Source organism: Pelophylax lessonae, assembly GCF_965119305.1.
Source record: "Pelophylax lessonae genome assembly, chromosome: 8".
NCBI classification, from domain to species: Eukaryota; Metazoa; Chordata; class Amphibia; order Anura; family Ranidae; genus Pelophylax; species Pelophylax lessonae.
In genome coordinates, this window is record NC_138775.1 from 226,130,714 (window position 1) to 226,256,663 (window position 125,950).

Below are 125,950 nucleotides of genomic sequence, written 5' to 3' on the forward strand. Positions count from 1 at the left end.
GATAGGTGACTTTGTCTGTGGGGAATGCCTAGGTAATCTTTTTCTTCTTCCTGGAAAATCTGATCACAGTCGCTTGAAAATAGATAAGGATCCGACTTAGAGGCGACTCCCATTGAAGTCTATGTGCACAAGTCGGATAGAGGTCGCCTTGAAGTAGTACAGGCAGAGATGTATAGTAACTAAGTAGATCTACTTCACTACTGTTCTTAAGTACTGAAAGGCGGTATCTGTACTTTCCTAGAGTAGAATTTTTTTTCTCCTACTTCCACTTTTACTTCACTACATTTTTTCAATGATTTCTATACTTCTACTCCGATATTTTTTTTTTTTGTGCTGCATAGTTACTCGTTACTATTATAAAAATTACCACTGCCAGAACAGTAGATGGCAGGTTTCATGAAGCTCAAAACATGTGTGTTATCAGCGCATACGAAAATAAAAGCTACTGTATGTATAAATAAAAGCGGCATTTGAAATAATAAAAAACAATGTTCAAACTTTTGACTTCTTTCTTTAATAACTACATAACACAGTACTTGTACTTTTACTTTCAGTACTTGAGTAGCAATTTTTTTTTCAAAACTACTGGTACTTTTACTTTCAGTACTTGAGTAGCAAAATTTTTCAAAAAACTACTTGCAATACTTAAGTATGTTGAATACTTTAGTACTTCTACTCAAGTCACTTTTTGAGCGAGCACTTCCACTTCTACTCAAGTCACTTTTTGATCGAGCACTTGTACTTTTACTCAAGTATTTTTTTCAAGTACTTTATACAACTCTGAGTACAGGAACCTTTTCTGAAGTCGGAGCGACTTCAGTAGTGCATATTAAGACGGCTCTCACTCATTTACATTGAATTTCTAATGACAAGCGACTTGGGGCGACTTGAGGTCACACAAGTCGTGTCCCAAGACGGAGTAGTGTGAACCAGGTCTTAGACACATTGATCCGACTTGGACCGCGACTTGTCAGCCTGACAAGTCGCGGTCCGTCACGCTCCCATTGTGTAGTACAGGAGCCGTTCTAATAGGAGCGATACAAGTCGCTCCGACTTAGAAAAATGGTCCTGTACTACTTCGGGGCGACCTGGAGGCGACTTGCATAGACATTCGTTTTATGAAGTCCGTGCAAGTCGCGCCGAAGTCGCGCTGCATGCGACTTCACAGGTCGCCCCCTAAGTCGGAGCGACCTAGTGTGAACCGACACTTAGGGTGCAAAGAGATACTCTGAGTTAATGGGTGTCTGAAGCAAGGATAGGTGGAGGAATAGGATTGTAAGGGAGGTCTTGCAAGGTTACCGAGAGGGGGGATTGAGGGGAAAGGGGTAGGTGGGAGGGAAAGGGAAAAATTATATGTAAGAGTATTCATTTTTATGAATATTATATGTATTTTGTAAAATGTGAAAATAATTAACTTTATATAAAAAAAAAAAAAAAGAAAAAAAACAGATTTTAAAGAAGCTATGTATTATAGAGGGGCATTCTTCCTGAGATAAACCTAAAAATTCAAACACCAGGGCCAGATCTGAAGAAATTCTAGATCAGCTCCCTACAAATAAAGTTAAAATGTAACCTTCTACTTATTTACTATATGCCAGACACTACTTGCCGTCTGGTGTTTCATCTCTTCTTGCATCAGATCACACTGTACACCTTTTGCATAATACAGTAATCTTACCTTTGGAATCACTTGGAAGTTTGTCAGTTTAAAAAAAAAAAAGACTGTGATGGTTGTGTCAAATCATGCATATTCTTCATGCTGGGGTTACTGTGCAACAGGTAAGTGGGTGAATCCGCAGCCAGACAGGGGTCATGTCAATAATCGGTACTGCTCTATGGAGGTCAAAGATCAAGGTGCTGCAACATAGCAGCCGTGTTAACATACATGAGGTGATCTGAGGACCTGAAAAGGTAGACAAGAGTACGTGTGGCCAATGTACACGGACTGTTTAATGGTAGTGATGAGGCTGTTTAGAACATCATTAGTAATAATAAGGCATTATCCATAGCTCACAACTGTCCCTAATTTCAAGAGACTGTCCCTGATTCGGATCAAAGTCCCTCTGCCCCACTTTCCTCCTCATTTGTCCCAGATTTTGGTTTGATCTATATAGTTGTACTATATAAAATGCATTATTTACCTTTAAAAAAGTGTTTTGTAGTGCTAAACCTTTCAATTGCTGCATTTGTAAATTCCAAAAGCCAAATTTATGGGTTTAAACAATCTTTTTTTTGTACACTTTTTTACAATTTGTGTACAATTCTTCTTTAACCGCTTGCCGACCGCCGCAAGTAAATTTACTGCGGCGGTCAGCCCCTGCCAGGCAGAGTGACGTTAATTAACGTCACTAGTCTGGGAGGGTCTGGGGAGCTCCCGCGCGCCGCCGGAGGCGCGCTCCCGCGCGGTCACAGACCCCCCCGCGCGTGTGACCGGCGGACCCGATGTCCGCCGCTCACTCGGCGATTGTCGGGGGAGAGGGAGAATGTCAGGCAGCTAGTGTAAACAAGCTGCCTGTCATTCTCCTCGGTGTTAAAACACTGATCAGACAGATCTACTATGTAGATCTGTTGATCAGTGTCCTTTCACCTCAAGCCACAGCCAATCACAGTAGAAAGCACGTCCCTAGGGACACACACAGCCCCTCCCTCCCAAATAAAGTTAACCCCTTCACTACCAGTGTATTTTTACAGTAACAGTACATATGTATAGCACTGATTACTGTAGAAATGTCACTGGTAACCCCAAAAGTGTCAAAAATTTCAGTCAAGGGTCCGATCTGTCCGCCGCAATGTCGCAGTACCGCAAAAAAAATCGCAGATCGCCGCCATTACGCGTTAAAAAAAAAACCAACAATAATGACAAAAATCTTTCCCTTTGTTAGTAAACGCGATAACTTTTGCGCAAACCAATAAAAATACGCTTTTTGCAATTTTTTTTACCAAACATAGGTAGGATAAAACAAATTGTCCGAAAATGTTAAAAAATTTTGATTTTTACATTTTTTTGGGGAATTTCATATAAAAAAATGTGAAAAATATTGTTATTTTTGCAAAATTTACGCTCTTTTTTTGTTTATAGCGCAAAAAGTAAAAATCGCACAGGTGATCAAATACCACCAAAAGAAAGCTCTGTTTGTGGGAAAAAAAGGACGTCATATTTGTTTAGGTACAGCGTTGCACGACCGCGCAATTGTCCGTTAAAGTCACGCAGTGCCGAATCGCAAAATACCCCCTGGTCGTTTAGCAGGAAAATCCTCCGGGGCTTAAGTGGTTAAGGGGGTGCGCCTACATAATTTTGCTAATAGGTGTCCCTCATTCCCATCTCAGAAATTTGGGAGGAATGCATTATCAAGAAGTTAAATTAGTGGCCTGTGATTTTTAAATGGCACCAAGAATACATACAGCTAAATTAAAATTCAGAGATCTTAGTCTTCAACATATTAAAAGGCAACAAAAGAAAATGCACATAGATTCAAAATCACCATATATATTAGTCCCAATAGTGCCTCAGCAATCAATCCTGTGTCTGTGCACGCCTTCACCAACAATTGGATGGCTGCTCACCTCAAGTTCCTGTATATGTAAAGCGCTGCGTAAAATTGACAGCGCTATATACGTACCGGAAATAAAAATAATAATAATAAAAGTTCCGACCCTTGTGTTACCAATGGGTCAGAACTAGCAGTTCCCTTAACAGGATATATTCCTGTAGGCAATCATGAGATGAGCAGCCATCCATTTGTTGGTGATGGCGTGCACAGACACAGGATTGATTGCTGAGGCACTATTGGGACTTTTCCATTTGCACTGGATTTACAGTTTTGCACAAGTTCTTTTTTGCGCTATTGGGACTTTTCGAATTATCTTCATTGGATTTTCTCACAATTTTTCTGAATTGTATATTATCAAAAATTACATGGATTATGATACAGGAGAACATTGTGGGTATCTTAACCACTTTACCCCCAGCCACTGTGCTGCTACTGCGGCACAGTGGCTCGTTCCCGTCCAGCGACGTAGACCTACGTCGCTGGACTCCTCCCCCTGTAGGCGGCGCTCGCGCGCCACCGGAGGCGCGCTCCCGCTGTTTTCAGTCACAGCGGGAGTCGGGCCAGGGGAGGAGTGGCGGCGATCGCCGCTGCTCTTCCCCGATCGTCGGGAAATCTAGTTTGGAGATCCGCCCGCTTGTGTAAACAGAGCGGGCGGATCTCCTAAGTGACAAGGAGTGACAGATTGCAGTGTTCAGCATAGCTGAACATGCGATCTGTCCTTGAGTCACTCAGTCACCTCCCCCCACACGCGTTAGTAAGCACCAGGCATACATTAACCCCTCCCTCTCCAATAAAATTAACCCCTTCCCTGCCAGTGTCATTTTTACAGTAACAGTGCATATTTATAGCACTGATTACTGTAGAAATGTCACTGGTACCCCAAAAGTGTCAAAAATGTCAGTCAAGGGTCCGATCTGTCCGCCGCAATGTCACAGTCCCGCAAAAAAAAACGCAGATCGCCGCCATTACGCGTTAAAAAAACACTTTCCCTTAGTTAGTAAACGCAATAACTTTTGCGCAAACAAATCAAAATACGCTTATTGTGATTTTTTTTTACCAAACATAGGTAGCAGAAAACAAATTGGCCAAAAAATGTAAAAAAAATTTGATTTTTACATTTTTTTTGGGGGGGAATTTCATATAAAAAAATGTTAAAAATATTGTTATTTTTTCAAAATAAACGCTCTTTTTTTGTTTATAGCGCAAAAAGTAAAAATCGCACAGGTGATCAAATACCACCAAAAGAAAGCTGTATTTGTGGGAAAAAAGGGACGTAAATTTTGTTTGGGTACAGCGTCGCACGACCGCGCAATTGTCAATTAAAGTCGCACAGAGCCGAATCGCAACATATTAAAAGGCAACAAAAGAAAATGCACATAGATTCAAAATCACCATATATATTAGTCCCAATAGTGCCTCAGCAATCAATCCTGTGTCTGTGCACGCCTTCACCAACAATTGGATGGCTGCTCACCTCAAGTTCCTGTATATGTAAAGCGCTGCGTAAAATTGACAGCGCTATATACGTACCGGAAATAAAAATAATAATAATAAAAGTTCCGACCCTTGTGTTACCAATGGGTCAGAACTAGCAGTTCCCTTAACAGCATATATTCCTGTAGGCAATCATGAGATGAGCAGCCAGGCACTATTGGGACTTTTCCATTTGCACTGGATTTGCAGTTTTGCACATGTTCTTTCTTGCGCTATTGGGACTTTTTTGAATTATCTTCATTGGATTTTCTCACAATTTTTCTGAATTGTATATTATCAAAAATTACATGGATTATGATACAGGAGAACATTGTGGGTATCTTAAGAGACACAGTTCACATGTTTCGACAAACATGGGAGCCCTGGGCTGCTTATATGCAGGTCTCCCTAGATGGTTAGTTCTATTGTTCCCGTCAGAGTGACGGAACACTCTTGTCTCTCCATCTTCAGGCTGGACCACATTCTTCCTATTTCTTTCTTTTCCGCTCTAGTTTAAATCTTTATCCCTTCTTCTTTCTCTCTCTTTCCATTTTTTCCTCTATATTTTTTTTTTTTTTTCACTTCTGTCCCTGGTCTTTGGGATAAGGAATTGCGTCGGGGACTGGCAAGTTTGTAGCGTTTATTATGTATTGCTGACCCGAGGAGTAATCTTAGTTGTGTAAGCTATGTTTATGATTCCTCAGTCTACAGACTTTTTGGGCCCGCTATTATATACTTTGTCATCTTCGATACTTAAAGATGGGGTCAGAAATTCTGATGTTTGTCTTTGACTTCTGTTTTATTGGCCAGACCCTTTTTGTCGGATCTAGTTCTGATAATTGTACTGATTGTTATTTCGATGAAAAATCTTTAATAAAAATTTTTGTTTTGAAAGTAAAAAAACGTAAAGCACCCCCTATGGAGAATTTAGGGTACCTTAGTTTTTTGCAATTCCATAGGACCTTCACAATCTTAAGACGTGACATGTTTGGTATTTATTTACTTCACGCAACCCTATCTTTTATACTTTTTGGATTGGATATTATTTATATGTTTGATTAAATTAAAATTCATTTTAGTGTATTTTTTGTAAAAATATGCATTGGATAGATAACTGTGCAAATATTGTGCGACAGAAAAATTACAACTACTATCATTTTCTTCTTCATGGTCTCTGCTTCCAGAAAATGTAACTTTGGGGGGGAGGGGGTTTACAATTATTTCTAGTAAGAAATGCAGATTGTGGCATGTATGTAAAAAATTGAAAAATTGCCCCAATAGGCAAGTGGTTAAAGGAGAAGTACAGCCAAAGCTCATTTGGCTGTACTTCCATAGATCACAGGAGTGCAGATCATTCTGCACTCCTGTGACCCGTTTTCAGTAGACAGCAGACTGAACCCGCTGTCGGTTGCCATCACAGAGCCGGTCCAAGCTCAGGAAAGATCGCAACCATATTGTCGGGATACACCCATATGCCTGGACCGGCACCAGGCTTAGCTTCTCAGCACTCCACTAAAAGTCTAATTCAGCTGCTCCCACCCCTCCACATCCCAGAGCTCCAGCAAGTGCGCAGGAGGGGGAGGGCGGCAGAGCAGAGAGCTGCTGACTGACAGTCACCAGCTTTCTGCTCAGGGAGCCCTGAGAACCAAGTGATCACCGGTGTTTGATCGCTCAGTTCTCAGTGTTAGGACCTGGTGGTGGGTCAGATGCAGCATCCAGCTAGGTAAGTATGATTATTAAAAATATATATATCCAATACTTCTCTTTTAAGTGGACTGACAACATATAACATTTCTGTAGACTAAGTGGTGTCAGCCCTGCCCATTGTTTTTTACTAAACTATTTAAAGTGTCATTAAACTAAAAAAATTCTAATCAAATTTGCATACCTAACTCTAAAAAAGTACATCCTATTGCTTTCCGCCTCCTACAAATCTCCTAATTCCTTTTTTTTTTTTGCTGCAATCTGACTTCCTGTTGGAGGGTCATGCTCCATGGTCCCGCTGCAGGTAGGAATGTAGCCACCTTCTCTTGCTTGCTGGAATTTTTAGTGAGTATAGATCAGTGCATATGACAGCTACTTTCAAACAAAACGGAACTGAGGGGAAAATACATTTTGGCCTAAATATATGACAAAAATTGAATATATTGGATATTTTTTAACAGTCAAAGTAGAAAATGTAAATTTTTCGCAAAATTTTCGCTATTTTTTTATTAATATCGCAAAAAATAAAAAGCGCCAAGGTGATCAAATACCACCAAAAGAAAGCTCTGTTTGTGGGATGTAAATTTAGTTTGGGTACAGCATTGCATGACCGTCACGCAGTGCCAAGTGGAAAAAAGTGGCCTGGTCATCGAGCAGCAAAATCTTCCGAGGCTAAAGTGGTTAAAGTGACACTAAACATCCTTATTCTCCAAAAATCATCCATACAGATCTATAACTCAATGGCCCTGTGATCAGTTTTCTAAGAAATTGTTTCTTACTGTGTTTTCTTGCCTCTTTATAATATCCTCTGTGAGCTCCCAAACTCCTTCCTTTAGCTACATATCTTTGACAAAAAAATTCTCAATGAGCATATTTTTATCCACTTTAAGACCGGAAGATTTTACCCCCTTCCTGACCAGGCCATATTTTGCGATTCGGCACTGCGTTACTTTAACGGACAATTGCACGGTCGTGCGACGTTATACCCAAATGAAATTTATGTCCATTTTTTCCCACAAATAGAGCTTTCTTTTGGTGGTATTTGATCACCTGTGCGATTTTTACTTTTTGAAAAAAATAGCGACAATTTTGAAAAAAAAAACAATATTTTTCACATTCTGATATATAACATTCCCAAAAAAAATTAAAAATCAAAATTTTTAACATTTTAGGCCAATTTGTTTTCTGCTACATATTTTTGGTTAAAAAAAATCGCAATAAGCGTATGTTGATTGGTTTGCGCAAAAGTTATCGCGTTTACTAACTACGGCAAGGATTTGTAATTTTTACTGTTTTTTTTTTTAGTAATGGCGGCGATCTGCGATTTTTTTGCAGGAATGTATCTTTGCGGCGTACAGATCGGACACCTAACTGACATTTTTTACACTTTTGGGGGTACCAGTGACATTACTATAGTAATCAGTGCTAAAAATATGCACTGTTACTGTAATAATAACACTGAGGGAAGGGAAGGGGTTAACACTGTTGGTGATGGAGGGGTTAAATGTATGCCTCATGCTTACTAAAATGTTAAAAACAATTAAAACTGGCTAATTCATACAGGTTCTCTGCGTGAATTAGCCCTTTTTAATTGTCTTTTACATTTTTTGTGTCCGTTAATAATGATTTTAGTGTGTTTTTTGTAAAAGTATTGTCTTGATATATTAGGGGAGGCTGCCAGGTAGGCTGTGGGGGGCCCCGTGATTTCTGACAGCAGCCCTGCTGGTCAGTGCATCACATCATAAAGGTGAATAGGTTAGGATGGATCTGGCTCCAGCAGAGTTAGCAGTCCTGGGCGGTAATACCTCAAAGTAGACACTAGGTGGCGAATAGGGTTACAGGACATGCACAGGAAGCTCGCACGCCGCCATCTTTGTGGAGGGCTTCTGGCTCCGTGCAGAGAGGGCGCTCTGGCTATTCCTTGCTAATGACAGGGGGCGCTCTGGGCGGCTGCTGTCGCTTCTCGCTGGTTAATATGGCGGCGGCCTGGGCTGCGGCGGAGGCGCGGAGTCAGAGCCCGTGAATCGGGGATCTGAGGACCGCCGCCCGGCTGTCATCTTGAAGTGAGACCGGGGAGGGGAAAACAGGCCCTGCCTGGGGTGAGCCGTCCATAGAGCCGCCGGCCGCCGAGAGGATCATGTGACCGGCTCGCCTGGGGCCATCCCGGTGGCTGTTGCTGCAGAGGCGGAGAAGCGGCTCAAGAGAGGCCGGGGATGGGCCAGCAGGTAGGCCGGGAGACCCCCGGGGCACCTCCACCGCCCAGAGGGAGCCGGAATACCGGGACCAGACCGAGCCACCAACCGGGGACCACCGGGAGCCGCAGGAGAGAGCCGACCGGGAAGAGCAACCCTGACAACGCCGGCTTCAATATCTTCACCCAGCACGGTGAGTGTCACTGACACCGAGGGGGGTTCATGTCACCGACACCGAGAGGGGTTCATGTCACCGACACCAAGAGGGGTTCATGTCACCAACACCAAGAGGGGTTCATGTCACCAACACCGAGAGGGGTTCATGTCACCGACACCGAGAGGGGTTCATGTCACCGACACCGAGAGGGGTTCATGTCACCGACACCGAGAGGGGTTCATGTCACCGACACCGAGAGGGGTTCATGTCACCGACACCGAGAGGGGTTCATGTCACCGACACCGAGGGGGGTTCATGTCACCGACACCGAGGGGGGTTCATGTCACCGACACCGAGGGGGGTTCATGTCACCGACACCGAGGGGGGTTCATGTCACCGACACCGAGGGGGGTTCATGTCACCGACACCGAGGGGGGTTCATGTCACCGACACCAGGGGGGGTTCATGTCACCGACACCGAGAGGGGTTCATGTCACCGACACCGAGGGGGGTTCATGTCACCGACACCGAGGGGGGTTCATGTCACCGACACCGAGGGGGGTTCATGTCACCGACACCGAGGGGGGTTCATGTCACCGACACCGAGGGGGGTTCATGTCACCGACACCGAGGGGGGTTCATGTCACCGACACCAGGGGGGGTTCATGTCAGCGACACTAGGGGGGGGGGGTTCATGTCAGCGACACTAGGGGGGGGGGTTCATGTCAGCGACACTAGGGGGGGGGTTCATATCAGCGACACCAAGGGGGGTTCATGTCACCGACACCGAGAGGGGTTCATGTCACCGACACCGAGAGGGGTTCATGTCACCGACACCGAGAGGGGTTCATGTCACCGACACCGAGAGGGGTTCATGTCACCGACACCGAGAGGGGTTCATGTCACCGACACCGAGAGGGGGGTTCATGTCACCGACACCAGGGGCGGGTTCATGTCAGCGACACCAAGGGGGGTTCATGTCAGCGACACCAAGGGGGGTTCATATCACCGACACCGAGAGGGGTTCATGTCACGGACACCGAGAGGGGTTCATGTCACGGACACCAGGGGGGGGTTCATGTCACGGACACCAGGGGGGGGTTCATGTCACGGACACCAGGGGGGGGGGTTCATGTCACCCACACCAAGGGGGGGGTTCATGTCACCTATGGTACAGAGATCATCTCTATCACAATCAGTTACACCAAGGTGTGATCACCTATAATACAGAGATCATACAATATATATATCACTGACACCCACCTTATCTTCATATCACCCATACTCTAATATATATATAACCCAGCATGGTGAGTGTCACCGAGGGGTTCATGTCACCTATGGTACAGAGATCGTATATATCACCATCACTGACACCAAGGTGTATTGAACCCTACGGACTGAGACTGGGATGCCAATAAAGTTCATGTGTGTGTAAAGGCAGGCGTCCCAATACTTTTGACAACACAGTGTATATCACCCTCACTGACACCATTTCTTCACATCCCCTATACTATAATATATACACCCCATCATATCATAGATCACCCGTCACTGACTGTAATGTGTACATATCACCATCACTGACACCCACCGTGTCTTCCCATCACCTATACTATAGTACATTATATCCTATGTTACTAATTGCCAATACAGATCATCAATACTATGATACAGGTCAGCAGTACTAATCGCCATTCGCCAGTGCTTGAATACTAATCATCAATACTATTAAAATGTCAGCAATACTTTAATAATGACAATACTGATTGCCAATGCAATAATAAATCTCACCGATCACTGATGGCATTGTGTACTACCTATCCCTAATACTATAAATGGCAGTTCACACCACATGTATTCCAATGTGTGTTTTTTTTCTGCATCAAAATCGCATGGATAGTAGGGTGTATGGTTTTCAATGGCAGAGTTTACAGCAGTGCGGTCAGTTCCAGTGCATTCCTGTTCCAGGAAAAAAGTAGAACATGCTGCATTTGTTTCTGCACCGGACTGTACTGGAACGTGGTAAAACGCACTGGAACACACGTGTCCTTATTTAAGGTTGAGAAAAGAGGGAGAAGAAATGCACTGGACTTCATCCAGAACACATCTGGACTGCATTTCTATGGTGTGAACTGTCCCATCATATACCAAATATCACCCATCAATGACTGGATGTATATACTCCTAAAGCAGGCCTAGTTCTATCACCAGGTCACCATGGCAACTGTAAAATTGTCTGGCAACCAGGCCATTGAGCGCTATTGCAATCAGTGTCCTTCCGATCCTTGCACTGCTCACTATGTCAGGACTTCATCTGTTGTCACAACATTCCCTCCCCTCTATGTCAGATCACTAGTGTCATTCGGCTTCCTTACTCCTCCCCTCCCTACTTGGGTATCCAAAATAAACATACTCTACCTGCCTAGATAATAAAGTCTTTCTGATGCAATCCAGCACCATACCCTGGGTCCCCAGGCTGTCTCTTCTAGCTTGCAGTGGGCTCTTGGTCCTCCAGCCAATGAGTGTCCCTGCTCCTGCATCCTCCTCAGATGTGACCCTCCTCAGATGTGTCCCCACTCCTGCACACCTCCTCAGATGTGTCCCTGCTCCTGCACACCTCCTCAGACGTGTCCCCGCTCCTGCACACCTCCTCAGACGTGTCCCCGCTCCTGCACACCTCCTCAGACGTGTCCCCGCTCCTGCACACCTCCTCAGACGTGTCCCCGCTCCTGCACACCTCCTCAGACGTGTCCCCGCTCCTGCACACCTCCTCAGACGTGTCCCCGCTCCTGCACACCTCCTCAGACGTGTCCCCGCTCCTGCACACCTCCTCAGACGTGTCCCCGCTCCTGCACACCTCCTCAGACGTGTCCCCGCTCCTGCGCACCTCCTCAGACGTGTCCCCGCTCCTGCGCACCTCCTCAGACGTGTCCCCGCTCCTGCGCACCTCCTCAGACGTGTCCCCGCTCCTGCGCACCTCCTCAGACGTGTCCCCGCTCCTGCGCACCTCCTCAGACGTGTCCCCGCTCCTGCGCACCTCCTCAGATGTGTCCCCGCTCCTGCACACCTCCTCAGATGTGTCAGTTCTTTAGACAAGTCCTACCCATTTGCAGCAATTGAACTGTTCAAATCTTTGAAAAAGGTTCTTGCACTATTTCTTTGCCGTTTCACTGTGACTCGCATTGATATCTGTTAAATGAAGTTGCACAGATGTCAGCAAGCCGCACATGAAATCGCACTGATAGTCCGCTTTGAAATCGCTCTGGTGTGAACCAGGGGTTATACATATCCCCCATCACTGACAGCAGTATGTACTACATATCCCTAATACTATGATACATGTCCCCCATCACTGACTGCAGTATGTACTACATATCCCTAATACTATGATACACATCGTTCATCAATGGCAGGATGTATGTATTCCTACAGCCATAGACTAGCAGTGAAAATGTAGACAAAGATACTAGAATGCACATCTCCCTGAAAATACCAGATCCCTGACTGTCATAGTGATCCATGGGGAGGGGGGTCCCTGTCCCTGGGGGGGGGGGTCTCTGTCCCTGTGTGACTTCCAGCTCTGGGTGAGATTTGTCCAGACTTGTCCTATAGTACATATCCCCATCACTGAGAGGATGTACACAGATCAGCCATAACATTATAACCACTGACCGGTAAAGTGAGTAACATTGACTATCTTGTTACAATGGCATATGAAAGTCAATATTGGGCAATAGGTGAACATGTTGTCCCTGAAGTTGTGTTGAAAACAGAAAAATGGGAAAGCTTAAGGATATGAGCAACTTTGACAATTGCCACAGCCAAAAGCGCCTACATTGGGCACTTGAACATCAGAACTGGACCACGCAGTAATGGAAGAAGGTGGCCTGATCTGATGAATTCAAGAATGGTTTAGGGATACAATGACTTTGAGGTGTTGACTTGGCCTCCAAATTCTCCAGATCTAAATCCAATAGAGCATCTGTGGTATATGTTGGAAAAACAAGTTCAATCTATGGAGGCCGCATCTTGCAGCTTACAGGAGTTAAAGGATCGGCTAGTGACGGCTTGGTGCCAGATACCACAGCATACCCTCAGAGGTCTAGTGGAGTCCATGGGTTCTTGTGGGTAGTCGAAGTTTTATGGCTGATCAGTGTATATACTCCTATAGTACAAATCCCCAATACTGTGAGGATGTATACTCACTGGCCACTTTATTAGGTACCCCTTGCTAGTACCGGGTTGGAGCCCCTTTTGCCTTCAGAACTGCCTTAATTATTCGTGGCATAGACTCAACAAGGTGTTGGAAACATTCCTCAGAGATTTTACTCCATAGTGACATGATAGCGTCACAAAGTTGCTGCAAATTGCATATATTTTCGACTGTACATCCATGATGTGAATCTCCCGTTCCACCACATCCCAAGGGTGCTCTATTGGATAGAGATCTGGTGACTGTGGAGGCCATTGGAGTACAGAGAACTCATTGTTCTGTTCAAGAAACCAGTGGTGAGATGATTTGAGCTTTGTGACATGGAGCATTATCCTGCTGGAAGGAGCCATCAGAAGATGGGGACACTGTAGTCATAAAGGGATGGACATGATCAGCAACAATACTCAGGCAGGCCGTGCTTTTATGTTTATGCAAAATTCTGACCCTACCATCTGAATGTCACAGCTGAAATCAAGACTCATCACACCAGACAATGTTATTCCAATCTTCCATTATCCAATTTTGGTGAGGCTGTGCTAATTGTAGCCTCAGTTTCCTGTTCTTAGCTGACAGGAGTAGTATCCAGTGTGGTCTGCTGCTGCTGTAGCCCATCTGCTTTAAGGTTTGATCTGTTGTGTGTTCAGAAATCGTATTCTGCATACCTTGGTTGTAAGGAGTATTTGAGTAACTGTTGCCTTTCTATCATCTCAAACCAGTCTGCCCATTCTCCTCTGACATCAACAAGGCATTTTCATCCACACAACTTCCGCTCACTGGATATTTTCCCTTTTTCGGACCACTCTCTGTAAACCCTACAGATGGTTGTGTGTGACAATCCCAGTAGATCAGCAGTTTTTTTAAATACTCAGACCAGGCCGTCTGGGACCAACAACCATGCCTCCTTCAAAGTCACTTGGATCCCCTTTCTTCCCCATTCTGATGCGCGGTTTGAACTTCAGCAAGTTGTCATCACCACGTCTAGATGCCTAAATGCATTGAGTTGATGCCATGTGATTGGCTGATTAGCAATTAGTGTTATTGAAAAGGTATACCTAATAAAGTGAACCGTGAGTGTATATACTCCTATATTACACATACCAGATCATGAAAGGTATAGGACAGGGATCCTCAAACTACAGCCATCCAGCTGTTACAGGACTACACATCCCATGAGGCATTGTAAAACTCTGACATTCATATACATGACTAGGCATGATGGGAATTGTAGTTCCTGAACAACTGGAGGGCCATAGTTTGAAGTCCTCTGGTATAGGAGCTTCCTTCCATTGCTGACCTTTCCTTTGAGAATGCTCATTTCTTGTTTGTCATGCTGATTCTTTGGCTTCATCTTCCCCTGAGTGCTGGCTCACATTTATGCGATGCGGGAACGCTGCGTATATACAGCGTGTTTCCCTATCGCATCCGCACAACAGGCAGTTCACACTGCCATATGCGATACGCTGGGGGTGTCAATTCAAAGTAAAGACACCCCCAGATCAGATCGCATATCGCAGTGCGATCTGAGAGTTCGCACAGAATCGGATCGCACTAGTGTGAACCACCATGCGATCCAATTCTCCAGCGGACCAAAAAAAGGGTCCTGTGCGAGTTTCAGTGCGACTGCGGTGCGAATTCAGCCATACAAACTGTATGGCTGCATTTGCACCGCACAGACATCGCATGTGATTTTAGAAGCAGTGCGCTCCGAATTACATGCGATCTCTGTGATCACACAAATGTGAACCGGCACTTAATCTCTTACCTGGATCCATTATAGGCCTAAGAAGTTCTCACACCTTTCATGGGACCTGAGTTAGTTTGGAGGAGAGCAGAAGCTCAGTATAAGCAATAGAGCAGCAGGTGAACATTAAGGGGGGGGGGGGGGGGGGCATTGTCTTTGTTTTTTCTTTTTATTATTATTATTTTTTTTTCATAGTGCTTTTCTCCCTGAGAACTCAAAGCTCTTTATCTGATGTTGGGGCAGAAGGTGAGGATCCTTCTTGGGTAGACAGAAGCCAATCAGTCTGCTGTCAGATGTCTTTGGAGTGTGGGAGGGAACCCAGACAACTTGCAAACTCCATGGGGTTGATTTACTAAAACTGGAGAGTGCAAAATCTGGTGCAGCTGTGCATGGTAGCCAATCAGCTTCTAACTTCAACTTGTTCAATTAAGCTTTGACTATAAAACTGGAATCTGATTGGCTTCCAGATTTAGTAAATAACCCCACTGTGTCCTGACAAGGACTCACACTGCTGTGTGCCCCAGTGCTGCAAGATAGAAGTGCCAACCACTAAGACATTTTATTCTGTAAAGTCTTGTAGTCTTTAGCTTCCATCAATGTCAGTGGCTGTAGTAGGTATAGGAAGGATCAGGTTGAGGGACAATATTTCAGCGAGGAAGATGACGGGGAGTCCAGTAATAAGCTTCATGCAGAAGTGAAGGAAAACAAGTTTTCATTAGAACAAGCCATAGGGATCCTCATCATTCTCCCATACAGCATTGGGATTATGAGTGGGAGAATCTGGTTGCTAGGACAACAGCACCCTTTAGTGCTTGTATTCTACTGCGAGAAGAAGATGCACTCGCTTTATTAACCACTTCAGCCCCAGAAGGTTTTACCCCCTTAACCACTTACCGCATACTAACGTACCCATACGTCGGGTAACTTTGCGGGGTTATACCGGGATGATGCCTCTAGTTAGAGACATCATCCCGGTACCGTGGTTTGAAGCCGACGGTCGGCTTTCCGTCAGTAATGATCGATGTGGCTTGGGAGCCACTCGATCGTTACCCGGGTGAGCGGGAGGGGACGTTCCCCCCCCCCCCCCCCCCCTCCCGCCACCTTCCGTGGCTTTGCTCGGGGCTCCCGTCCCACCGGGAGCCCCGAGCACCCAGCCGGCACGTCCGCCGGCTGGATGGAGATCCGATGAATGCCGGAAACGGCATCGATCAGGTCTCCGATGACATAACCCGGAGGCGGCGTCCATGACGTCACTTCCGGGTTACTGTGCTGCAAAAGGCGGCAAATTTGAAAAACGGCTGTATGCAAAAACGCTGTTTTCGGCGTTTTGCATACATGGAAGTGTAATGGAGGGTCTAGGGTCTTTTAGACCCTCGATCCCTCCATAAAGTGTACCTGTCACTACATATTGGTGTCACAAGGGATGTTTACATTGCTTGTGACAACAATAAAAGTGATCAGATTTTTTTTTTTTTTAAAAACCTGTAATAAAGTTAAAAAAAAAAAAAAATAAATAGGAAAAAAAATAATTTAGCCACCCCCGTCACCGTTAGCTCGCACACAAAAAAAACGTATACGCAAGTCGAGCCGCGAATGAAATCGCTGTTCAAACCACACATGTGAGGTATCGCCGCGATCGCCAGAGCGTGGGCAATAATTAAAAAAAAAAAAAAAGAGCTATACTCTAACTCAAAACTGCTAACCGTTAAATAAATTTAAAGCGTCGCCTATTGAGATCTCTATTGACCGTAGTTTGTCGCCATCCCACGGGGGGGGGGGGGGGCGCAATTTTAAACCGTAACATGTTGGGTATCTATTTACCTGGCGTGACATGTTCTTTCACAATATTCAAAAAAAAAAAATGGGCTAACTTTAATGTTTAGTATTTTTTAAATGCAGTGAAATGTGATTTTTCAAATTTTTTCCAAAAAAATGACGTTTTAAAGACCGCTGCGCAAATACCGCGTGACAAAAATTTTGCAATGACCGACATTTTATTCTCCAGAGTCTTTGCTAAAAAAATATATATAATGTTTGGGGGTTCTAAGTAGTTTTCTAGGAAAAAATACTGGTTTTAACTTGTAAACAAAAAGTGTCCGAAATAGGGCTGGGGCTTAAGTGGTTAATGACCAGGCCATTTTTGTGATTCGGCACTGCATTACTTTAACGGAAAATTGCGCGGTCGTGCGACACTACCCAAATACAATTGATGTCCTTTCTTTCCCACAATTAGAGCTTTCTTTTGGTGGTATTTGATCACCTCCTGCGGTTTTTGGATTTTGCGCGAAAAAAACACCATATTTTTTACTTTCTGCTATAAAATATTCCCAATAAAAAATTTTTTTAAAAATACATTTTTTTATCAGTTTAGGCCAATTTGTATTCTACATATTTTTGGTAAAAAAAAATCCCAAAAAGCGTATTTTAATTGGTTTACGCAAACATTATAGCGTTTACAAACTACGGGATAGATTTTTGAACTTTTTTATTTTATTTTATTAGGAATGGTGGCGATCTGCGATTTTTAGCTGGACTGTGGTATTGCAGCAGACAGATCGGACCCCTAACTGACATTTTTTTACACTTTTTGGGGACCAGTGACACTAATACAGTAATCAGTGCTAAATAATATGCACTGTTACTGTATAAATGACATTGGCAGGGAAGGGGTTAATACTGGGGGTGATGAAAGGGGTTAAATGTATGCCTGATATGCTTACTGACTGTGTGGGGGGTCCTCCCGTGGCCCGCCTCCCGCTGTGATTAAACACAGCAGAAGCGCGGCTCCGGCAGCACGTGCACACCGCCGAAACCACATGAACTGCAGTCACGTAGTGACAGGCACAGAGAGATCGCAGCTTTAGATTAGCTAAAACTGCTGATCTTTCCCTGCCTGTCTGACAGAAGACTCCCCTGCTTTGTTTACATAAGCAGGGGAGTCTTGGTTTCTCGGATGATTGTGGGAGGGCAGCGGCAATCGCCGCCGCTCCTCCCGCGGCCCGCCTCCCGCTGTGTCTAAACACTGCTGAAACCACATGCACTCCAGTCAGGTAGCACTACGTGACTGGACGCAGCCGAGCCGCCCTTCCGCAGTAATATTACAAGTGGTTAATCCATGACTCTCCTAGGATGATGTGTCCGGGTCCCTTGAGTCCTGTTTGTAGTATATATGGTGTACCAAAAGCCTGGATACCTAGGCCTGGAATTATTAGAGGTTAAAATTTCCATCTCTATGACATTTCTCTTGTCCAGGGACTGTATGGTGGTGATGCTGATGGGTGTGTGGAAAGTTGTGCATTCTTCTTACAACAGCAGGAGCTATTGTGTTTATTTTTTGTTTTGTTTTTTTGTGATGAAGCCTCATTTTATCTCTGTGGTAGTGTCAATGATATTATGCATGTGAAATCAATCCAAACCGGATGGCTGAAGGCCATTTTCAAACCGATCCACAGATTATGGTGAGGGTGGGGATATTTGGTGACAGATTATTTGGACCATATAATAAAGTAACAGAGAAAACATACCTCTGTACGTTTACAATCTGTTCTCTCGATTAGTCTCCAAACTTTATAAACAAAGGGCCAGATACTGTCCTTCAGGCCCGGTTCACATACGTGACCCGCATGGGGTCCGGTGCGTCCCTGCTAACTGGGTCAGGTGCAAATTAGGTCGGAAATATTTCCTGAATTCACACCTCAACCGAACCCGAAGATGCCAAGGACCCTTTTGGAATGCGGACCGCGACCGCTCCGGACCTGTGTGAACTGGCTCCATTGCGAACCGGTCACACTCGCATGTCATGCAAATTGGAACACGGCCTCAGACTTAAGGCCCGTACACACGTACCGATCGTCGTCATACAAACGTCGGCGGACGAAAGATCTGCCGATTGTACGCTTGTTAGTATGGTGCCTCCGACAGCTGTCTGCGCACATTCTGCGGACAAGAGTCTTTCTTGCAAACATAAAAATTTTTGTATGCCGACACCAGAACGGACGATTGTTCGCCAGTCAGTACAGAAATCAGCCACCAGACCGCAGATTTGCAAGACTGGGCATGCTCAGAAAAGAAAAAACACAGGGAAAGTTAACCATTACATGACATCACTTCTGCAGTCAGCTGAAGTCGGCGGACAAAATTCTTGTGCTGTCTTTGCACTTTTCAACAGACATCGACATCCCGGGGAGAAAAGACGAACGTTTGTATGACGACGATCGGTACGTGTGTACGGGCCTTTAGTGTTACTAAACCCACAACTGTAAAATCAGTGTGTATATGCAGTAAAGCATGTTTGGTATACTCACTGTGGAACCTAAGGGGTTAATCTTTTGCATTGTGTAAAAAGGTGGTTTGATCCTGTCTTCTCTGATCCTCCCTTTCTTCCACATTCCTCAATCCATCTCCTGATAGTACAGAGCCTTGGGGGGGGGGGGGGCACTCTACACATGCTCAGTTTAACGTGTATTGCTAGTTTTTATTTTTTAATGGGAGGGTTCATGTGATCAGCACAGGGCCAATCGGCACCTTCCAGACAGAGGGTCAGGAGTCATGCAGCCTCATAGGACAGTCAGAAGAGAATGAAAACTCCCCCCTTTCAAGCTTTAACCAGACACTGATAGAAGTCACAAGAAGCTATATACTGCTGATAAGAAAAGGTATTTAGAAGGTTATATTTACTAAAATCATTTCATTTCCATGTTCTGTGTACTGAGACCAGATATAGTGAATGCAGGGTCCTGGGTTTAGTAACACTTTAAGGGGGGGGCTGGAATGTGGGCATCGGGAGTAGAAAAAGTCACATAAACAAACAATGCCCCATCTTTGGTGTCAGTGGAAGGAATAGCGCCCCATTGTTGGTGTCATTGGGAGAAATTGTGTCCCTTCATTGGTGTCCGTGGGGGGGGGGGTTAAATGCATTGAGTTGCTGCCATGTGATTGGCTTATTTGCAATTTGTGTTTTTGTGTTACCAAGCAATTGAACTGGTGTACCTAATAAAGTGGCCGGTGAGTGTATTTTTGGAATTGGTAAGTCCATCTCATAACATGGCAGAACCTGTCCAAAGAGTTGGTTCACCAAAGAAGAGAAATTTGTGTTGAGTTCTTGTGTGTTCTGTTTTTGTGTGGTTGTGATTTCTTCACTCCTGCAATAGAATAGTATGGGGGGGGGGAAGTCTCACCTAGGTGTTAAGAAGTGCAAAAAAAATTGATACTGGAGAATTTAATCCCCCTTTTATTTCCTTGCATCTTTAGCATCTGAGTTTGTCTGCTTTTGAGTTCCTTGGCTCTCCATACCCGCTGTCCCTGTTATGTATGACTCCCACTCTCCTTGTTGAATTTTTAATTTATGGAAAAAGCAGCAGCAGGAATAGAGGAGGAATAGGAATATGTTGTATGCAAAAACTCCAAAGCGGATGAGAACTTGCTCTTAGATTCTGCTGGATCTGTAAGAAGATGGAGGCGGCCAGCCCACCAAAGTCCCCCTAAAATAAAAATACTATACTGTCATTTTTACCACTTGAGCTCTGAAAGATTTTACCCCCTTTCATAACCAGGCCATTTTTTGCTATTCAGCAAAACTTTACCTGCCAAATGCTCGGTCATGTAATACTGTACGCAAATTAAATTTTTATATAATTTTCCACCCATAGAGCTTTCTTTTGGTGGTATTTGATCACCACTGCTTTTTTTTTTTTTTATTATTATTATATAGACCAAAAAAAGATAATTTTTTTTTCAAAATGTATCTTTTACGTTCTGCTATAAAACATATTCAATAAAAAAATGTATAAAACCAAATTTCATAAATGTAGGCCAAAAATGTAATCTGCTACATGTATGTGTATATTATTTGGGGCTCTTTCACACGGCCGCTCCGTGTGAAAGCTCCGCTGCGGTCCTAATTTTTTTCACGGAGCGGATGACATTTGTGTCACCCGCTCCGTATGCCCCCATATCATCCCATCCGTTTGCGGATGATATGCGGACATAATGTAAGTCCATGGCATTGCCGATGTCAGCGGGTGACACCGCTGACATCCGATTTTCCTTCCTTTCCGTTTTTTGAACGGATGAAAAAATAGGGTTCGGTTCCGTTCCAAAAAACGGAACAGAACTGAAAGGAAGAAAATCGGATGTCGGCGGATGGTATTCCGCTGACATCCGCAATGCCATAGATTTACATTATGTCCGCAAATCATCCGCAAAAAAATAGGATGATTTGCGGACACACGGAGCGGCCGTGTGAAAGAGCCCTTGGTTTGTGTGAGTGCTGGTTCACATACAGGCGACCCGACTTTGCCGGGCGACCTGTGAGGTCGCAGTGCGCAGCTCGCACTGCGACCTCGGAGTGGCATGCACGGACTTCATATCATTGAAGTCAATGCAGGTCGCCCCAAAGTAGCTCAGGACCCTTTTTCTAAGTCGGAGCGACTTGTGTCGCTCCTATTAGAACGGGTCCTGTGCTAATCTATGGCAGGCGACTTGTCAGGCGACCAGGTCGCCTGACAAATCGCCCCAGTGTGAACCGGCTCTTAAAGTTATAGCATCTACAAATATAGTATGTGTGTGTATGTATGTATGTATGTATGTATATATATATATATATATATATATATATAGCGCCCTTTTTTTTAATACACACACACACACACACCTCAAAAACATTTAGGGAACACTTTGAAAACACAATGGGGAAAAAATATCATGCTTGATATCTATATTGATATGGACTGATTTATGTGTTAGGAAGGAAAGGATGCCATCGTTTGATGGAAATGAAAATTATCAACTTACAGAGGGCTGAATTCAAAGACACCCTAAAAATCAAAGTGAAAAAAAGATGCAGCAGAACAGATTCAGCATTTTGCTGAAATTTCATTGCAGCAACTTAAAATGGTACTCAGTAGATTGTATGGCCCCTCATGTGCTTGTATGCATGCCTGACAACCTCGGAGCATGCTCCTTATGAGACAACAGATGGTGTCCTGGGGTGTTTCCTCCTAGATCTGGACCAGGGCATCACTGAGCTCCTGAATAGACTGAGTTGCAACCTGGCGGCGTCGGATGGACCAAAACATATGTTCTATTGGATTTAGGTCAGGGGTGCCTGGGGGCCATTCAATGGTATTCATTCCTTACCCTCCAGAAACTTGCTGCATACTCGTGTCACATGAGACCGGGCATTGTTGTGCACCAGCTTAGGGTCTGACAATGGGTCCAAGGATTTCATCCTGATACCTAATGGCAGTCAGAGTGCCATTGTCTACCCTGTAGAGGTCTGTGCGTCCCTCCATGGATATGTCTCCCCAGACCATCACTGACCCCCTGCCAAACCAGTCATGCTGAATGATGTTATAGGCAGAATAATGTTCTCCATGGCTTTTCCAGACCCTTTCACGTCTGTCACATGTGCTCAGGATGAACCTGCTCTCATTTGGAGCCAAAAGCATCCAAGAGGGTCCGGAGAAGAGGGGGATCTGGGCCACCCTGTGCAAAACCAATTGCACAGAGGAGGTAAGTGTTACATGTTTGTTATTTATTATTTTAAAAAAAAAGAAGAGGAGGCTCAGGATCAATATGTGCAATACTTACCTGCTGTGTGTCATGGTATTACACATTTTATTTATTTTAACTACTTTAAGTTGTATGGCTTGAAGCCATGGAGGCTGTACACTAGAATGTGGACATCACTAAAGTTATTTTCTAATCAATGAAGACTGCTGATGTTGGTGCCTCTCTTACAGAGAGAGAGTTGTGGTTTTAATGCCAGCCTTTAGGCTGCTTGACCCAAAACCAAAGTGGCATGGACGCTGTTTAATGAGAGATGAAAGTAGGGTTTACACTTAATTACAATCCTTATAGTTTTGTGCAGATCTTTAAGGCAATCCCTCGTCTGTGTTGTCACTTCCCTGTTTCAGGTGTCTCCTTAGAAAGCCAGGTGCTAGGAGACCTCTGTAGCTCCCTGGGTCAGGCTGTGTGTGTCCATAGACACATGCAACGCCAGTAAGCCATGCCCCCTCTTCCTCCTCATATTTAGCTCCCACCGCTTTGTGTCTCCTATTAAAGCATGAAGTTAGGTAAAAAGGTGCTGCAGCCAGGATGGCACTAGTGACAGGAGCCAGGTAAGTGTTTTAGGGGGGTGGGGGGTAGGAAAGATAGTGGGGTGGTGCTTTTTACCTTAATGCAGAGAATGCATTAGGGTAAAGAACTTTTTGCATAACACACATACTGGTTAACTAATTGTGGAATATAGAGATTTTCGAGGTGTGATTATAGAGAAGTGCACATTAATTATAGGATCTGTAGGTTAATCATTCATGTCACAAAGCAATTGTGGACTGCCTGCAATAAAGAGGAAGGGAATGAAGCATCTGGTTCTAATAGTGGTGTTTTAAGAGTGCAGAGATTAGTAGGGTTTGGTGTAAATGACATGTAATGCTTTTGTATATCCTATAGGGCAGTGTCACCACTTCCTGTGTTACCCACCCTATTATTGAGGTTAGAAGGTTATCCAGTTCTATTGTATTGAACCTAATTAGGAGTTTTAAGTAATGCGTTCCCATAAATTGTTTTACTTGGGATTGTATAATTCACAATGCGGTTTGTTAGCATTATGAAATTGTTCAACTCTGCAGTTTAATCTGCTTATATTTTGCCATACTGGGTTCTGTTTTTTCCCCCCTCCATTAACATGCTAATGACCCCTTTTAAATAAAATATCAATAGAAACTACAGGTGACCCCATAAGCTACTGCACCGCATCCCCGTTAGTAATTGTAATGTCTTTTTTTTTTTTTTTTTTCTAATAAAATAACAAACCTGTTATACTTACCTCCTCTGTGCAGTGGTTTTACATAGGGCAGCCCAGATCCTCCTCTTCTCGGGTTCCTCTATGAAGCTCCTGGCCCCTCCCTCCTGTCGAGTGCCCCCTCAGTAAGCAGCTTGCTATGGGGGCACTCGAGCCGAGCCGCATCTCTGTCTCTCCATTCAGACATGGAGCTGAGGTTTGGCCCTGCCCTCTCTCTCCTGATTGGCTGAATTTGATTGAGAGCAGCGGGAGCCAAGCAGGAGAGAGAGTCCTGGACGGCTGAGGCATTAGTGGACATTGCTGGACCTAGAAGGGGCTCAGGTTAGTATTAGGTGTGCTGAGGGGCTGCTGCCCACAGAAGGCTTTTTTATATTAATGCATAGAATGCATTAGGATAAAAAATCTTCTGACTTTAAAACCCCTTTAAAAATCACAAATCAACATTGTTCTAGCATCAAAAAGCCTTTTGCATTTATTGTAATTAAAACCTAGTTTACTAATATCTGCTTGCGCCTGACTTTATGAATTCCGGAGCTGTCGGCATTTAGGGCTATGCACCTTTACAGATATCAAATTAGGAGCAGTGACTGTCTCTGTGTGTTCTGGTTGACATGAGACTTAACTGTGCATCCTCATGCAGGTAAACACAGCTCTGCTAAAATGACTAATCCCACAATGTGAATTTCAGATGCCATTTATTGTCATGGCACCTGAAAATGCAGTGCGGTTCTGCCGCGATTGTCGCACTGCAATCACGGCAAACTGGATTGCGTGAAGCTTGTCACCCAAAAAAGGATCAGGAGCTTCTTTTCGGTGATGAGCTTCATGCAATGCAGTTTGCTGCAAATGCCGTGCAATAGATTGCACTAGAACCTCACAGCTTTTTTAGGTGCCATTAAAATGAATGGCATCTGAAATTCACATTTAAATTTGCGATTAGAATCGTGCGATTTGTCATTTTAGCAGAGCGATTCAAGATGCCCAGGTATGAATGCAGCCTTAAAGCTGAATGAATATGTGAGCTTAGCCTTGAAGCGTTTGGGAGTTTTCCAAATGTGGCATCCTGTACAGTTATCTCCACATAGTATGTGTAAGGTCCATTGAAGTTATTTGTGAAATCCACGGCAGTGTTTAGCACCCTTGGAGATTGCAGCAAAGGAGACAATGTCAGGAAGTGCTCACGTGCTGCCATTTGAAGCTACACTCAATTGAAGTTACAGATCTGATCCTTTAATGCAAATATATGTACTTTTCAGAGCTCTTCTCTAATGAACTGTTCTAATAAAAAAAAAAAAAAGTTATGTTTTGTTATTGAGGAACAGCTGAAATCATTGACTATACCCGCCTCAGTTATACATACTTTCCCTGCAGTGGGAGGATAATTAATTAGAATTCTAACATTTGACACTAAGGCTCCATTCACACCTGGGCGTTTTCAGCTCCAAAAACGCTCAAAAGAAACGCTTCCAAAACGCCCAACAAGTAAAACCCCATTCATTTAAATGGCCCCTGTTCACATCTGAGCGTTTTGCAAAACGCCTGTAGCTGAAAAAAGTACATGAGTTTCTTTTTGGGCTGATTACCAGCGTTTTTGATAGATGTCAATGAAAATCGCGGTAAAAAACGCTACGCTCAAGTGTGAATGCAGCCTTAGACTTGCGGTTGGGGACAGTTTTTGCGGCCACCAACCACCCCCCCATTAGGCTGCAGTAGGCAGCAGACAGGGATGTTTTTTTTTATTTTAATTAATTTCTTTTTATTGCTTTTGCAAAAAGATACAAATGAGATGCACAAAGTGTAACCTAGACAAGGTACAATAATAGGGTAGGACACCTCAAGACTACATAATATTAAAGTGGAGTTCCACCCATTTTTAATAAATTGGATTACATAGATGTATGTAATCCCCTTTAAAACGACTTTTACCAATGGAACGTTTTTTTTTTGTTTTTTTTTTGCTAGCAAATACCTTATTTTCTGTTTTATTTACCCTCTTCTCACTTCCGGGTCCGGTCGGCGATTACATCATTCGGCGATTCGCAGTGTGTGCTGGGATGTATATCACGGCATGAAATCTCGCATTATTACACAGGAGATGAGCTGCACTGCGTGCTCTGCCCCGCCTCCGCCCCGCCTCCTCTCAGTGAGCTGTACTGTATGTATTGTATTGAGGCCGTGCTCCGCCCCGCCTCCTCTCAGTGAGCATATAATGCTTTCAGTCCTCGCTCACTGAGAGGAGACGGGGCGGAGCACGGCCTCAATACAATACATACATAGTTACATAGTTAGTGAGGTTGAAAAAAGACATCAGTCCATCCAGTTCAACCTATGATGTGTGTGTGTGTTTGCTTTTAACCGTACATTGTATACCCCTGTATGGTGTGGTCTCTAATAGTTACATAGTTAGTGAGGTTGAAAAAAGACATCAGTCCATCCAGTTCAACCTATGATGTGTGTGTGTGTTTGCTTGACATACATACAGCTCACTGAGAGGAGGCGGGGCAGAGCACGCAGTGCAGCTCATCTCCTGTGTAATAATGCGAGATTTCATGCCCTGATATACATCCCAGCACACACTGCGAATCGCCGAATGACGTAATCGCCGACCGGACCCGGAAGTGAGAAGAGGATAAATAAAGCAGAAAATAAAGGTATTTACTAGCAACCAAAAAAAAAAAACTTTCCATTGGTAAAAGTCGTTTTAAAGGGGATTACATACATCTAAAGTCACTAAAATGGGTGGAACTCCACTTTAAGTGAGAGGCCATAATAACAAAAAAAAAAAATGGTCTCTAATGGCTCGTTTCCACTGAGCTTTCTAGTACGGTTCGGTACACTATTTATGCCGTTTCCATTGTGAATGGTACCCTAATTCCGAACCGTACCATACCACTTTTTTGGGACCCTTTAGTTGGGGTACCAAGCACATTAGTACTGTACCAACAGGGTGGAGCTACACCACGCCGATCATGAAAGGGTACTATTGGCAGTGGAAACGCAAGGTGTACCGTTCCGAACCGTACCGTACCACTCAGTGGAAACGAGGCATTAGTTGACAGCACAGGGTCATGGCATGTCGCCTCCAAGGGCTCTGACAAGGTACATGCAGTCGTAGCACGGCACTACTAAAAGAGCATCATCCAAAACATGAAAGAAAATCAAAACATTATAAAACAACCTAAACAAAACCCCCCTTCCCATCCCCATCTCATTTCACTTCCAAGCTGCGGCCCTCAGTGGGAACCAAGAAGGGACTATCCACAATTATTCAAAATGAGACCAGAGTAATTCTATGACTAAAGTAGGATAGTAGGCGCGGGGATGTCCTTGAAACGTATGGGGTCCAAGGCTAGACACTTAAAACACAAGCGATTCTCTGCTAGCTCTGATCTCTAACCCCATTTAGGTTAGTTCTGATCATTCAAATTTGATTTACCTGGACAGAGGACTCAGGGGCCACTGTACACATTTTTTTGAAGCATATAAGTTATTGGGTAATGGAAAATATACTTGTGCCATAGTCTACCTTTTTTTTTTTATAGTTTTAGGTCTATTTTATTTTCTCCTTTTTTATTTTACATGTGTTCCTCACATCTCTGAAATAGAGATTATATTTGAAATACTGTGCTAGATTGGTTCCCGAGGGTCCTGCTTTCCTTTTATAGTACAAGATACACTATATTGTCAAAAGTATTGGGACATCTGCCTTTACATGTACAGGAGCTTTAATGGCATCCCAGTCTTAGTCTGTAGGGTTCAATATTGAGTTGGCCCACCCTTTGCAGCTATAACAGCATCAACTCTTCTGGGAAGGCTGTCCACAAGGTTTAGGAGTGTGTCTATGGGAATGTTTGAGCACTCTTCCAGAAGCACATTTGAGGGGTCAGGCACTGATGTTGGAGAGAAGGCCTAGCTCGCAATTTGCACTCTAATTCATCCTAAAGGTGTTCTATTGAGTTGAGATCAGGCCAGTTGAGTTCCTCCAACCCAAACTCACTCATCCATGTCTTTATGGACCTTGTGCACTGGTCCAAATCATTAGGTGGGGGGGAGAGGGGTTTGTGGTGTGGGGTTGTTTTTCAGCAGTTGGGGTTGGCCCTTTAGTTCCAGTGAAGGGAACACTTAAGGCAGGGATCCTCAAACTACAGCCCTCCAGCTGTTGCGGAACTACACATCCCATGTGGCATTGTAAAACTCATGACATTCACAGACATGACTAGGCATGATGGTAATTGCAGTTCCTGAACAACTGGAGGGCCATAGTTTGAAGACCCCTGATTTAAGGCGTCAGCATACCAAGACATTTTGGACAATTTCATGCTCCCAACTTTGTGGGAACAGTTTGGGGATGGCCCCTTGCTGTTCCAACATGACTACGTGTCAGTGCACACAGTAAGGTCCATAAAGACATGGATGAGCAAGTTTGGGGTGGAGGAACTTGACTTGCCTGCACAGAGTCCTGACCTCAACCTGATAGAACACCTTTGGGATGAATTAGAGCAGAGACTGTGAGCCAGGCCTTTTCATCCAACATCAGTGCTTGACCTCACTAATGTGCTTCTGGAAGAATGGTCAAACATTCCCATAGACAAACTCCTAAACCTTGTGGACAGCCTTCCCAGAAGAGTTGAAGCTGTTATAGCTGAAAAGGGTGGACCAACTCAATATTGAAATCTACGGACTAAGACTGGGATGCCATTAAAGTGTTGTGTGCGTGTAAAGGCAGGTGTCCCAATACTTTTGACAATATAGTATATGTCAATTTAGACGCGTGTGTAAGGCCTCTTTCACACGGTCCGCCTCAGTAGGCGGATCCATGTTGCTCAGCGGGGATCGATCCGCGATCCCCGCTGAGCCGGCGGATGACAGCTCCGTCTCCGCTTGCAGAGCGGAGAGGGAGGTATCTCAGCACCCGCTGCCCTCTATGGGGGATCGGATGAGAGCGGACCGCCTGTCCGCTCTCATCCGATCGCTGAACGGATGGAAAAATAGGGTTTCCATCCGTCCAGATTTCAGCACAGGATCGGATACGGATGGCAGCGGGTGTCAGAGGAGGTGTCTCCGCTGACATCCGCTGCCCCATAGAGCTGCATGGAGGATCCGATCAGATCCGCCTAAAAAACTGACAGGCGGATCTGATCGGATCGCCCATGTGAAAGAGCCCTTAATCTGCCCTTTGTGTCTCTGACCAGCCCTTTTGTATTGCGGTGACAGACTGCTGAACGTTCACCACACGTTCCAATCTCTTCAGGCCTCATTCCCACTGCCTTACAGATCCAGATACTGTTGGGAAGGTTCGTCACCCGCACGCTGTACACGGGATTCTGTGCTGGCAGCGTGTTCAGTTCAGTGATGGGTGGCTGGCCGCACAGATATCCAAGTGCATCCCAGAGTGTACATCTATGTGGGTCTGATGCATGAATCCGGATCCAGACCAACTGCAGTTGAATTGGTCACTTGCTGTAGTTTGGTCACAGGGATCATGTATTTGCTGGGCAGCAAAGCATTTAAAGAGGAAGTAAACCCACCAAAAAAAAAAAAAACCTGTAAGACAAAGGCATAATGAGCTAGTATGCATCGCATACTAGCTCATTATCAAATACTTACCTTAACAGTAGTGTCCAAAATATGGCCCTCCAGCTGTTCAGAACTACAATTCTCATCATGCCTAGTTATGTCTGTGAATGTCAGATGTACAATGCCTCATTGGAATTGTAGTTCCTGAACAGCTGGAGGGCCTTAGTTTGGACACCCCTGCCTTAGAACGAAGCCCCCACAGTGCCGCCCGCTCAGCAACAGGACAGTCGACATGTTCGGCCGTCCTGGTTCAAGTCCTCCAGCCATCTGAATGCCCGGAAGCCGCCGGTCACGGCACAGAGCTCTGAAGGAACGGCACGGTTGGCTGTTCCTTCAGAGCGCATGCGCCGATGATGTCATCGGCTGCATTAAAAGTAAATGTCTCCTAAACGGTGCAAGTTTAGGAGATATTTACAATACCTATAGGTAAAAGTTATCAGAGTGGGTTTACAACCACTTTAAAGTTATTTGAGAAAGTTTAGGTCCACGTAAGTGCAAGATTGATCCTCACCGCCGCTTTATGGCAAAGAATTTTGTTTTAACGACTATCTGAATAACGTCATGCATTGCACTGTGGTTAGTTCTTCCATTGTTATTTAGTGTAATGAGGATCTTTATGTTTGATGGAGTATGCTCTCAGATCCATGAGTCGGCTACTCACGGGATGCTCTGACCACCTTAAGTGCTAGAGGTACATAACCGATTCTAATGTAAAGTGCCCGAGGGAAGGTCTGTCTGCCAATTAAATATTGATATCTGCAAACAGTTTTCTGTTGGTTAATTTGAAATTGTCTCAAGAAACCCATCATTTCCTGATCACTAGGATGGGAATTGAATTACGTTGTCAATAGACTCCTCTGTTTGTATTGCTGGATATGTGTCTTATAGGCTGCAGTATAGCTATTGCCCCTACAGTGTGCTGGTATATCTGGGAATACAGAATGTTAGGATAATAGCTGCTCCTATCTGTGTACTTCAAGCCACAGGGATTTCACTTGTACTGGTGAATTAATAATCTGCATTCTAGACAAGCCTAATACGCTTTGATTATGATTAATCATGTGCACCTTAATCTGCTTATGTTCCCTGATCCCCTATTTCCTTTCTCATCTGTATGCTCATTACATTTTTAAATCTTTCATTTTTACTACATAGCTTATTTTAGACACATGTAATCACTGGGTCTCTGTGCTTCCCTATTCAATGTAGGCGGATCATAGCTGGTGGGAGGGACCGGCGGGATATTGTAAATCACTTCCTGAAAACATAACAGCACCCTGCCAACAGTGTTCATCTCAAGAGCCCTCAGCCCTGATATTAACAGTAGACTTGCTCTTGGGAGAAGTTATGCAAATTTCAAATGCCTTAATGGGTGCCCGTCATTCTGGTGGAGTGGGCATTTTTGAGCAGACTGCATTTGGTGCAACTGCCGCCATTTTGTTCTACAGGGTCTCCTCCGCTGTTAGATAATATATAATGTTTTGGGGGTTTAAAGTGTCACTAAACCTACATCATAAACTATCAATAAATGGTGTATTACATGCTGTTAATAGTCAATATGAGATTAGTTTTCTGTATTCTGCAAAAAAAAAAACCTTGTTGATCCTGCTGCTCTCTAGCTCCACCTTCTGTCCATGTCTCCAATTCAGCTAGGGATTTTGCAGCTGTGGCGGCAACTCTGCACATGCTCAGTTTTCAGTGTGTTTCTATGCCAGCAGCAGAGGAGTTGAAACTCCTCCTGCTTGTGTTTCCCTTCAGACAGACTGGGAAAGATTTGGGTCATGTGACAGCCGTATATTGATTAGGGAAAAAAAAGTACTTGGGGCTCTTTCACACGGTCCGCATTCCGTTGCGGACCGTGCTCTGCTCAGCAGGGATCGATCCGCCGATCCCTGCTGAGCCGGCGGATGACAGCTCCGTCTCCACACTGTGTGCGGAGAGGGAGGTGTCAGAGCCCTGCTGCTCTCTATGGGGAATCGGATGAGAGCGGACCGCCTGTCCGCTCTCATCCGATCCGATCCCCAGGACGGATGGAAAAAAGGGTTTCCATCCGTCCGGATTTCACGGACAGGATCGGATGCGGGTGGCAGCGGGTGTCAGTGGACATGTCACCGCTGACATCCGCTGCTCCATAGGGCTGAATGGGGCATCCGATCAGATCCGCCTAAAAAACTGACAGGCGGATCTGATCGGAACGCCCGTGTGAAAGAGCCCTTAAGGTGTTTTTTTTTTTTTTTAATACAGTGCCATCATCCACATAAAGAAAGAGAAGGGACAATGTAAATTAACCACTTCCTGTCCGCCCCACAGCATTTTTACTGCTACAGGGCCACACCTGTGCGCCGGATCATACATACTTACATATATGTTTGTGTGATCCAACACTTCCAGGTAGGGGTCGCGCATGCGTGCCGCTGGTGGCTCGCCTCCGCTGTTATTACACACAGCGGAAGCTGATTGGCAAGTGCACGGTACCCGATGTCCTCCAGCACCCGCCACTTGTTATGCAGAGAGCCAGAACTGCGATGTATTTATGTAAACAAGGAAAGGGGGAAGGGATGGAATTTGTGTCCCTGCAAAGCAGAGAATAAATTCCATCTCTTTCCTAGTAAAAGCACCTCACACATTGTGGTAAAACACTGGCACTCCCTGCCCCGATTCGGCCTGCCTCCCCGCCCGAGCTGAGCCAGAACGCCCCGAGCCGCACTGCATAAGATGTTTACAGTAATGGTGTTTTTTTCACAAACATAACTCTGCTTTGGGGGGTGTTCAGATCCCCCCCCCCCCTCTCTTATCTATGTCCCTGCCTGGCCCTTGTAAGGTCCTAGTCAGTCTGTTTTTCAGGCGGATCTGATCGGATGCTCCATGCAGCCCTATGGGGCAGCGGATGTCAGCGGAGACATCCCTGCTGACACCCACTGCTATCCGATCCTAACCGTGAAATGCAGACGGATGGAAACCCTATTTTTCATCCGTCTGGAGGATCGGATGGGATGAGAATGGACAGGCAGTTTATCATGTGATCTCCCATAGAGGAGAGCGGGGATCTGATGGCTCCATCTCTGCACACAGAGCGGAGACGGAGCTGTCATCTGCCTGCTCACCGGGGATCGGCGTATCGATCCCCCCCCCCCCCCCCCCGGTGAGCAGAATAGACTCCGTCGGGTGCACCGGCTGTGTAAGTAAAAAAGAATTATAAACACTTGAGCCAAAGTTTGTGGTAATTAAATATTAGTGTGAATTAAATTTAGGGGAATTGCAGCTTCTTCACATCCACACCGGCTGTGTGAAAGGAGCCTAAAGCCCCGTACACACGCAACGATTATTGGCCGACCGATCGTCCCGTCTTTTGTCCAGAGTTGTGTTTTGTTGGTTGGAATGTGCCTAGACTGCACACGAATTTTCTCGCCCAACAAAATTCTACTTCAGAAGTGATGTCATGTGTTGGTTAGCTTTCTTTGTGTTCTTTCTTCACTGAGCATGCCCAGACTTGCTCATCAGATTTTTCCCTGTCGAAATCTGTACTGACTGCACGAAAATCGGCCGTTGTGTTGACAGCCAACAAAAATTTTATAGTCTGCACACCAGATTTTTTTTCGGCCGAAAAGTCTGAGTTGGTTGTTGGACGCATCATACTAACAAGCCGAAAATCGGCAGATCGGACGTTGGCCGAAAATTCCCTGCCAATTTTCGACGCGTGTGTATGGGGCTTTAATGCCTCATTTGCTGCACAGTTTTTTATCTTCTTTTAAAGAAGGTGAAATATAAATATATAAATAAAGGCACGTGAAATATTTAAAAAAAAATATATACTCTTGATCAGAAATATTAAGCACATTTAGTTATCAGAATACATGATTTTTGCTGTAGTTGGCTGGTAATCTGTTGCATTTGCTATACTGAAGCTTCACTTTAACCAGTATGAGCCCTTTTAATGTCTTTGATTCGGACACGTCTACTTCCTATTGCATTGTGTAGGACTATAGCCGGAAATCTCATCCAGCTGAGAATAGAAAGGAGTGCACTATCAGCAGGCAGTTTGCTGCAGATTGATGAAATGTAGTTTAATGTGATGTCTTGTGTGGGGACTGGCATCAATCAATTATAGAAATGTGACTAATAATGACACATCTTACAAGGCACAGTGTAGGATCGGATACTAGGATTGGGTGATCCTAAAATAAAAAAAACACTGGTTCTTAATTGTAAGTGCGGCAGCAGAATAATGTAAGTTCAGATGTTCTTCAAAGGTTAGTAAAGAGTAAACTCCAGGTGTCAAATGTCTGCACAGCTTCAAACATTACTTCTGCCCCATAATTACCTACTATCTAATCATTGTGTCCTGTGAGTGCTGCAGTGTGTTCAATGCTTGTCCCCTTCTGGAATAGTTTAATGATCGTAGCGTGCCTCGTGGTCCTGGACATCATAATACAGAATTGAAGAGCACCACGTCTGCATGTGTTTTCCAACAGTGTTGGTGTGGAAGGCGTTGGTAAAAAAAAGCACCACCTGCCCTTGTATAAGGCCACATATCTCTATGGTAGGGTACCATCTAAGTTTGAAAAAGTGTGGGGAGGTTGGATAATAATCAGCAAGACCAGGTGTTTTTCTGACCTTTGTTGTTTACAAGTAAAAATCAGTCTTTTTTGCTAGAAAATGACTTGGAACCCCTAAACATTTTATTTATTTTTTATTTTTTTGCAGAGACCCTAGAGAATAAAATGCCGCTTGTTGCAATATTTTATGTCGCACTGTCTTTGCGCAACGGTCTTTGAAACGCAATTTTTTTGGGGGAAAAAATGTACTTGAATTAAAAAAAATAAATAAATAATGGTGAAGTTAGCCCTGTTTTTTTTGTAAAATGTGACTGATGTTACGCCAAGTAAATAGATACCGAACATGTTTGTAGGTGTGCGATTCCCAAAGAAATTTTTTAGTTCGGTTTAGCCATCATCCTTGAAGATATTTGGAAAGGAGGGTTTGGTGCCTCAGGTCAAAGTATGGGAATTTAAAGGGCTAATACATTGAATCATAGATTAAATATAATAAAATAAATTTATTGGATATTGTACGAACATACAAGATAAATGAATATATTCTGCTGAGATGACAACGGGTATATTACATAAGGTGTATGGGTTATAGACCCATAAGTGGTGGTGAGAAAAAGTAAGAAAGAAGTGACAATAGTGGTAGGGTGACAATAATATCTCTCTATTTGTCCATGCTTCTTGTATGGCGTTGGATCTTTATAGGGAGAGTATTCAGGTTTCCTACGCGTTTCGGCAAAGAGCCTTTATCAAGGAAGTTATGTCAACCATCTTTGAAAATAGGAGTATTTTGCTCCTGAGCCTTGCTTCCGGTCCTCATTTCCCCATAAGAATCAAGTGGACATTGCTATAGGCATATAGTATCGTTGGGCCAGGGGGGTAAGAAAAGTACCGTCCCAGGTCTGGTCCGATTTTGGAGGTATATAATGTGAGATTCCAGTGGCCTCCACTAGGGGGTGCTGGTCAGGCTGGTCCCGTTCATATGTTAAGTTGGTGTCCGAGAGTTTCCAAGGGGTGGAATGCGAGGTAGCGGGTCCGGGCGTCCTCACAGTCCCTCAGCTTGATGCCTAACATGTCACGCTTTAAAATTGCGCACGCTCGTAGAATGCTGCAAAGTAATGGTGTATATTTACAGTGATTAACAGGGTGCCATTGTGATGTGGTACGGGATACGAACCTAGGCTCAGTTCAGCTATAATACCGCTATGAAGGTTCCTTCCTGGTACTTTATCTTGTGTGAAAGATGGGCTGTATTGTCTTTAGCATGTTGCCTTATACAATTTGTATAGAATTTCCTATGTCGAATTACGTTACCTTTTCACGTTGAAAAGAACTCCCTATAAAAGAAGGTTTATTCTTCCAGCCCTCGGCTCAGTTACAGATCTTCAGAGTAATCCGAGAATGATAGCATATTGCCTGTAGGAGTTGTTTGAAGACTATACGTGCGAGAGATGATTCATTGGTTGCATAGATCAATAGGTTCCATAGGTTGAAAGGCAGGGCTGGACCATATGAAGGCCCTGAGGATCCTGGAGAGGATATTAGAGATTGCACAGCCACAGAGGTCTGTGTGCAGATTATGAGGCCTGTACAGTATTACCATGGATTGTAGTTGTAAACTTTGACTCTTAGCAATGCCTGGAATTCAGCTGGGACACATTTATTGGCAGGACCTGTCTTGTACTGCATGTGAAATTGAGATGTCATTTGTTACTAATTGAACTTGAGACTTGTGTGATAAATTTTAATTGTGAAGATACCAGTGTTCTGCGCCAGCTGCTTCTGACTAGCTCTGAAGTTGTAGTTATAAAGGGTCACTCCACTGAATAACGTTGGCATTTTGTAGAAAATTTTCTATACAATTACTGTAGCTGCTGACTTTTAAATAACTTGCACCTACCAATATCGTGATGCAGCACTGTCATCACCCAGGCCATTTTTTTGCCAGTTTTTGGGTCCCCAGCACCGCCGTCCTGCTTGTAGGAATTGTGAGCCAGTAGGAAGTTACAGCCGGCTCCCAACTGTGCCTTCGTGAGTCATCACTTTTTGAAAGGATCCTCTGCCTTCTGAGACTTTTGATGGGGGGTTGTGGGATGTAAAGCTGAATGTCTAGTCTAGGTCAGTGGTCTCAAAACTGCAGCCCTTTGCTTGCTTTTATTCGGCCCTTTAGGCACTATTTCATCCACTGATACCAACAATGGGGCACAATTCGTCCCAATTACACCAATAATGGGGCAAGATTTGTCCCACTGAAGCCAACAATGGGGCATGATTTGTCCCACTGAAGCCAACAATGGGGCACGATTTGTCCCACTTTACGCCAACAATGGGGCACGATTTGTCCCACTTTACGCCAACAATGGGGCACGATTTGTCCCACTTTACGCCAACAATGGGGCACGATTTGTCCCACTTTACGCCAGCAATGGGGCACGATTTGTCCCACTTGACGCCAGCAATGGGGCACGATTTGTCCCACTGACGCCAGCAATGGGGCACGATTTGTCCCACTGACGCCAGCAATGGGGCACGATTTGTCCCACTGACGCCAGCAATGGGGCACGATTTGTCCCACTGACGCCAGCAATGGGGCACGATTTGTCCCACTGACGCCAGCAATGGGGCACGATTTGTCCCACTGACGCCAGCAATGGGGCACGATTTGTCCCACTGACGCCAGCAATGGGGCACGATTTGTCCCACTGACGCCAGCAATGGGGCACGATTTGTCCCACTGACGCCAGCAATGGGGCACGATTTGTCCCACTGACGCCAGCAATGGGGCACGATTTGTCCCACTGACGCCAGCAATGGGGCACGATTTGTCCCACTGACGCCAGCAATGGATGGGGCACGATTTGTCCCACTGACGCCAGGCCCCCTGTTTAGAAAGACCCCTGGTCTAGAAGATGGTAAGAGCACTTTACTTACCTGGTCCTCCTGTGTGCTCCTTGAAGGTTCTTTCCTTCAAAAGGACTAGGGCTGCAACTAACGATTATTTTCATGATTTGATTAGTTGACTGGTTGATTTTGATCGATTAACCACTTCTGGACCGCCCACCATGTATTTACGACGGTGCTTTGAAGTCAATACCTGGGTTATGGCAGCAGTTAGCTGCCATTACCCCGGTATTTTTTTTAAAATGGCGGGCGGTCCGTTTTGACATAAAGATGGTCCCAGCGGCGGATTTGTCGCGGGATCACCTTTATGGGTGGCGGGAGAGGTGCCCCTCCGGCCGCTTGCCGGTTGTTTTCCCCACTCACCGGATCCGTCGGTAGCGGGGAAAGCGATCCGGTCAACACTCCTCTTAGGCAGGAAGTTGACTGAGGGCAGGATGGCCCCCACTCAACTCTATGGCCTTTAAATGGACGGTGTAAAAATAAAAGATAAAATAGGGAAAAAAAATTAAAGCACCCCGTTGGCTCGCACACAGAAGCGAACACATACGCAAGTCGCGCCCACATATGTAAACTGTAATGGCGGTGATCTGCGATTTTTTTTCTTGAGGGATTGCGACATTGCGGTGCACAGATCGGACCCTTGACTGACATTTTTGACACTTTTGGGGGTACCAGTGACATTACTACAGTAATCAGTGCTATACATATGCACGGTTACTGTAAAAATGACACTGGGAGGGAAGGGGTTAACTTTATAGGAGAGGGAGGGGTTAAGTGTGTCCCTAGGGGCGTGTTTCTTACTGTGATTGGATGTGGCTGTGTGTGTAACAGCACAGATCAACGGTCCTACATAGCAGGACCGAGTGATCAGTGCTTTTACACAGGGAAGAATGACAGGCGGCTTTGTTTACATTAGCCGCCTGCCTTTCTCCCTCTCCACCCGACGATCGCTAGTGACATCGGGTCCGCCGGTCACACGCGCCGGCTTCTTCGGGTTCGAGCGGGCTAGTGACGTTCCGGTACGTCACTTTGCCTGGGTGGAGCTGACCGCCGCCGTATATAGTCGGGCGGCGGTCAGCAAGTGGTTAAAGTGTCGCCTATGGGGATCTTTAAGTAACAATGTTTGTCGCAATTCCATGTGTGCGCAAATTTGAAGCATGACATGTTGGATATCAATTTATTAGGCGTAACATTATCTTTCACATTATAGAAAAAAAATTGGGCTAACTTTACTGTTTTCTTATTTTTTTAAAAAAAGTGTATTTTTTCCAAAAAAATTGTGTTTGTAAGACCGCTTTGCAAATATGCTGTGATAAAAAATATTATAACGATCTCCATTTTATTCTCTAGGGTCTCTGCTAAAGTTATTTTCTAGCAATAAAAAAATGATTTTAACTTGTAAACAAGAAGTGTCAAAAATAGGCCCGGTCCTTAAGTGGTTAATCGGATAATAACCTTAAAGTGTGTTGTATAATTTATTTAATATGTAAAGTTTAAAAAAACAAAGGCCCCTTTCACACTAGCAGACCCTTCAGATCCGCCTGTCAGTTTTTCAGGCGGATCTGAACCGATGCCCCATGCATCTCTATGGGGCATCGGATGTCAACGGAGACATGTGCACTGACATCCGATCCTTTCCGTCAAATCCGGACGGATGGAAACCCTATTTTCCATCCGTCTGGCGGATCGGATGAGAACGGACAGGCAGTCTGTTCTCATCCGATTCCCCCAGAGAGAAGAGCGGGGACCTGACAGCTCCGTCTCCGCAAACAGCGCAGAGACGGAGCTGTCATCCGCCTGCTCAGCGGGGAATCGAACCCTCGCTGACAAAAATGGAGTCCGCCGACGGAGCGGCAAATGTGAAAGGGGCCTTATTCTTAAATATGTCTATGCGGTGGTAATCAAAATAACCAGCTATATGGTTAGGGAGCAAAATCGCTAATCCACTCACTAACAGACAGAAGAGATACTGTATATACTATTAGACTCCGTTCACACTGGGGCGATCCGACTTGCCGGGGCGACCTCACAGGTCGCGGCGCGCAGCTCGCACCGCGACCTCGGAGCGGCCGGCACGGACTTCATAACATTGAAGTCAATGCAGGTCGCCTCCAGGTCGCCCCAAAGAAGCTCCAGACCCTTTTTCTAAGTCGGAGCGACTTGTGTCGCTCCTATTAGAACGGGTCCACAGCTTCTCTATGGCAGGCGACCTGTCAGGCGACCAGGTCGCCCCAGTGTGAACGGGGACTTAAAGGTTAAATCTGGTAAATATTATCAGACTCAGAGATAACACTTCTTTTACATTTATACAAAAAATTGGGCTGGCTTTACTGTTTAGTGTTTTTTTTTTTTTTTTAATTCATTAAAGTGTATTTTACACTTACCCCCGCAAAGTGAATCGAGATTGATTTTTTTTTTTTTTTTTTAAACTATTTATCGTGCAGCTCTAATATGTATGTGGTTTTCGTTCAGAAATGACATTCATTTTAAAACTAAATGTTTAAAGCAAGTGACATTTTTAAAACCACATTCTTTTATTCACCGAATGTACAAAGATTTTTCGTATGAATATTCTCGTCTGAAAATCAATACGTGTATGGCCAGCATAAGGTTTGGTTCACACCTATGCAGTTTGCTTTTGATCCGTTTCTGCAGTGCTTTTTGTTGTGCGTTTTTGCAGCGATTTGTGTTTTGCATTTTTCTGCTTCCCAGTTTTGCCTCCAGCTTCTTCCCAGCAGCACCACAGGGTAAGGGGGGTGCACTGTGATGTAAGGGATGGAGGGGGACTATTGACTTTTGATGGTTTAGGGTGGCTCTGGATATCTAATCTTCCAGATACAACCGACCATAATGGTGATGCAGCCTGTGATGAAATCGAGTTGGAAGCCCCTGCACTAAGCAGTGCTTTCCTCTAGAAGACATGTTGAAATGCATATGTAAATATGCCATTTAAAACAGAATGCAACACACAAAATATGCTTAAAAATGCATATTCACTATACGAGTTAAGTGCAGAGGCATAAAGTACATCCTGTAACATGGCAGGGCTGGTTATCTGCAGAGGAGGGTCACTTCTCACTGCTCGGCTTTCTATTTTCTTGGTGCTGTATATTCGCTCACAGACATATCTGTTCTAGGACAGACACATGTTTATGCTGCATGCAGGATTATGCCATTAGGACGCTGCTGTTCTGCTTATGATGACACCCGGCAGAAAGCTTTGATCCTTTAGCCCAGGCTGGGCAGAGATCAGTAACAATGCAGCAGAGGAGGACAACAATGCTCAGGTCAGGGTGTAATGTGCAACCGTTACATAATGCAGCATCGCCGGCAATGCGGAGTTCCATAGGAAATGGTTCATTTGCATGTAGTCCCTTCCGAATATTTAGGATTTTCCTGCTGTCAGAGGACCGTTTCCTCTTATTCTCCTACATGTCTTACAAAAAAAAAAATAGAGCTTCCCTAGTACACTGATAACACTGGGTAGAAGACTGATGAAGTATTTCTATCAGTTGTGTATTTTTTTTTTTTTTTTTTTTTTGTAATGGGGGTTTTGTTTTACGTGAACTCAGTGATTTCAACCCATTTAATCTACTTTTTTCGTTAACCGCTTGAAGACCAGGCCTTTTCTGGCTCCTTTTGTTTGCAAGTTTAAATCTGTATTTTTTTTCTAGAAAATTACTTATACCTCCTAACATTCTTTTTCTTTTTTTTTTTTTTTTTTAAGCAGAGACCCTAGGGAATAAAATGGGGATCGTTGCAATTTTTCATGTCGCACAGTATTTGCGCAGTAGCTTTGCAAATACAATTTTTTGGGGAAAAATACACATTAACCACTTGCCGACTGGTCACGTTGACCGTACTGCGGCAAAGTGGCTCGATTCCGTCCAGCGACGTAGACCTACGTCGCTGGACTCCTCCCCTTGTGGGCAGCGCTCGCGTGCCGCCAGAGGCTCGCTCCTGCTGTTTTCAGTCACAGCGGGAGTCGGGCCAGGGGTGGAGCAGCGGAGATCGCTGCTGCTCTTCCCCGATCGTCGGGAATCGAGTTTGGAGATCCGCCCGCTTGTGTAAACAAAGCGGGCGGATCTCCTAAGTGACAAACAGTGACAGATTGCAGGGTTCAGCATAGCTGAACATGCGATCTGTCCCTGTGTCACTCAGTCACCTCCCCCCACACACGTCAGTAAGCACCAGGCATACATTAACCCCTCCCTCTCCAATAAAATTAACCCCTTCCCTGCCAGTGTAATTTTTACAGTAACAGTGCATATTTATAGCACTGATTACTGTAGAAATGTCACTGGTACTCCCAAAAGTGTCAAAAATGTCAGTCAAGGGTCCGATCTGTCCGCCGCAATGTTGCAGTCCCGCAAAAAAAAATCGCAGATCGCCGCCATTACTTGTTAAAAAAAAAAAAACACCAAAAATGACAGAAATCTTTCCCTTAGTAAACGCAATAACTTTTGCGCAAACCAATAAAAATACGCTTTATTATGATTTTTTTTACCAAACATAGGTAGCAGAAAACAAATTGGCCAAAAATTTAAAACATTTTTGATTTTTACATTTTTTGGGGGGGAATTTCATATAAAAAAAATGTGAAAAATATTGTTATTTTTTTTTAAATTTACGCTCTTTTTTGTTTATAGTGCAAAAAGTAAAAATCGCACAGGTGATCAAATACCACCAAAAAGCTCTGTTTTTGGGAAAAAAAGGACGTAAATTTTGTTTGGGTATGGCGTCGCACGACCGCGCAATTGTCAGTTAAAGTCGCACAGTGCCGAATCGCAAAAAGTGGCCAGGACGTAAGACAGCAAAATCCTCCGGTGGTAAAGTGGTTAAGGAATAAAAAAAGACCAAAACCCAATCTATACCACAATTTTTTTTTAAAATGTGAAAGATTATACGTCAAGTAAATACATACCTAACGTCACACTTTAAAGTGCGCACACTCATGGAATGGCGACAAACTACGGTACTTAAACATCTCCATTGGCAACGCTTTCAACATTTTTACAGGTTACCTGTTTAGAGTAACAGAGGAGGTCTAGCGCTAGAATTATTTCTCTCGCGGCAATGCCTCACGTGCGGTGCGAATACAGTTTACATATGCGTGCGCGACTTACGTATGAGTTTGCTTCTATGCATTCGCATTCTTTTATTTCTGTTACAAGGAATGTAAACATCCCTTGTAATAGCAATAAGGATGACAGGCCCTCTTTATAGGGAAATAAGGGGTCAAAAGGACCCCAAATCTCTCCTGTTTACCTTTTTTAAAAGCAAAAGATCAAAAAATAAAAAAAAGTCCTAGCCTGGACCAGAAGTGCTGTCACTCCAGTCCTCCAAGGCCATAGAGCCAATCAAAGACTATCTACTCTTTGGACGCCTCTGGGACCAGCTGGCCGCACCGGTAGATCATTTGCAGTGGCGAGACAGTGGAAACGGTAAGCCTGAGAGATACCGGGGACCGGTGGGAGGGGGGTGGGACATCGAACGATCGCGACGATACTTCACATGTTTGGTTTGAACACCGTTGACATGTGGGCGCGAATTGCTTCTGCACGCGAATTCGGAGGGACGGGGCACTTTTACATTTTCTTTTTCCTATTTATTTTACCTTTTTATTTTTACACTGTACCTTTTAAAATAAAATAAAAAATTGATCACTTTTATTCCTATTAAAAGGAATGTAAACATCCCTTGTAATAGAAATAAGCATAACCGGTCCTCTTTAACCACTTGCCGACCAGCCGCCGTACTTTTACCGCGGCAGGTCGGCTCTGTCCTGTGAAATTGCGTATCTGTACATCATTTCGCTGGACAGCTAGAGGGGGCGCTCTCCAATCAGCGGGTCCGGCGATGTAAACACGGTAGACCGCTGTTCTGTCAGTAATGAACACAGGGTTCCTGTGTTCCTCTTATTTAGGAACACGTCTCAAGCCCATCCCCTACACAGTTAGAAAGCACCCTCTAGGGACACATTTAACCCTTTGATTGCCCCAGGTGTTAACCCCTTCCCTGGCAGTGTCATTAGTACAGTAACAGTGCATATTTTTTTAGCACCGATTACTGTAGTAATGGCACTGATCCCCAAAAGTGTCAAAAATGTCAGGTGTCTGTGTCCGTCCGCCAAAATGTTGTAGTCCCGATAAAAATCGCTGATCGCCACCATTACTAGTTAAAAATAAATAAAAATTACCTAAATCTTTCCCCTAGTTTGTAGAGGCGATAACTTTTGCGCAAACCAATTAATATATACTTATTGGGTTTTTTTTAAACAAAAATATGTAGCAGAATATATATTGGCCTAAAATGATGAAGAAAATTTGATTTTTATTTTTTTTTTATTGGGAAGGTTTTATAGCGGAAAGTAAAAACCGTTTTTTTTTTTTCAGAATTGTCGCTTTTTTTTCTGCCATAACACCAGTATTTAACATCCGAAGTAAAACTGCGGCAGGCAGTCCGGAAGTAGTTAAAATGGTACCAGGATTAAATGTTTTTAATTCTCATGCTGCTAGCATTAGTAAATTGCTAGAAGGGAGTATCATATTTACTTGTTTTAACCATTTTTTTTTACATTTCTTCAGTTACTTCCTGGTTTGTAGGCCTAGGCAAATGATGTCCTACATCCCAGGAGTCTTCAGGAGAGGAGGAGGGGTTTTCTCAGCGAAGTGCATTCTCCTACTTGCATGCCTGAGCTAATGGCAGATGGATTCTATTCTAGGAAGTAAATGCTACATGAATTATTTATTTGCCCTCTCAAGATGGCATGGCCAAAAAGTGCCACAGGGTTTTTTTTTAACCAGGCGATTTCTCAACAAAATAGAGCATGGATGGAAGGGGGAGTTTGCTTTGAATATTCAAAATGAATGAAATCGTGTTTTTGGTTTGTGGCGCTCAGATGCAGTGAAGATCTGCTTTAAAACTGAACTCCAGACTTACCTTCAGCCCTGGTTCATATTGGTGCGATGCGGGAACCCTGTGAATCCACTGCAGGTTCCCACATCACACCCAACTCGCAGGCAGTTAACACTGCCATGTGCAAACTGCTGGCAGTGTCAATACAAAGTTAATGACATCCCCAGATTAGTTTGCATATCGCAGTGCGAACTGTCAATTCGGACAGGAATCGGGTCGCACAGGAGTCCATGTGATCCGATTCCAGTGCGGACCAAAAAAAGGTCCTGCACGACTTCGATCCGAATGGCATGTGAATTCAGCCATGCAATATGTATGGCTGAATTCGCATCGCACAGACATCGCATGTGATTTGCATAGCAGTGCGGTGCGAATCGCATGCGATGTCTGACATTGTGTGAATCGGCACAGTCTGTACAGGCTCCTCTCCACTTCTGAAATGACTCTGATTTCACTGCACACTGGGAGTTTCTCACAATGTGTTTTAGAAGCTGCAGGAACTCCCATTAGAACTAGCCTCACTTTTGGCTAGAGGACATCCAGCATCATGTAGCCCTTTCTTTCCCAACCTTACTGTTTCTGATCCCTTTCTGTCATGGAGGCTTTGCATCACCTTGGACTGTCTGTATAAAAATGTTAACCCACCTAGGAACTCCCAGTCCTCCAGACCAGATTTTCTCAACCTTTTTTCTGTCAAGGCACCCTTTAAAATTATAGATGATCTCAAGGCACCGTTTAAAATTATGGACAGTCTTGAGGCACCCGATTCTGAAATGTGAAAAACTATTCCAATAGCCTTACATAATGCAGCAACATCTACACGTAGGACACCCAATGTTGGAGGTGATTTATTCTTCCAAAGCTAATACACTTTTGCACACTTGTACTGCCTAGTATTCCAATGTTTCTCTTCTCCCTCAATTTCTCTCCATCAGTCTGCTAATGTCACCCCAGTGCTGAGGGGGAGGGGCAAACAAGGATGCTCTGGAGGCAACAGACATCCTCATTTAACCACTTTACCACCGGAGGATTTTGCTGTCTTCCGTCCAGGCCACTTTTTGCGATTCGGCGCTGTGCGACTTCAACTGACAATTGCGCGGTCGTGCGACGCCGTACCCAAACGAAATTTACGTCCTTTTTTTCCCACAAACAGAGCTTTCTTTTGGTGGTATTTGATCACCTGTGCGATTTTTACTTTTTGCGCTATAAACAAAAAAAGAGCGTTTATTTTGAAAAAATAACAATATTTTTAACATTTTTTTTATATGAAATTCCCCCCAAAAAAGATGTAAAAACCAATTTTTTTAAAAATTTTTGGCCAATTTGTTTTCTGCTACCTATGTTTGGTAAAAAAAATCGCAATAAGCGTATTTTGATTGGTTTGCGCAAAAGTTATTGCGTTTACTAACAAAGGGAAAGATTTCTGTCATTTTTGGTGTTTTTTTTTTAACGCGTAATGGCGGCGATCTGCGATTTTTTTTTTTTTTTTTTGTGGGACTGCGACATTGCGGCGGACAGATCGGACCCTTGACTGACATTTTTGACACTTTTGGGGGTACCAGTGACATTACTGCAGTAATCAGTGCTATATATATGCACTGTTACTGTAAAAATGACACTGGCAGGGAAGGGGTTAATTTTATTGGAGAGGGAGGGGTTAATGTATGCCTGGTGCTTACTGACGTGTAGGGGGGGAGGTGACTGAGTGAGTCATGGACAGATTGGATGTCCAGCTATGCTGAACAGTCCGATCTGTCACTCCCTGTCACTATGGAGATCCGTCCGCTTGTGTTTACACAGGCGGACGGATCTCCACACTAGATCCCCGGCGATCGGGGCAGAGCAGCGGCGATCGCCGCTGCTCCTCCCCTGGCCCGACTCCCGCTGTGAATGAAAACAGCGGGAGCGAGCCTCCGGCGGCGCGCAAGCGCCGCCCAGAAGGGGGAGTGTCTGACGACGTTAATACTACGTCGTCAGACGATAACGAACCACTCTGCCGCAGTAGTATTACCGCGAGCAGACGTAAAGTGGTTAAGTGATGTCATTGGTTGTTAGGATGCCAGTGTCTAGAAAGACATAATGGTGCACAATGAAAACCTGTGGCTTTGTGTAACTAAAAGGCAGGCCCTGCTGGCTTGTATACAATTTTTAGGCACCCCTGAAGAAATCTCAAGGCACTCCAGGGCACCCTGGTTGAAGAAGGCTGCTCCAGACTGACATCCAGCCATCAAGGCATTTTGACATTTGCATTCCCCTTACCAAGAGCCTGCCCACTGTTTGCATCAAGCCTGCGGGCTCTTGGAAGACGCCTTGGGGCTTTGGGTTTTTCAGGAAGCGTAGTACAGCACCCTGCTAGCCCCTACCATTAGCCTCAATCTGTCTGCATTGCATAGAGAAGCACAAAGAACTAGCAATGATGTCACTGGTTCCAAAATAAGATATGTCATGAAAACTGGTTTTATTCAAAAATGTCATTAGCATGTTAATGAGGAGGTGGAAATGAGGAGCCAACGAATGCAAAACCAAAGCAGAAAAATAAACTTTAGCTTTTAACCAATATTGTGTTTAGCTCTGAAGGAAGGATCATCCTGTGCTGTAAGTGCCTGTGTTATTCTCTGTATTGCGCATGATAACATGCAGTGTAAGGGGTAATCAAATATAGCTGTTAAGCCCCCGGACCTCTTTGTTTTGGGAACAATTGGCAGTGAGACTTCTAATTGGCAGCAGTAGGCAGTGCTTCTTATGGCCTCTCCTGAATGTTATAAATGGGCCTCAACCAGCAGTTCTCTTGAAAGGTGCGCTTGTGCATTTGTCTTTCAGATTTGAATGTATTTCCTAATGGCTTTCAGCCCCATTTATTCTCTAGGCACATTTCTATACTGTTCTGTTTCAGTGATGGTTCCTCACCAGGGTGTTTTATGCGATGCTTTCATTTTTTTAAATCCAAAAAGACACAATTTAGCTTGTGGTTTCTGCAAGAGCATTTTCTGTTTGTAAAAGAAAATTGCATGCTTTAACATACACCCCTCACAACCTCATGCAAAACAAAAGCAATGATAAATACCCCCACCACCTCCAGAGATTGCGGACCGCAACATATTCATGATGTGCTTTGTCTCAGCCCCATTGCCCATGAAAGCGCCCTTATTGACTAGCAAGGTCCTCCTACTGTATAAGGACTGACCACTGGGTGGGTTTAAGACCAGGGATGGCCCAAAGTCAAAGTAGTAAAGGGCTTCCTAAGTAACTGAATTGTTAGGGCACTGAGGAGGCTTTTTGGACGAGGATGGTTATAACAGGCATTTTGGAGTGTCTACGTTCAAGCAGCAGTTTAGATTTCTCTATCGCTCATTGACAGACGTAGTCTTCTTGATTCTCAAGAGCTGGGTTATGTTGTCTCCGCAGGAGTAGGACTAGGCAGAATGACAAAACGTTCTGGCTCCACCCTAGGGGGCAGTCCCTGAGGGTATATCCTCCCTCTCTCTGCTACAGGGAATCAGTTTTTTTCTGTCTAGTCAGGAGTAAGGACCTCCTAAGTTCCTTGCTGGGATCTTTTGGTCCTGGCAAGACTTTTTTTCTTTAAGAAAAAGACATTTTTTAGGTAGTTTTCTCCAGTGTTTTTTTCCTGTGAGATCTTCAAGCAAAAATGCCGGACTGGGCGACACTTGTGGTCACCCCAGCCGGCCTACGAGCGCGTGCAGACCAGGCATTGCGCTTGGTCGGCCGCGACATATTCAAGTAAGTATGCGGGGCCGGGCGACGGGCTGGATGTGAGATCCAGTGGTCACCCCGGTTTCTGCCTAAAAGCGCGTGCAGACCAGTGCGCTGAGTCGGCCGCGACGGAGTCCCAGTAAAGGGACTGACTTTGCGAGTTTAAAGCTCGCTTGGACGCCAGGACCAGAGAGTCGAGGCGTCCACAAACCCCCACCTCGGTGGAGAGGGTATTATGAAGAGAGGGTGCCTGTCGGTTCGGTATGGTGAGTAAAACGTTCCCTTTTTTCCTCATTTATGAGGCAGTATATATTATGGGCCCCTCCATATATGGTCAGTATATATCTGACACTTACAAGTCCCCCTTGTAATACAGCATGTGTTTGTGGGAAGTGGACTTGGTTCAAGAGCTAACACTCTACCCAGCAGACTGTAACATTACAGCAAACATAGGAGGTATAATCCTACCTTATGTGCAGTGTATCTCTGTAGATCCATATGTCACCTCTCAGCAGAGTGCAGGTGGATGTGCTGGGAAGACGATATCGGCGGTCCGCCGCCATTTTGCCGTAGACCGAATGCATGTATGTCCTCAGGTCACGCCGGCCGCCATGTTTTTGGAGTCTTATGTCTCTTCTATGGGGGCGGCCATGTTTTGTGAGCCCAGCTTCCTCGTGGAGGGCTGGGAACGCCGGAAGGCGTACACAGGGGGCGGAGCCACGCCTTCTGCCCGGGAAAAAGCAAACATCTCCTTCCAGTCTGTGTAAGACAGACGCTGGCTGCAGTTTGTTGGAAACTGCACTGCATCGGTTGGTGAGCCTTGGGGGTCCCTCTCTCTCTCTCTGGGATCGAGAAGCAGGTACTCTGAGGGGCGCTATTGCGCTAGGGGGAGACACACAAAAAAAAAAAAAAAAAAAAGTTTTTTTGTTTATTGCTGGCAAAAGTGTCCTGTATTAACATGGACCCTGCCACTCATGTATCTCCTCCGGATCCCCTCGAGGGGTCTGCGGGATCCTCCAGCACCCCATTGACAATTGAATCTTTGTCAGCCATTATGGAAACTTTGTGTCCCGGGTGGAAGTGGCTTGTCAGGGACAGGGCGCAAGAAAGCGACCCCCGCCTAACCCCTTATTATCTGAAACCTCGGATTCAGACTCTGAGCCTATTTCTGCAGTTGAAGGTACTTCATCTGGTATTGGTGTCTCGGGTCCTGTCTCTTCAGACAGTGAGGAGGATGTTTCGGCATCTGCCATAGCCCGAGAGGAAGCGTTGGTAAACGCACTCATTGTATCTGTTCAAGAGACTTTAAGGTTACAGGGTATTCCATCAGAAATAGCTGAAACTGAGATCCCTTTTGGGACTAAAAAGCGCATCAAGGTGGCAAAGGTTTTTCCATTGCCCAAATGTTTTGGCAATCCAATCGATGAAGAATGGCGTCTGCCAAAACGCACTTTTAATATTTCCAAACGCATTGACAGGCGTTATCCGTTTGAGGAAACCCTTATTAAGAAATGGACAGAACCACCTGTGGTGGATTCACCAATTGCTAGATTGAATAAAGCCACGGTTATTCCTTTAGAAGACGCTCCGTCTTTTAAAGATCCAGTGGATCGCAAGATAGAAGCTATGTCTCGCACCATGTTTTCCTTGATTGGATCAGCTTTCAGGCCAATAATTGCTATTGGTCTGGTTTCGCAGGCTGTAACTGAATGGACCAAGTGGTTACGCCGGGACTTAGAAGAAGTCCCTCAGGCGGTATCAGATTTGTTGGAACAAATGATACAGGGGTTACAGTTTGTATGTGATGCGGCGTTAGACGCCACTCCATTAATGGCGCGAGCATCAGTCTCAGCAGTGGTTCTCAGGCGTACACTGTGGCTAAAAGGTTGGATAGCCGACCAAGGTTCCAAAAAAGCATTGGCTAATATCCCCTTTTCAGGAGAACGTCTATTTGGAGCCAACTTAGATGAGATCATTAAGGATCTCACCGGTGGAAAAAGCACCTTTTTACCGCAAAATTTTAAAGGTAGAGGAACTCGTCAAAGACGAGGGCCTTCTTTTTCTGCTCACAAGAGGTTTTTTCGTCCAGCGGGTGAAAAAACTAAGTCCTCCAAGGTTCCTACAGGAGGCGTCAGGGGTCGTTGGTCGGGCAAGCAAAAGCCCGCCCCCTCCAGACCTGAAGATAAACCATCCAAAGCCTGAAGGTGCGCCCCCACCCATAACTGGGGTGGGGGGACGTCTTCGCCGGTTCCCGGATCCATGGCTTTCCAGAATCCCGGACAAATGGGTTTGCGAAGTCATAAAGTCAGGGTACAAGATCGAGTTTCTATCTCTTCCACCGGCGCGATTCTTCCCTTCCAATATCCGACTATCTCCGGATCGTCTAGAAGATCTGCGGAGAGCAGTCACAGATCTACTACAACAAGGAGTGGTAGTCCACGTTCCTTGGACAGAACGGTTTTAAGGGTTTTATTCAAACCTGTTTACAATACCCAGGAAAGAGGGCAAAGTGCGTCCAATTCTGGACTTAAGAGCACTCAATTCTTTCGTCAACATAAGAAGATTCAGAATGGAGTCCATTCGCACGGTAGCAGCCTTCCTGCATCCAGGGGATGTCCTAGCGTCCATAGACATCAAGGACGCCTATCTTCACATTCCCATTTTCGCAGGACATCAGCGTTTTCTACGCTTTTCCGTAGAGGAGAACCACTATCAGTTTGTGGCGTTACCTTTCGGTCTCGCCACGGCTCCGCGGGTCTTCACAAATGTGTTGGCCCCAATGTTGGCACTTCTGCGCCAAAGAGGTATATCGATTCTAGGTTACCTAGACGATCTTCTGCTTCATGCAGAGTCTCCTCAGACCTTGCTACAAAACATAGAGATTACTATGATTTCTTTACAGGAATTCGGGTGGCTGGTGAACCAGCAAAAGTCTTTTCTGGTTCCCACCCAGAGGCTCGAATATCTGGGTCTAATTCTAGACACGGTCAGGACAAGAGTGTTTCTTCCGGTAGGGAAACTTCGAAAGATTCAATCAGCAGTCCAGTTGTTACTGTCCAACAGCTGGTTTTCCCTTCGGACTTGCATGAGGGTTCTGGGGTTGATGGTGGCTTCATTCGAAGCAGTCCCATTTGCCAAGTCCCATACCCGAATTCTTCAGCAAGAGATTCTCCTCAGATGGAATCGGAATCCGGAATCCCTGGACAATCAGATACGATTGAACAAACAGACCAGAGAGTCTCTGGTTTGGTGGCTTCGGTCTCCTATGCTCAGCCAGGGAAAGTCATTTCTGCCAATATATTGGACGATAGTGACCACGGATGCCAGTCTATCCGGATGGGGAGGAATTCTCGGTCAATTATCTGCCCAGGGACTTTGGTCCCCGGAAGAATCCAGATTACCGATAAATGTATTGGAACTGAGAGCGATCAGACTTTGTCTGATTCACTGGACCGAGCAGCTCCAGGGCAGCCCGGTTCGGATCCAGTCGGACAATGCCACGGCCGTGGCTTATGTCAATCACCAGGGGGGCACCAAGAGTGTCCAAGCGGCCAAAGAAGTGGCTTGCATTCTTCGCTGGGCGGAACGATTTGTTCCAGCAATCTCTGCGGTGTTCATTCCGGGGGTGGAGAATTGGCAGGCAGATTATCTCAGCCGTCAGACCCTGGATCAGGGGGAATGGTCCCTCCATCCAGACGTTTTCCACCAGTTGTGCCTACGGTGGGGCACCCCGGATGTGGATCTGTTGGCATCACGATTCAACAGGAAAGTTCAGAGATTCGTGGCTCGCTCCCGCGATCCTCTAGCAGAAACCGCAGACGCACTGATCGCCCCGTGGGGGCAATACCAGCTAATATATGCCTTCCCTCCTCTCGCGTTACTGCCAAGACTTCTTCGCAGGGTAGAGGAGGAAGGAATCCCAGTAATCCTGGTAGCTCCGGACTGGCCTCGTCGAGCTTGGTACGCCGACATGGTCAGACTGGTGGCGGACGTCCCGTGGAGACTTCCTCTCAGAGAGGATCTACTGTCTCAGGGACCGATCTTCCATCCTGCTTTACGATCGCTGGCTTTAACGGCTTGGCTATTGAGACCCAGGTGCTGAAGGACAAAGGTTTGTCAGCTTCAGTTATTCCTACTCTAGTTGAAGCAAGGAAAGCGACTTCCAGAAAGATTTATCATCGCACATGGAAGTCCTACATTGCATGGTGTGAACCTTTGGGGTTCCGTCCTCGGTCTTATTCGATTAGTCGAATATTGGCTTTTCTGCAACAAGGGGTTGAGCAGAAACTGGCCTTGAGTACTATCAAGGGTCAGGTCTCAGCATTAGCCATCTTCTTTCAGAAGCCTTTGGCTACTCATTCCTTGGTGCGGAATTTCATCCAGGGGGTGCGACATCTGGCTCCGCCAGTGCACGCGCCGTTACCCCCCTGGGATCTTAATTTAGTGTTGTCGGTTCTTCAGAAACCTCCCTTTGAAGATATTAGGGAGATTCCTCTACCCACGTTGTCCCAGAAGGTGGCCTTCTTGGTGGCTATTACTTCTGCACGCAGGGTGTCAGAACTGGCCGCATTATCTTGTCGTTCACCATATCTAGTGGGGTAAATAGAGATAAGGTGGTTCTTCGTCCGAATCCATCCTTCCTACCAAAAGTAGTTTCAGAATTTCATCTGAATGAAGAAATTGTATTACCTTCCCTGTGTCCTAAGCCCAGTCATCCTCGGGAATTTGCTTTGCACTCCTTGGATGTGGTCCGGGCGATCAGGGTATACTTGAAAACGACAGACTCGTTTCGCAAGACGGATTCACTTTTTGTGATCCCAGATGGACCCAAAAAGGGGTTGCCTGCATCTGCCGCGACCATTTCCAGATGGATCAGACAGACGGTAGTGCAGGCTTATTCTATTAAGGGTCGGGAGCCCCCGTTCCCTGTTAAGGCGCACTCCACTCGGGCACTTAGTGCGTCATGGGCCTTTCGCCATCAGGCGTCAGTGGTCCAGGTGTGCAAGGCGGCTACCTGGTCGTCGGTGCATACCTTCTCTAAACATTATAAAGTTGATGTAATGGCATCGTCTGATGCCTCATTTGGCCGCAAGGTTTTGCAGGCCGCAATTTGAGGAGACCAGTGGTCTACCTCGAGGGTTTTTTCCGTTGGAAAATTTTTCTTTAGTCTCATTCTTTGTTTATAATGAGCCTTTAAAACTTCTAGTTTGGCACCGGTTGGGCCTACTAGATTGGATTTGATTTTGTCAATCCCACCCCTTATTTGTGGCACTGCTTCTGGATGTCCCAGCTCTTGAGAATCAAGAAGACTACGTCTGTCAATGAGCGATAGAGAAAAATGGATTTTTGTAAGAACTTACCGTAAAATCCTTTTCTCTTAAGCTCATTGACAGACGTAGTACCCGCCCCTCTATCATTGAGTTGGGTTGGGTTAATTTCTCTGTACTGCTTTAAACAGAACTGATTCCCTGTAGCAGAGAGAGGGAGGATATACCCTCAGGGACTGCCCCCTAGGGTGGAGCCAGAACGTTTTGTCATTCTGCCTAGTCCTACTCCTGCGGAGACAACATAACCCAGCTCTTGAGAATCAAGAAGACTACGTCTGTCAATGAGCTTAAGAGAAAAGGATTTTACGGTAAGTTCTTACAAAAATCCATTTTTTAAAATATTCATAATGTATTTTGAGTTCACTTTAGATTTCGGGTGCAGCTGTGGCCCATTGACTCCTATGAGTGTCTTTTCATCAGTGAAATTTTTATTGTAATAAAAAAAAAAGACTGGTTGGTTACTAAGGGCAACACATTACAGGTTTTTGTGCTTAAGTCACACATTTCAGTAAGAGGAACTGGCAGTGTGCTCTAGGGCTGCTGAATATAATCGCTGAATCGATGCATCGCGATGCGACCCTTCGCGATTCTGCATCGATTCGGGGTGACTGCAAAATCGATTACTTAATGACGTCATTTCCGAGGGCGGGGTCAGTACAGATTGTCATGGCGGCGCTGGCGCAAGATGATAGTGGCGGAGCTATCAGTGCTCTGGCCCCAGGAAGGTTTGGGGCGGCCGTGGCCTTCCCAGCCGGAGATGTGACGGCGGAAGATGACAAGAACCGGGAGAGCGGCAGAGCCAGGTGAGGGGGCAGATAGGGGAAGCACACTGAGGGAGAGGATCTCATATGCTACTCGTTGTGTGGGTGGGCCGGGGATGTGGCCAGCTTTTGAGATATCACCCGCCTGAACCCCCTGCTGCCCGCTCACGCGCCTGCCTGCCCGCCTATCTGGCCACTCGCCTGCCTGTCTGCCCGTTCGGCCACCTGTCTGCCCGCCTGTCTGCCTGCCCGGCCACCCACCTGTCTGCCCGCCTGCCCGGCCACCCGCCGGCACTCGGAAAGAGCAGACGACCAGGAGCATGTGATGTGTGTGAGCCTGCGAGGTAAGCTCAGCTTTTCCCTTATTGCCAGTGTGTTCCCTGATGCAGGTGGGGGATGGGGGAGTCCGTGTCAGTTCCCCGCATCCCCCACCTTGCACTGTCCGACTCCGCAGTGACATTTTAACCCATCTTCCCCCCTTCTGCATTTGTTGTAATGTAGTATTATTACTCCCTCCCCCCACATTAGGGGGTCATGGAAGGGGTTAATTTTCAATGCCACTGACCACCAATGTGGGAGAGGGGGTTAATAATACTGACACCTCTTCTGGGGGTTATTAATGCGGCCTCTGACACTAATGCTGGGGGGTCCTTAATGCGTCCACTGACACTAATTCTGCGAGAGTGGTGGTGAACCCTGACAGCAGGACATCGCCTCCTCTGTCACCCTCTTCTCGGAGTCTGGCAAAGAACAGGCTCAGGACGGCCTCCCCGCACAGACCTCCACAGTTCCCAGGTATGCTTGCTTCTCAGCCCCCCCCCTGCCATGATGCCTGCCTCCCAGGGTGTAATGGATCCCTTTGCAGCATTTCCATCAGGGGATCAGCCTGTCTCTGTGTCTCTCATCAAGGACATGCTATATACCCTAAAATCCTCCATGCACGCGGACATGATGTCCTGCATGCATCAATTCAAATCAGAATTACAGTCCCTGGGCTCAAGGGTGGATTGTGTGGGCCCTGGTAAGGAGGAATGCTGTGCTCTGTAGTCCCCCTAGTTGTAGTACAGTAGGCCCTGGTAAGGAGGAATGCTGGGCTCTGAAGCTCTGTACAGAGCCCAGCATTCCTCCTTACCAGAGCCTGTTCTACTACAACTAGGGGGACTACAGAGCCCAGCATTCCTCCTTACCAGAGCCTGCTATACTACAACTAGGGGGACTACAGAGCCCAGCATTCCTCCTTACCAGGGCCTACGGTACTACAACTAGCATCAGGTAACTCTTCTAACCTGATGTGGCCTGCTCTAAAGGGGATCTATGAGGGGACCTGCTCTACTAAAGGGGGATCTATGGGGGGACCTGCTCTACTAAAGGGGGATCTATGGGGGGACCTGCTCTACTAAAAGGGGATCTCTGGGGATGCTGGCCTGCTCTAAAGGGGGATCTATGGTGACCCTGCACTAAAGGGGATCTATTCCATAGATCCCCCTTTAGAGCAGGGTCCCCATAGATCCCCCTTTAGAGCTCAGTTCCCCTGGATCCACTTTAGGGCAGGCCCAGGCTCCCCATAGATCTCCTTTAGATCAGGGTCCCCATAGATCCCCCTTTAGAGAAGGGTCCCTATAGTTCCCCCTTTAGAGAAGGGTCCCCATAGATCCCCCTTTAGAAAAGGATCCCCATAGTAATCGTGATGCATCGCGGAATCGTATCGAATCGCAACCCTAATAATTGTAATCGCATCGAATCGTGAGGTAAGTGAAGATGCGCAGCCCTAGTGTGCTCTGTATGGGCCGGGTGGGACCTGGCAATGTGCTGTATGGGCCGGGTGGGACCTCGCAATGTGCTGTATGGGCCGGGTGGGACCTGGCAGTGTGCTGTATGGGCCGGGTGGGACCTGGCAGTGTGCTGTGTGGGCCGGGTGGGACCTGGCAGTGTGCTGTGTGGGCCGGGTGGGACCTGGCAGTGTGCTGTGTGGGCCGGGTGGGACCTGGCAGTGTGCTGTGTGGGCCGGGTGGGACCTGGCAGTGTGCTGTGTGGGCCGGGTGGGACCTGGCAGTGTGCTGTGTGGGCCGGGTGGGACCTGGCAGTGTGCTGTGTGGGCCGGGTGGGGACCTGGCAGTGTGCTGCGTGGGCCGGGTGGGACCTGGCAGTGTGCTGCGTGGGCCGGGTGGGACCTGGCAGTGTGCTGTGTGGGCCGGGTGGGACCTGGCAGTGTGCTGCGTGGGCCGGGTGGGACCTGGCAGTGTGCTGCGTGGGCCGGTTGGGAACTGGCAGTGTGCTGCGTGGGCCGGATTGGAACTGGCAGCTTGCTCTGTAGGGGGCCGGCAGAAGCTGGCAGCGTGCTCTGTAGGGGGCCGGCGGAAGCTGGCAGCGTGCTCTGTAGGGGGCCAGCGGAAGCTGGCAGCGTGCTCTGTAGGGGGCCGGCGGAAGCTGGCAGCGTGCTCTGTAGGGGGCCGGCGGAAGCTGGCAGCGTGCTCTGTAGGGGGCCGGCGGAAGCTGGCAGCGTGCTCTGTAGGGGGCCGGCGGAAGCTGGCAGCGTGCTCTGTAGGGGGCCGGCGGAAGCTGGCAGCGTGCTCTGTAGGGGGCCGGTGGAAGCTGGTAGGGGGCCGGCGGAAGCTGGCAGCGTGCTCTGTAGGGGGCCGGCGGAAGCTGGCAGCGTGCTCAATGGGCTGTAAGCGAAGATTCTTTACATATTTGAAGTTGAAATAACTCTGATTTCAGTGACATGGGATAAATGATTCATCTATTACACTGCTGTAAATTGGAGGTGCTCTGTCTGACACACCCCATTGCCAGGGCACTGAAACGGTTACAAGGTCATTTTTGTGCAGTTTACCCTTGTTGTGTTCAGTATCTAGTCACCATGGTTACCTTTAAGCAATCCTTGGCTCCCATCCAATCTGCAGTGGATGCTGCATATACAGCTCACATTCCTGTACCTCTCCATACCAGAGTCATTCTGTACCACATCAGACGTAACGAGACACGAAAGCTGCCCCACCTCCTTTCCCTAGATAGTAAGACTATTTGTATTATTCATAGGTTACTTGTGCAATAAAGAAAACTGACAATGCTGTCTGTATTTCATAGCAATCAACATCTTTGGGGTCACATAGCAATGCAGGCCTTGAAAATACCTATTATTATGCTACTAGTTCACATCTTGGGTTACATCAAACATTTAGTCCATATTTTAAAGTGCTCTGAGACTAAAGGCCCATTCATACAAGTGTATGATGTATGTAACATTTGCATGGTTAACATGCGGTATTCTCACATTCCATGTCATTGCGTTAGTTCTTTCATTGGAGTGGGGCTGCTCTGCACTGCAGGGGTTAAATGCTTGTTTAGTCAAGAGGTGCAGGGAAAAGATGTTATTACTCATCCCAATGGCACAGATTACCACTAGAGGGCAGACTGGGCAACCAGGAGTTGGTAGCAGCTGAGACTAGGCAGTGGTGACATGGAGTGAACCTGGCATGCCCCCACCACTACAGAAGTGAAAGAGGAGGCACAGAGTACTAGATGAAAAATCATTAGAAAATCTGTCATTTGGACAGTTCATTCATTTTTCGTCCAGTTAATGGGCACAAATCAAAAATTGGTTTGGACATTTTACATTTTTGAGCCAAAAAATTTGAAGGAAAAGTTTGAAAAACGTTTGCCAAACGGACAATAAGTTAAAGGTTCATCTGTTTCTCGCCCGTGAAAAATTGAAGTATTGATGCGATTATGTGACCCAGAAGCAAAAAAAACAAATGGGAGTATTAAATGTATTGGCAGATTTAAATACGCTAACAATTTGAAGCCAAACTCCAGTCCACACTTTATAATCCATTACAGCAAACCATTTTATTCCCTTTTTGGGATAAAGGTTTTGCATGAATAAATCAGCTAAATCAATGAAAAAAGCTAATAATTTTAATTGCCCCTGCCAGTGTTGGTGATTGTAAAGTCTCGTTTTTTTTTTTTTTTTTTTTTAAAAAATAACAAACATGTTCTATTTACCTGCTCTGTGCAGTGGATTTGTACAGAGCAGCCCGGATCCTCCCCTTCTCGGGTCCCTCTTTGGCTCTCCTGCCCCTCCCTCCTGTTGAGTGTCCCTACAGAAAGCACCTGGCTATTGGGGCACCCAAGCCGGGTCACCACTCCCTGTGTCCATTCAGTCATGGAGCCGTGGCCCACCTCCACCTTGCCCCCTTTATCTCCTGATTGGCTGACTGATTTTGAAAGCAGCGGGAACCAATGGCCCGCACTGCTGTCCTAGCTGATGGGGACGGGAGTCCCGGGCAGCTGAGACTCTCCTACAATATTGCTGGATCTAGATGAGGCTCAGGTAAGTATTAGGGAGGCTGCTGCATACAGATTTTTTTACCTTAATGCATTAAGATAAAAAAACCTGACTTAAATCCACTTTAAAACAGTTCTTCATCCTCTTTTTAAACCAAGCCTCATTAAAATTGTCAAATATATATGACCTTTTGGATATTAAAACTTTCTTTTTTGTTGCCAAGTACTTTTTTCTAACTGTGCCCACGATTTCCAGTGAGCGCCTAGGTCCTTGAAATAAGCATAGTCCTGTTGACTCCTGGGAGGTCAGCATCAACAATCCAAAGAGTCTTTAGGCATCCTCTGTGGGTGTGCATTGGAGCCATACTGAAATCCCGGAAGTAAGTGAGATCTGGCTTTTGGGTGCCCTTACTTTGAATGGCCGCCATCACACCGGAGTTAGGAGGTATTGTAGTCCACATTATATATAAAGCGGAGTTCCACCCAAAAGTGGAACTTCCACAGATCTGCTCCCCCCTCCGGTGACTCATTTGGCACCTTTCAGGAAGGAGGTGGAGGGGGGAGCGGGTATCTGTTTTAAACATGTACCCTTCCCCACTTCCAGGAAATGGCGCCATTACTCGGAAGTTCGGTCCCCTCCTCCTTCCCCCCGTCACCAGGCCAATTGGAAAGCGCAGCTTCACTGCCAGTTTTCCTCATGACGAATGGCGGCGGCAGCACCTGACAGCCGATCCGAAAATCGGCTGGGTGCCGACATTGCGGGCTTCCTGGACAGGTACGCGTCTATATATTAAAAGTCAGCAGCTACAGTATTTGTAGCTGCTGACTTTTAATTTATTTTTCCACAGGCGGAACTCCTCTTAAAGACTCAATTTTATTGCATATTAAGTGCCTAACTACAGAAACCACTCCCTATGAATACTAAAGCTCCTCGTTAAGTAGTTTTGTTTTATCCATGTAAACTGATACAATCTGCTGGAGAGCTTGAGCTTTTGAAAAAACAGTCTTGCTGGCTGGATCACCAGGTGAAAACAGAAGAAAGTCAGTCTTAAAAAGGAAACTAATGCAGCCATCACATCTAGGAATTGGTAAGCTGCAATATAATGTTTGCTCTTGGGTTTAATACTGCTTTAAGCTCTACCAGCACTGACTTTTTGTTAATTATAAAGGGAAGGAGAAAGGACTTTTTCTTTTTAGTGGCTGTTAAGACTTTGTATAATCCTTTTTGATTCCTAAGCCTGTGTCTGTTTTTTTTTTTTTTTTTTAAGAAAATGCTTTATATACCTGATTTCAGTGTGCTGCTCGGCAATCACATGACCGGCTCTCTCCTCTCCCCCATCTGACAGCTACAGTGGGCGGGGCCAAGATTCCCCTGCTGATGTCACTCGGGAGGAGAGGAGGGGGAGAAAGCCAGCTGGTCACGTGATCGCAGAGCAGCACACTGAAATCCAGTATATGCAGCATTTCCTTTGTAAAACACATAGAGGCACACAGGCTTAGGAAACAGAGGTTTATATAACGCACTAACAGTTATTTCAGCAGTGGGGGGGGGCAGCCAGCCATGACACGGAGCTGACAGTCAAGGAGGGGAGAGGAGAACAGGACTGCGGAGGACAGAGGCACATAAACTGACCACGGTGTCAGGACTCAGCGGCCACAATAAACTGTGGTCAGTTTACAGAGGGGAGGGTATAGCCAGGCGGGATCGGCCAGGTTTTTCAGGTGATAGAAGAGGCCAAATGACACAGCACAAGCACTGTTAATATTCTTTTGCAGGGGTCTTCAAACTATGGCCCTCCAGTTGTTCAGGAACTACAATTCCCATCATGCCTTGTCATGTCTGTGAATATCAGAGTTTTACAATGCCTCATGGGATGTGTAGTTCCGCAACAGCTGGAGGGCCATAGTTTGAGGATCCCTGCTTTAAGGGAACACAATTTTGTTTTAGGTAACAAACGCTTTAACTATGTGGAGGTCTGACGTGAGGATTCATGCTCAAATTTCAGGGGAAACAATTTGCTGTGCAGTTTTTTTCAGGTACTAATTGATAGCTTCCAAGGATTGCATAGCAGCCAGTAGGGCTTTTAACACCCACAGATTTCTTATTCCAAGTCTTATGTAACTAGCAAACGCCTATAAAACGCTGGTGGTACAGGATGTTCTATAACCTTGTGGTTATAGAAGCCTCAGGCCTATACTTTTCCTGGCATCCAAATACATGCCTGAGTTGTAATACTGGTGAAATGTTTTTTCCTTTGTGCTGTCCTTACATTCACCCACCACTTGTCCTTTTTATTTGCGTAGCAGGGCAGGGTTAGTATTACTGTTCTCTATGATGGCACTTCAGAGGACTTGTTACTCCATAGCTATGCTCTTCATCATGCTGCACTTGTATGATTACCAAAATCTGATGATTCTGCCAAACACAAGCTGCATTATGTAGAAGAAACTCCTTTCCTCTAAAGACCAGTCTTTTTTTTTTTGCTGCATGCTGAAGTTTCAACCAGAGGCGGACTATCAAAATATGATTGGACACATATTGAATGGATTGTTCAGGTAAGCATAGTTTTGGAAAAGCACACTGTCCAATCAGATAACCACTTGCCACCATTCGATGTACTAGTACGTCACTTGACTTCAAGTGGTTGTACTGGGATGATACCTGCATCACGGTATCGTTTTTCTAGAGTCAGCTTGCTTGTAAGAGCAATCAGAGCGGCATGAAGTTAAAAAAAAGAAAAAAAACCTCCTGGGTGCAGCTTCCTCCGCAGCCCTCCCTAATACAGGGAGTGCAGAATTATTAGGCAAATGAGTATTTTTGAGGATTAATTTTATTATTGAACAACAACCATGTTCTCAATGAACCCAAAAAACTCATTAATATCAAAGCTGACTATTTTTGGAAGTAGTTTTTAGTTTGTTTTTAGTTTTAGCTATTTTAGGGGGATATCTGTGTGTGCAGGTGACTATTACTGTGCATAATTATTAGGCAACTTAACAAAAATCAAATATACAGTATACCCATTTCAATTATTTATTTTTACCAGTGAAACCAATATAACATCTCAACATTCACAAATAGACATTTCTGACATTCAAAAACAAATCGGTGACCAATATAGCCACCTTTCTTTGCAAGGACACTCAAAAGCCTGCCATCCATGGATTCTGTCAGTGTTTTGATCTGTTCACCATCAACATTGCGTGCAGCAGCAACCACAGCCTCCCAGACACTGTTCAGAGAGGTGTACTGTTTTCCCTCCTTGTAAATCTCACATTTGATGATGGACCAATGGGGTTCAGATTAGGTGAACAAGGAGGCCATGTCATTAGCTTTTCTTCTTTTATACCCTTTCTTGCCAGCCACGCTGTGGAGTACTTAGACGCGTGTGAAGGAGCATTGTCCTGCATGAAAATCATGTTTTTCTTGAAGGATGCAGACTTCTTCCTGTACCACTGCTTGAAGAAGGTGTCTTCCAGAAACTGGCAGTAGGACTGGGAGTTGAGCTTGACTCCATCCTCAACCCGAAAAGGCCCCACAAGCTCATCTTTGATGATACCAGCCCAAACCACTACTCCACCTCCACCTTGCTGGCGTCTGAGTCGGACTGGAGCTCTCTGCCCTTTACCAATCCAGCCACGGGCCCATCCATCTGGCCCATCAAGACTCACTCTCATTTCATCAGTCCATAAAACCTTTGAAAAATCAGTCTTGAGATATTTCTTGGCCCAGTCTTGACGTTTCAGCTTGTGTGTCTTGTTCAGTGGTGGTCGTCTTTCAGCCTTTCTTACCTTGGCCATGTCTCTGAGTATTGCACACCTTGTGATTTTGGGCACTCCAGTGATGTTGCAGCTCTGAAATATGGCCAAACTGGTGGCAAGTGGCATCTTGGCAGCTGCACGCTTGACTTTTCTCAGTTCATGGGCTGTTATTTTGCGCCTTGGTTTTTCCACACGCTTCTTGCGACCCTGTTGACTATTTTGAATGAAATGCTTGATTGTTCGATGATCACGCTTCAGAAGCTTTGCAATTTTAAGAGTGCTGCATCCCTCTGCAAGATATCTCACTATTTTTGACTTTTCTGAGCCTGTCAAGTCCTTCTTTTGACCCATTTTGCCCAAGGAAAGGAAGTTGCCTAATAATTATGCACACCTGATATAGGGTGTTGATGTCATTAGACCACACCCCTTCTCATTACAGAGATGCACATCACCTAATATGCTTAATTGGTAGTAGGCTTTCGAGCCTATACAGCTTGGAGTAAGACAACATGCATAAAGAGGATGATGTGATCAAAATACTCATTTCTCTATCGCTCATTGACAGACGTAGTCTTCTTGATTCTCAAGAGCTGGGTTATGTTGTCTCCGCAGGAGTAGGACTAGGCAGAAAGACAAAACGTTCTGGCTCCACCTTAGGGGCAGTCCCTGAGGGTATATCCTCCCTCTCTCTGCTACAGGGAATCAGTTTTTTTCTGTCTAGTCAGGAGTAAGGACCTAAGTTCCTTGCTGGGATCTTTTGGTCCTGGCAAGACTTTTTTTCTTTAGAAAAAGACATTTTTTTTAGGTAGTTTTTCTCCAGTGTTTTTCCTGTGAGATCTTCAAGCAAAGATGCCGGACTGGGCGACACTTGTGGTCACCCCAGCCGGCCTACGAGCGCGCGCAGACCATGGCATTGCGCTTGGTCGGCCGCGACACATTCAAGTAAGTATGCGGGGCCGGGCGACGGGCTGGATGTTGAGATCCAGTGGTCACCCCGGTTTCTGCCTACGAGCGCGTGCAGACCAGAGCTCCGCGCTGGGTCGGCCGCGACGGAGTCCCAGTGGAGGGACTGACCTTGCGAGTTAAAAGTCTCGCTTGGACGCCAGGAACCAGAGAGTCAAGGCGTCCGGAGTGGTCCACAACCCCCCACCCCGGTGGAGAGGGTATTGTGAAGAGAGGGTGCCTGTCGGTTTGGTATGGCGAGTAAACGTTCCCTTTTTTCTTTCCTCGTTATGAGGCAGTATGAATTATGGGCCCCTCCATATATGGTCAGTATATATCTGATACTAATAAGTCCCCCTTGTAATACAGCATGTGTTTGTGGGAAGTGGACTTGGTTTGAGAGCTAACACTCTACCCAGCAGACTGTAACATTACAGCAGACATAGGAGGTATAATCCTACCTTATTTGTAGTGTATCTCCTGTAGATCCATATATCGCCTCTTAGCAGAGATGCAGGTGGATGTGCTGGGAAAACGATTTCGGCGGTCCGCCGCCATTTTGCCGTAGACCAAGTGCATGTATGTCCTCAGGTCACGCCGGCCGCCATGTTTTTGGAGTCTTATGTCTCTTCTATGGGGGCGGCCATGTTTCGTGAGCCCAGCTACCTCGTGGAGAGCTGGGAACGCCGGAAGGCGTACACAGGGGGCGGAGCCACGTCCTTCTACCCGGGAAAAAGCAACAGCTCCTTCCAGTCTGTAAAAGACAGACGCTGACTGCAGTTGGTTGGAAACTTCACTGCATCGGTTGGTGAGCCTTGGGGGTCCCTCTCTCTCTCTCTGTGGGATCGAGAAGCAGGTACTCTGAGGGGCGCTATTGCGCTAGGGGGAGACACACAAAAAAAAAAAAAAAAAGTTTTTTTGTTTTTGCTGGCAAAGGTGTCCTGAATTAACATGGACCCTGCCACTCATGTATCTCCTCCGGATCCCCTCGAGGGGTCTGCAGGATCCTCCAGCACCCCACTGACAATTGAATCATTGTCAGCTATTATGGAAACTTTTGTGTCCCGGGTGGAAGTGGCTTGTCAGGGACAGGGCGCAAGAAAGCGACCCCCGCCTAACCCCTTATTATCTGAAACCTCGGATTCAGACTCTGAGCCTATTTCTGCAGTTGCAGGTACTTCATCTGGGATTGGTGTCTCGGGTCCTGTCTCTTCAGACAGCGAGGAGGATGTTTCGGCATCAGCCATAGCCCGAGAGGAAGCGTTGGTAAACGCACTCATTGTATCTGTTCAGGAAACCTTAAGGTTACAGGGTATTCCATCGGAAATAGCTGAAACTGAAATCCCTTTTGGGACTAAAAAACGCATCAAAGTGGCGAAGGTTTTTCCATTGCCCAAATGTTTTGGCAATCCAATCGAAGAAGAATGGCGTCTGCCAAAACGCACTTTTACTATTTCTAAACGCATTAACAGGCGTTATCCGTTTGAGGAAACCCTCATTAAGAAATGGACAGAACCACCTGTGGTGTATTCACCAATTGCTAGATTGAATAAAGCCACGGTTATTCCTCTAGAAGACGCTCCGTCTTTTAAAGATCCAGTGGATCGCAAGATAGAAGCTATGTCTCGCACCATGTTTTCCTTGATTGGATCAGCTTTCAGACCTATAATAGCTATTGGTCTGGTTTCGCAGGCTGTAACGGAATGGACCAAGTGGTTACGCCGGGACTTAGAAGAGGTCCCTCAGGCGGTATCAGATTTGTTGGAACAAATGATACAGGGGTTACAGTTTGTGTGTGATGCGGCGTTAGACGCCACTCAATTATTGGCGCGAGCATCAGTCTCAGCAGTGGTTCTCAGGCGTACACTGTGGCTAAAAGGTTGGTTAGCCGACCAAGGTTCCAAAAAAGCATTGGCTAATATCCCCTTTTTAGGAGAGCGTCTATTTGGAGCCAACTTAGATGAGATCATTAAAGATCTCACGGGTGGAAAAAGCACCTTTTTACCGTAAAATTTTAAAGGTAAAGGAACTCGTCAAAGACGAGGGCCTTCTTTTTCTGCTCACAAGAGGTTTTTTCGTCCCGCGGGTGAAAAAATTAAGTCCTCCAAAGCTCCTGCAGGAGGCGTCAGGGGTCGTTGGTCGGGCAAGCAAAAGCCCGCCCCCTCCAGACCTGAAGATAAATCGTCCAAAGCCTGAAGGTGCGCCCCCACCCATAACTGGGGTGGGGGGACGTCTTCGCCGGTTCCCGGATCCATGGCTTTCCAGAATCCCGGACAAATGGGTTTGCGAAGTCATAAGGTCAGGGTACAAGATCGAGTTTCGATCTCTCCCACCGGCGCGATTCTTCCCTTCCAATATCCGACTATCCCCGGATCGTTTAGAAGATCTGCGGAGAGCAGTCACAGATTTACTACAACAAGGAGTGGTAGTCCACGTTCCTTGGACAGAACGGTTTCAAGGGTTTTATTCAAACCTATTTACAATACCCAGGAAAGAGGGCAAAGTGCGTCCAATTCTGGACTTAAGGGCACTCAATTCTTTTGTCAACATAAGAAGATTCAGAATGGAGTCCATTCGCACAGTAGCAGCCTTCCTGCATCCAGGGGATGTCCTAGCGTCCATAGACATCAAGGACGCATATCTTCACATTCCCATTTTCGCAGGACATCAGCGGTTTCTACGCTTTTCCGTAGAAGAGAACCACTATCAGTTTGTGGCGTTACCTTTCGGTCTCGCCACGGCTCCGCGGGTCTTCACAAAGGTGTTGGCCCCAATGTTGGCACTTCTGCGCCAAAGAGGCATATCGATCCTTGGTTACCTAGACGATCTTCTGCTTCATGCAGAGTCTCCTCAGACCTTGCTACAAAACATAGAAATTACTATGATTTCTTTACAGGAATTCGGGTGGCTGGTGAACCAGCAAAAGTCATTTCTGGTTCCCACCCAGAGGCTCGAATATCTGGGTCTAATTCTAGACACAGTCAGGACAAGAGTTTTTCTTCCGGTAGGGAAACTCCGAAAGATTCAATCAGCAGTCCAGTTGTTACTGTCCAACAACTGGTCTTCCCTTCGGACTTGCATGAGGGTTCTGGGGTTGATGGTGGCTTCGTTCGAAGCAGTCCCATTTGCCCAGTCCCATACCCGAATTCTTCAGCAAGAGATTCTTCTCAGATGGAATCGGAATCCGGAATCCCTGGACAATCAGATCCGATTGAGCAAACAGACCAGAGAGTCTCTGGTCTGGTGGCTTCGGTCTCCGATGCTCAGCCAGGGAAAGTCATTTCTGCCAATATATTGGACGATAGTGACCACGGATGCCAGTCTATCCGGATGGGGAGGAATTCTCGGTCAGTTATCTGTCCAGGGACTTTGGTCCCCGGAAGAATCCAGGTTACCGATAAATGTATTGGAACTGAGAGCGATCAGACTTTGTCTGATTCACTGGACCGAGCAGCTCCAGGGCAGCCCGGTTCGAATCCAGTCGGACAATGCCACGGCCGTGGCTTATGTCAATCACCAGGGGGGCACCAAGAGTGTCCGAGCGGCCAAAGAAGTGGCTTGCATTCTTCGCTGGGCGGAACGATTTGTTCCAGCAATCTCTGCGGTGTTCATTCCGGGGGTGGAGAATTGGCAGGCAGATTATCTCAGCCGTCAGACTCTGGATCAGGGGGAATGGTCCCTCCATCCAGACGTTTTCCACCAGTTGTGCCTACGGTGGGGCACCCCGGGTGTGGATCTGTTGGCATCACGATTCAACAGGAAAGTTCAGAGATTTGTGGCTCGCTCCCGCGATCCTCTAGCAGAAACCGCAGACGCACTGATCGCCCCGTGGGGGCAATACCAGCTAATGTATGCCTTCCCTCCTCTCGCGTTACTGCCAAGATTTCTTCGCAGGATAGAGGAGGAAGGAATTCCAGTAATCCTGGTAGCTCCGGACTGGCCTCGTCGAGCTTGGTACGCCGACGTGGTCAGACTGGTGGCGGACGTCCCGTGGAGACTTCCTCTCAGGGAGGACCTACTGTCTCAGGGACCGATCTTCCATCCTGCTTTACGATCGCTGGCTTTAACGGCCTGGCTATTGAGACCCAGGTGCTGAAGGACAGGGGATTGTCAGCTTCAGTTATTCCTACTCTAGTTGAAGCAAGGAAAGCGACTTCCAGAAAGATTTATCATCGCACATGGAAGTCTTACATTGCATGGTGTGAACCTTTGGGGTTCCGTCCTCGGTCTTATTCGATTAGTCGAATATTAGCTTTTCTGCAACAAGGGGTTGAGCAGAAACTGGCCTTGAGTACTATCAAGGGTCAGGTCTCAGCATTAGCTATCTTCTTTCAGAAGCCTTTGGCTACTCATTCCTTGGTGCGGAATTTCATCCAGGGGGTGCGACATCTGGCTCCGCCAGTGCACGCGCCGTTACCCCCCTGGGATCTTAATTTAGTGTTGTCGGTTCTTCAGAAACCTCCCTTTGAAGATATTAGGGAGATTCCTCTACCTACGTTGTCCCAGAAGGTGGCCTTCTTGGTGGCTATTACTTCTGCACGCAGGGTGTCAGAACTGGCCGCATTATCTTGTCGTTCACCATATCTGGTGGTTCATAGAGATAAGGTGGTTCTTCGTCCGAATCCATCCTTCCTACCAAAAGTGGTTTCAGAATTTCATCTGAATGAAGAAATTGTGTTACCTTCCCTGTGTCCTAAGCCCAGTCATCCTCGGGAGTTTGCTTTACACTCCTTGGATGTGGTCCGGGCGATCATGGTATACTTGAAAACGACAGACTCGTTTCGCAAGACGGATTCACTTTTTGTGATCCCAGATGGACCCAAAAAGGGGTTGCCTGCATCTGCCGCGACCATTTCCAGATGGATCAGACAGACGGTAGTACAGGCTTATTCTATTAAGGGTCGGGAGCCCCCGTTCCCTGTTAAGGCGCACTCCACTCGGGCACTTAGTGCGTCATGGGCCTTTCGCCATCAGGCGTCAGTGGTCCAGGTGTGCAAGGCGGCTACCTGGTCGTCGGTGCATACCTTTACAAAACATTATAAAGTTGATGTAATGGCATCGTCTGATGCCTCGTTTGGCCGCAAGGTTTTGCAGGCCGCAATTTGAGGAGACCAGTGGTCTACCTCGAGGGTTTTTTCCGTTGGAAATTTTTCTTTTAGTCTCATTCTTTATAATGAGCCTTTAAAACTTCTAGTTTGGCACCGGTTGGGCCTTCTAGATTGGATTTGATTTTGTCAATCCCACCTCTCATTTGTGGCACTGCTTCTGGATGTCCCAGCTCTTGAGAATCAAGAAGACTACGTCTGTCAATGAGCGATAGAGAAAAATGGATTTTTGTAAGATCTTACCGTAAAATCCTTTTCTCTTAAGCTCATTGACAGACGTAGTACCCGCACCCTCTATCATTGAGTTGGGTTGGGTTAAATTCTCTGTTACTGCTTTAGAACAGAACTGATTCCCTGTAGCAGAGAGAGGGAGGATATACCCTCAGGGACTGCCCCTAAGGTGGAGCCAGAACGTTTTGTCTTTCTGCCTAGTCCTACTCCTGCGGAGACAACATAACCCAGCTCTTGAGAATCAAGAAGACTACGTCTGTCAATGAGCTTAAGAGAAAAGGATTTTACGGTAAGATCTTACAAAAATCCATTTTTGCCTAATAATTCTGCACTCCCTGTATGTACCCGAGCCCCCTCGATCCATCAATGTGCATGAGAGTTGCGGCTCATCCAGATCTCTCTCTCCTCATTGGCTCACACAGCAGCCAAAGCCATTGGCTCCTGCTGTCAGTCACAGCCAATGAGGAGAGAGCCAGGGGGTGGGGCCAAGCTCCCATGGCTGGGATGCCCCCATAGCAAGAGGCTTGCTATTGGGGGCACTTGGCATGGGGGAGCAGCCTGAACTGCTGGTGGGGGACCCAAAAAGAAGAGGGCTGCTGTGTGCAAAATCATTGCAAAGAGCAGGTATGCATTACATGTTGAATCATTTAAGGTCGGGTGCCCTCTGGAGACTGGAGGCTCTGCAGCAAACTAGGGGGGCACTGCAGTGGGCTGGGTGACAGTGTGGGAGGTTGGGGGGCATTATTGAGGTGAAGGCCGTCATGAGAACAGGGGGCAGTGCAGACCATTAAGAGTGTTGGGAGTTTTGGGGGGATTTTCAGCTTGGATGACCAGAAGGAGAGCGAGGCTGTAGTCCATGGCCTTGTGTTTGTAAACCACCGGTATACTGTAGGTTCTCTGGGGTTTTCTAACTTCTCTGTCTTCATACAGATGGGCCAATATTTACAGTCATTATGGGGCTGGGTTTTCCATCCTGTCCTCCTGTAGGTATTTCCAGTTGCATTTTGCTCCACATACCACCTATATTATAAGAATAGAACTCCTAAAATGATGTAATAATTGGCCTGTGTGTGGATTCATTTCTACTAGAGGTGAAGTCGGTTATTTGGAATGTGCAGCCACCACGGTTTGATTTGTCATGTTTACACACACCCCAGCACCATTGAATAGTGTGCTATTTTAATTGCAATGAATGGACTTTAATTGGTATTAAAGACTAAGAGATATGCAAAGAAAAATACTCCCAAATACCAGGCGCCAGCAGCAAAATGTTAGGAAACCAGGTTCCCATGATTTGTTGTCCAATAGCAGAAAGGTTATCGGTTTCCTGCTGATTTCCTATTATCCCTATTGTGTGACAGTGTACAGTTTAGTGGCAGTTCCCAGAGGCAGAGCAATAATGACAATCACCCCTTTTATCCAGACCAATGATCAGCAGCAATTGTGCCTTTACCGTCCCTTGTCCCTTCACCTTTTCATTGGCTTTGTTTCTTTTGTTAAACACACAGCCTATTAGTATCTTGGTTATACAAAAAACGCACAACAAATTTTGCCAAAATCAATAGACATTTACAAAAGCATTTGCTGCCTATGTAGCTGGTAACACAATTGCTTCACAGTGATAAATTCTGACTGTCAATGGCCATTTGGAAGTGCATTTAAAGAGGAGTTCAGCCCCTCGACCAAAAAAAAAATAAAAGTCAGCAGCTACAAATACTGTAGCTGCTGACTTTTAATGTAAGGACACTTACCTGTCCAGGGATCTTGTGATGTCTGCACCCCAGCCGATTTTCTGATTGGCTCTCGGGTGCTGCCACCACCATTCGCGGTAAGGGAAACTGACAGTAAAGCCTTTCGGCTTCACAGCTGGTTCCATACTGCACATGTGCAAAGTTTGCTGCGTTTAACTGGCCTGATGTTCTGCCGAACACACCAACGCACCAAATCACCAACCAAGTCACTTCTGGTGACTGGCCAGCAGCAATAATTGGAGATTTCGATGAGTTCTGAGGAATACAACAAGCAAACACAGGGGCGCACCAGCCTAGTGCATTATCCTTTAGAAAGATTAAAAAGAAACTTTAAAATACTCACAAACGAGTTCTTGATAAAAGCATAGCACACAAGGAACGCAGTCCTCAGCATAGAGATCCAAGGGTGAGCCGTCCCCTGAAGTCGTGAAGGCTTGCGCGTTTTGAGGCTTAGCCTCTTCCTCAGAGCCTGAATTGCATGTCTAAGCCCTTGCTTTATATATTATACAATTCTGAGGAATCTCGCTGTGGAGAGGTCGCCCAGAAGTGGGAAGGGGTACTTGTAAAAATCAGACACCCCCCCCCCCCCCTCCCAAAAGGTGGCACTGAAATGGAGAGGAGGAAGCAAACAAGCTGAGATTCAGCTTTTGGGTGGAGCTCTGCTTTAACATAGCTTATACACTAATGCAAAACACATGGCAGAATGGTGCTATACTCTCTGCTTTATTCCTGTTGGATTTTTTTCTTTTAAAGTTGTGTAAGGCCTCATTCACACAGGCGTACTTATGCGTACATCCAGGTGAAGGGCTGTCTTTGCCGTATGAGATGCACAGGGGTTGTATGTGTCCATGCAGGCAGTCCTATTCATGTCTATTGGAATGCAACAACTGTATGGATACGGCTGCTCCTCCCAATTTGACAGCCGTGCGGATGCATGTCCCCGAACACAGTGTGCTCGGGGACACTTATCTTAAAAAGATGGCTCTTTGAACAGATGTATGCATAGGTACACCCATGTGAGTATATAAAACGTGTATAGTGCAACAAATTCCATGCACCATATTTATAAAGCAATGAATATGTCTTCCACTAATCTATCGCTATCCATTAAAAATGCGTGTGCCTGGAAGATTCACCTGCAGTGAATATTTGGTGGATGTCAGGTTTGTTCGTTTACAAATATACCCCAAGCTGTGAGCCAATTTCACACTGTTACCCATTCATGTGGATGCACATTCTTTTGCGCTTCAACATGTACAGATAGACCATTCATTTGATTGGTCTACCTACCACACCAAATGGTCTACCTACCACACCAAATTGCACCAAAAAACTTGCATGTGTTTTTTTTTTTTATTTTTTATTTAATGCAGCACACAGCAGTGCTTTCCTGTACATTTTGTTTGCTGCAGCACATGGCCATTTGCAAGCTGTGTGGAACTGATACTCAAAGTACACATTTTCTTGCATCACTGCACTGCAACATGATCCGCATCTTGGAAGCAACATCAAAACCCAGATATATTTTTGTATTGTCTCTCTTCATTTTCTGTTAATCCACAAAATAAAATTTATATTTGCCGATGATATACATCGGAGCTCAATTATATTACAATAGAGAAGCCAAAGCACCGAGCTTTACAAGGTTTCACCTGCCTCTCTGGTTCTGGAGAGATACGATCTCATGATCTTGAGCAGTAATAGAATACTGAACCGCTATGTGTTAATTATTAAAATAGAACTGTCACCTACACATTGCAGCACAGAGCTATGCTGGCGTAACTAGGCATTCTATGATGATTGGTACAGCCGTATGGTGTGTGTATGTGTAATATATAGTGGGGATAGAAAAGAATCACCCCCCCCCCTAAAATCACATTTTGTTGCTTTGCAGCCTGAAATGATAGTTTGTCTTTTATCCAGCTGCATTTACCCAGAGCAACTTCCAACATCCAAGTGAAAGATAGAACACCGTGTCAGAAAAAAAAAATCAAAAGCAGAGTTGGAAAAAGGATCACCCCCTTGTGTCAGTATTTTAGTTGAACCACCTTTTGCTTTAATTACAGCCTTTAGTCTGTTGGGATATGTCTCTACTAACTTTGGACATCTAGACTTTGCAATATTTGCCCACTCTTCTTTGAAGAACTTCAAGTTCAGTTAACCACTTTCTGCGCACAGTATCACGTGTGTGTATGTATGTGTGTGTGTGTATATATATATATATATATATATATATATATATATATATATATATATATATATATAATGGTCCTGCACTTCCACCTGCAGGGGGCGCATGCCGCTTCTGCTGTGATAATTCACAGCAGAAGCCAATCTGCGAGTGCCAGGCACTCAATGTCTGCTGGCACCCACCAATGTTTGGGCAGAGCTCTGCCTATGTAAACATCCCCTTTTCCCCTAGCAAAAGCAGCACACACAGTAAGCACAAACACTGGCTAGGCACACATTTAACCCTTTAATTGCTCTAGATGTTTAACCCCCTCCCAGCCAGTTCAATGACAGTGCAATTTTTTTTTTAGCACTGATTACTGTATTAGTGTCACTAGTTCCCGCAAAGTCTCAGTTGGTGTCTGATTGTCCACCACAATAGCTCAGTCCTGCTAAGTCACAAATCATCACCATTACTAGTATAAAAAAATAAATAATTCCAGTATATATTCCATAGTCTGTAGTCACTATAACCTTTATGTAAACCAATCAATATGCGCTTATTGTTTGTTTTTTTGTAATTTTTTTTTATCAAAAGTATTTTTTTTTTTTAATTTTTCGTATTTGATACGTTTTACAGCAGAAAGTTAAAAAAAATGATCTATATATATATCATTTTTTTTTCCCTTCCTTGACGGATATTCTTATTCTCTGGGTATACTGCCGCCTACAGGAGTAGGACACTAGGCAGAAAAAAAGTCTGGCTATGCCTATGGGCAGTCCCAGGGGATATACTCCCTCTGTCTGCTATAGGTACTACTTTTTTCTGCCTAGTCAAGAGTAAAGACCTAGTTCCTTGCTGGAATCTCTGGTCCTGGCAATTTTGTTATTTTTGGATAGAAATTTTTCTCCTGTTTTTTTCCTGTGGGATCTACAATCAACTGCCAGACTGGGCGACAGGCTGAATAATCTAAATGCAGTGGTCACCCCAGTCTGTCCAGTTAGTGTGCGCAGACCTCGGCACCGCGCTAGTTTGGCCGCGACATAGCCTCCTGGCCGACAGCCATCCAATTTTGTGGGTTAGGGGTTGTGTCTGGAGCGGTGCCAGCCTGATTCCTGGTATCGTGAGTAGCTGCCCGCCCACCCCCTGGAAGGATTTGGGCGGGATGTGGCCCCCTCCTTCCCATCAGGCACCCCCTTCCCCTGTCCCCCCTCCTTCCCCTGTCCCCCCCACCCTTCACTTATGCTGGGGCTGTGTGGGTGTTCTGGTCCACCTCCTGGGGTGGGGGCAGGGCGCTATGCTGGCGATGGGGGCAGGGGAGGTGTGCCACCGGGGATCAGCTGTGTGGTGGGGGCTCCTGCCAGGGCCCCATATCCTTGAGGCCTAGGGATTTCTCCTGGGTCCCTGAGAGCCTTGTGCTGCACGGGGCTGCCATTTTGCTGTAGCCTGTGTGCCCAATGCACGGCAGCCATGTTTGTGTAGTCCAACGACCATTTTGCGGTGGTTTGCTATAGCGGCAGCCATGACTGTGGAGCCCTGTGGGCGGTGATTTTGGCGGTGGGAACCCCTCCCCTTCCCCTGGTGCTGACTCCTGGATCTTTTTGCTTCCTGCCACACGTGGAGTGCAGATTATCCTGGTGGCTGCGGGTGCCTGTTTCTGCTGGGTGGTGAGTCTGGTGGGGTCCTCTCCCTCTCTGCTGAGGATCACTTGGTGCCTTTTGCCTGGTGACCAGGTGGTGCTGCCAGCGTGGTGGGGGTTGTCCCTTAGCAGTGTTTTGCTGATGGATAGAGGTTTGTCTGCATCTGTGATTCCAATGCTATTAAAAGCTAGGAAATCTACTTCTAGGAAGAGATCGACCATCGTATGTTGAAGTCATACATTGCGTGGGGTGAATCTCTTGGGGTTCATCCTCGCTCTTAGTGGCTCAGATCTTGACCTTCCTTCAATGGGCAGTTGAGCAGGAACTGGCCTTGAGTACTATTAAGGGTCAGGTGACGGCCTTAGTGGTCTTCTTTCAACGGCCTTTGGCCACCCAGGTGTGTACTTTTCTTCAGGGTATTAGGCACTTGGCCCCTCCAGTGCGGTCTCCGTTGCCGCCTTGGGACTTCAATTTGGTGCTCTCAGTCCTTCAGAAACCTCCTTTTGAGAATCTTCAGTGGATTCCCCTGCTTACGCTGTCCCAGAAGGTGGCCTTCTTGGTGGCTATCAATTTTGCATGCATGGTGTCGGAATTGGCGGCATTATCCTGTCGTTTACCTTACTTGGTGGTTCAGAGATGAGGTGGATCTTTGTCCCTGCCCGTCGTTCCTTCCAAAGGTTGTCTCTGATTTTCATTTAAATGAAAATCATTGTGTTGCCTTCCCTGTGCCCCAGGCCAAAACATCAGAAGAAAATTGCTTTGCATGCCTTGGATGTGGTCCGAGTAATTGGGGTGTACCTGGCAGCTATGAAGTCTTTTAGGAAGTCAGACTCACTATTTGTGCTTACGGATAGGCCTCGGAAAGGGTGGTCCGCTTCCTCTGCGACCATTTGCAGATGCATCAGAAAGACAGTGATTCAGGCCTATTCCTTCAAGGGTCAGGTACCTCCTGTCCCTGTCACGGCACACTCTACTCGGGCGCTCAGTGCCTCCTGGGCCTTCCGCCATCAGGCATTGGTGACGCAGATTTGCAGGGTGGCCACCTGGTTGTCGGTGCACAATTTCACAAAGTTATATAAAGTAGATGTGTTGGCATCTGCGGATGCTTCCTTTTGGCTGCAAGGTTTTTCAGGCTGCTGTTTAGAGGACCTGGTCCTCTGTAGAGTTGTATTGTTCTGACACTGCTTGCAACAAAACTGTTTATCTATATGCAACAAAACTGCTTATCTATAGCAGAGAGAGGGAGTATATCCCCTGGGACTGCCCATAGGCATAGCCAGACTATTTTTCTGCGTAGTGTCCTACTCCTGTAGGGGGCAGTATAACCCAATGGTTAAAAATATCAGGAGCTGTGTCCGTCAATGAACATCAGAGAAATGGATTTTACGGTAAGTCAAATTTTTTTGTTTATAGCGCAAAACAAATAAATGCAGAGTTTATGAAATACCACCAAAAGAAAGCTCCATTTGTTGGGGAAAAAAAATTACATAAATTTTATTTGAGTACAGCATTGCATGACCGCATAATTGGCAGTTACGGTAATGCAGTACTGTATCGTAAGAAGTGGCCTTGTCATGAAGGGGGGGGGGGGGGTAAATCTTCCGGAGGTCAGGTGGTTAAATGTGATGGTGACTGTTGACTGCATTCTTCCAGTCATTCCACAGATTTTCAATGGGGTTTAAGTCTGGGGATTGACTAAGCTATGTAAGGGCCATGGCCTTTTTCTCCAACTACTGTGTGGTAGTTTTTGTTGTTTGATTTGGGTCATTGTCATGTTGAAAGGTAAACCTTCCCATTGACCACTTTCTGCCAGAGAGCAGCAGATTTTCCTCAAATATTTGATGGTATTTTGCCCCATCCATTTTTCCTTCCACCCTGACAAGTGCTCTAGTCCCTGCTGCAGAGAAGCACCCCCAGAACAGGATATTACCACCTCCATTTGTTACAGTAGGAAAGGTGTTATTTGGATGGTGAGCTGTATTGGATTTCCTGCCAGACATATAATTTGGTGTTGAGGCCAAATAATTAAATTTTAGTCTCATCTGACCATAACACATTTTTCCATGTGGCCTCAAAATCTTCAAGGTGCGTTTTTGGCAAAGCTCAGTTGTGACGGCATGTTGCGTTTCTTGAGTAGATTGTTTTCTTGCAACCCTCCCATACAAACCACATTTATTATTGTCACACGCACACAATTACCACTCTGTCAGAGTTGCTGTAGGCCTTTTGGTAGCCTCTCTGATCAGCTTCCTCCTGGCACTTTCATCCAGTTTGGAGAGATGCTCTGATCCAAGGGGGGGTCTGTGTTGTATATCATAGTCTTTATCATTGTCTTTATCATAGACTTCAATGTGCTTCTAGGCATTGATAAAGCCTTTTACGTTTTTTTGTATCCATCTCCTGACTTGTGCCTGTCCACAGCTTTATTCCGGAGATCTTTTGAGAGTGCCTTGCCACCCATAGTTGATTGTTTGCTTCATTTGCACTACCTGGGACTGAAATGCTCCAGGAAAGCTCTTTTCATGCTAAGCTAATCAAAATGACCACAGCTGATGACATTCAAAAGTCAAATGGCTTTTTGTGCCGTTGAGAAGGTGATTAGCTACACCTGATTATGTTTGCAAGTTATTTTTAGGAGGGAAGGGGGGTGATACTTTTCCCAGCTCGGTGGTTCTCTTTTTGAATCTTTTTTAAAATGTTTCTGACACGGTGTTATATCTTTCACTTGGATGTTATAAGTTACACAGACCTTTGCACAGTTGCACCAAGAAAATACAGAAAAAAAAGAGAACCATCTATTACCAGCCTTTGAGTAAGTACAAAAAAAACTAATGCTTTTTAGGCTTTATTCACAATGGGTATCAAGAATGGCACTTTTTAAGAGCCTTTGACTTTTTCTTCCTCTTAAAGCCCCTCTGTGTGCGCCTATGTGTCTTTGCACACACAGGCATTTAGGGGCAGAAAAAAAAACCACCGCCAGCATGTTCAGGAGTGGATCGTTTTTCTACAAAAATCACACAACGCGACTAAATGCACTAAGAGCCGGTTCACACTGGGGCGACCTGTGAATTCGCGTGCACCGCGACTTCGGCGCGACTTGCAGGGACTTCACATAATGGAAGTCTATGCAAGTCGCTCCGAGGTCGCCCCAAAGTAGTACAGGACCCTTTTTCTAAGTCGGAGCGACTTGTTTCGCTCCTATTAGAACGGGTCCTGTACTACTCAATGGACCGCGACTTGTCAGGCCAACAAGTCGCCTGACAAGTTGCGGCAGTGTGAATGGGCTCTTAAAGTGGTTGTAAAGTCACTCGTATAAAAACATGTAATCTCCTCTTACGTGTAGGTTTATTGTGCAGCATCTGTAGTTTATTAAAAATAATTCCGCAAAATACCTTATTTTACAGCGCTGCTGGGCGCTTACATGACTTGCTGGTGCTCACCCTCCTCGATCCAAACACTACAGTGGGAGGGGCTGTGTTTCCCCGCTGATGTCAGCCAGTAGGAGAGCGGCAGGAGACCACGTGAGCGCCCAGTGGTGGTGTAAAGAAGGTATTTTGCAGAATTATTGTTTAAAACTACAGATACTGCACAGTAAAACCTTCAAGTAAGAGAGGGGATTGCATATTTTTACACTAGCAATAATACGGCTATAGCAGCTAGCGGGGAGAGGAGATGGCTGAAAGGCAGGAAGGGAGGGGGAGAGAAGAGAGCAGCAGAATGACTGAGGCACGTAAACTGACCATGGTATTATGGCTCGGCAGCCATGATAAACGTGGTCAGCTCTCCGAAGGGGAAATCAGAACCAAGCAGGATCAACCAGGTACTGTAGAAAATAGAAAGGGGCTACAGCTTGCAGGGATCTTCAAACTATGGCCCTCCAGATGTTGCGGAACTACACATCCCATGAGGCATTGTGAAACTCTGACATTCACAGACATGACTAGGCATGTTGGGAATTGTAGTTCCTGAACTGGAGGGCCATAGTTTGAAGACTCCTGTGGAGGGACAGGAGCATCTAGGAGCTAGGGCTCTCTTAACACTTAAGCATTCATTCAGTCCAATGGCCAGAATAAATTAATATTCTGACCAATTGAATGAATGAACGCTCAGATGCTTGATTCCCAGACACTTGTTTTTAACGTTGCATAATCTTATGGGTTAATGGAGCATGCTCACAGACCACAGCCAGGTAACCTTTTGATTGCCAACATACTACTGTGACTGAAAGTAATGAAGTTGGAAGGTTATCCTGAGAGCCAGGCAGCTGGCATTTTCATTAGGAGAGGTCTCTGTTTCTCTCCTGAATGGTTCACTTTAGAGTCATTTTAGACATGACCAGTCATTGCTGTCTGACCATAACCGAATGTGAATGACTTCTTGGCTGTGACAGTGGCTTTCTCTGCCAGTTGCTGCATGCCTGTTGCATGGGTGTTTCCCAGTGACAGCTGTGTTATAGTGGGGGAGAGAATGGACACACATGCAGCCTTCCAGCTCCACTGTGCCAAACCAGCTGTTGTCTGTCTCTCCCGGAAGTGTGGGCTGCCTCTGCCTTACTGGAGTTCCAGCAAGACCGACTTTCTCAATGATTTCCAGGCACCCAGCCTCGTAAAAGGGAAAGTGGAAGTTTAATGTGGATCACTGTACATAAGGAGAGAGTGTTCACATCCAACACAAAGTGTGTGACCTCTCTCAATGGCTTCTTGCATGTATTAGATATGGTAGTTGCTTTTGCTGACCACCGTCCGAAAATGCTACTTGCCTGGCTGATTCCACGAGAGTGACCAAATTTGAATATGCATTTTTTTAATGGTAGACTTCTCTTATTGCAGTCATCAAACTACCTTGTTCAAAGCTTGTTGGAGTTGTCACCTGCAATTTCTCCCCTTTCTCTCATCCCGGGTCTATCCCTAAGGTCTCTATCACACAGCCGGGGCTCTACCACCCCTCCTTTTTTCATTTTTTAATTCATCTGAGCAGGGCTTTTCTGTTGAAATACAATAAATCTTGGATTGAGAATAATTTGGCCTGAGCCAAGGCTCCAACCAGACCACTCCCAAAACGCTTTTTGCCCCACCCCTAGAGCTTATATATGGGGATAATCAATGAGCCCATACACCCAGCTATGCCTACCTGTGAAAATGGGTGCTGTGTTTTAGATGTGCAAAAAAAAAGACACCAGGGGAACCCAGATCTGCAGATTTTACACTCCTGAATGTATCTACACTCCTAAATGTATCTAAGAATGTATCTACACTCCTAAATGTATCTAAACACATACTTGTGTAAATGTGTAGCCATTTATTGGAATGAATAGGAATTGTACATGTCTAAACTTTGTGCACATTTAAATGCATCTAAACAGGAGTACTCTAGATGCGTATTTTCTGCTGGAAATTGTCATGTGAATGGACTCGTAAGCCAGCCATAGATGAATCCAACCTCGGCCATCTATGGTCAGGTAGGTTGTACTGAAATTGACCAATTGATCAACTTTAGTACAACCAGCCCGTCAAAATCTTTGCATGCAATTACTGCCGACTGCTATAGCCACTAGCAGTGATCATCGTGTTGTGCAGGCAGGGAAGGCTCCCCACAGGAAGAACACAATAGCGCGCTGCTGGAGGGATCCCCTGTCAACACTGACTGTATTGATAGGGAAATCAAGCGCGCAACCTGTGGTTAAAGGAAAGAAAATCTCATCATCTATGGCTTGCCTTGGGTTGTGTTTCCCCTGTCTGTGTTCCTCTCCCTTCTCTGTCCCCCTTTATCCCCTGCCTTTTTTTATGGCCAACTTTAGCCTAGGTTCACACTGACGTGATGCGGGAAAAGCAGCAAATCCTGTGCGTTTCCCTCACCTTATTTCAATCAACAGTGTCCATGCGATCTGCGGCAGGTTGTCAGTGTTAGATGAACGACACCCCCAAAACAGATCTCAAAATGCAGTGCGATTGCCATAATTGCATCGCATGCACGTGAACACACTTATGTGATGCAATTTAGGTTTAAGAAAAAGAGTCCTGTACCATTTTGCTGTGGATGCAGTGCGATCTGAGCCATAAAAATTGTATGGTTCAAATCGTATCGCACAGACATCGCATGTGATATGCACAGGAATGCGATTCCTGTGCAAATCGCATGTTGTTTCTGCAACGTACAAGTGTGAACTCAGGCACCATATACTATACCAGCGGTCTCTAAACTGCAGCCTGGGTGCCGGATGTGGCCCTTGCTTGCTTTTATACGGCCCAACGATGGGGCATGATTCTTCACACCCTTTGAGACCAACGATGGTGCACAATTCCTCTCACGGACTCCAAAAATGGGACATTGTTAACTCCCACTTTTGCCGGGACACTTTCTACTTCCATTGCCCACAGTCTGCCCCCCTAAAGTCTGAAGGACAGTAAACTGGCCCTTTGTATAGTGCATGGGTCTCCAAACTTTCTAAACAATCTGATTGTACAATCTCCTTTTGGATGATCAACTATGTAGAGCAAGGACCTGCCTGATTTTTAAAGCGGAGTGTACACAGATCAAGATTCAGCTGGTTTAGCAGGGATTGGCCAAATTCTGTTCAGTGTGTGTGGCTGTCACCGCTCAATTGACGTCTTTGGAAAACTTTTGTCGATCAGCTGATCAGTGTATTCTGACAGTGCCGGTCCTGCTGTCTGAATACAATGGCCTGGCAAGGAAATGGAAATGGCTTGTGTGAATGGAGGAATCTGTGACCACAACGCTGAACAGAAGAAAAAAAATGTATATAGCCAGCTTTAGGTTGTCCCCGTATTACGTACTTTTGGTAAATCTAAAGATTTAGAGATTGTACAATTAGGATGGTTGGGTGAGTCTTGGATGGAAATGGACCTGGGGGTACTGGTAGACAACAGGCTTGGCAGTGGCATGCAATGCCAAGCCGCTGCAAACAAAGCCAACAGAATACTGGGATGTATAAAAAAGGGGATTCACTCCAGAAATAAAGAGATTATTCTCCCGCTCTACAAGACTCTGGTCCAGCCACATCTGGAGTATGCTGTCCAGTTCTGGGCACCGGTCCTCAGGAAGGATGTGCTGGAACTGGAAAGAGTCCAGAGAAGGGCAACAAAAATAATTAGGGGAATGGAGGACATCAGCTATGAGGAAAGACTACAAGCACTGAACTTATTCTCTCTGGAGAAGAGACGACTGAGGGGGGATATGATATCAATGTACAAATATTGTACTGGCAACCCTAGCATATGGAAAAACCTATTCAGAGAAAGGGAATACAATAAGACACGTGGCCACTCACTAAAACTAGAGTAAAGGCGGTTTAACCTTAAAATACGTAAGGGGTTCTTCACTGTAAGAGCAGTAAGGATGTGATATTCTCTTCCGCAAACAGTCGTATCAGCAGGGAGCATTGATAGTTTCAAAAAACTATTAGATGGGCACCTTAAAGACCACAACATACAGGGGTATACAATGTACGGTTAACAGCAAACACACACACATCATAGGTTGAACTGGATGGACTGATGTCTTTTTTCAACCTCACTAACTATATAACAGTGTATGGCCAGCTTTACTCTGCCTAAGGGCCATTTCACACGGGCGCTCCGTATGTCCGCAAATCATCCTATTTTTTTGCGGATGATTTACGGACATAATGTAAGTCAATGGCATTGCGGATGTCAGCGGATGACCATCCGCTGACATCCGATTTTCTTCCTTTCAGTTCTGTTCCGTTTTTTGGAACAGAACAGAACCCTATTTTTCCTCCGTTCAAAAAACGGAAAGGAAGCAAAATCGGATGTCAGCGGTGTCATCCGCTGACATCCGCAATGCCCATAGACTTACATTATGTCCGTATATCATCCGCAAACGGATGGATGATATGCAGACATACGGAGCGGATGACACAAGTGTCATCCGCTCCGTGAAAAAAAAAAAAAAAAGTGCCGGAGCGGATCGCAATGCGGTCCACTCCGTGTGAAAGAGCCCTAACCCAAGCCAATCTAACCCTACCTATTTATTTGGCTGTCTACTTTGCTGTACATCATAATGTGATCCTGACTTTTCTCATGCTTCCTCTGCATTATACATCCTGTAAGCATTAATAAACCTGTAGTGATTAAAGAAAACCATTTCGGAGGTGGTGTATTTTCATGTTGAACACACTCCTTTAGGTAAAAGTAAATGACTTTTACTGGAATTCTTCTGGGAAGATATCTGCAGGTGTATCTGTATCCTTGTCTGTACCCAGTCTGTTTTCTTTCTTGCCCACCCATTTTATTATTTATTGGAAAAGTTTTAGGACTTTTGTTTCCCGTCTCCAATCACTTCTCCTCTTCTATCACTTTTCGCAGCAACTGGTGTTACAAGCCAGTGCTTGTAATGTGACTCCAGACCGCTGCGTCTGCCTCCACCCGTCCCCTCCCAGTCCTTCAAATTCCTGTGCCGTGCCAGTGCACAAGTCATTCTTGTCAGTAGGTACACCGAGCATTGATGCCACACTGCTAGCTGCTGTACCAGCTTTTCATAGGTCATGATACTTGGCCCAGTCCTGGCCTCTCCTAATGCTTTACATAGGAAGAGGCACATGATCAATCCATCACTTCGGGAGAGAGCCCTCCGGCGAAATGTCTTCTATAGTCCTGGTAAGGTCTGATCGTTTTGGGGGGCTGTGACTCTTTGTTGCGTGTAGAATGGGAATGAATCGGTGCAACTACTACTTAGATTTCTTATAACACTTAGTAAGATGGCTGCATCTGCTATTCTGCAGTCAGGTTCTCTAACTCCATACATGGAGTATATTCATACATGCGTGTGTGTATGCAACAGGTGTAGTGGATTGTAATTACGTATTGTTTTATTGTAGTACTGTTGTTTCTTTTTACAGTTTATTTATTTTTGGATATTATGGATAATCTGTTACAGATGACAAATAGTTTATGTAGATGCATGAACAGAAACCTGTTTGGTGGAACATGTTACTTTTACTAGTCGATGGGTGGTCTGGTGTCCAGGCACTATCTAGCCTCTGCTGGCAATAAACATACAAGCTTGGTGAGGTTCTGTATATATGTATGTATGTAGATGGCTTTTCTAAAACTTTTTACTTTAAAAATTTATCTACAGCCAACAGTACATAATTATGATGGTCAGTGGGAATAATGCTCCTTACATTTGTAGTCAGGGGGAATAATGCGCCTTACATTTGTAGTCAGGGGGAATAATGATCCTTACATTTGTAGTCAGTGGGAATAATGATCCTTACATTTATAGTCAGTGGGAATAATGATCCTTACATTTGTAGTCAGTGGGAATAATGCTCCTTACATTTGTAGTCATTGGGAATAATGCTCCTTACATTTGTAGTCATTGGGAATAATGCGCCTTACATTTGTAGTCATTGGGAATAATGCGCCTTACATTTGTAGTCATTGGGAATAATGCTCCTTACATTTGTAGTCATTGGGAATAATGCGCCTTACATTTGTAGTCATTGGGAATAATGCGCCTTACATTTGTAGTCAGTGGGAATAATGCTCCTTACATTTGTGGTCATTGGGAATAATGCTCCTTACATTTGTAGTCATTGGGAATAATGCGCCTTACATTTGTAGTCATTGGGAATAATGCTCCTTACATTTGTAGTCATTGGGAATAATGCGCCTTACATTTGTAGTCAGTGGGAATAATGCTCCTTACATTTGTGGTCATTGGGAATAATGCTCCTTACATTTGTAGTCATTGGGAATAATGCTCCTTACATTTGTAGTCATTGGGAATAATGCGCCTTACATTTGTAGTCATTGGGAATAATGCTCCTTACATTTGTAGTCATTGGGAATAATGCTCCTTACATTTATAGTCAGTGGGAATAATGCTCCTTACATTTATAGTCAGGGGGAATAATGCTCCTTACATTGGTAGTCAGGGGGAATAATGCTCCTTACATTTATAGTCATTGGGAAAAATGTTTATTACATTAGTAGTCATTGGGAAAAACGTTTATTACATTGGTAGTCATTAGGAAGAATGTTCCTTACATTTTTAGTCCGTGGGCAGAATGTCACTTACATTGGTGGTCTGTGGGCAGAATGTCCCTTACATTGGTGGTCCGTGGGCAGAATGTCCCTTACATTGGTGGTCCGTGGGCAGAATGTCCCTTACATTGGTGGTCTGTGGGCAGAATGTCCCTTACATTGGTGGTCCGTGGGCAGAATGTCCCTTACATTGGTGGTCCGTGGGCAGAATGTCCCTTACATTGGTGGTCCGTGGGCAGAATGTCCCTTACATTGGTGGTCCGTGGGCAGAATGTCCCTTACATTGGTGGTCCGTGGGCAGAATGTCCCTTACATTGGTGGTCCGTGGGCAGAATGTCCCTTACATTGGTGGTCCTTGGGCAGAATGTCCCTTACATTGGTGGTCCGTGGGCAGAATGTCCCTTACATTGGTGGTCCGTGGGCAGAATGTCCCTTACATTGGTGGTCAGTGGGCAGAATGCTCCTTTTTTTTGGTCATTGGGAAGAATCTTCCTTAGGTTTGTAGTCATTGGAAAGAATGTTTCTTACATTTTTAGTCTGTGGGAAGAATGTCCCTTACATTGGTGGTCTGTGAGAAGAATTCCCCCCTTACAGATGGTTTAAAAAAAAAAAAAAAAAAAATATATATATATATATATATATATATATATATATATATATATATATATATATATATATATTACCAGTGACAGTGGTTACTTATGAGAGGCAGAAACTGCTTGGGACCTCTGGAGGCTGTAAGAAGACGGCAGCACTGCTAATTCAATAGCCTCATTCAACAGCTGTCATTTGTTCTTACAGAGTTGGTGGATCTACATGAGCTGTGTTTATAGAGGAAAACATTTCTGTAACAAGCTTTCCGTATAACCACTTGTTCGGGATTTTTAAATCCTCTTGCTCAAGTAATGATATGCTGCTTCCTATTGCCAGAGGTTCCTTCCTAACAAATCACAAAGTGGCAGCTTTTCTCCTTATGCCTGGCACACTATTATACTTTTTATCTTTTCGTTCAACCCAGCGGGCTAAAAGAAAACAAATAACTGAAGAGCTTGTGACAAGTTATCAGTCTCCCCCCCCCCCCCACTAAGCGATTGTTTTCTGACGGTGCAGCCCCTCTGCTAGAACACACTGGTTGGTGCTCTCTGCCTTTGGTTGGGATCACTGATCAGATGGCAATCGGCTGGCCTTTTTCAGTCATGCCCCTTCGACTGAAGCCAAATGTACGGCCGGCTTCTGTTGGACCCACTGCCGTACACACGGGCCAAATGTCCGCTATTCAGGCCGTATGGTACGGCCCTTAACTCTGCTAAACTAAATGTCTTAAACTACCTCCTTCCCAAGTCTAATTTTACACTTCGCTCCTACATGTAAAAATCTACTTTTTTTTTTTTTTTTTGCTAGAAAATGACTTAGAACCCCCAAACATTATACATATATATATATATATATATATATATATATATATATATATATATATATATATATATATATATATATATATATATTCGACCCTATAGAATAAAATAGTGGGTGTTGCAATATTTTATGTCACACAGTATTTGCACATCAGTTTTTGAAAGGCAGTTTAAAAAAAAAAAAACACTTCCATGAATTAAAAAAAAAAAAAAAAAAACAGCGGTAAAGTTTGCCCAATTTTTTTGTATAGTGTAAAAGATGTTACACAGAGTAAATAGATACTTAACATGTCTCACTTTAAAATTGCTTATGTCCTTGGAATGGCAGCAAACTATGGTGCCTAAAATTCTCCATAGGCGGCGCTTTAAATGCCTTTACGGGTTACCAGTTTAGAGTTGCACAGGAGGTATGGTGCTATAATTTTTTTCTCTCACTCTGACTTCACATGTGGTACGATTACCGTTTACATATGTGTGCGGGCGTAACGTATGCGCTTTACATTTTTTTTATTTTTTAAAAAGAAAATTTTTTTTATACTTTTTTTTTTTGTACTATATTGCTATCAAAAGGATAAAGGAAAGAGGTGTGTATATGTAGGGTGACATATAATTTGTATTTCATGCTGTCCCCCTAAAAATATATAGCAAAGGAAAACCTCTGTCCCCAAAGAGGGTTTTAAGTAAAAATGCAAGACGTTTATTTCATATCATACACAATATTTTAAAATCGCATGAAAGGAACTGGTTACATGAATTATTCCAGGTCCTATAAAAACTTAAATACAGACTAATGCAGGGATCTTCAAACTACTGCCCTCCAGCTGTTGCAGAACTACACATCCCATGAGGCATTGTAAACCTCTGACATTCACAGACATGACGAGGCATGATGGGAATTGTAGTTCCTGAACAACTGGAGGGCCACAGTTTGAAGACCCCTGGACTAGTACACCAGACAAATTAGTGCAAATAACTGTGCCATGATACAGTTACCAAATCAACAAAGGGGCATGTGTAGAGCCTGTAGATTGTGATTCCGGAAACAGTAATCCCAACATGTTTCGAAAACTGTAGTTTCTTCTTCAGGGGAGAGGGCACAAAAAATGTCTGTGATCGAAAATATCCATGCATACAATCAATATGGATTTAGATTAGGTTTTTAGGTTTGATATGTTTCCGAATCACCATCTACAGGCTCTACTAATGCCCCTTTGTTGATTTGGTAACTGTATCATGGCACAGTTATTTGCACTAATTTGTCTGATGTACTAGTCTGTATGTATGTTTTTATAGGATCTGGAGTAATTCATGTACCCAGTTCCTTTCATGTGATTTTAAAATATTGTGTATAATATGAAATAAACTTCTTGAATTTTTACTTAAAAACCTTCTTTTTTTTATTGTGTGCGTGCTGTAATAAACCCCAATTGGGGACCGATGTTTTCCTTTGCTATATATTGCTATCACAAGGGATGAACAACATCCCTTGTGACCGCATGGGCCATGACAGGTCCTCTTTATGAAGAGGTTTGGGGTCTAGTAGACCCCAAATCACTCCCCTGGCCTCTCACGCAGCTGATCAGACACAGATCGGTCTGATTGGCTGCTTTCCTGGCCGCTGATGGCCAGGTAAACAAAGGGACGGAACTGGAAATTCGAACGGACGACCCTAGTGCTGCTATACAGAAGTGCTATATATTATATAGTGCTATAATTTATATAGTGCACTTAGCCACTGTGCCTATATAATCTCTGTTCTCAGCTGTCCAAAGGACTTCGAGAGCTAGGGGTGGAGAGCGCAGTAGACAGATCTTTTCAGTGATTGGCTATTTGAGTCGGGGGGGGGGGGGGGGGCAGCATGTTAGCACAAGCTTGTTCATTGGAGGACATGCAGGCTGTTCTCCCACCACAGCCAGAAAACTGACCGTGCTGGGATGTGTAGTCATGACTAGCGTGGTCAAAAGATGAGAAAAATAAGATGGACTATTTTTCTTATCTTTTTGACTATGTGAACAGGAGCTGGTGTCCTTGGCCAGTCCTCTGGCCCTTTTAAATTTTCTTAGGGCTAGTGTGGTCAATTTGAAATAGAAAAGCAGAGGGACTGGTAGAATCACCAGAAGTTTCACAAAAAGGAGGCTCTGCAGAGGAGACAGCCGACAATGGCGGGGAAATGAATGGAAAGTGATGTCACCCTTACTATGGGGCTTCCATTGTCGTCTGTCTCCTCTGCACCCACCTCCACTGCGAAGCCGCGGCTGACAGCTCAATGTGGGACCAGACCGGAGCAGCTTTAGAAAAGGTTTGGCGGCTTTCTTCTTTACAGGGCTAGATGGGTTAGTCTTAGATCGTGGATGCTTGTAGATGTAGTGCTATGGTGGACTTCCCCCTTTAACCCTGATTTTGCATTGAAAGGAAACTTTTCTTGAGAGAGAGAGAGAAAAAAAAAAACAGATTATGACCAGCACATCATTGTAGGCAAATAAAAGCTCAATTTTCATTTTGCATCACATAATGTGTGCAAAAATGTTTCAGAGTCACTGAGGACCTTTCCTTTGGGCTCCCTGAAGAAGGTATCTTCAGATGGCCCCGAAACGTTGCAGGCATTTTGTGGTGGTGAATAAAAGTTTAAACCTGATTTTTTGTTTTTTTTTAATACACTAATGCGTTGGTCATAATCTTCTGATTTTCTATGTTTGGAGTCAGTTCACCTGCGCACTCGTCTTCATGGATGGTTTATGGCTTGGTGCAGTTTCTCTTAGTAATTCTTTCCTAGAAGAAAAACACATTCTGCAATTGCCAGGGGTTTATCTATTAGGCTGATCCTGCTTCTTCCATACTGTCAGGACCCAGAACATGAATGCGGAAAAAGACTTCTGACTCTTCAAGGTCTGTGATTTAGTATTAAAATCAGTAGGTCAGCTTAACAGCCAAGCACATGGCATTTTCAGGAGGAAATCTGCAGTGACAGCCCGTGTTCTCCTATTTTAATTTCCATGCCATATTTTTTTTTTTTTTTGTCCTCCCATTCAAGTGTGTTCACAAGTCCATTAAATGTTCCTGTGGTTGTTTCATAAGCAGTAAGGATGCCAATGATGGTTCTTTAATCTGGACTCTATTACCATTGGTGTGGCCCCCTTACTGCTATCTACTGGTTTCCCCTTTTTGTTTGGGGGTTCTTTTTTATGGAAGCAACATCACATAAGCAATTTGGCTTGATTAGAACATCATTCATATAAATTAAACACAAACCATAGGAGATCTTGGCACCTCCTATGTATGCGTTCTGGGCTTGTTTGTTTTTTTTTTTTTTTTTAATATGGGTGCAGCCTCACCAAAGCAATTCAGCTTGAATAATTGGACCAGTGGTTTTAAAACTGTGGGCCAGGGGCCCTTTGCTTGCCTATATTCCACCCTTGGGGCAGTATTCCTGCTACTGACACCAACAATGGATGCATAATTCTTGCCACTGACCCCAACAATGGCGGACCAATTCTTGCCACTGACGCCAACAATGGGGGACTAATTTGTGCAACTGACACCAGCAATCGAGCACTCTTCCTTGCCACTGATACCAATGCTTGTGCACTATTCCTCCCAGTGACGCCAATGCTGGGGCACTGTTCCTCCCTCTGACGCCAATGCCGGGGCACTGTTCCTCCCTCTGACGCCAATGCCGGGGCACTGTTCCTCCCTCGGACGCCAATGCCGGGGCACTGTTCCTCCCTCGGACGCCAATGCCGGGGCACTGTTCCTCCCTCGGACGCCAATGCCGGGGCACTGTTCCTCCCTCGGACGCCAATGCCGGGGCACTGTTCCTCCCTCTGACGCCAATGCCGGAGCACTGTTCCTCCCTCTGACGCCAATGCCGGGGCACCGTTCCTCCCTCTGACGCCAATGCCGGGGCACCGTTCCTCCCGCTGGCGCCAATGCCGGGGCACCGTTCCTCCCGCTGGCGCCAATGCCGGGGCACCGTTCCTCCCGCTGGCGCCAATGCCGGGGCACCGTTCCTCCCGCTGGCGCCAATGCCGGGGCACCGTTCCTCCCGCTGGCGCCAATGCCGGGGCACCGTTCCTCCCGCTGGCGCCAATGCCGGGGCACCGTTCCTCCCGCTGGCGCCCATGCTGCCCGGGGGCACCGTACCTCCCGCTGGCGCCCGGGGCAACGTTCCTCCCGCTGTTACCCATGCTTCCCGGGGCACTGTTCCTCCCACTGACCCAAGGACTATTTCTACTCCTGTTGACCTGCACAGTGTGGCCCTCCTAAAGCTTTAGGGACCGTAAACTGGCCCCTTGTTTGAAAGTTTGTGAGACCCCTGAATCAGACCATCATTTACTATATTGGATGTAAACAAAGCGAGATCTTGACATCTATGTATGCTTTTTGGGCTTGTATATCAGGACAGGGACCATTTCAGCTTGAGGCAGCGGAGAACCTATCGTCCACTACTTCAGTCTGGTTTCTAGATTGAAATGAAAGTTGGATGTACCTTGACGTCTGCACATGCAAAGTCCCTGGGCAGCCAATGACCGCAATATGTTCTGTCAAATGCAGAATTGTTTTCTGTTCTATTCACATCTGAATGTTCTGAGTATTGTTGCCTTCACCGGATCACATGCAAGTCTTATTTAAATGGCTTTGCAACATAAGCCTTGAGCGTCTATTTTTGTGGTCCAGAATGCTCATAAACAATAAACGTATTCAAGGAATGGTCTGGCCGGTTGAAATCATGCAGGTCTTGATTATTTTAGAAGATGACACACGTCCTGTCTATAATTAGTGCTAAACACGGATGAAGTCATTTTGGAAATAAGCACTGTCTAGTGGTCAGTGAAGGAGCCTAGAAACCTGGGGTCTTGTTCTCTGGCTTTCTGCGTAACCTATTTTTACCATGGTGTCTTATTCTCGGCTCCTCCAGCTTCTGTCTCTTACACAACATTGCTGCCCTCTTTTAGCCTCCAGACTCCTGGACGAAGTTTGCATTGAGGGATTCCCTGAATTTCAGAGCTATTAGATCTCTAGGTCTGGAAACCTCATGTCCCTCAGGCCTAGGGTCACCTCACACTTAGACTCTTCCCAAGGGCATCTGTGCTGTGGTAGACTGAGGGCCTCTTGTCTTTTGAAAATGGTATCTGGCTTATAGGTTCAGGGTAATAACTCTTTTCTTAACACGTTCTAGGATCAAAGACCACTTTTTGTACTGGCCTGATCAAACTGAACAGATCAAACACTGTTTTGTAAAGCAGCTCCCCTTACTATATGGCCATCTTAAATTACTGATGTTTTGATGTGTCTGACTAATCTTTTCTGATCCTGTTTGCAGGTTTAAAGTGCCTCACCTTCTTTGTTTCCTTCTAGGAAATGTGATATTTGGAAGTGTAGGCCTTATTTAGATGTACGGCACATACCTGTATGTAAAGTGGACCTTTTTACTGTTTACTACGCTTTGGTGTTCCCTGCCTCCCACTTCTGTATTACACAATTTTCATGTTTTGTGATTTTGTATTTAGTTTGATTTTTCTCCTCAGCCCACCCACTATCTTATTTCTTGCATTGGCGTACCTTCAATCATCCGCAACCTCCTGGAATATTCACAACACCCATCCTGGAAGCCTGCAGATCAGTAAGTGCCAAAGTATTGCAAGATGTTGCACCTGCACAGATTTTTTCTATGCAGATGAAAAGTTTTGTGATAGTTTGGCACTTGGGCCGGCCACAGACAGTTCGAATCTCAGCTGGTTCCTTCTAAACCAACCAAGATTCGAACAATGTGTGGGCAGGTGTACCAAGTTGATTGATCAATCAGCTTGGGTACAACCAGCCTGTAGCAGTAATCACTGTGTTCTCCTGGTGGCTCCCCACCGTTGGAAGAATACAATGGCTTGTTGGGAGGAGGAAATTAATCTTTCGTTCTTTTACTCCATGTCTTGGGTTTTTTATTTCTAGCTTTGGTATGCTAAAACTTTATACTCCAACAAAATACCACAAACTTGGGTTTTTTATTTCTAGCTTTGGTATGCTAAAACTTTATACTCCAACAAAATACCACAAACTGTGATAGCGATTACATATTTGAGGACAAATCAAAACATCCTACTTACCTGCTCTGTGTATTGATTTTGCACAAAGCAGCCCTGATCCTCCTCCTCTTAAGTCAAGCCCCCCCCCCCGCTCCTGAGCTGCCCCTGTGTGTCCATAGGAGCACAGCTCAGCCCTGCCCCCGCTTTCTCCACACTGGCTGTGACTGCTGTATTTAGGCCAATGACTCTCATGCTCATTGCTGGATCGAGACTGGACTTCTGCCTATACAACCACTTCAAAACTTAACTCTAGATATGATCTTTTTTGCATGGCTACGAGCTATGCAAGCCTTTATTGCATAGCTACAAGCTACACTAGCCATACAAGTATGCATATTATTATTATTATAATACAGAATTTATATAAAGCCAACAGTTTACGCAGTTCTTTACAATATAAAAGGGAGACCATACAATAAAATACAAGAGGACTAAGTGGGTCCTGCTCAGAAGAGCTTACAGTCTAATACAGGGCTTGACAAATTTGCTTGAAAACTAGGAGCCAGCTAAAAAAGTTAGGATCCAGTTTTTTTCGCGCATGTCGAATGGCCGGCTTCTGTCGGACCAGCTGCCATACACACACTGGCCCAATGGTGGCCAGTTTTTATTGAATCGGCTGATGTTGCCCAGCATTCGACCCGCGTGTACTTTGTTTACTTCTTCTGAGAGATATTAAAGGAACACTCCAACCACCATGACCACTTCAGTGATTTGAAGTGGTCATGATGGTAGGAGTCAGAAACACTGCACATGCTGGGATATTTACAATTATCTGCTGGGGGCTAGTTGCACCCCTAGTACGTGACTTACTGCTGGCGGGAAATACTGGCAGAGATCACTGAGCGGCGCTGGAGGAAGCATGCAGAGTCGATGCTTCCTGTATCTCTCCTATCACAGGCAGAGTGCATTTGATATCACTCCGCCTGTGACAGGATGGAGCCGCAACTACACAGGAAGCATCGGCTCCGTTCTGTCACAGCTGACAAGCACAGTTCTTCCGCATGACATCCCAAGTCTCCTTCGAGGTGCGTGAGTCTCCCGCATGCGGTCCTGGCACTTGTGGGGGACAGGGAGCCGCAGCCCGCATGTGGGAGACTCCTGCTCCTCGCAGGAGACTTGGGATGTCTGGCGACAAGACCCCTCCGGCAGTGTAACCCAGGCGCCGGGCCGCTAATTCTAGTCTGCTGAAAAGATGATGTACACCACTCAGGTGGATCTATTATCCACAATCAGCCGTAGGTGCTGGACCTCGGATCGCCACCGGATAACAGGAACATGAAGAGAAAGTGGCTGCACACCAAAACAATGACTTGATAGCAGCAAAGATTTATTTGTACAAATCTGAATACATGGTACAACAGAACTAGTAGTGAATAAGCACACTGGTGGTCGTGTGATACGCGTCTACCATTTCCATTCTGTTGTACCTTGTATCCAGATTTGTACAAATAAATCTTTGCTACTATCAAGTCATTGTTTTGGTGTGCGGGCACTTTCTCTTCATGTTCGCTAATTCTAGTCCCCAATGCGACCTGGTGCCCGGGGTTTGTTGAGCCCTGATCTAATAGATATCTCATACCTGAGGGGCCGCTGAGGAAGCGGACAATCCCTGTGGTAGCTGGTGCTACTGCGATAGCTGCAATCTGCTGGGTCCTGTGCTGAGCAGCTTCCCCTCCGCACACTGACCAGTGGAGGTCACTCACTTGGCACCATTATTAGAATGCCTTATACCCCCCTACTTCCTTTCCTGGATACACAAAAGAAAGGGAGAGGAAAAGTTTTGACTTTAAATACTTTTAACCTGAGTGTTAAATAAAGAAAAGGAAAACACTAGCAGAAGGGATTCATTGCAGAAGAGATTACAGTAAACCCCCCTCCATTGCGGGGGTTACGTTCCGGACCCAGCCACGAAAAGTGAAAATCCGCGAAATAGAAAAACCCTATTAAAATGCATTGTAGGCATGTTTTTTTTACTGTCACTGTACGTGTAAAAGCATTTTAAGGTCTTTAAACACACTTTTAAAACAATAGAAACTCATTTAAACACATTAGATACTGAGAGACATAGCAAGAGCTATGGAAAACACAAAAATATTTCATTTTTAATGATTTATATAGTAAAACAACATTACAAAAAAAAACGCAATATACCGGGACCGCAAAAACTGAACCGAGATGGAGCGGGGGTTTACTGTATTTGTGTCTCTTGAGCAGTTATTGCTGCTCACCTGCCTGCTTGCAAGCTTCTTTAGATTGTACACTGAGCTGTATATGTGTAGATTAGTCTACATTCTAGACACGCCTTGGTGGTGCTAAATACATTTACCCCCATGCACAAGGGTGGGGGTTCTGTCACCCCAGACTGTCAAATTTAGGATTGGTGACGATATCTTTGCCATCAAGGGTCATGTCACTTGAGCAGAGGACAGTCTTGTAGACTTTAATTCCTCATTAAATCTAGATTTACTTTGAACTTTTTCATATGTTCCATTTGACTGGCTGTTGCATGACTAATGACTTCACATCTTGGTCTCTGACCCCTACTACTACACTGCTGTCTCTTTGAAATTTTGGAGAAATATCAGTGATACAGATACTTGTCAGGAACGATTTTTTTTTTTTTTCCCCCACCATAAATTTACTGTGATAATCTTGAGATGCTTAAATTTGCCACTAGTTTTTTGAAAGAGTAGCAAGTCCACAAACATAAACCTGGAATGACTGAGCCATTGTGTTAGCATTTGTCACTGTCTTTTATCACATAATAAAGGAGTGTTCTGTTTGCTGAGTAGTATTCGATATATGTCATACCATTTCATACCTGGAAGTAGGAAGTAAGATCAAGGAATTCCTTTTATCAACCCACCCATTGATTTCTTTCTCTTTTTTTGCCAGAAGCTTTGCACCGTCCTTTTGGCAGTGACTCAGAACCTCAAGCACTCAATGAAGCCATCCGCTGGAGCTCCAAGGAGAACCTGCTCGGAGCAACAGAAAGCGACCCCAACCTCTTTCTTGCTCTCTATGATTTTGTGGCTAGTGGAGACAATACGCTGAGCATTACAAAAGGTACAGTAGAATAAATACAGAACCTCTTCATAAAAAGAAAAAAAATATATATTCGAAAAAATAAATTTCTTTGTACAACGCATGCCGTATTGTCATTTCAGCGTTCTCCAAAGTTGCAGGATAGTATTTGCTAATTGCACATTGTTTGCAGAAGATGTACATTGATCTGTGAATCTTGTACTAAATCGAAGTTTCTTGTGTGTCGCCACCTCTCAGGAGAAAAGCTGCGGGTGTTGTGTTACAATCAGAATGGGGAATGGTGCGAGGTGCTATCTAAGAACGGCCAGGGCTGGGTGCCCAGTAATTACATCACTCCTGTAAACAGCCTGGAGAAGCACTCGTGGTACCACGGTCCTGTGTCTCGCAGTGCAGCCGAGTATCTCCTCAGCAGCCTCATCAATGGCAGTTTCCTGGTGCGTGAGAGCGAGAGCAGCCCGGGCCAGCTGTCCATCTCTCTGCGATACGAGGGCCGAGTCTACCACTACCGTATAAACACTGCCTCTGATGGCAAGGTATGAGAAAAGTCCGATATGCTTGGATATTTGTTTCAGTCAAGTGTTTGCAAAAGTTGCCAATATCTTTCAAGGAGTTACTTTATGCTGAAATGTCACTTAGAATGCTGATTTTTATGAAATGTAAGGGTCAGTCCAAAACTTTTAAATCTCTCTCTTCATGGCAGTATTTCGAATAGGAATTGACAGTAAGATTTGTGCACCTTAAAGTCCCTTAAGCACCTGTTCACATCGGGGCGATTTGACATCGCATGCCAAATTGCAGCCTATTGCCAGCAACGGCACCATCTAAATTGGTGCGATGCCAACTTTGCGGCGCTGCGATGATTTCCAAAAGTAGTTCCTGCACTACTTTTGGCCACTTCATAGGTGATTTCAACAGACATCTGTGCAGTGAAGCTGCACAGATGTCTTTCAAATCACCCCTGAACTCGCAATAAAAAGCGGGTTTGAAATCGTGCGCTTTCAGCTGAATTCGCTCAATTTGAAACCCGCCTCCAATGTGAACGAACACTAAAGGAGTCAAGAAAAACTTTTATTCAAGAGGCTGGTGTGTTGTAAGTCTTCACCTTAGCAGGTGAAATTGATAACAGTAAGTAAGGCCCTATAGACGGTTAAAATCTCTGCCGGTGCATGTATGGGCAGGCTGAATGTACCCATTGATCAACATGGGTACAACCAGCCTGCCGGATTTTACTTACTATTATTACTAGTGGCTGGTATAGCTGCTAGCAATAATCACTGTCTTTTTCCGACAGGCTTCCCCTGCCCATCCCCCCAAATAGAGCTTTCTTTTTTACTTTCTGCTAGAAAACAAATCCAAAAAAAAAAAATCTAATTTCCTAATAAATTTAGGTCAATATGTATTCTGCTACATATTTTTTGTAAAAGAAATCCGCGTATATTGATTGGTTTGCGCAAAACGTTATAAAAATCTACAAGCTTTAGTGTGTCTGTGTGTGTGTGTGTGTATGTATGTGTGTATGTATGTGTGTATATATATATATATATATATATATATATGTGTGTGTGTGTATATAATATGTATGTATATATATATATATAAATTTTTTTTTTTTTTTTTTTTTTTACTCGTAATGGCGTTGATCAGCGACTTCTAGCGTGACTGCGATATTGTCGCAGACATTTTGACAGTTTTTGGGAACCAGTGAGACTGATACAGGGATCAGTGCAAAAAAAAAAATGCACTTTCACTGAACTAATGACACTGACTGGGAAGGGGGTTAACATCAGGGGCGATCAAAGGGTTAACCGTGTGCCTAGCCTGTTTTTTTACTATGCTGAGTGAGGGGTTTTTATTAGGGAAGAGATGGAGTTTATTCCCAGCTTTGCAGGGACACACACTCCCCCCCCCCCCCCCCCCCCCCCCCCATCAGAACGGTTCTCTGCCTTTTTTACATAGATCACAGTTCTGTGTCTCTGTCCGATCGGCGGTTGCCGGCAGACATCAGGTACCCTCTGATCAGCTTCCGCTGTGTGTAATGACACTGAAAGCAAGCTGCCAGCAGAGCACATGCACGCCACAATACCTACAGGTGTTGGATCACATGTATATGTACGGGATCTGGTGCACAGCTGCCACCCTGTAGTAGTAAAACTGCTATAGGGCAGTCGGCAAGTGAATGTTAAAGTATGAATTGGGTGGTGTTACAAAATGGCAAGCAATAAGACTGTATGTATGGTTATGCTGCCTAGAGAAGTACAGATGCAATGGTAAAATAAAGGTTCTCACTATTGTTGGGGTGCTGCTGGTTGAACCAGACTCATTCTGTTACCAACCAAATTACAGTAATATGTTGCTTAAAGAAGACCCTTCCACCCACTGATACTCCTAGGTATCGAGGAGTATGTGACCTCTCCAGCCAGGCCAAAAGGAAGTTAAAGCTGTGTATGCTGTGACAAAGAGCTTACACAGTGTTTGTACTTCCAGCTCTGACGGGCGAACATGGTGGTTGGGAAGATATGGTTATCAGTGTGCAATGAGGTTCTTTTTTAAAGAGAAGCTGTCACTTTATCCTTTATTGGCTCTTTAAAGTACCTGGTTGCACAGACTGGGCTAGCCCATTTCTAACAGAGTGCAAATATTGTGTACGCAGTGTCATGTATGTATTTTTATAATGTAGTATTTAGTTATGCATGGCATAACTGCTCAAGCATTTATAGTAACATTTCAAACTCAGACATGTTTACTGGATATATGTTTGTTCTGTCTATGTAGAAAGAAAGCACAGTGTAGACATTACATTGACTTTTTGACCCTGTCCTCCAGGTCTATGTCACAGCCGAAAGTCGTTTCAACACACTGGCTGAGCTGGTTCACCATCACTCCACTGTGGCTGATGGCCTTGTCACTATCCTACACTACCCAGCACCTAAGTGCAACAAGCCCACAGTTTACGGAGTCTCCCCTATCCATGACAAGTGGGAGATGGAGCGCACAGACATCACCATGAAGCACAAATTAGGAGGGGGACAGTATGGAGAAGTTTATGTCGGGGTTTGGAAAAAATACAATCTCACTGTCGCTGTGAAAACACTCAAGGTAAGGCAACCAGAACTGTGCAATGTCAACATCCAGTCCATACATTGCAGTATGAAAAATCAAAATTGCTCTCGAAAAATGCATAGAGTAAAGCAAAAAAAAAAAAACTTCTATCTCAGGATATATATACCCAGGATGATATATGGGTTTTGTAACACCATAGTTCTTTGTCATAGCGCCCTCTGTAGTGCAGCTTGTGTTAATACGTACTCTTATCTCTGCGTTCTCTTTTCGACTGAAAGATTAAGCCCTGGTTCACTCTGGTGTGGCTTTGAAATCTCGCTATTTTCAGCACGTTTTCAAAGCTGCACATCCAGTGCAGTTTGTACGTCCGATTTCACTGCCACTTGCGACTTCATTTAACAGAAGTCAATGCAAGTCGCAGTGAAATTGGAAAAAAAGTAATGCAGGAACTGTGCCTCATTTCAATGGTTCCATTGCCAGCAATGAGGTGTGAATTTGTCTGCGATTTGGAACTGTCAAATCGCATGACAAATTACAAATTGTGTGAACCAGGGCTTAAGGCCTCATACACACAGGGCGTTAAAAACCCCCTGAAAAAACGAGTTGCAAAGCCAGTACCGATAGCAGGAAAAAGCGCTGTAAAAACACGCTTTTAGAAGCATTTTGCATTGCCGTTAATGCTCGTTTAGCAGCATTTCTCTACTATCTTCTATTTTCCACTCCCAAATCCAATTACTACTACTTAAAAACAGTTGACGTGACGTATACATCGTTAACCCGTGTTTAGCCGCGTCAGGCAATTTTACAGCTGTAATGCTGCTGCTCCAGAATGCGCTGGCCCTGGGTTTTTTTTTGCAGCTTAAAAACGCTTATGCCACTTATAGCTCCATAAAGCCTATATGTGCATAGACACATAATAACATGGAGTGCATACTGGAATCCTGCTCCTCTAACTCCAGCCTTGAACCCCCATAATATGATCCATGTCATAGCAGAGAAAGGAAGCGCAATGAAAGGATGCGCAAACATGGCTAGGGGAAGGCGCAGGTGGAGCTGCCCTCCTCCTTTCCCAACATTACATCTCCTAATCTTCACCCCAATCATTGGAGCTCAGATAGTTCCCCTCTCGCAGCATACCTTTTATAGAGGAGGGATGGGGAATGCGTCAATGAGCTCTCACCCCTCCCTCGGTCCCATGAATCCGATTATCTGAATCGCATGAAAGCCAGCTCCGCTCCCAGTGCCTGCTCTTTCCGTTCCCTCCGCTGTCTTCTGTGGCTGACTTCTACCACGCTATGCCATTGGAGTAGGGCGCTCTGATGCTGGGAAACCACAGACCCCGCAGCCCCAACATACCTGAGCTGGGCCTCGGACTCCCTCAGCATCTTCCATCAATACCTCGAGGGAGGGCAGCAGAAGGGATGACCAGCTGCCGGGCATCCCCTAACTTTACCAGACTCTGCTGGCCGTCGCTCTTCCCGCTGTGTCAGTGGCTGCCATGCCGCTCTCTTCCTGCTCCATCCATGGGGCGTCTTCATCCCTGCTGCCACCGCTAATCAAATTCCCCATAATGATAGTAGCGCCCCGCATCCTGCCCTGTAATGGCAACTGAGCTCAATCAGCTCTGTTGTGCTAGCGTCTTCTTTGATAAGTTAACAAATAGAAGTACTCATGCTCCTATACACAATGAGACAGGTGCCAGACTTTTATAACAAAGTGTGTACCCGATAACCCCATATGGGCTTGTACTTGCCAGAATTTTTTGACCTACTATTTCTAGTCGGGTCACACTACGCCTTGGGGTCTAATAACCCTAAATAACATGCGTCAGCCTGGCGTTCCCAGGATTAGCCTTCAAATCCTCCTCTTTATTATGTACCACCATTCAGGAGAGATAATACCACCGCTGGAATTGGAGCGGTGGATTCAGAATCCTGTATCCAATGTATCATCAATATATAGGTGGAATTTTGTTTTTCCCCCTGTACAGCCGGTGTCTTAGTATCTCCAGTATGTGTCCCCGGTGGAGTTTCTCTGTGTTGTCCCCATAGTATTGTTAATACACCACAATTGTTAGTTTTGGCAGCGTGTTTTTTTTTTATTATTATTCATTCAGTGGGTGGCCTTATCCACTGCCTCCTACCCGACGTCCTTCAATTGTAGAATTGGCAGCCATGCAGTGCCTGCATGTAACCAGATGCAGACGCTGTTTGGGCTTTGTGACAGCAGGCAGGCAGGGTCAGCTGTAAAAATACCAAGGCTGCAATGGGAAATGTATCCGTCTGCATGGAGGAGTTGGTCTGATTTTTTTTTTTTTTTTTTTTTCCAGCCTACATGCTGAATGGAAAAAAAAAGTGTGACCAGCTAGAGACCTCTTGATTTACTCTACTAAAAATGTATAAAAATCCAGCACAATTCACTAGGCTTTTTCCATAGCTGAGTGGAATGGAGTCTTTTGTCATGGGTCAAAGGAAAAGATCCATACGCCGCACATCATGAAGCAGACCCATGCGCATGGAGTTGGGTGAATGGCAGCCTCCGCAAGGACTCCAGCCAGGGAACGCCCCTAAGTCATTTTGCTCCGCCCCTTGGAGCTTAATCCTGCGGTAAAGCAAAATGCATTGGGGTGTAGCCTGCCTGGAGTACGGGCTGAGGCTGCCATTCATCTCACTTCCTGCACATGGGTCTGCTTCATGATGTGCGTTTTTTGGATCTTTAACATTGCTGCAGCTTGGAGCTAGGGCGAGCTCCCTGTCCCTGCCTGCATTCAGTGGTCTAGTTGGACTTTACCCCTCTACCTGTGCGTCACCTAAATTTTGTCTTTTTTGGGTCACTTTTGTCATGGGGATGTGCACTGTGCAGTCTGCAATGCAGTCAGAAGATAAGGATATCTTTACCTCCGGGAATTTACATATGGCGCTTTTCCACTGCATGGAACCGAGCGGTTCGGCTCGCTTTTGTGCTTTTCCACTGCTGGTACCGCATGGTATAGTGTAGGAACGGTTCGGTACGGTACGATACGGCGGCGCTTTTCCACTGCATGGAACCGAAAGGTACGGCTCTCAAAAACAGTACCACCTCGATTGTGGTTCCAAGAGGTACCATACCCGGTACCATATCCCACAATCCTTTGCATGCAGTCACTACTAGCCACTGATTGGTCAGAGAATCCCACCCACCCCATTGTTATCCCACCCACTTAACTTTAGTACTACTTTAGTGGAAAAGCAAACCATAGCCTACCGTACCGAACCGTTCCAACACCGTACCATGCGGTACCAGCAGTGGAAAAGCAAACCGGGCCGAGTATAGCCGAACCGGTACTTGCAGTGGAAAAGTGCCATTAGTGAGCAGCCTGGTTGGATGGAAAAAAAATGAATTGCACAGAAAGTAGAAAGCATCATGTGAGCAAGTCACAATGAAAAACTTTCATGTTTGGCTGGAGAGTACATTTAATAGATGCCTGTTAAGATGAAAAAAAAAAAAATTAAAGCTGCCATAGTCAATTTGTTTTTGAAGGTGCAAGTTTTGGATCTATCTTTATACATTAACTCAGCAAATCGGTGACTCAGAACAAAAATGCAGTCTAAGCGTACCTGAAGTTGTAGGAGATCTGCTAAAACTTCACTGGTAGCTATATGGCAGGCTCATCTGTGATGGCCCGGGAGTGAGGCTTAGATGACGGGGCCTGGCTTTCTGGGCCATGAGAGCGGTTTGAAATGTACATACCAGAGCGTGCTGGTATAGTGATTCAGTTAAAGGGCATTTTCCTATTTAATAATGAAAAAAAAGTTAAGTAAATCATCTGTTTCATAAATGAGTAAAGTCTTGCTCTGGAATTTGGAATGTAAATGATGGACCACTCTTTGGATTCTTTGTATTTTTTTCTTCTTTTCAGGAAGATACTATGGAGGTTGAAGAATTTCTTAAGGAGGCAGCAGTGATGAAAGAAATCAAGCATCCCAACCTTGTCCAACTCCTAGGTTGGTATAGAAAGAACCCCATGTTCTTTGCATTTAATTGCCCCATATGAATAGGTTTTCTTTAGAATGCTTTCCCTCCTTTTAGAGCAATTGTTTTATTTTATCAGGTGTCTGCACACTGGAGCCCCCCTTTTACATCGTTACAGAGTACATGCACTATGGGAACCTGCTGGACTATCTCCGAGAGTGTAACCGGGAGGAAGTCACTGCTGTAGTTCTGCTTTACATGGCCACTCAGATCTCCTCTGCCATGGAGTACCTGGAGCGAAAAAACTTCATACACCGGTGAGCTGCATGCAATTTTTGCTCGGTACTCATTTTGCACTCACTGTCCCTATTTATAGTGAATGCATAGTATGTATCGTGTATCTCAGAGTGCAGCTAAGGATGGGTTTGTTTTATGTTGTTTTTTGCGGGTTTCTTTAAATTCCTTATTTTTTTCTCTATTTCCTAGGGATCTTGCAGCAAGGAACTGTCTTGTGGGCGAAAATCATGTGGTGAAGGTGGCTGATTTTGGACTCTCTCGACTCATGACAGGAGACACATACACGGCTCATGCTGGTGCCAAGTTCCCCATAAAATGGACTGCTCCAGAAAGTCTAGCATACAATACTTTCTCCATAAAGTCAGATGTCTGGGGTAAGAAGCAAAGCTTAGGTAGATTACTTTCCCTAACTTCTTATATAGTCTGATTTTGCGGTCTAATCTGAAAAAAGTATGTTATATAGGATGTATATGGAGTATTTTTGTATGCAGTATAGTACTTAAAATTCCAATGTTTGTCAAAAAAAGTAAGAAGCGTTAATAGATCCAACTACCTTGTGCCTTGATTCTGACTAGTTCCAATATAATTTAGTTGAGGAAATTGAATATTTCATATTTTCTTGAGGCTGGGTTCATACTGATGTGGGGTTCCCCATATTCATTTTGCATGACCGACTCAATAGAGCCGAGTCACACAGCTCCGGGGCTGCCGTGGTCCGGTTAGCAGAAGGGTTCCGTGCGTGTCTGGCTCAGTTTCAGGTACTAATTAAGGCAAAGAAACCCGGACCTGATTCTTCCCTGAAATGGAGAACCGGGATGCATCGGAGCCCCTGCTGTGTGCCGCTCTGCAGTGTGTGTAGACCCAAACTAAAGCTGTCAACATCTTAAAAAACCTCGAAAGTCTCGTTACCTTAGATGACTTCATGCTATAGGAATATAATTGTAAACTACATCTCGAATATATAACCCTAAAAACGTAAACTAAATCTATATCTGCTTTATTTTAGGTCCTTTAAAGCAGAAAAGGTTACAGTTTGCACATGGCCTTAGATATTGCACACATGTAAGGGACTGTATTTAAAGGTAACTAGTTAAACAACTGTAGTTGATAGCTTACAACACAGTAAGTTCACATTTTTGTCTCAGGTTGTAACACATTGCAGCCAAGTGCTCCTCCTGAAATGCCTCCATTCCTGCATAGTAAAGACTATGCATGCCCCTTCCACCTAGATCTTACAGTGTCATGCCTGGGTAGGGCATATCTTATTGAGATAATCAAGGTTTGCAGGCTTCTAGGGCCGTCAGAAGGGGGTAAATATCCTACAAATAAAAATCTAAGCTGGTTTTACTAGTATCAATTTTCCTGCTGGATAAAAATAATTATACTTGCGCTTTTTATAAAGCACAAGTTAACTAGCTGTGGACTGACTTTTTTACAAGAGCTTAATGACTTGCTTCTGTTTTCTGCAGCATTTGGAGTTCTACTCTGGGAGATTGCCACCTATGGCATGTCTCCTTACCCTGGCATTGACTTATCTCAGGTGTATGACTTGCTGGAGAAAGGTTACCGCATGGAACAGCCAGAGGGTTGTCCTCCGAAGGTCTATGAGCTGATGAGAGCGTGTGAGTATATCTTTTGTATTGTCTCCAATAAATTTTGATACACTTTCACCTAGAGGGCTGAACGAAAAAAAAAATGGATATATAATTTATAAGGAGTTTTGGTGCCTCAAACCAAAAAAGATGGGACTTTATGGGCTAGTCAAGAAATAATAAGGTATAAAAAGTATATCACAGTTTATTACATAGGTCATAATACAATAAGGAAAATACGTGCAAATGGGTTATAGACCCATGTGTGTAGTGAAGGATAAGGATGGAAGAGGTGACAAGGTGAATGGTGAACATAGATATAATTCTCTGTCTGTTCCGGCTCATATGTGAGACTCTGGAATGTGTTGAGAGAGAGTGTATATCTCTAATTTCCAACGCGTTTCGGCATTCTATATGTTGCCTTTATCAAGGAAAGAGGGTTGATCACCATATCTGGAAGATATATGGTAAAAATAATGAGTTGTTTACATTATATGTGGATATTTCCAGTAAATAGGAAAAAGAGGAGTATATCAACATACTTGTGACATTGGCGTCTGGTCCCGGACCTTGTTATCTGTTCTCTCAAAATATTGCACACAGGATTTGGGGGAATCACTGTCTCTATGGTGAGAAGGGGTTTAGGTGAATTTGTGGTAATATTGGAGTGGTTTAGTGTAAAAATTTGTTAACAGACTTACAATTTGTGATCGTTGCTCTTGTAGAGGGGGAAAAGTCCCTTGTAGTATCCTAAAATGTTTAATACGGTAAATATTCAGGTGTGGAAGAGCATGATGATGAGGTAAGTTGTTTAATAAAGTAATGATTTTACACTTACAAAATAGATGTAGTTGTTTCTTGTGGCCAGTAGAGGGAGCTCCGGTATGGTATCCCGGTTGTTTCCCTAGTAACAGTAATATACATATGAGCCTTTTGTTCAAAAGGCATTTGTTTTGAAAGAATCATCCAACAGTGCAGTGAATCGACACTGTTGGATGGTAAACTTACAGTTTTTGAGAGAGTAAGGTTCCTGAGTGTTGAAGAGCAGCGGGTCCTGGGCGTCCGGTACGTTCCCTCGGCTGGAGGGAAGTGGCGCCCTGTTAAAAATCCCCGGCTTTATATACCCGCTCGCGCATGCGCAATAGCGCATCGGAGCGTCACAGCGCAGACCCGGCTTCCGGGTGTGCGTGTCGGCGTGGAGCGCGTCAGGCGGACCTGCGCGCGCATCCAGCCTGTGATAGATGTAAGGGAGATGTCCCGAAGCCGCCGACACAGGAAGGACAGAGATAGTGCTCCCTGGGACGGGAGCATTTCTCTGTCAGGTCCCCAGGGAGAAGCCTCTGGGGTCACCTGTGCCGGGTGTGTTTTGAGATGGCAGAGTAAAGGCGCGGGGATATAGAGATGCCACTTAGGTCACAAGAAGGGTGTAAATAAAGTATATTACAAAAGCATCACTAATAATTAGGAAAACGAGAGTATATGTTAGAACATTGTTAAACATCATAAATTGCAGCAAATTAATAACATAAAGGGAAGAGTGGGTAGCACTCGGGGGGGCCGTGTAGGTCAGGGCGGGGCATCCCACTGTTGATGATAACATGCCAAATGGGGTATATGTCTCTTTGTAAAAGGAAAAAAGGCTTGCTGGGGATTATAGTGGAATGGAGTGTGTTTAGTCTGTTTTTCCGGAAACGAAGCCCTCTAAGAAAGGGCGATAACTTTCGTTATCATTAAGTCCTGGGGGTCTAGTAGCGTTGAGTTTTTTTATCCACCGCATTTCTGTTTGTAGTAAGGACTTATTCCAGTCTCCCCCTCTACTTGGAATGTGTATACGATCAAGAACAGAAAATTTAACTTTCGGCATTCTGTATTTATGAAAATGAGACATGTGGCGGCCTAACGGTAAATAAAAGTTACCAATTGACATGCTTTGCATGTGTTGGTTGACCCTGAGTCCAAATTCTTGGCGCGTCTTTCCGATGTAAAAAGCGCCACATTCACAGTTCATTATATAAATAACCCCCTTCGTTTTGCAATTTGCATAATGTCTGGGGGAAAAGAGCTCACCATTGGGTAGCAGAAGAGAAGTTGTTTTGGGAATGACGGCGCATTGTGCGCATGATCCACAGGGAAAGGTGCCTTTGATTTTACAAGGATCTTTATATGATTTCATTTCGCTGTGTACAAGGGTTTGATGCACAGAGCGAGTCTTTTTATAGGAGATGAGGGGGTTGTTGGGTAATAAGTCTTTCAGTGAAGGATCTTCCGTAAGGATGGACCAGTTCTTTTTTAATATATTGCGAATTTTACTGTGCTCGTTGGAGAATCTGAGTATTATTCTGGTTGATGGAGGATCCGTTGCAGGGTTTTTATTTTTGTTGAACAAGATTGTATGTCGATCTTGTTGGTTGACCCGATTAAATGCTTTCTTAAGGCATGTTCGAGAATATCCTCGTGCTAACAATCTGTCAGTTAGAGCATCGGCCTCTTGTTGGAATTTGTTTGGACTACTGCAAATTCTCTTGAGTCTTAAAAATTGACTGTGAGGGATGGACTTTTTGAGGGGTTCTGGGTGAAAACTGGTAGCATGAAGTACGGTATTGCCAGCAGTCTCTTTTCTGAATAGGGTGGTCATGATATTGCCGGTTTGATCTTTGTAAATATAGGTGTCCAAGAAGGGTATTTTTGTTTGGCTATATGTCATTGTAAAATACATGTTGTATCTGTTATGATTCATTTTGTTTGAACATTCAAGGAGTAGATATTCGGGGCCGTTCCAGATGAGGAGTACATCATCGATGTATCTTTGCCATAACATGATATTGGTGGTATATAAGTTATTTTCTTCTGATGTTAAGAAGTCCTCTTCCCATTCGCCCAAATAGATGTTCGCGTAAGAGGGCGCGCAGCTAGTGCCCATGGCAACGCCGCATGTCTGCACATAGTATGTGCCACAGAAGGAGAAAATATTGTGATGAAGTATGAATTTCAACATAGTTAGAATAAATGTATTAAAGTTGATATCATGGTCGCTTTGTTGATAAAGAGTTTTTTGTACTGAGTAAAGTCCTTTTGAATGGGGAATATTGTTGTAGAGTGTTTCGACATCGATTGTGACCAGAAATGCATTGGTGGGTATTGATATATTATCCAAAATTTGGAGTAAGTGTCCAGTATCCTTGATGTAGGAGGTGAGTTTGGTAACATGAGGTTTGAGGTGGGCATCAATGACTTGGCTCATTTTTTCTGTAATGCTGCCGTTACCGGAGATGATGGGTCGTCCGGGTGGATTTTGTGGATCTTTGTGCACTTTGGGTAAGGCATAAAAAGTCGGAACCTTGGGATATTTCGTTCGAATGAACTCCCAGAGGGTCTTAGTGATGGTATTGTTGCTATAAGCTTGATCAACCAATGTATAGAATTCTTGGTTGAAGCTGTGTACCATAAGGGGAGAAATCTGTTTATAATATTTTTTGTTTTCCAGAATGTTAAGACACATTTGTTTGTAATCTTCATTGTTCATTAGAACCACATTACCCCCCTTGTCAGAGGGTTTAATTGTAATGTCTTGGTTATTTTGAAGTTCTTTAAGTGCTTTTGTGTGTTCTGGAGTTAAGTTGGTAGAGTAGGTGGTTCTGCGTAATTGTTCAATATCTTTGGTTGTCTGACGAACAAATAGTGCTATAGCTGGGTTAGTGTTGATGGGGGGATATTTAGGTGATTTCCTCTTGAATTGAGTAGTAGTGGTTGGTGGGATATCAGGTTCTTCTTCATCACTGTCTGTTAATGAGTCCATGTCTTCTACATCATCTAGTCCACCTTCCTCGAGGAGTAGGTTGAGGTCTCTGATAGCCCTGAATTCAGCGGCTGTAAGTGGAGTTGGTGTAGGTTGTGTCATTGGTTTTTTGCTATAGCAAACCTTAAGTGTAAGGTTGCGTGCAAATAAATTAATATCTTTAATGGTTTCGAAAGTATCCATGCTTTTGTTGGGACAGAAAGATAGTCCTAAAGATAGGACTTCTTTCTGTGCTGTGGTAAGGTTATGTGAAGAGAGGTTTATGACATTTAGTCCCTCTTGTCTTCCTGTCTTTGTGTGTCCTGGTTCGCTTTGGTTTTGTTGTAAACTTTGCCTAAAAAAGCACCCCTTTGATTGGAGCGGGTGAACATTTCATGTGGTTTTAATGTTTTCGTAGCCGTTTCTGTTATTTCGGTGTCAGATGCACAGGCTTCTGATTGATCTTGAGGTATTGCCCAATCACTTCTGTCGGGGTTCCTAGGGGTCCTTTGTGTGGTACTTTTTTGGGGCATATTTCTGCCTTTGTTCATGTCAGAGCCAGAGTTGTAGGAAGATGAGTCAGAGGATTGTTGCTGGTAAGGGTATCTTGGAGCACGGTTTTTGTTGCGATTTGATCTTGTGGAATTTGTCCATCTGTATGCGCGGCCTTGTGTAAATGCATTCTTGTCGCGCCAATATTTCTTTTCTTTTTTGACTAGTATCTCCTTGCTGTACTCTTCCAGATGTGCCTTTAGCTTGGTTTCCTCTGTGCTGTAAAGTGCGGCTGTTTTTAATGGGGCGAGTTGGTCATAAATTTTTTTGATTTCTCCCTCAAGGCTTTTACTTTGTCGAAGGTATTCCCCTTGAAGAAGTAACATGAGGTTTTTTGAACATTGGTTAAGTATATCTTCCCATTCTTGTTTCATCAAAGCTGTAATGTTGTCTAATGTGGGAAAGATTTGGATACGTAAACCAGCCGGGTTAATGTTTTCTTTTATGTATCTGTCAAAAGTGCGGACGTGCCAGTGTAGGGCTGACTTCCTTTCGAGGTGTTTTTTTAAAGTAGTGAAAAGTGCGGTGATGTCAGAGTTTAGCTGTTCTTTCTCTTTGAAGTTGGATTGTATGTTTAGCATCAGGGAGTCCCACTCCGTACCCACAAGGTCCCCCATTGTGCCCCCAGTCTCCCTTGCGAGTGAATCCAGCTTGAATTTAAGTAGTAGCTGGAAAACAATATTAGGAACCCTGCGGCTCCTCCGTGAGTGAACCAAAGTTCAAAGACAGGGGAAAGCCGGGGTTGATTAAGTCGATAAATATATGCGTTTTTGCCTTGCTGCCCGACAAAAAACAAAATAATATGGAGACTTTGGGTCTATGGATCTAGGAGGTCACGGATGTGTTATCCATCCAAAAAATCGATACTTGTGAGTTAGATCCCTAGTTGCCCTTAAATAGTAGGTGTAGCCAACATCCCGATATGAAATTTATAAGGAGTTTTGGTGCCTCAAACCAAAAAAGATGGGACTTTATGGGCTAGTCAAGAAATAATAAGGTATAAAAAGTATATCACAGTTTATTACATAGGTCATAATACAATAAGGAAAATACGTGCAAATGGGTTATAGACCCATGTGTGTAGTGAAGGATAAGGATGGAAGAGGTGACAAGGTGAATGGTGAACATAGATATAATTCTCTGTCTGTTCCGGCTCATATGTGAGACTCTGGAATGTGTTGAGAGAGAGTGTATATCTCTAATTTCCAACGCGTTTCGGCATTCTATATGTTGCCTTTATCAAGGAAAGAGGGTTGATCACCATATCTGGAAGATATATGGTAAAAATAATGAGTTGTTTACATTATATGTGGATATTTCCAGTAAATAGGAAAAAGAGGAGTATATCAACATACTTGTGACATTGGCGTCTGGTCCCGGACCTTGTTATCTGTTCTCTCAAAATATTGCACACAGGATTTGGGGGAATCACTGTCTCTATGGTGAGAAGGGGTTTAGGTGAATTTGTGGTAATATTGGAGTGGTTTAGTGTAAAAATTTGTTAACAGACTTACAATTTGTGATCGTTGCTCTTGTAGAGGGGGAAAAGTCCCTTGTAGTATCCTAAAATGTTTAATACGGTAAATATTCAGGTGTGGAAGAGCATGATGATGAGGTAAGTTGTTTAATAAAGTAATGATTTTACACTTACAAAATAGATGTAGTTGTTTCTTGTGGCCAGTAGAGGGAGCTCCGGTATGGTATCCCGGTTGTTTCCCTAGTAACAGTAATATACATATGAGCCTTTTGTTCAAAAGGCATTTGTTTTGAAAGAATCATCCAACAGTGCAGTGAATCGACACTGTTGGATGGTAAACTTACAGTTTTTGAGAGAGTAAGGTTCCTGAGTGTTGAAGAGCAGCGGGTCCTGGGCGTCCGGTACGTTCCCTCGGCTGGAGGGAAGTGGCGCCCTGTTAAAAATCCCCGGCTTTATATACCCGCTCGCGCATGCGCAATAGCGCATCGGAGCGTCACAGCGCAGACCCGGCTTCCGGGTGTGCGTGTCGGCGTGGAGCGCGTCAGGCGGACCTGCGCGCGCATCCAGCCTGTGATAGATGTAAGGGAGATGTCCCGAAGCCGCCGACACAGGAAGGACAGAGATAGTGCTCCCTGGGACGGGAGCATTTCTCTGTCAGGTCCCCAGGGAGAAGCCTCTGGGGTCACCTGTGCCGGGTGTGCCTAAGTGGCATCTCTATATCCCCGCGCCTTTACTCTGCCATCTCAAAACACACCCGGCACAGGTGACCCCAGAGGCTTCTCCCTGGGGACCTGACAGAGAAATGCTCCCGTCCCAGGGAGCACTATCTCTGTCCTTCCTGTGTCGGCGGCTTCGGGACATCTCCCTTACATCTATCACAGGCTGGATGCGCGCGCAGGTCCGCCTGACGCGCTCCACGCCGACACGCACACCCGGAAGCCGGGTCTGCGCTGTGACGCTCCGATGCGCTATTGCGCATGCGCGAGCGGGTATATAAAGCCGGGGATTTTTAACAGGGCGCCACTTCCCTCCAGCCGAGGGAACGTACCGGACGCCCAGGACCCGCTGCTCTTCAACACTCAGGAACCTTACTCTCTCAAAAACTGTAAGTTTACCATCCAACAGTGTCGATTCACTGCACTGTTGGATGATTCTTTCAAAACAAATGCCTTTTGAACAAAAGGCTCATATGTATATTACTGTTACTAGGGAAACAACCGGGATACCATACCGGAGCTCCCTCTACTGGCCACAAGAAACAACTACATCTATTTTGTAAGTGTAAAATCATTACTTTATTAAACAACTTACCTCATCATCATGCTCTTCCACACCTGAATATTTACCGTATTAAACATTTTAGGATACTACAAGGGACTTTTCCCCCTCTACAAGAGCAACGATCACAAATTGTAAGTCTGTTAACAAATTTTTACACTAAACCACTCCAATATTACCACAAATTCACCTAAACCCCTTCTCACCATAGAGACAGTGATTCCCCCAAATCCTGTGTGCAATATTTTGAGAGAACAGATAACAAGGTCCGGGACCAGACGCCAATGTCACAAGTATGTTGATATACTCCTCTTTTTCCTATTTACTGGAAATATCCACATATAATGTAAACAACTCATTATTTTTACCATATATCTTCCAGATATGGTGATCAACCCTCTTTCCTTGATAAAGGCAACATATAGAATGCCGAAACGCGTTGGAAATTAGAGATATACACTCTCTCTCAACACATTCCAGAGTCTCACATATGAGCCGGAACAGACAGAGAATTATATCTATGTTCACCATTCACCTTGTCACCTCTTCCATCCTTATCCTTCACTACACACATGGGTCTATAACCCATTTGCACGTATTTTCCTTATTGTATTATGACCTATGTAATAAACTGTGATATACTTTTTATACCTTATTATTTCTTGACTAGCCCATAAAGTCCCATCTTTTTTGGTTTGAGGCACCAAAACTCCTTATAAATTTCATATCGGGATGTTGGCTACACCTACTATTTAAGGGCAACTAGGGATCTAACTCACAAGTATCGATTTTTTGGATGGATAACACATCCGTGACCTCCTAGATCCATAGACCCAAAGTCTCCATATTATTTTGTTTTTTGTCGGGCAGCAAGGCAAAAACGCATATATTTATCGACTTAATCAACCCCGGCTTTCCCCTGTCTTTGAACTTTGGTTCACTCACGGAGGAGCCGCAGGGTTCCTAATATTGTTTTCCAGCTACTACTTAAATTCAAGCTGGATTCACTCGCAAGGGAGACTGGGGGCACAATGGGGGACCTTGTGGGTACGGAGTGGGACTCCCTGATGCTAAACATACAATCCAACTTCAAAGAGAAAGAACAGCTAAACTCTGACATCACCGCACTTTTCACTACTTTAAAAAAACACCTCGAAAGGAAGTCAGCCCTACACTGGCACGTCCGCACTTTTGACAGATACATAAAAGAAAACATTAACCCGGCTGGTTTACGTATCCAAATCTTTCCCACATTAGACAACATTACAGCTTTGATGAAACAAGAATGGGAAGATATACTTAACCAATGTTCAAAAAACCTCATGTTACTTCTTCAAGGGGAATACCTTCGACAAAGTAAAAGCCTTGAGGGAGAAATCAAAAAAATTTATGACCAACTCGCCCCATTAAAAACAGCCGCACTTTACAGCACAGAGGAAACCAAGCTAAAGGCACATCTGGAAGAGTACAGCAAGGAGATACTAGTCAAAAAAGAAAAGAAATATTGGCGCGACAAGAATGCATTTACACAAGGCCGCGCATACAGATGGACAAATTCCACAAGATCAAATCGCAACAAAAACCGTGCTCCAAGATACCCTTACCAGCAACAATCCTCTGACTCATCTTCCTACAACTCTGGCTCTGACATGAACAAAGGCAGAAATATGCCCCAAAAAAGTACCACACAAAGGACCCCTAGGAACCCCGACAGAAGTGATTGGGCAATACCTCAAGATCAATCAGAAGCCTGTGCATCTGACACCGAAATAACAGAAACGGCTACGAAAACATTAAAACCACATGAAATGTTCACCCGCTCCAATCAAAGGGGTGCTTTTTTAGGCAAAGTTTACAACAAAACCAAAGCGAACCAGGACACACAAAGACAGGAAGACAAGAGGGACTAAATGTCATAAACCTCTCTTCACATAACCTTACCACAGCACAGAAAGAAGTCCTATCTTTAGGACTATCTTTCTGTCCCAACAAAAGCATGGATACTTTCGAAACCATTAAAGATATTAATTTATTTGCACGCAACCTTACACTTAAGGTTTGCTATAGCAAAAAACCAATGACACAACCTACACCAACTCCACTTACAGCCGCTGAATTCAGGGCTATCAGAGACCTCAACCTACTCCTCGAGGAAGGTGGACTAGATGATGTAGAAGACATGGACTCATTAACAGACAGTGATGAAGAAGAACCTGATATCCCACCAACCACTACTACTCAATTCAAGAGGAAATCACCTAAATATCCCCCCATCAACACTAACCCAGCTATAGCACTATTTGTTCGTCAGACAACCAAAGATATTGAACAATTACGCAGAACCACCTACTCTACCAACTTAACTCCAGAACACACAAAAGCACTTAAAGAACTTCAAAATAACCAAGACATTACAATTAAACCCTCTGACAAGGGGGGTAATGTGGTTCTAATGAACAATGAAGATTACAAACAAATGTGTCTTAACATTCTGGAAAACAAAAAATATTATAAACAGATTTCTCCCCTTATGGTACACAGCTTCAACCAAGAATTCTATACATTGGTTGATCAAGCTTATAGCAACAATACCATCACTAAGACCCTCTGGGAGTTCATTCGAACGAAATATCCCAAGGTTCCGACTTTTTATGCCTTACCCAAAGTGCACAAAGATCCACAAAATCCACCCGGACGACCCATCATCTCCGGTAACGGCAGCATTACAGAAAAAATGAGCCAAGTCATTGATGCCCACCTCAAACCTCATGTTACCAAACTCACCTCCTACATCAAGGATACTGGACACTTACTCCAAATTTTGGATAATATATCAATACCCACCAATGCATTTCTGGTCACAATCGATGTCGAAACACTCTACAACAATATTCCCCATTCAAAAGGACTTTACTCAGTACAAAAAACTCTTTATCAACAAAGCGACCATGATATCAACTTTAATACATTTATTCTAACTATGTTGAAATTCATACTTCATCACAATATTTTCTCCTTCTGTGGCACATACTATGTGCAGACATGCGGCGTTGCCATGGGCACTAGCTGCGCGCCCTCTTACGCGAACATCTATTTGGGCGAATGGGAAGAGGACTTCTTAACATCAGAAGAAAATAACTTATATACCACCAATATCATGTTATGGCAAAGATACATCGATGATGTACTCCTCATCTGGAACGGCCCCGAATATCTACTCCTTGAATGTTCAAACAAAATGAATCATAACAGATACAACATGTATTTTACAATGACATATAGCCAAACAAAAATACCCTTCTTGGACACCTATATTTACAAAGATCAAACCGGCAATATCATGACCACCCTATTCAGAAAAGAGACTGCTGGCAATACCGTACTTCATGCTACCAGTTTTCACCCAGAACCCCTCAAAAAGTCCATCCCTCACAGTCAATTTTTAAGACTCAAGAGAATTTGCAGTAGTCCAACCAAATTCCAACAAGAGGCCGATGCTCTAACTGACAGATTGTTAGCACGAGGATATTCTCGAACATGCCTTAAGAAAGCATTTAATCGGGTCAACCAACAAGATCGACATACAATCTTGTTCAACAAAAATAAAAACCCTGCAACGGATCCTCCATCAACCAGAATAATACTCAGATTCTCCAACGAGCACAGTAAAATTCGCAATATATTAAAAAAGAACTGGTCCATCCTTACGGAAGATCCTTCACTGAAAGACTTATTACCCAACAACCCCCTCATCTCCTATAAAAAGACTCGCTCTGTGCATCAAACCCTTGTACACAGCGAAATGAAATCATATAAAGATCCTTGTAAAATCAAAGGCACCTTTCCCTGTGGATCATGCGCACAATGCGCCGTCATTCCCAAAACAACTTCTCTTCTGCTACCCAATGGTGAGCTCTTTTCCCCCAGACATTATGCAAATTGCAAAACGAAGGGGGTTATTTATATAATGAACTGTGAATGTGGCGCTTTTTACATCGGAAAGACGCGCCAAGAATTTGGACTCAGGGTCAACCAACACATGCAAAGCATGTCAATTGGTAACTTTTATTTACCGTTAGGCCGCCACATGTCTCATTTTCATAAATACAGAATGCCGAAAGTTAAATTTTCTGTTCTTGATCGTATACACATTCCAAGTAGAGGGGGAGACTGGAATAAGTCCTTACTACAAACAGAAATGCGGTGGATAAAAAAACTCAACGCTACTAGACCCCCAGGACTTAATGATAACGAAAGTTATCGCCCTTTCTTAGAGGGCTTCGTTTCCGGAAAAACAGACTAAACACACTCCATTCCACTATAATCCCCAGCAAGCCTTTTTTCCTTTTACAAAGAGACATATACCCCATTTGGCATGTTATCATCAACAGTGGGATGCCCCGCCCTGACCTACACGGCCCCCCCGAGTGCTACCCACTCTTCCCTTTATGTTATTAATTTGCTGCAATTTATGATGTTTAACAATGTTCTAACATATACTCTCGTTTTCCTAATTATTAGTGATGCTTTTGTAATATACTTTATTTACACCCTTCTTGTGACCTAAGTGGCATCTCTATATCCCCGCGCCTTTACTCTGCCATCTCAAAACACACCCGGCACAGGTGACCCCAGAGGCTTCTCCCTGGGGACCTGACAGAGAAATGCTCCCGTCCCAGGGAGCACTATCTCTGTCCTTCCTGTGTCGGCGGCTTCGGGACATCTCCCTTACATCTATCACAGGCTGGATGCGCGCGCAGGTCCGCCTGACGCGCTCCACGCCGACACGCACACCCGGAAGCCGGGTCTGCGCTGTGACGCTCCGATGCGCTATTGCGCATGCGCGAGCGGGTATATAAAGCCGGGGATTTTTAACAGGGCGCCACTTCCCTCCAGCCGAGGGAACGTACCGGACGCCCAGGACCCGCTGCTCTTCAACACTCAGGAACCTTACTCTCTCAAAAACTGTAAGTTTACCATCCAACAGTGTCGATTCACTGCACTGTTGGATGATTCTTTCAAAACAAATGCCTTTTGAACAAAAGGCTCATATGTATATTACTGTTACTAGGGAAACAACCGGGATACCATACCGGAGCTCCCTCTACTGGCCACAAGAAACAACTACATCTATTTTGTAAGTGTAAAATCATTACTTTATTAAACAACTTACCTCATCATCATGCTCTTCCACACCTGAATATTTACCGTATTAAACATTTTAGGATACTACAAGGGACTTTTCCCCCTCTACAAGAGCAACGATCACAAATTGTAAGTCTGTTAACAAATTTTTACACTAAACCACTCCAATATTACCACAAATTCACCTAAACCCCTTCTCACCATAGAGACAGTGATTCCCCCAAATCCTGTGTGCAATATTTTGAGAGAACAGATAACAAGGTCCGGGACCAGACGCCAATGTCACAAGTATGTTGATATACTCCTCTTTTTCCTATTTACTGGAAATATCCACATATAATGTAAACAACTCATTATTTTTACCATATATCTTCCAGATATGGTGATCAACCCTCTTTCCTTGATAAAGGCAACATATAGAATGCCGAAACGCGTTGGAAATTAGAGATATACACTCTCTCTCAACACATTCCAGAGTCTCACATATGAGCCGGAACAGACAGAGAATTATATCTATGTTCACCATTCACCTTGTCACCTCTTCCATCCTTATCCTTCACTACACACATGGGTCTATAACCCATTTGCACGTATTTTCCTTATTGTATTATGACCTATGTAATAAACTGTGATATACTTTTTATACCTTATTATTTCTTGACTAGCCCATAAAGTCCCATCTTTTTTGGTTTGAGGCACCAAAACTCCTTATAAATTTCATATCGGGATGTTGGCTACACCTACTATTTAAGGGCAACTAGGGATCTAACTCACAAGTATAAAAAAATGGATATATTCTTCCATCCACACAAGTAAGGTGGATGGAGGAAAACCCCATGCTGGGACATTGTAGTCTGAAAGAAGGACCCTCCGCTGTCGAAATACACTGATCAACGGCTGCAGCTGATTGTTTGTATCTGCTGATCAACAGACATTTTCCTACTTGTCCTTTCAGCATAAGTCGATCTCATGATCAGCTTCTGTCAATCGGGGACAGCCATACGAATCGAGATTCGCCTGGTCCCTTGGCATCTAACCAAATTTCAGTCTGCCTATGGCCAGCTTAAAGTGGTAGTAAACTGTAATTTAAAAATTCTACCTACAGCTTAGCTTATAACTTCTTACCTCTAACTACCGTGAATATCTCCTAAACACGTGGTGTTTGGTAGATAGTCACATCAGCTTCAGTTGATGATGTCACTGCACGCACCCAGTGCACGCTGCGTTCACTGTGTACTGTGAATGCAGAGCCCTGTACTGTAATCGTGACGCCTGTGTCGTCATCACAACCCAGCCATTCAAATGGCTGGAGAGCGTGAACCCAGAAGGTGAAAGCATTGGGAGCGGTTATAGTTCAGTGCTAGAGGGCTCAGGTTAAAAGGTACGTCTGTCAAAATGTGCTAGTGTGCAGTGCATACTAGCAAATTATGGCATAAGCCTGCAGGGGGCCAAAAAAATGGAGCATCTACTACTGCTTTAACTTAACAAAGTTGGTTAAATTGAATAAATGCAAGTAAACTTTTACATCAAATTCAACTGTTGATAATTTACTGGAGGTGTCCGTTCCATCCTTCCCTAAGGACACAATTACAGGAGATTTAAAAAAGAGGAAAAAATTACCGTAGTCTCTGAATCTAAATGATTATATGATGGGTCTTTTATGTGTAACCTAAGGAAAAAACAGCCAAGTAACTTTGGTTTGTACAGCAAGTTTTTGGTTTATGTTTGTTCAATGTTCACTTAGTCATTGTGAAGATGGCTTCACAGTACATTACCTGATTTTGTATTTTTTTCCCTTCCAATTTAATCCCTTTTTTCTCTTATTTGACTCATTAAGGCTGGCAGTGGAATCCGGCTGAAAGGCCCTCTTTTGCAGAGACACACCAAGCTTTTGAGACCATGTTTCATGATTCCAATATTAATGAAGGTAAGGGACTAATATCTGTTTCTTGTTCCCGTTTTACATTAATATGGTTTAGTTATATATTTTTAACCTTCACACTGATTCGCTGTGCTTTGTCCACAGCACAGTGTAGCTGAGGTTTTCGTGCGCTGCGCTTTCACGTAGACTTCTATTATGTCCCGTGATTTTGGTGCGTTTTTTTTTTTTTGAAAATGCACAAAAACTGCAGCACATAATAAAAGTTTATTGGGAAGTGCAGCTAATCTGCACGAAAATTGCAGGTACACTGTGCTGCAGTGGGGCAGTGCAAAAGCACCCTGGAATTGAGGCATTATATTTATGTAAGTGAATTCATCCTATCTGTTAGTGTAAGCCTGGCAGCTTTGCATAGATCCTTGGTGCAAGCGGTGAATATGCTTTTTGTTAAGGTTCTTGAAAAAAACAATTAACTGCACTGTTGATCATATTGCAGAGGTTGCTGAGGAACTGGGGCGCAATGCTGCTGCCTCCACATCAACGTCATGTACGAGTCGCCTCCCTATGCTGCCCTCAAAATGCCGCACATTGAAAAAGAAGGCAGAGAACAAAGAGAACATTGAAGGCACTGGAGATTCATCTGATAACTCAACCTCCAGCACTACACCAGGTAATGAAGGTACTGATATGATGCACATCTTTTCTGTTTAAGCTTAGTATAGCGGTTGCCTGTGCTGTCATATATATTATAGAGGAAAGGGTAGCATCAAATCACTCAAAAGTAATCAGTTCCTGAAATTTTAATGGTTTCTTTTCTAGGAGTTCTTCGGGGATCTCCTGTAGCCACTGGCTCTCCTGCCCTTCCCCGCAAGCAGAGGGACAAATCTCCAAGCAGTCTTTTGGGCGATTCTAAAGAGACTACGTTTACACGTGATCGGAAGGGTGGCTTCTTCAGTTCTTTTATGAAGAAGAAAAGTGCTCCACAGCCCCCGAAACGCAGCAGCTCCTTTCGTGAAATGGAGAACCAGCCCCATAAAAGGCCAGAACTGACTGGTGAGCTGTCTGCTTTTCCACACCTCGATGGCATTGATACCCCTGCTTCTCCTGGTTCTCACAAAAGCTATGGAGGAGTATCCCAACGCAGTTTTGCAGAAGACTCAATACCTGGAGTTGGTGGGGGCTGGACTGGAATATCTGGGTTCTTTACCCCGCGTCTCATAAAAAAGACATTTGGGTTGCGGACAGGAAAATCAGGGAGCAGTGAGGACCAGTCGAAACCTTTTCCGAGGTCCAATTCCACATCTTCCATGAGTCCTGTTGTTGCTGAGCAGGACAGAATATCCATGACCCTGCCTAGAAACTGCCATCGGACTAAGGTCCAGTTGGACCGAGCTGCTTCAGTATCTTCTCAACCAGATGAGAACCAACAGGAGCTTCCAAGAACTGCATTGGACATAGCACCCCCTCAGCCAAACCGGGACAGAGTAAAATCTAAAATGCTTCCGCGGACTGGGGGCAATGAACGAAATGGTGGTTTACGAACAGGTGCAGATGAGAGGTCATCACCCAGCAAACAGTCTGGTGCTGTTGCTGCTTCTTTCCCTGCAGCTGCCCACAACCACAAAGTGCCAGTTCTCATCTCTCCGTCCCCGAAGAATGCATCTACAGATGGCCAGCTGGTTGGAATGGATTCTTTAGGTCACACCTTTAAATTGCTTCAGGAACATGTCACGCCAGCTGGTTGTGAGAAGGATCGTCCTTCTCATCGCCGCCTAAAGCCAAAATGCGCACCCCCTCCTCCACCAAATCTGAGGTTCCTCCAGCAGCCGTCAGCTGACGACTCACCCCCCTCTGCATCTGCACAGCCAGTCCCTGAACGGGCATCCAAGCCAGCACGACCTTTGCTGCCACCGCCACCTCCAGTCACACAAGGCGGAAAGCTCTCCAATGGAGCAGCTGGAAGTGGCAGGGGTGCACTGCGGAAGCCCAAGCAACCTGCAGAGAAAGTACCTGCAGAAAAAATAAGCAAAGAGGCCCTGTTGCAGTGTGCTGGAATACTGTCCACTGCTCTAGCACAGCCCCAACCCAACAGCCAGCTAGTGGACACAGGCCATCAGCTTCTGGACTACTGCACTGGATATGTGGACTCCATCCCCCAAACACGAAACAAATTTGCCTTCCGCGAGGCAGTCAGTCGCTTAGAGGTCAGCCTGCAGGAGCTGCAGGTGTCTTCTGTAGGGGGCGGAGCAGCAGCTGCTTCTCATGGCTCAAACCCTGTACTAAATAACTTACTGTCCTGTGTACAGGAGATCAGTGATGTAGTGCAGAGGTAGCTAATCATGGTTCTGCTGACATATTCAGGAGGCGTTTCTTACTGATCACCCCAAACACCATCAAAAAACCACCTCTGTTGGGATGCAGTGGCCAGTGTGTGACAGTCAGATTTAGTGCTGGAGGAGCCAGTAAAGGGTTAGACCTCTCTGCTTCTAAAGGAAAACCAATTGCTGGGAAATTTAACCAAACACTATAGTCCAGTAAAACAAATACTTTTTAACACTAAAAGGCACCACAATCATTTTACTCCAATTTTTTTTTTTTTTCGTTTCTGCTTTTTGTTCTTTTTACATCTCAGGTTTAAATAGTATTTTCATATGGAGATTTCTCCATCCTAACTGGGTCCAAAAATAAACTAAGCGAAGAGTGGCTTTTTTTTTTTTTTTTTTTTAGTTTTTATTATGTACCACAGTCTTGCTGTTTAGTAGGAAATATGGCAGTCTTTGAATGTTATGAAGGTTCCCCTGGGCATGATGTAAGCAGAATCTTCAAAATATGACAGGCTCAAATTATTTTGTCACTTAAAGTATAACTAAAGGCAAAACTTATTTTCTTTTTTTTAGTTTTGGATGGAGTGGAGATGGATTAGAACACCTGTCAGTTTTTATTGCTGTATGTGTCCCCGTTAGGGAGTTTCTCCCTCTTAATTTGTCCTGTTTACCATTATCGTTGAACGTGTAAGTAAAGAAAATCCCAAATTTTTGGTTGTCCTCAGAAAAGTTAAGGGGAACTCTTCCAATGGGTACACTAGTTCTGGTGACCTGGAGATACCCAAGAGATTCCCTAATTTGCAGGGATTTTCTTTCACTTCCTGTTTCTATGGGATAAGAAGTGAAAGGAAATCTCCCCATTGGGACATAGATGGCAAAAATAAACCTTACAGGGGTTATAACCCTCTCATAACTCTATACAAAATGAAATAAAAGTTTTGCCTATAGCTCTACCTTCAGTGTCTTGTATCTTTGTTTCAGAATTGCAGTTAGCATTGGGAGGTATGACATTTTTAGATGGCGGTGTTGGCTTATATGGTAGACAAGGCTCACAACAACAGCCCATCCAGTGACTTCCATAAGTTGGTAGTCATCTACATACACAGTGGAGTGAGCTAGTAATCTAAGCCAAAGGGCAGTAACTTATGGAGAGTCTAGGCTGGCCATTCGGCATGCTTGAACTTTTTTTCCTATTGCTGGTAGGCTGCAAATTTCATAGCCCATTGCCAGGAAATTAGAGGAAGTATTCGTGTATATGGACAAGTATGCATTATGTGCAGCTGTTCTTCCTTGTTTTATAAAAAAAATTGCAATCACCGTGAAATCTTGCAAACCCAGTTATACAGTGTAAAGCTGACCACGGGTTGCAGGAAAGGAAGTCGCTAGATTCCCCAATCAACGCAGTCATTGTTGATGGGAGAATCCATCCCGCAGAGCCATTGTGTTCTCCCGGCGAGGGAAGTCATCCTCGCGGGGAGAACTCTGTGATTATTGCTAGTGGCGATAACAGCCACTAGCAATAATCACATGTAAAATCCAACAGGCTGGCTGTACCCATAATGATTGATCGATCAACTTGGATATGTTCAGCCTTCACATACATGGTTCGAATCTCAGCCGGTCCCTCCTGAGCTGTCCCTCCTAACTTAAGGCAGGTTTTCTGTCTTTCTCAGAAAGAAAGTTTCAGTTGGCTTTGCATTAGTTAAGAAACAAAAAATTTCCCTTCCATATTTAATGCATGGCTTTGCGTTCTAATGTTTGTAGGATAGGTGTAAATAAGAGAGAAAGAAGTGGCCTGTTCTTATGCCACAGTGCTCTACTGTGTATGCAGTTTGCACCATGTAGGTATGTGGGATCTAGAGGGATGGCACAGCTAGACTTCCCAATGCATCACTTAGCTTGGTCTTATTACAAGCCTAATTGTACAGCTTGCATAGTGGGGGGGAAACATAATGTAGCTTTGCTGGAGCTCTGTAGCTTACCTACACAGCAGGGCAGTAAAATGTATGATGGATAGCAGCCTTAATTGAAAATTTGCAACAAGGCTTTTACATCTGTAGTTTTGACGCTCAACAGTGTGCAGGTATACTATTACTCAAAAGGGTATTCTAATGGGGCAAAACAGTTATGAATCCATTATCCACGCACGAGACCCCTCTAAAGTATAAAGCAAACTATCAATACAGTTAGACTGTTATTTCTTTGTACGTGTGCTAAAGTCCACTCGTAGCATATGAAGTTCATGAGATCACGCAGGTTGGATAAGTATTAGACTCCAGTAGGCAGTACCACCTAAAACGGGAACAGTCTCTGAGAACACAAAAAAGGAACACAACAGGGCGACAACTAAGTGCAGTATTATTAGGTAATTAGTACTTAGTTGGCGCCCCCTTGTCTTCCTTGGTACACTATTGCTATCGATAAAATTATTACAATGAAGAAACATCACAGAATTACGTGATATAGATGCCTCCTATTGGTAACTGTACAAATGTGTTGTCAGCTAGTGCAACCTGTTGATTAGCCGCTTCTCCTGCAGGTGAACAACACCTCTTAGTAACATTAAACACTGCCTCTGGGTAGTTTAATGACTTTATCATATATCACTTTGTCATACCAGGCAAAGGTTTAAAGTAAAAAGTCCTTCCTCGCTTGATGTGGAAATTCAATGTCACTGTCCCCACAAGTCATTGACATCCCAGCATGTGGCTGTGGTTAGACTATGCATTCTCTGTCCCACAATGCATTGTGACTGCCATTTACCAACATTATGCAGTACACATGTGAATTGGAACACTTGAACACATTCACAAGACACACTGGCAAATGCCACTCAACTCATTAGCTGTTAATGTTTGTTTTTTTTCTTCTTCAAGATTTTGTATAGAGAAGGATATATTTAATCTCACTTGGGACATGCTTTCTCTTTAAAGAATATTCTGCAGAATATGTATATGGACGTATTGTGGTCACGGTTATAATGTCTATAAAGTACGGTGGTCTGAAATGCAAATGCTCTTTCTGGGCAGTACTGGAATATGGACATAACTGGAGCCTGGAGCCTTTGACTGAGAGATCATGTTTGAAGGGAACCTGTCAGAATAGCTGTTTCCGGTCACAGCTGAGGATCTCCCGTCCAGTGCTGGTGTCTGCTGTTAGCCGATTCCTGGAAGCATTGCTTTGGTGCAAGGCATCATGCACAGTAACAGACAGGTGCCCTTGGAGCGAAATCTTCCACGAGTCAGGTGGTGGTGGTAGTGTCAAGTTAATGGATGGGAATCTCAGCTGTGACAGGTTACCACTATCCTGACAGATTAGCCTAGATACCAGCGGAGTATGTCTCTGGCTGCCTGCACTCAAGTGCTGCTTGCAAAAATAATGGGTACATTCACTAACTTGTTAATTGCATGTATTACACTATTGTGATCACCTGCATTGGCTTTGAAATATGGGCCTAAGTTATCAAAATGTCTTGCATAGGAACTGTCTGTATTTCCCCACAGTAAACCGTTATTCATTGGTAGGTGCTATTAAATGCTTGTAAGCCTGTCATGATAGTACTACGGGGCTGCAATGGCTGGACCTCTTTCTTATAATGCTCCTTGCCTGACTTCATGCTAACCTTTCTATTTCAGGACTTTGAGGCTGGCTCACAGCAGGGGTCCGGTGCATCTCGGTTCTCCATTTCAGGGACGAAGCATATCCAAATTTTTGCCTGAATTCGGACCTGAAACAAAGACGCATAGGACCCCTGTGCAATTTGCTCTGCTGCCCTCTAGAGATGTATGAACTGGCTATATTGAGAGCCAGTCAGTCTCCTGTCATGTGAATTGGATGCGGGGAACCCCACATCCAATTCACATAAGTGTGAACCCAGCCTTAGTCAATGACTCAGAACAAGTATGCAGAGAAGGACTTCTGACTTTTCTACTCATTCTCCATATCTGGGAAAGAGTAAAGCCCAATGGTCAGAATAACAGCCCGGCAATTTGCATTTCTAGAAGAAAGGTTTGGATGTGGCAGACCCCTTATTTTTTTAAAAAATAGGTTTGCTCGCAGGTTGAATTTTAAAGGGTCATTCCATCTAAAAAAAAATTATTGGCACATATCACACGCTAGCTTCTTCTTCTTTTTTTTTTTTTTTTCTCCCCTCCTCTTTCCCTCTCCTTTCACTTTCTTTCTTTCCCCTCTCTCTCCTTTTCTCTTTTTCTACTTGCATTGGTGAGTTCTCATCACCACAGCTAATCCAAAGGAAGGAGTCTCTTGCTGCGTTTTTAGTTAGCTCATGGGGTCCAAGACTGCATTTTAAAGATTGCAGCTGCTGGATGGACCTGGGATATTAAAACCTGAATTCCCAGAAGACATAAGCGCTGGTGGCTTATTCAATCTAAAATTGGCGTCAGTCCTGGCCCTTGATATCTTTCCAAACACCTGGATTTATCTTCTAACAGAGTTGGTAGTGTGTGTGCAAATATAGGACTTTGCGAATGCACCTTTTTATTTAGAACACTATTTTTACCTGGACAGTACCAGAGACTCGGTTCTCCTCATCACACTACATATCTCTATACACAAATGGCACCTAATATTTAGGGGACCTGAATGTAACACTATAGGCTGTTGGAAAAAATTGAATGCACAATTTTGCATATCTGTGTGCTGTACATGCTGTTCCTGCACTCCTTTAGAATGAGAATGGAAAGGGTTCTCAACTGCTCATTCACAAAGATGTGATCATCACATCCACCGAATTTAAAATTTAAGTATAAGAAAGTATATGTTCTGACCACAGCAGCCAATTAAAGGTTTTATTTTTTTATCTTGCATTGGAAACAGTGAAAGATCAAAACCTGTTTCCCAGTTACTCATTACTTGGCCTTATAGGCAAGAATTTATGAACATATGAGCCTGAGAAATGTTAGGTAAACTTTCAGATACCCATAATAATCAGTCACTTTTTTTCCGGTTTTTAATTAAGGAATATAGTTGGGCAACGACCAGTTTTGCCTTTGTTCTAAGTATCAGTACATTTTCTCTCAAGGTTATGAATGTCTTCTCTGCTGACTCTTTGTACATACAATTCTCTGATTAGGAGCCCCATCCCCACATCTATGAAGTTACAGTGATGTACAGCATTCAGTATTCTTCTGCTCTGCTTGTTTATTTTTGCTGTATGCGGCTGCTACAATAATTTTTGGAGGTGTCCATAGCACTAAACTCTTGTCCACAGAACACTAAGAATTTTATTTCACATCCGTGTTGAAAGACATTTCTGTAAACCATAGTGACTTGTTTGGCATCAGTTCTTTAGAATGTACACTCTAAGCTGCTAAAGTTGGTTGCTGTGAGTTTCTACTCATCGTTGCTTTTGGCCGTTGTGTTAAGATTAAGCTGAAAGTTTTGAGGATCGTGCATCAGATCATATAAAAAACAGAATTCTAGGTTAATGTCTCTTCCCATGCTAATATGACTTCATATCGGAGTTGCTATTGTCCTCTTGTGCTTCTGCGCATACCTTGCTTTCCAAGGGAAAATTGTATAATGGAGATGCCATACTTGAATGTCCAAAAAGCTAGGGGAGAATTTCCCTCTTTGCCCTTCCTGCCTCTAAAGTTTTGCAAAAACTTTGGGCACATCTACTACTTACCCTATCTTTGGAGGGGAGCTTTTCATAGAACCAGCAACAAAGGGGTTCCTGGTAGAAGCTAGCTTTCATATGAGGCTAGGATCACAAGGGCTCTGGAGGCAAAAATAAAGCATCCAAGCCTATTTTGTTGTGAGGGCATTTGGCCCGTGGTTGAACAATTTTTGGGTAGGTACACTTCATCTGATCTATCCTTTTAAGCGGGTACTTGGTAGAAATCAGAACGGTCTACTAAGTGCATCATTCTTTGAGCTAAGAGCTTTATAGATCCAAGAACACAGATCGTTGTTTTCATGCAAATTCAGTTTAAAGAAAACTTGTGGCAAGTATGGAAAAACTGCGGATGTTAAAACAGTCTTCCCCCTTCAGAATGTCCCAGAGCCCTAATGAAGTGGCTATGCCAGGGATCCTCAAACAACGGCCCTCCAGCTGTTGCAGAACTACACATCCCATGAGGAATTGTAAAACTCTGGCATTCATAGAGAGGACTAGGCATAATGGGAATTGTAGTTCCTGAACAACTGGAGGGCCCATAGTTTGAAGACCCCTGGGCTATGCAAACAGAAACTTCTTGGCTCCATACACGCTGGATGTCTTTAACTCTCCTCCTAGGGACACCTCATTTTTTTTCTATCTCCCCTCCACGTCAGCCTATGTGTCCATGCACACAGCGGTGTTTAGAGGCAGAAAAATAAAAAAAACACTGCCAGCGCGTCCAGGAGCAGCGTTGTTTTGGCAGGAAAAAAAACGATTGACGCCTTTAAACGCGCATTAACGCTTTAGTGGACCCATGAAAAAGCATCCTGTTCTCTTTTTAGTGCTTCACTCCTGTGAAATCCCTGGGGTTCCTGCCAGTCCCTATGCTTTCCTATTGAAAACTGATCACACTAAGCATTAGAGCATATCATGGTAAGTTTTCTGGCTGTGCTAGGAACTCA

General features: G+C 44.7%; 1 protein-coding gene across 4 annotated transcripts; it reads left to right on the forward strand.

The window, feature by feature from the left end:
* Positions 1 to 8,645: 8,645 nt before the first annotated feature.
* Positions 8,646 to 119,932, forward strand: ABL2 (ABL proto-oncogene 2, non-receptor tyrosine kinase). 4 transcript variants are annotated; one of them, XM_082265503.1, is made up of 11 exons: positions 8,646 to 9,113; positions 93,889 to 94,059; positions 94,276 to 94,571; positions 96,862 to 97,134; positions 100,997 to 101,081; positions 101,189 to 101,366; positions 101,536 to 101,720; positions 102,816 to 102,968; positions 117,003 to 117,092; positions 117,541 to 117,714; positions 117,864 to 119,932. In XM_082265503.1, exons 1-11 carry the CDS (start codon positions 8,942 to 8,944, stop codon positions 119,375 to 119,377), a joined length of 3,291 nt encoding a protein of 1,096 aa, XP_082121629.1. In that variant the 5' UTR covers positions 8,646 to 8,941; the 3' UTR covers positions 119,378 to 119,932. The 4 variants fall into 4 exon arrangements, with proteins under 4 accessions (XP_082121629.1, XP_082121630.1, XP_082121631.1 ...); XM_082265504.1 differs by having other exon boundaries at positions 93,892 to 94,059; XM_082265505.1 differs by lacking the exon at positions 8,646 to 9,113 and adding an exon at positions 81,955 to 82,109.
* The last annotated feature ends 6,018 nt before the right edge of the window (positions 119,933 to 125,950 follow it).

Excerpts from the sequence above, each read along its gene's own strand:
- ABL2 (XM_082265503.1), top strand. The coding sequence starts at position 8,942 with ATGGGCCAGCAGGTAGGCCGGGAGACCCCCGGGGCACCTCCACCGCCC. Across the intron at positions 94,572-96,861 it reads ACACTGCCTCTGATGGCAAG|GTCTATGTCACAGCCGAAAG; the intron begins GTATGAGAAAAG and ends CCTGTCCTCCAG. Across the intron at positions 101,367-101,535 it reads CGAAAAAACTTCATACACCG|GGATCTTGCAGCAAGGAACT; the intron begins GTGAGCTGCATG and ends TCTATTTCCTAG.